This window comes from Coregonus clupeaformis, chromosome 29 (assembly GCF_020615455.1).
Source record: "Coregonus clupeaformis isolate EN_2021a chromosome 29, ASM2061545v1, whole genome shotgun sequence".
NCBI classification, from domain to species: domain Eukaryota; kingdom Metazoa; phylum Chordata; class Actinopteri; order Salmoniformes; family Salmonidae; genus Coregonus; species Coregonus clupeaformis.
The window spans coordinates 58,850,729-58,983,834 of NC_059220.1; the positions used below are offsets into that span (position 1 = coordinate 58,850,729).

General features: G+C 42.4%; 7 protein-coding genes and 2 long non-coding RNA genes across 20 annotated transcripts; 5 read left to right on the forward strand and 4 right to left on the reverse strand.

Moving 5' to 3' along the window:
* Positions 1 to 514: 514 nt before the first annotated feature.
* LOC121576731 (casein kinase II subunit alpha') lies at positions 515 to 19,234 on the reverse strand. Of its 2 annotated transcripts, XM_041890124.2 has the most exons (12): positions 18,252 to 19,234; positions 6,769 to 6,880; positions 6,399 to 6,500; positions 5,389 to 5,439; positions 5,030 to 5,089; positions 4,803 to 4,886; positions 4,283 to 4,393; positions 4,015 to 4,116; positions 3,627 to 3,727; positions 1,542 to 1,690; positions 1,347 to 1,429; positions 515 to 1,088 (listed from the first exon to the last, which is right to left on the reverse strand). In XM_041890124.2, the coding sequence occupies exons 1-11, from the start codon at positions 18,353 to 18,355 to the stop codon at positions 1,353 to 1,355; spliced, it is 1,053 nt and encodes a 350-aa protein (XP_041746058.1). In that variant the 5' UTR covers positions 18,356 to 19,234; the 3' UTR covers positions 515 to 1,088; positions 1,347 to 1,352. The 2 variants fall into 2 exon arrangements, with proteins under 2 accessions (XP_041746058.1, XP_041746059.1); XM_041890125.2 differs by lacking the exon at positions 5,389 to 5,439.
* A 6,264-nt stretch (positions 19,235 to 25,498) lies between these two features.
* On the forward strand, positions 25,499 to 28,310 carry ccdc113 (coiled-coil domain containing 113). The gene is made up of 8 exons (XM_041891057.1): positions 25,499 to 25,602; positions 25,728 to 25,866; positions 26,250 to 26,411; positions 26,597 to 26,752; positions 26,948 to 27,184; positions 27,451 to 27,558; positions 27,689 to 27,844; positions 28,119 to 28,310. Exons 1-8 carry the CDS (start codon positions 25,532 to 25,534, stop codon positions 28,194 to 28,196), a joined length of 1,107 nt encoding a protein of 368 aa, XP_041746991.1. The 5' UTR covers positions 25,499 to 25,531; the 3' UTR covers positions 28,197 to 28,310.
* Positions 28,311 to 35,071: 6,761 nt separating this feature from the next.
* On the reverse strand, positions 35,072 to 40,079 carry LOC121576732 (zinc finger protein 319). 2 transcript variants are annotated; one of them, XM_041890128.2, is made up of 2 exons: positions 39,780 to 40,079; positions 35,072 to 38,345 (listed from the first exon to the last, which is right to left on the reverse strand). In XM_041890128.2, exon 2 carries the CDS (start codon positions 38,044 to 38,046, stop codon positions 36,235 to 36,237), a length of 1,812 nt encoding a protein of 603 aa, XP_041746062.1. In that variant the 5' UTR covers positions 38,047 to 38,345; positions 39,780 to 40,079; the 3' UTR covers positions 35,072 to 36,234. The 2 variants fall into 2 exon arrangements, with proteins under 2 accessions (XP_041746062.1, XP_041746061.1); XM_041890127.2 differs by having other exon boundaries at positions 39,699 to 40,079.
* A 478-nt stretch (positions 40,080 to 40,557) lies between these two features.
* Positions 40,558 to 47,047, forward strand: LOC121577292. Its single transcript, XR_006002598.2, has 3 exons — positions 40,558 to 40,801; positions 46,412 to 46,516; positions 46,636 to 47,047. It is a non-coding gene; the product is annotated as an uncharacterized LOC121577292 (long non-coding RNA).
* A 7,691-nt stretch (positions 47,048 to 54,738) lies between these two features.
* Positions 54,739 to 61,986, reverse strand: LOC121576733 (phospholipase A2 group XV). The gene is made up of 6 exons (XM_041890129.2): positions 61,664 to 61,986; positions 60,317 to 60,473; positions 57,175 to 57,293; positions 56,959 to 57,057; positions 56,371 to 56,595; positions 54,739 to 56,217 (listed from the first exon to the last, which is right to left on the reverse strand). The coding sequence occupies exons 1-6, from the start codon at positions 61,812 to 61,814 to the stop codon at positions 55,706 to 55,708; spliced, it is 1,263 nt and encodes a 420-aa protein (XP_041746063.1). The 5' UTR covers positions 61,815 to 61,986; the 3' UTR covers positions 54,739 to 55,705.
* Positions 61,987 to 64,047: 2,061 nt separating this feature from the next.
* Positions 64,048 to 72,481, reverse strand: LOC121576734 (phosphatidylcholine-sterol acyltransferase-like). 4 transcript variants are annotated; one of them, XM_041890133.1, is made up of 7 exons: positions 71,887 to 72,311; positions 69,232 to 69,388; positions 68,858 to 68,973; positions 68,677 to 68,772; positions 68,296 to 68,520; positions 67,500 to 68,004; positions 64,048 to 64,226 (listed from the first exon to the last, which is right to left on the reverse strand). In XM_041890133.1, exons 1-7 carry the CDS (start codon positions 72,035 to 72,037, stop codon positions 64,124 to 64,126), a joined length of 1,353 nt encoding a protein of 450 aa, XP_041746067.1. In that variant the 5' UTR covers positions 72,038 to 72,311; the 3' UTR covers positions 64,048 to 64,123. The 4 variants fall into 4 exon arrangements, with proteins under 4 accessions (XP_041746067.1, XP_041746065.1, XP_041746066.1 ...); XM_041890131.1 differs by lacking the exon at positions 64,048 to 64,226 and adding an exon at positions 72,381 to 72,481 and having other exon boundaries at positions 67,202 to 68,004; positions 71,887 to 72,120; XM_041890132.2 differs by lacking the exon at positions 64,048 to 64,226 and adding an exon at positions 72,322 to 72,336 and having other exon boundaries at positions 67,202 to 68,004; positions 71,887 to 72,120.
* On the forward strand, positions 72,079 to 78,822 carry LOC121576735. Of its 4 annotated transcripts, none has more exons than XR_006002514.1 (5): positions 72,079 to 72,161; positions 76,647 to 76,767; positions 78,091 to 78,248; positions 78,435 to 78,545; positions 78,646 to 78,822. It is a non-coding gene; the product is annotated as an uncharacterized LOC121576735 (long non-coding RNA). The 4 variants fall into 4 exon arrangements; XR_006002513.1 differs by having other exon boundaries at positions 78,091 to 78,234; XR_006002512.1 differs by having other exon boundaries at positions 78,091 to 78,545.
* A 3,951-nt stretch (positions 78,823 to 82,773) lies between these two features.
* LOC121576736 (SUMO-activating enzyme subunit 2) lies at positions 82,774 to 108,680 on the forward strand. Its single transcript, XM_041890135.2, has 17 exons — positions 82,774 to 83,011; positions 83,599 to 83,682; positions 84,631 to 84,701; positions 84,788 to 84,852; positions 84,985 to 85,085; positions 85,199 to 85,320; positions 85,506 to 85,573; positions 85,965 to 86,086; positions 86,209 to 86,308; positions 87,621 to 87,769; positions 87,910 to 88,003; positions 88,615 to 88,727; positions 89,081 to 89,236; positions 89,522 to 89,618; positions 107,306 to 107,411; positions 107,520 to 107,662; positions 107,885 to 108,680. Exons 1-17 carry the CDS (start codon positions 82,871 to 82,873, stop codon positions 108,088 to 108,090), a joined length of 1,938 nt encoding a protein of 645 aa, XP_041746069.1. The 5' UTR covers positions 82,774 to 82,870; the 3' UTR covers positions 108,091 to 108,680.
* Positions 108,681 to 109,619: 939 nt separating this feature from the next.
* Positions 109,620 to 125,562, forward strand: LOC121576737 (carbonic anhydrase 5B, mitochondrial-like). Of its 4 annotated transcripts, none has more exons than XM_045209244.1 (7): positions 109,620 to 110,241; positions 116,198 to 116,395; positions 116,849 to 116,967; positions 117,992 to 118,087; positions 122,461 to 122,523; positions 124,375 to 124,533; positions 124,673 to 125,562. In XM_045209244.1, the coding sequence occupies exons 1-7, from the start codon at positions 110,100 to 110,102 to the stop codon at positions 124,841 to 124,843; spliced, it is 948 nt and encodes a 315-aa protein (XP_045065179.1). In that variant the 5' UTR covers positions 109,620 to 110,099; the 3' UTR covers positions 124,844 to 125,562. The 4 variants fall into 4 exon arrangements, with proteins under 4 accessions (XP_045065179.1, XP_045065180.1, XP_045065182.1 ...); XM_045209245.1 differs by lacking the exon at positions 109,620 to 110,241 and adding an exon at positions 110,262 to 110,565; XM_045209247.1 differs by lacking the exon at positions 109,620 to 110,241 and adding an exon at positions 112,852 to 112,886.
* Positions 125,563 to 133,106: the final 7,544 nt, after the last annotated feature.

The following is a 133,106-nucleotide window of genomic DNA, read 5'->3' on the forward strand; positions in this document are numbered from 1 at the left end:
AGTACTGTCGTGAGAGAGATGGCAAGGTGAGAACCAGCCACTCATTTGGCTGAGAAGTCTTCAGGTATCACGTTGCATAAATGCTGCACAACATCGCCGGGTATCATCTGATCTGGTTTCATGAGGGCAATCATTCAACAGATAATTGCAGAAAGCTGAACAGATTTCTCACTCAATGAATGAGCAATGATGGTTCACAGTGGATGGTCTGTCAAAACATTATCTCTGGATCTATGGTGAGTGTGTTTTGGAGCCAAGCCCATTAAGGGTTGTGCTGGAAACATGGTGTCAAGACAAGACTGTCACCTTCCTCAGCGATTAATGGCATTGATGACCCACTGTTCATTGACCACCAGATACTGGTGTTGTTTGTGGTTGTCTCTCTGATTAATTACTGTAAGACTGTCTGAACAACAAGTAAGATAAGAAATGTAAGACACCATAACAAACACCCAGCAGGTGATCTACTGCTCATGGCAAATACATTTGAAAAATGATCACACAAACACATCAATCTAAATAAAAATCATTTATTTTCATTAATATTATTATCATCATTCTACCTAGAGCAGAGAAAAGGTCCACCATGCCACTTCAGTACTACAGTGTGTGGAGGCTGAGCTCAGGTCTGCCTAGGGGCTGAATACTGAACACAGACAGACAGACAGACAGACAGACCGACAGACCGAGGGGGAGGGAGGGCAGGGGGCAGGCTCACGCTCCTTTTCATTCTCCATGCTTAGTTTAACGAGGGAGGGGGGCCAAAGGGGGGGATAATGACAGGAAAGGATCCTTTTTTTCTAGTCTTTGAAAATTTTCTGTTTACCTATTGATAAGAGGAAGGGAGGGCAGGGGCAGCAGTGAGACATCAGGCATCAAGCTCATTGGTCTGGCTGCTTCACTGGGCAAGCCAACCATACACTGACACAGAGGAGGGTGTGAGTATGTGTGTGTTCATGTATGTGTGTGCGCCCGAATGAACATCTTTGAGTGTGTTACTGGTCGGCGGTGCTTTGATCCATTGTCACTGTACACTTGAAGAGGTTTCTGCCACAAAGGGGTAAAAAGTTGAGGTAACAAATGTTCTTCTGAAAGACAAAAAGGGAACAGAAATGATACTGTTGATGCTTATTTATTTTAAGAATTATAAAAGTGATTTTATTGAAATTTTTTAAATAGCAGCGTTAACCCAGAGCAATAGAATAATTGAGAACAATGGAACAATTTAGAACAATGGAACAACTTCACTGAACCTGCTTGAACACCTGACACTGAGCTAAATTTTGCTCAGACCAAAAGAATGTCAATATTTACAATAGACCAGTGTTTGTGTTTCTCTCACTCACCTGCTTTCATCGAGCTGTAGTGGATCCACTGGACACCATATTGCCATCCGCATTTGAGAGAGACTGTTCCTTCAGCACAGGATCTGTGTAGAAGAGTCATCATGTTAAAGATCATATCCCCTTTCCTCAATGCCATAATAACTGGCACTCCACAACAGAGGTAGTCAGCAGGAGTGTTCATTTTGAGCTACTCACAGAAGTAGGGGTGCTCCATGGCCTCTGTGGCCGTCAGTCTCTGCTGGTGGTCGTAGCGCAGCAGCTTATCCAGCAGGTCCAGAGCCTCAGGGCTCACCAGGTGCTGGTTCTCTGTCTGGACAAACTGCTCCCAGCGTTTCCGTGTCTGCCTGAGGGGGGAGACAGAGAGCTAACTTACCCCAGGCTGTCACTTCAATACAACAGTATTATCACCTGGGAAAGAATGTTTCCTTTTCTGGATCCAGAGGGCCACTGTCTGACAGGTTTTAAATAAAGATGGTCTAAATCTATAGTGATTCATCTAGGGTAGTATTGGTACTTGTGTGGAACTGACCCATCTCTAACCTCTATAGTCTACACTCAGTTAAGGTAAATACAGTGCCTTCAGAAATTATTCACACAACTTGACTTTTTCTACATTTTGTTGTTAAATTAATGTTAAGACATTTTTACAAATTAATTAAAAATGAAAAGCTGAAATGTCTTGATTGAATAAGTATTCAACCCCTTTGTTATGGCAAGCCTAAATAAGTTCAGGAGTAAAAATGAGCTTAACAAGTCACATAAAAAGTTGCATGGACTCACTGTGTGCAATAATAGTGTTAAACATGATTTTTGAATGACTACCTCATCTCTGTACCCCACACATACAATTATCTGTAAGGTCCCTCAGTCAAGCAGTGAATTTCAAACACAGATTCAACCCCAAAGACCATGTAGGTTTTCCAATGCCTCGCAAAGAAGGGCATCTATTGGTAGATGGGTAAAAAAAATAAGCACACATTGAATATCCCTTTGAGCATGGTGAAGTTATTCATTACACTTTGGATGGTGTATCAATACACCCAGTCACTACAAAGATACAGGCGTCCTTCCTAACTCAGTTGCCAGAGAGGAAGGAAACCGCTCAGGGATTTCACCATGAGGCCAATGGTGACTTTAAAACAGTTACAGAGTTTAATGGCTGTGATAGGAGAAAACTGAGGATGGATCAACAACATTGTAGTTCCTCCACAATACTAACCTAAATGACAGAGTGAAAAGGAAACCTGTACATAATACAAATATTCCAAAACATGCATCCTGTTTGCAATAAGGCACTAAAGTAAACCTGCAAAAAATGTGGCAAAGAAATGAACTTTATGTTCTGAATATTACATTTACATTTACATTTTAGTCATTTAGCAGACGCTCTTATCCAGAGCGACTTACAGGAGCAATTAGGGTTAAGTGCCTTGCTCAAGGGCACATTTACGTCATTTAGCAGACGCACTTATCCAGAGCGACTCACCAATAGGTGCGTTCACCCTATAGCCAGTGGGATAACCACTTTACAATTTTGGGGGATTATGTTTGGGGCAAATCCAACACAACACATCACTGGGTACCACTCTTCATATTTTCAAGCATGGTGGTGGCTGCATCATGTTATGGGTATGCTTGTCATCGGCAAGGACTAGGCAGTAAAAAATAAAAAATAAAACAAATGGAATATAGCTAAGCACAGGCAAAGTCCTAGAGGAAAATCTGGTTCCGTCTGCTTTCCTGGGAGACAAATTAACCTTTCAACAGGACAATAACCTAAAACACAAGGCCAAATATACACTGGAGTTGCTTACCAAGACGACATTGAATGTTCCTGAGTGGCCTAGTTACAGTTCTGATCAAAAAAATTGGCTTGAAAATCTATGCAAGACTTGAAAATTATCAACAACCAACTTCACAGATCTTGAAGAATATATATATATTTTTTAAAGTGCAAATATTGTACAATAGGTGTGCAAAGCTTAGAGGCTTCCCCAGAAAGACTCACAGCTGTAATCGTAACATGAATGGAGTCAAAGGTGGGAACACTTATGTAAATTAAATATTTATGTATTTACATATACATTTCCTAACATTTCTAAAAACATGTTTTCACTTTGTCATTATGGGGTATTGTGTGTAGATGGGTGAGAAAAAAATAATATTTAGTCCATTTTGAATTCAGGCTGTAATACAACAAAATGTGGAATATGTCAAGGGGTATGAATACTTTCTGAAAGCACTGTAAATGTCTCAATGACACTCCCTGTTGGTACTCACTGGCCAAGAAGGTCCTTGAAGCGTGGGTCCAGTTCAATGTGGTATTTGCGCAGGTAACCAAAAAGCTCATCTGTCCCCAGGACTTTGGCAATTCGGACCAGCTGAAATCAGAACAGTGACAATTTCACATAAGTGTCTCTGTTTGTCTTAGGGAGTATTTGTTCATATACAAGCTCATTTGGTAAGTACCTGTTATCATCAGGTAGTGAATGTGTTATCTGCTCTAATAGATTGTAGCAGTCAGTGTTATCATACTATGAGACAGGTCTAGATTAGACAAGTTAGGAGTTATATTGGGTGGAATAAGATGGGTTGTAGTGAGACTAAAGGATGTTTGGTAGTGACAATAGAAAGGGAATGTCAGTTCAGTGGTAAATTAATTGGATACCTGATCATAATTATCCTGGCCATGGAAGAAGGGCTCTTTCTGGAAGATCATACTGGCCAGCATGCAGCCCAGACTCCACATGTCCAAACTATAGTCATACATCTGACAGGAAACCACAGAACGCTTCAGTTACGGTTATACATCCATATACAAACAGCTACCAATTACAATTAAATTGGAACACAATAACATCACTGGAGCACTTTTAATTTACAGGATGACCGTGTGTCGGTGTGTGTGTTTTTGCTTGCATGTGCTGGGGATTTACCTGGTAATCCACCAGTAACTCAGGTCCCTTAAAGTAGCGAGATGCTACTCTGACATTGTATTCCTGTGCAGGATGGTAGAATTCTGCAAGGCCCCAGTCTATCAGGCGTAGCTGCAACACAAAAACACAAACCACATAGTGTTAGAATAGAAACCACATAGAAAATGTGGCACACAAGGGAAATTGCTGCTGCTACTAAAAAATAATTCAGTATTGCAATCCTGTATGTGTCCTGATGCCATCTGGTGGCAATGAGAATCTTGTATTTGACAAAGACTAAAAGAGTTCAACTTCCATTCAATATTGGTGAAGAAATAATTGAAGTCACTTCAGACAAATCGGACAAATTTATGTAAGCTTTGTAGACTTTTCAAACAGCTTGAGCAGAGCCGAATAACTTTTGTACCAGACACATAACAACATCTGCTAACCACGTGTATGTGACCAATACATTTGGACTCCTAGATCTTACCAAGTTTCTACACAATTAAGGTTGAAAAAGGTTAAGAGCTCCCCCTACCTTCCTCATCTGGTGGTCAATCATCACATTGTGGGGCTTGACGTCACGGTGCATAATACCCATACTGTGGCAGTAGTCCAGAGCCTGAAAGCACAAAGACCCAAATCATGTCAGAGACAGCGAAATAATGACTAGACACCACAAACTAATCCCACAGTTAGGAAGGTAAAAAGGTAGGACTGGGAGTACATGTGAAAACACACAGGGGGTAAAACTGCAAGGCTCACCTTTAGTAGTTCATACATGTAAAAACGTATATCAAAATCTGTTAACTTCTGGTAGAGCTCCTGGGGAGAGAGGAAAAGTTTTAGATTTAATTTTCAGAAAGCAAGTATGTGATGCATGCATCCATGATGAAACACTGTTTAACAAAACACTTTCAACCAACCAACCAAACAGACAGTAACATACAGAAACACATTGGGTGCAAAATTCTCTGGACAATGCTATGCTAAGTCATGGCTACCAACATGGTATTTGAAACTAATAAGCTATATAAGCCTTATTGGGTAACATGACCAAGTTTCCCAGTCATTACACCATCCCAAACCAGTAAAACCCCATGCCTAGAGGGACATTAATCTACCTTAAAATCTGTGTTATTGATGCATTCAAAGACAAGAGCAGGCGTTCGGGACTGCAGAGAGATATGAGAGAGAGAGAGAGAGAGAGAGAGAGATATATATGAGAAAGAGAGAGAGAGAGAGAGAGAGAGAGAGAGAGAGAGAGAGAGAGAGAGATGAGAGAGAGATATGAGAGAGAGAGAGAGATATGAGAGAGAGAGAGAGAGAGAGAGAGAGAGAGAGAGAGAGAGAGAGAGAGAGAACAAATAGAGGGGGGGGGGGAAATCAGAAAAACTTGGAAATATTCCAATCTCATTGATAAATCAAACATTAAAAATGACATCAGTCAATGAGCCATATTTACTGGGAGGAAAAGGTAGAGCACACATCATTGTGCAGTGGCTTAACACCCATCACACACAGCAGAAGCACATCAACATGAAAGAATCACATCTCAATTTTGTTCCCGGCTGCTATTGCAATCATGTGTTTTGTAATTAAAGATAAAGCCATGTTAATATTAGCCTCATTAATTCCCATGATCATAATTCCCATTTATTTGATTGTAGGCAGCAGCATACATTTGATCATTTGATCAGGTAATTGTATCTGTTGGGTATCCATCTCCCTTGCATTCATAAAAAATATTCTCAAAATAACCCTGCCAAAATGTAAGAAAGACAGTCCTGTTTCACCTGCTTTTAGATCATTAGTCAGTTAATTTAGTTAGCCTACCACTTAATCTGTGAGTAAGATGACTATTTTGCAGAACTTTCAAACAGTCTAGTGAACCTCACTAAAATAATATCAAACACGTTCACAATCTGTAAAGGAAATTGTGCTGATATTATAAAGTGTAAGAATGTTAATTCAACAGCCATTATATCAACAGCCATTACATGTATAGGAACATTCACGAAATGGATTCACAATGTAAACAAATCTGATCTTTGAAGGGGTAAGGAAGTGGCCAGGTACTCAGGTGACTAAGAACTAGCCCATGGCTAGAAGAAAGCAGAGCTGTAAGACATACCACAGGGTCTTTCACTGTGTCCACCAATCGGATGATGTTGGTTCCCCCTCGCAGATTCTCCAGAATCTTGATTTCGCGCTTGATTTTCTTTTTCTTGACAGGCTAATCAGGGTCATAATAACAGAGACACCCAATCAGACCAGGATGTAGCCTAAACGTTTGACCATTCAGGATGTGACTTCATTTATAACAACGTATAGCCTAACTGTAATGGTGACAGCATCATCCAGGTGTCCACCTTACCTAGATACTTCTACTTATAGGTTTTCCTGGTTGATTCTTACTTAGACTATGTGTTTATAGAAAACAGACCACAAATCCACCTCTACTGGGCCATACAGACAAACAAAGCAGCCCTTGAACAACTTACCTTGAGGATCTTGACCACCACCTTCTCATTGTTGTTGATGTTGATGGCCTCAAAGACCTCACTGTACTTCCCCCTGCCGAGCTTCCGCACCAACTGGTAGTCTTCCTGGTTACTAGAGGAGAAATGGAGCATAGGGGAACAGATACAGTGCCTTCAGAAAGTATTCATACTCCTTGACTTATTCCACATTTTGTTGTGTTACAGCCTGAAATCAAAATGGATTAAATCGATGTTTTCCCCTCACCCATGTACACAACACCCCATAATGTCAAAGTGAAAACATGTTAAAATATTTTTTTGCAAAATGATTGAAAATGAAATACAGGTACAGTGCATTCGGAAAGTATTCAGACCCCTTGACTTTTTCCACATTTTGTTATGTTACAGCCTTATTATTGATTAAATAGTTTTTTTCCCTTCATCAATCTACACACAGTATCCCATAACGACAAAGAAAAAACAGGTTCTTAGAAATGTTTGCTAATTTATTAAAAATACAAAACTAATATAGCTCTAGAGCTCTGTCAGAGTGACCATCGGGTTCTTGGTCATTTCCGTAACCAAGGCCCTTCTCCCCCGATTGCTCAGTTTGGCCGGGTGGCCAGCTCTAGGAAGAGTCTTGGTGGTTCCAAACGTCTTTAATTTAAGAATGATGGAGGCCACTGTTCTTGGGGACCTTCAATGCTGCCTAATTTTTTTGGTACCCTTCCCCAGATCTGTGCCTCGACACAATCCTGTCTCAGAGCTCTACGGACAATTACTACGATCTCATGGCTTGGTTTTTGCTCTGACATGCACTGTCAACTGTGACGTTATATAGACAGGTGTGTGCCTTTCCAAATCATGTCCAATCAATTGAATTTACCAAAGGTGGACTCCAATCAAGTTATAGAAACATCTCAAGGATGATCAATGGAAACAGGATGCACCTGAGCTCAATTTCGAGTTTCATAGCAAAGGGTCTGAATACTTATGTAAATAAGGTATTTCTATTTTTTATTTTTTTATACATTTGCAAACATTTCAAAAAACCTGTTTTCACTTTGTCATTATGGGGTATTGTGTATAGATTGATGAGAAGAAAAAAAGATTTAATCAATTTTAGAATAAGGCTGTAACGTAACAAAATGTAGAAAAAGTCCAGGAGTCTGAATACTTTCCGAATGCACTGTACATAACATTTACATAAGTATTCACACCCCTGAGTGAATACTTTACAGAAGCGATTACAGCTCTGCGTCTTTTTGGGTAAGTCTCTAAGACCTTTCCACACCTGGATTGTGCAACATTTGCCCATTATTCTTTTAAACAATTATTCACGCTCTATCAAATTGGTTGTTGATCATTGCTAGACAACCATTTTCAGGTCTTGCCATAGATTTTCAAGTAGATTTAAGTCAAAACTGTAACTCGGCCACTCAGGAACAGTCACGGTATTCTTGGTAAGCAAATCCAGTGTAGATTTGGCCTTGTATTTTAGGTTATTGTCCTGCTAAAAGGTGAATTGATCTACATTTACAATTACATTTTAGTCATTTAGCAGATCTCCCAGTGTCTGGTGGAAAGCAGACTAAACCAGGTTTTCCTCTAGGATTTTGCCTGTGCTTAGCTCCATTCCATTTCCTTTTTATCCTGAAAATCTCCCGTCTTTAACGATTACTAGCATACCCATAACATGATGCAGCCACCACTATACTTGAAAATATGGAGAGTGGTACTCAGTAATGTGTTGTATTGGATTTTCCCCAAACATAACACTTTGTATTCAGGACAAAAAGTTGAATTTTTTGCCACATTTTTTGCAGTATTACTGCGGTTTCCTTCCTCTCCGGCAACCGAGTTAGGAAGGACGCCTGTATCATTGTAGTGACTGGGCGTATTGATACACTACCCAAGGTGTAATCAATAATTGTATGTACAGTGAGGGGAAAAAAGTATTTGATCCCCTGCTGATTTTGTACGTTTGCCCACTGACAAAGAAATTATCAGTCTATAATTTTAATGGTAGGTTTATTTGAACAAAAAAATCCAGAAAAACGCATGTCAAAAATGTTATAAATTGATTTGCATTTTAATGAGGGAAATAAGTATTTGACCCCTCTGCAAAACATGATTTAGTACTTGGTGGCAAAACCCTTGTTGGCAATCACAGAGGTCAGACGTTTTCTTGTAGTTGGCCACCAGGTTTGCACACATCTCAGGAGGGATTTTGTTCCACTCCTCTTTGCAGATCTTCTCCAAGTCATTAAGGTTTCGAGGCTGACGTTTGGCACCTCAAACCTTCAGCTCCCTCCACAGATTGTCTATGGGATTAAGGTCTGGAGACTGGCTAGGCCACTCCAGGACCTTAATGTGCTTCTTCTCGAGCCACTCCTTTGTTGCCTTGTCTGTGTGTTTTGGGTCATTGTTATGCTGGAATACCCATCCACAACCCATTTTCAATGCCCTGGCTGAGGGAAGGAGGTTCTCACCCAAGATTTGACGGTACATGGCCCCGTCCATCGTCCCTTTGATGCGGTGAAGTTGTCCTGTCCCCTTAGCAGAAAAACACCCCCAAAGCATAATGTTTCCACCTCCATGTTTGACGGTGGGGATGGTGTTCTTGGGGTCATAGGCAGCATTCTTCCTCCTCCAAACACGGCAAGTTGGGTTGATGCCAAAGAGCTCGATTTTGGTCTCATCTGACCACAACACTTTCACCCAGTTCTCCTCTGAATCATTCAGATGTTCATTGGCAAACTTCAGACGGCCCTGTATATGTGCTTTCTTGAGCAGGGGGACCTTGCGGGCGCTGCAGGATTTCAGTCCTTCACGGCGTAGTGTGTTACCAATTGTTTTCTTGGTGACTATGGTCCCAGCTGCCTTGAGATCATTGACAAGATCCTCCCGTGTAGGTCTGGGCTGATTCCTCACTGTTCTCATGATCATTGCAACTCCACGAGGTGAGATCTTGCATGGAGCCCCAGGCTGAGGGAGATTGACAGTTATTTTGTGTTTCTTCCATTTGCGAATTATCGCACCAACTGTTGTCACCTTCTCACCAAGCTGCTTGGCGATGGTCTTGTAGCCCATTCCAGCCTTGTGTAGGTCTACAATCTTGTCCCTGATATCCTTGGAGAGCACTTTGGTCTTGGCCATGGTGGAGAGTTTGGAATCTGATTGATTGATTGCTTCTGTGGACATGTGTGTTTTATACAGGTAACAAACTGAGATTAGGAGCACTCCCTTTAAGAGTGTGCTCCTAATCTCAGCTCGCTACCTGTATAAAAGAGCCAGAAATCCTTCTGATTGAGAGTGGGTCAAATACTTATTTCCCTCATTAAAATGCAAATCTATTTATAACATTTTTGACATGTGTTTTTCTGGATTTTGTTGTTATTTATGTCTCTCACTGTTCAAATAAACCTACCATTAAAATTATAGACTGATAATTTCTTTGTCAGTGGGCAAATGTACAAAATCAGCAGGGGATCAAATACTTTTTTCCCCCTCACTGTATGTGTGCAGTACAGAGATGGGGTAGTCATTCAAAAATATATATTTGTTTTTATTGTAAATCAGCTGCAAGTTATTTTAATTTTGGAAATCTGTTCCAAAGTATTCTCACGGTATTAGACAGGTCTAGAGAGTTTGTGTCAAGAACTGCAACACTGCTAGGTTTTTCACGTTCAAACGTTTCCTGTGTGTATCAGGAATGGTCCACCACCCAAAGGAAATCCAGCCAACTTGACACAGCCGTGGGAAGCATTGGAGTCAACATGGGCCAGTGGAATGCTTTCGACACCTTGTAGGGTCCATGCGCAACGAGTTAAGGCAAAAGGGGGGGTTGCAACTCAACATTAGGAAGGCTTTCCTAATGTTTTGTACACTCAGTGTATGTGATCCTACACAAATGCAAGCAAGGTTAGAAATTAGGTTTTAGTCAAATATTATTTCTGTTTGGACTTTTTATTGTTAGACATAAAAGACTGTAAAAACACCAGCAAATTAGCTCTACGTGATTTTCAATTTGGAAATCTGTTCCATAGAATTCCCACGCATAATAAAGAGATGTATGTTATTGTATACAAATTTAAGCAAGGTTTGAAAGTATTATGCTTTAGTCAAATATTATATATGTTTGGGCTTCTTGCGGTCAATTTGCAGTCTACAAATGATTTGTAATCATGTTTTGGCCCCCTGACCATCCGCTCAAGAAAGAAAATGGTCCCGCGGCTGAATCTAGTTGATGATCCCTGGCCCAAAGTCATTGCACACAGCACAGCCAAAAAGACAACATGAGGACAAACGGCATAAACGGTCATAAAAAAAAAAAATGACTAAAATAATAATAACGTTGATTCTTGCGATACAGGCATTTGAATTAATTTGATATATCGCCCAGCCCTAACTCAAAGATGTCTGCAGAAATAATGGGATGTCAGCCATTTTGGTTATTGAACTAGAACGGAATTACATCATGGGTCCATGATCTGTACTACACGGAAATGCATCATTATTTATATGAATGTCATTCTCCTCATGTTTCACTGTATTGTACTGTACCACTGTCCTGTATTGGACTGTAATCTACTGTGCTCTACTCACTGTACTGTGCTCTACTCACTCAGGCCCTCCTTCCAGCATTGGGGAACATCCCGCGCCCCTCCCCCCCCTGCACGCACACCACGTCTATTTCTATGGGCACAAGCACTGTTCACAACCCTCTTGTTGTTGCAGGTTTCAAGCTTATTTTCTGCAATTCTACACATTTTGTCATGTGGTGCAGAGAAAATGTTGCAGTTTTAAAGCCCAACAAAATCTATGGGCAAAAAAACCTAGCTAAAAACGTTAGCTGACATGGGCTAGTTGATCTGGACATTTCTGACAAGTTATAAATAGCTCTCCAAGGTATGAAATGACTGACATGACAAGAGGAAAACTGATGATGCACTACCCAATTTCGAACTTGCACCATGAGCATTCTACAATTACAACTTTCAAGAGTAAGTTGAACGCCGGACTGAGTTAGACAGGTCTAAAGAAGCATAATATGAAGAAACTGTAGTCTATTTCAGACGAACAGAATAGCATACTCTGAGTTGTCCTTATGTTAGGTCCTGATCTGGCTATGCCAAATGGCTGTGGCCTACACTAGTTCATTTAGCAGACAAGATTTGCTTAGAATTCCGTGGCATTATTTTATAGTATGAAGAATACAATTGAATAAGCTGAATAAAATAAAGGACATTTTCTCTAAACGATTTGAGGGAGTGCGCACATGCGGCAATTCTGTGTTGAGCGGTTAACAAATAAATAAGTATTCCTATATGCTTAATTTAGAGTTATTAATGTAACTTTAGTTGTTCTACAAACGCTGGCCTATCTGTTTTGATATTTAATACATTGTAAGGCTGCATGATGCAACTCTAATGATGATTTGAAAATAGTCGCTTGAAAGGCATGAGCTCTGCTTTGTTTTTTGTGCAGGCTGTACACACTACATCAGTCACTCATTCACAATTTGACAAGCACTTGATAATGCCTAGAATTTCCCGGCAGCATCCCCTTTGTGTGGCCGTAACACACCCTAAAAAAAAACATGCCGTTGTGCCCTTCTCCCAGAGTGCTGCGCGCTCCATCACGTGATCGGGTCTTTCTCACAGGCTACAAGTGAAGACAGACATCGGGGATGCAACTGCGCGTGTCCTTATCCAATTCCGAGGTGCATATTGAAGATATTGGAAGAACTATCCACATATACTTTTTGTCAGCCAACAAGATAAGTAGGCCTAATGAACAGCAAAAGCACTAGCCTATGAAAATCTACTATCCCCCATAGTACAAAGGTCGACCTATTCTATTCTGTGCGAGAAATAAATATTCCAAACATAGTCTGGGAAAGTTGTGGGATGCGATAGATCCCAAATTAATACAACCGCTAGCATAAAAAAAACATTTTTACACAATGTGGCTGATGCAACAGATCAGAATGTTTAGCTTAAAATGTTGATAAACTATTCAGCTATTTCTTCACATTATAAACGCAGCAACGCGTACATGGTAGTAGGCTTTAAACGCAAATGTTCCATTAACGGGAAAACACCATTATCAAAAGTGACCGCAAATGCAATTATGCATGTAATGCTTTTATTATAAAGGTGCATTTCTATGGTGAAAATGATCTTCCCCAAACTTGAAACTCGCGCGCTGCTTATGTATGCCAGTTAGGCTCTACACCCCTTGTAAAGCAGATCAATGTGCTTAATTTTAAGAAGTTATTTGGCCACTTTAGTTGTGATACAAACCTTATTAAAACATACAGGCCGATGGGCTAGGCTACATGAGGTGTGCGACTATGATTAGAAAAAGTCGCAAAAAAAAGGCTTTGTTTCTTATGCTGGGCATCATTCACAAGTGATAATATATCATTCACAAGTGATAGGCTAATATTGTCACCCATCAGACTATTCTTAATTTAATGTTGTCTTTACATATACTAAATAATATATGTGAAATTTGTTTTGATTTAGAATGGGCCATTATCATGCACCTGTATCGAAACAGGGCCAGCGGGAAAAATACATGTAATCTATGCATTTAAATAGCGAATGGAGGACGCTTTTCCCCATGGTATATTTTCATGCCGGCCAGGTAGGCTATACTCCTGTTGTAAATATAAGTAAAGTGCTTAATATTAGGAAAGTTGAGAAATAAATATAGTAGGCCTAGCCTATAGAAAGCTGATCCTCCTCTTTGTAGTAGAGGCCATCACTCTGTTTTCTCACGCAATTGCATAGCCAATTGAAATGTTGCGCAACATGAGCTCATGGGCTCTCATGAAGTGTTTGATTCGATTTTCGAAACATTTGCATTGATGTCAGAGTGATTAGAGGGACAATAGAGTGCCGAGTACCAGGCTGTTAGCAAGTTTGGTAGGCTACGAATGACCATCAGTAGCATCAGAGCTTGGAGAAGCCTAATTACCGTGATTAAACGGTCACGTGGAATTTGACTGCCTTCATGACTCGTGACCGCCAGTGTGGCGGTAATACGATCACTGCAACAGCCCTACTCATGGGTAGGTGTCAGTAAGAGCTGGGAGAAGTAACATTAACTGGAGAGTTAGAAAGAGAGAGAGAGAGAGAGGCAGAGGGAGAGGTTGTCCAGACTGTTTTAACACTCTTGGTTTGACCACCAGACAGAAAGACAAAGAAAACTGTTATGAGCTGAACATAACAATATGCCAGTGGAAGGGAGGCCAGTAGCAGGTGACCAAACGGTGGTTTGTGACTATTATGATTTCCCATTGTAGCCAATTCAGTTGCAGTAATTCTGTTACCAATTTGGTAACGGAATTACGAGTTTTAATCACTTAATAATTCATAAACAAAATGAATATCAGTAAATTCAATATAACTAATTGGTAGGTATACTATTACTTGTTACGGAATGGCGCCGGAGGGGATGGCTGCCATTTTACAGGCTCCTAACCAATTGTGCTATTTTGTGTGTTTTTTTTGCATTGTTTGTAACTTATTTTGTACATAATGTTGATGCTACCGTCTCTTATGACCGAAAAGAGCTTCTGGATATCAGAACAGCGATTACTCACCTTGAACTGGACAAAGATTTTTTATTTTATGAGTCGGACGTGAAGGATATAATTTTGCTCCCAGACAAGGCCCAAATCCCCGTCATTCTCATGAAGAAAATAAGGAAATACAGGAGGCAGAGATCAGGGTGCTGTGTGAGAATTTGTCAGGGAGTGGGTAACCCGCCTCTACCATCCATTCTATTATCCAATGTGCAATCACTGAAGAATAAACTGGATGAGCTCCATTCGAGACTATCCTATCAACGGGACATTAAAAACTGTAATATCTTATGTTTCACCGAGTCGTGGCTGAACGACGACACAGATAATATACAGTTGGCTGGGTTTTCCGTGCATCGGCAGGACAGAACACCTATGTCTGGTAAGACTAGGGGTGGGGGTGTGTGTCTATTCGTCAATAACAGATGGTGCGCGATGTCTAATATTAAGGTAGTCTCGAGGTATTGCTCACCTGAGGTAGAGTATCTCATGATAAGCTGTAGACCACACTATCTACCAAGAGAGTTTTCATCTATATTTCATAGCCGTCTATTTACCACCACAAACCGTCGCTGGCACTAAGACCACACTCAACGAGCTGTATAAGGCCATAAGCAAACAAGAAAATGCTCATCCAGAAGCGGCGCTCATAGTGGCCGGGACTTTAATGCAGGCAAACTTAAATCTGTTTTACCTCTTTTCTACCAGCATGTCACATGTGCAACCAGAGGGGAAAAAAACTCTAGACCACCTTAACTCCACACACAGAGATGCATACAAAAGGTCTCCCTTCATTTGGCAAATCTGACCATAATTCTATCCTCCTGATTCCTACAGGCTAAAACTAAAGCAGGAAGCACCAGTGACTCGCTCAATAAGTAAGTGGTCAGATGAGGCGGATGCTAAGCAACAGGACTGTTTTTCTAGCACAGACTGGAATATGTTCCAGAATTCATCCAATGGCATTGAGGAGTATACCACCTCAGTCACCGGCTTCATCAATAAGTGCATCGATGACGTCGTCCCCACAGTGACCGTACGTACATACCCCAACCAGAAGCCATGAATTACAGGCAACATCCGCGCCGAGCTAAAGGCTAGAGCTGCCGCTTTCAAGGAGCGGGACACTAATCCGGACGCTTATAAGACATCCCGCTATGCCCTGAGACGAATCATCAAACAGGCAAAGCGTCAATACAGGACTAAGATTGAATCCTACTACACCATCTCTGATGCTCGTCGGATGTGGCAGGGCTTGCAAACTATTATGGACTACAAAGGGAAACCCAGCCGCGAGCTGCCCAGTGACGTGAGCCTACCAGACGGGCTAAATACCTTTTATGCTAGCTTCGAGGCAAGCAACACTGAAACATGCATGAGAGCACCAGCTGTTCCGGATGACTGTGTGATCACGCTCTCCATAGCCGATGTGAGCAAGACCTTTAAACAGGTCAACATTCACAAGGCGGATTACCAGGACGTGTACTCAAAGCATGCGCGGACCAACTGGCAAGTGTCTTCACTGACATTTTCAAAATCTCCCTGACCGAGTCTATAATACCTACATGTTTCAAGTGCCCAAGAAAACGAAGGTAACCTGCCTAAATGACTACCGCCCCGTAGTACTCACGTTGGTAGCCATGAAGTGCTTTGAAAGGCTGGTCATGGCTCATATCAACACCATCATCCCGGAAACCCTAGACCCACTCCAATTCACATACCGCCCCAACAGATCCACAGACGACACAATCTCAATCGCACTCCACACTGCCCTTTCCCACCTGGACAAAAGGAACACCTATGTGAGAATGCTGTTCATTGACTACAGTTCAGCGTTCAACACCATAGTGCTCAAAAGCTCATCAATAAGCTAAGGACCCTGGGACTAAACACCTGCAACTGGATCCTGGACTTCCTGACAGGCCGCCCCAAGGTGGTAAGGGTAGGCAACAACACATCTGCCACGCTGATCCTCAACACGGGGGCCCCTCAGGGGTGCGTGCTTAGTCCCCACCTGTACTCCCTGTTCACCCACGACTGTGTGGCCAAGCACGACTCCAACACCATCATTAAGTTTGCTGATGACACAACGGTGGTTGGCCTGATCACCGACAACGATGAGACAGCCTATAGGGAGGAGGTCAGAGACCTGGCAGTGTGGTGCCAGGACAACAACCTCTCCCTCAACGTGAGCAAGACAATGGAGATGATCGTGGACTACAGGAAAAGGAGGACCGAACACGCCCCAATTCACATCGACGGGCTGTAATGGAGCGGGTCGAGAGTTTCAAGTTCCTTGGTGTCCAAATCACCAACAAACTATCATGGTCCAAACACACCAAGAAAGTTGTGAAGAGGGCCCCAGATCCTCAAAAGGTTATACAGCTGCACCATCGAGAGGATCCTGACCGGTTGCATCAGCACCTGGTATGGCAACTGCTCGGCATCCGACCGTAAGGCGCTACAGAGGGTAGTGAGTACAGCCCAGTACATCACTGGGGCCAAGCTTCCTGCCATCCAGGAGCTATATACTAGGCGGTGCCAGAGGAAGGCCACAAAAATGGTCAAAGACTCCAGTCACCCAAGTCATAGACTGTTCTCTCTGCTACCGCACGGCAAGCGGTACCAGAGTGCCAAGTCTAGGTCCAAAATTTTCCTTAACAGCTTCAACCCCCAAGTCATAAGACTGCTGAACAATTAATCTAATGGCCACCCGGACTATTTGCATTGAACCCCCCCCCTTTGTTTTTACACTGCTGTCACTCGCTGTTTATTATCTATGCATAGTCACTTTACTCCTACCTACATGTAGAAATTATCTCGACTAACCTGTACCCCTGCACATTGACTCGGTACCAGTACCCCCTGTATATAGCCTCATTATTGTTATTTTATTGCGTAACTTTTTTTAAACTTGAGTTTATTTAGTAAATATTTTCTTAACTGTATTTTCTTAAAACTACATTGTTGGTTAAGGGCTTGTAAGTAAGCATTTCACAGTAAGGTCTACAACTGTTGTATTCGGCGCATGTGACAAATACAATTTTATTTTACTTGAACTTTCATTATCCTCCCTCCTTATGAGGGAGAGAAATTAGAAAATATCTTAAAAGATATGAGTTTTTGGTAACGGAATTACAAGGCAATATTTCTTAAATATACAGAAGGTAAAACATTTCTCTAAAAATAAAGTGTTGATATTAGTTGGCAGGGGTCTTTATGTCAACATTGTGTTTTGATGCATTTCTGATACCTTTTAAGACTTTTTCTAGTAGATGTTTTCTAAGACCCCTTTTCCATCTGTTTATCCAGAAATCAAAGCCTTTACTTATGCCTAATTTTTAAGATTGAAAAATGTATCTATGCCTTCATTTCCCCAAAATATAGACTTAGCTTTCATTTGACAACCAATTTGATATGCTCCTATGAACTTCACATGTTGGTGCTTATGTGGAAATATCGAAAAGGAAAATATAGGAAAGTAGAAAATAAATAGGAAGTATGCTACAGTAGTAAAATTCACAAGCGTCATTCGGTGCTGCCCTGTCAGCGTCAACTGCCAGCTAGGGCTGCTCGATCTTGCAGATTGATGATTTTCCCATCCCAATCAAGAGTGCAGGACAATCTGAACATGCTACGCGCAGACTCACATAACCATGCACGTTCCCGACAAAACTTTAGGTCTCCAAAATACATAATATTCTCCAAATAAAGATTGAAATAGTTTTCAAAAGACGCCTTATTCATACTCCTTTATTATTATGATGATATCTAATATATCAATAGAATACACATTTATTGACATAAACAGTTTTATCATACGGTTGATAAAGCATTTGCCAATAAACTACTAAATAGTGCATTATGATGTTTAGAAATTCCAGACCAAGATATTAAAACATCTCACCTCCAACTAGGCACGTGGGCTTCATAGTCCCAATATTCCCTGCTCTTCAAAGTGTTGACATCGGCGTACACCCGAGATTTACTGCCGGCCGCCGGGCCGGGCATTGCGAGCACAGTCTGTGTGGAGGATTCGATTGCCACAGAGCTCTTCTGCTGGCAACACAGACCACCGTCTTCGTGTCGGAGCCGGGGTCTCGCGCTGTCCGAGTAGGGGGCGGGGGTTCCTATTATCTGATATCTTCCCCACGAAAGATGACCACGGTGTGCTGCGAACAGCTACCGCTGATTGTCAGAAGCAGCTAAAACGAATGGGGCTCCAAGGTTGATGATGGATAAGGGGAGGAGAGGGGCCGTCAGATATAGCCAGTGAACGCTAAAACGGCTGAGATGACAATTAAAATGAAGTGTTGAGGTAGAAACGTAAATTCACGAACGGATACTATTTACGTAAAATAAAAGGTTAATCATTGTATTAAAACTGACCGAGATGCCAGGCTTTGGGGGGTTTATGAATGAAAGTATTGCGGGTTAAACCCCCCACCCCCCTAGAGGGCCTTAAATCCCGAATCCGGAGCAGGGATCCTACCAGAATAGTCTTGCGATGGCCCTCCCAAGTCAACAATCTTCCAGCGGTGTGGTTTGAGGTGATGGGGAGGAATTGAATGGGAAAGTTGGGTTTTACAGCTCACCCCTAGCTACGGGGTATTGACTAGTAGCTACAGGCGGTTAGAGAGGGGGTGGAGTAGAAATCGATGTTGTTAGCTAGTATGCTAACGCAGAGAGAATTGCACCACCGTTGAGCGCCGGTGCAGTGCACCCTCGCCGGGGCGTGTAGCATATGAAAGTGGAGGGAAGACCACTTCAAAATCCCTTGAAAAGCCTGTTGGAGGTCAGGTTTTGAGGCTTTCTTTTAGAAACGCCCCGGCCCTTATTCCGAACCGCAGGGAACCGGATTGCGATATAAGGCGCACCCGGAAATGAATATAATCTAGATCAATTTGTTGAATGGCCATATCAAAGACAGTACAGTATGAAGATAGGCTAAAACTGCTTCTCCAATTAAATCCCCGATCACGTTTGTAGGCGACGTCATGACGAAGTTGGCTAGCAAAGCTCATGCGTAGAGACACGTCATTGGGTCTAATGGTCGTCTCGCCCCGAACTGCGCATGTGCAGGCAGTCATATCAAAGGCACTATTCGATGTAAATATGTTTTTGACAGAAATGTAAAAGTTTCAGTTTGTCACTTTCACGAGGTTGGAGTAATAACATGTTAATCTACTTAAGACATTGGCTCGAATCTAGGTTGTGCCTTTAGATTTCGAGAAAATTAACAACTAATAAATACATTTTCACTTCTCTCATTGACTTCTCAAACCCCAGACCCTGGCCAGGTCTGTTAGTTCTGTTCCGCAAGCGTTCCCAGAAGTTTTGTGATGTTGCGCCTCTGGGTTTAGAAACTCTGTGTCCATATGACTCCAGGTTCAGCCAAGGCTGCAGCGCCTTCTAGCGTGTAGGATATACACATGCATTGAAAACAATTGTTCCATCACTAACCACGTTTACATCCACAGTTTTTATGCGAGTAAAATCATACACTTTTTAAAAAATCACGACAGATGTGGTGGAAACAAGTAATTTCGGTACAATTTTATAAATGGCAACAGATAATTTGTTCGTTTGACATGGTGGGATCTTTTGTGTCGGTAAAATTAATTATGTGAGAAATGGTGGTGGAAACGCCTTTATGCGCAAATATTAATATAATAACCATCATATCAAAGTAAATTTGGAGTCACGCGATTATATGGTGTGTAGTCCTCCCACAATGACTAGGGGAAACCATGCAGGTTATTAGGCTACAGATTAAATAAATTATGATTAACTTCACGGGGTAGTGAAAGTGCACGGTTATCTTGATGCACATTTCCAATAAATATCGAGGGTCTTATTCTGGTGACATGATGATTGTTGCTTGACTGCCGTTTGACAAATACAAATATTATCGCTCTTATCAATAATAATCTTATCATGCAGACTAGCCTACCCGAACTGTATCTGCAAACTGTTGGCTATAGCCATCTGCCAAAACCAGAGTAGACAAATATGCTATTTAACGCAAGTTTTTGTGACAAAACTATCCGTAGAGTTGAAAATGTGATGGAAAGACATTTAACTTTTGATTTTATTCGGTACATTAAAACTTGAGCGAAAAACGTCATTTTGTGTGCACTACCTCATCATGTACTGACTTTTATCTGCAACAAGTCTGTTTGGTGGAAACGCACTATTTTCTTAATGCGGATTTTAGTATATTCACAGATTTGAGAATATTTGCATGAAAATCTGTCACTGATTGGATGGAAACCTAGCTACTAAACTCAGCAAAAAAAAGAAACGACCCTTTTTCAGGACCCTGTCTTTCAAAGATAATTCGTAAAAATCCAAATAACTTCACAGATCTTCATTGTAAAGGGTTTAAACACTGTTTCCCATGCTTGTTCAATGAACCATAAACAATTAATGAACATGCACCTGTGGAACAGTCGTTAAGACACTAACATCTTACAGACGGTAGGCAATTAAGGTCACAGTTATGAAAACTTAGGACACTAAAGAGGCCTTTCTACTGACTCTGAAAAACACCAAAAGAAAGATGCCCAGGGTCCCTACTCATCTGCGTGAACGTGCCTTAGGCATGCTGCAAGGAGGCATGAGGACTGCAGATGTGGACAGGGCAAAAAATTGCAATGTCCGTACTGTGAGATGCCTAAAACAGCACTACAGGGAGACAGGACGGACAGCTGATCGTCCTCGCAGTGGCACACCACGTGTAACAACACCTGCACAGGATCGGTACATCCTAACATCACACCTGCGGGACAGGTACAGGATGGCAACAACAACTGCCAGAGTTACACCAGGAACGCACAATCCCTCCATCAGTGCTCTGACTGTCCGCAATAGTCTGACAGAGGCTGGACTGAGGGCTTGTAGGCCTGTTGTAAGGCAGGTCCTCACCAGACATCACAGGCAACAACGTCGCCTATGGGCACAAACCCATCGTCGCTGGACCAGACAGGACTGGCAAAAAGTGCTCTTCACTGACGAGTCGCGGTTTTGTCTCACCAGGGGTGATGGTCGGATTCGTGTTTATCGTTGAAGGAATGAGCGTTACACCGAGGCCTGTACTCTGGAGCGGGATCGATTTGGAGGTGGATGGTCCGTCATCGTCTAGGGCGGTGTGTCACAGCATCATCGGACTGAGCTTGTTGTCATTGCAGGCAATCTCAACGCTGTGCGTTACAGGGAAGACATCCTCCTCCCTCATGTGGTACCCTTCCTGCAGGCTCATCCTGACATGACCCTCAAGCATGACAACGCCACCAGCCATACTGCTCGTTCTGTGCGTGATTTCCTGCAAGACAGGAATGTCAGTGTTCTGCCATGGCCAGCGAAGAGCGCGGATCTCAATCCCATTGAGCACGTCTGGGACCTGTTGGATCAGAGGGTGAGGGCTAGGGCCATTCCCCCCAGAAATGTCCGGGAACGTGCAGGTGCCTTGGTGGAGGAGTGGTTAACATCTCACAGCAAGAACTAGCAAATCTGGTGCAGTCCATGAGGAGATGCACTGCAGTACTTAATGCAGCTGGTGGCCACACCAGATACTGACTGTTACTTTTGATTTTAACCCCCCCTTTGTTCAGGGACACATTATTCAATTTCTGTTAGTCACATGTCTGTGGAACTTGTTCAGTTGATGTCTCAGTTGTTGAATCTTGTTATGTTCATACAAATATTTACACATGTTAAGTTTGCTGAAATTAAACGCAGTTGACAGTGAGGACGTTTCTTTTTTTGCTGAGTTTATGTACACTACCATTAAAAGGTTTGGACACACCTACTCATTCAAGGGTTTTTCTTTTTTTGTGTCTTTTTTTTCTTTGTAGAATAATAGTGTAGACACCAAAACGATGAAATAACACATATGGAATCATGTAGTAACCAAAAAAGTGTTAAACAAATCAAAATACAGTGAGGGAAAAAAGTATTTGATCCCCTGCTGATTTTGTACGTTTGCCCACTGACAAAGACATGATCAGTCTATAATTTTAATGGTAGGTTTAGTTGAACAGTGAGAGACAGAATAACAACAACAAAATCCAGAAAAACGCATGTAAAAAATGTTATAAATTGATTTGCATTTTAATGAGGGAAATAAGTATTTGACCCCTCTCAATCAGAAAGATTTCTGGCCCCAGGTGTCTTTTATACAGGTAACGAGCTGAGATTAGGAGCACACTCTTAAAGGGAGTGCTCCTAATCTCAGTTTGTTACCTGTATAAAAGACACCTGTCCACAGAAGCAATCAATCAATCAGATTCCAAACTCTCCACCATGGCCAAGACCAAAGAGCTCTCCAAGGATGTCAGGGACAAGATTGTAGACCTACACAAGGCTGGAATGGGCTACAAGACCATCGCCAAGCAGCTTGGTGAGAAGGTGACAACAGTTGGTGCGATTATTCGCAAATGGAAGAAACACAAAATAAGTGTCAATCTCCCTCGGCCTGGGGCTCCATGCAAGATCTCACCTCGTGGAGTTGCAATGATCATGAGAACGGTGAGGAATCAGCACAGAACTACACGGGAGGATCTTGTCAATGATCTCAAGGCAGCTGGGACCATAGTCACCAAGAAAACAATTGTTAACACACTACGCCGTGAAGGACTGAAATCCTGCAGCGCCCGCAAGGTCCCCCTGCTCAAGAAAGCACATATTCCAACCGCCATGTCTATGTGAGATGCGGTGTGGGTGAGTGGATGATCTCCGCATGTGTAGTTCCCACTGTAAAGCATGGAGGAGGAGGTGTGATGTATGCACTCCCTAACTGTAAGTCGCTCTGGATAAGAGCGTCTGCTAAATGACTAAAATGTAAAAATGTAATGGTGTGGGGGTGCTTTGCTGGTGACACTGTTTGTGATTTATTTATAATTCAAGGCACACTTAACCAACATGGCTACCACAGCATTCTGCAGCGATACGCCATCCCATCTGGTTTGGGCTTAGTGGGACTATCATTTGTTTTTCAACAGGACAATGACCTGGCCTCCACAATCCCCCAACCTCAACCCAATTGAGATGAGTCACACGGCAGAGTGAAGGAAAAGCAGCCAACAAGTGCTCAGCATATGTGGGAACTCCTTCAAGACTGTTGGAAAAGCATTCCAGGTGAAGCTGGTTGAGAGAATGCCAAGAGTGTGCAAAGCTGTCATCAAGGCAAAGGGTGGCTATTTGAAGAATCTCAAATATAAAATATATTTTGATTTGTTTAACACTTTTTGGGTTACTACATGATTCCATATGTGTCATTTCATAGTTTTGATGTCTTCACTAAAAAATTGTACAAATGAAGAAAAACCCCTAGAATGAGAAGGTGCGTCCAAACTTTTGACTGGTACTGTATCTATATACAGTGGGGGAAAAAAGTATTTAGTCAGCCACCAATTGTGCAAGTTCTCCCACTTAAAAAGATGAGAGAGGCCTGTAATTATCATCATAGGTACACGTCAACTATGACAGACAAATTGAGATTTTTTTCCCCAGAAAATCACATTGTAGGATTTTTAATGAATTTATTTGCAAATTATGGTGGAAAATAAGTATTTGGTCACCTACAAACAAGCAAGATTTCTGGCTCTCACAGACCTGTAACTTATTCTTTAAGAGGCTCCTCTGTCCTCCACTCGTTACCTGTATTAATGGCACCTGTTTGAACTTGTTATCAGTATAAAAGACACCTGTCCACAACCTCAAACAGTCACACTCCAAACTCCATTATGGCCAAGATCAAAGAGCTGTCAAAGGACACCAGAAACAAAATTGTAGACCTGCACCAGGCTGGGAAGACTGAATCTGCAATAGGTAAGCAGCTTGGTTTGAAGAAATCAACTGTGGGAGCAATTATTAGGAAATGGAAGACATACAAGACCACTGATAATCTCCCTCGATCTGGGGCTCCACGCAAGATCTCACCCTGTGGGGTCAAAATGATCACAAGAACGGTGAGCAAAAATCCCAGAACCATACGGGGGGACCTAGTGAATGACCTGCAGAGAGCTGGGACCAAAGTAACAAAGCCTACCATCAGTAACACACTACGCCGCCAGAGACTCAAATCCTGCAATGCCAGACGTGTCCCCCTGCTTAAGCCAGTACATGTCCAGGCCCGTCTGAAGTTTGCTAGAGTGCATTTGGATGATCCAGAAGAGGATTGGGAGAATGTCATATGATCAGATGAAACCAAAATAGAACTTTTTGGTAAAAACTCAACTTGTCGTGTTTGGAGGACAAAGAATGCTGAGTTGCATCGAAAGAACACCATACCTACTGTGAAGCATAGGGGTGGAAACATCATGCTTTGGGGCTGTTTTTCTGCAAAGGGACCAGGACGACTGATCCGTGTAAAGGAAAGAATGAATGGGGCCATGTATCGTGAGATTTTGAGTGAAAACCTCCTTCCATCAGCAAGGGCATTGAAGATGAAACGTGGCTGGGTCTTTCAGCATGACAATGATCCCAAACACACCGCCCGGGCAACGAAGGAGTGGCTTCGTAAGAAGCATTTCAAGGTCCTGGAGTGGCCTAGCCAGTCTCCAGATCTCAACCCCATAGAAAATCTTTGGAGGGAGTTGAAAGTCCGTGTTGCCCAGCGACAGCCCTAAAACATCACTGCTCTAGAGGAGATCTGCATGGAGGAATGGGCCAAAATACCAGCAACAGTGTGTGAAAACCTTGTGAAGACTTACAGAAAACGTTTGACCTGTGTCATTGCCAACAAAGGGTATATAACAAAGTATTGAGAAACTTTTGTTATTGACCAAATACTTATTTTCCACCATAATTTGCAAATAAATTCATTAAAAATCCTACAATGTGATTTTCTGGAGAAAAAAAATCTCATTTTGTCTGTCATAGTTGACGTGTACCTATGATGAAAATTACAGGCCTCTCTCATCTTTTTAAGTGGGAGAATTTGCACAATTGGTGGCTGACTAAATAATTGTTTCCCCCACTGTATATAATTGATTTCCATCCAATTGGCACAGATTTTCATGCGAATATTCTAAAATCCGCAACAATTAACTCTTATTTAGACCTATCAAATAAATTGTCTGATTTTACGTGTGCTAGTCCCATAATTTAGAATTATATCCGTCATGGTTGGTCTGCGCAGACGCAGCAACCGCCTCTCGCACCAATTTGTTTACCTTAGCAACCATGGCGGAGATGGTTCAAGATGTTTCTGAAGCGGATAAACGACATCTCGTTGAACTCGTCAAAGAACTCAGGTATAAAAAATATGTTTCAGTTTCAACACTTCTTAACTCACAGATTTGCTACTTAGAGTAGCAATTTGTGGGCGCAAAACCAAAAGGCCTAGCACAGCCTTGTCCCTCAATGCCTCTTTTTCCAGACGCTCCAATGCGGTGCTCCGGGCAGAAACGGATATGTATGAGCGGTATATTAGCCGCTTGGACCCCAGGGACTTGGTTCCTCAGCCTTTATCAGATTCCCTGGGAGCAGCTGCAGCATCACAGTTGGAGATCGGAGGGGTATGAGAAAGCATCTTGCACAACTTCCACCAACGTAATGTGTTGAATGAAATGTATTGCCCTGCCCTAAATGGTATTTGATCTCTTGTGATTGACTCATGCGCTATAGTCTCGTCGTCCACTATAACCTCATAGGTATAAGTCTTCTGTTCAAGTTTGACAACACATATCCTAGTCTTGGCCGGTTATTAGTTACAAATATGAGTCCTGTTAACTTTCTCCATTTCAGGATGCTGGGGCTGGGGATGAATAGCCCTAAGCCTACCGGTATTATTATATGGTTGGCTAAGGCTTGTGTGGGAAATACAAAGTGTGTGTATTATTACCATAGAAAAATAAGGGTTATTACTGCATGTTTGCATGCTTGTATTTCTATTGTTCAGGGCCGTGGGAGAAAGATTAAAACACGGACAATGGCTCTGGAGCAGTTGCAACGTCTGACATTGGAGCAAAAGTGTGACGTGGCACAGAGAGAGTTAGATGAAACCAGGGAGGACCTGGAGAAACTGAAGGAGAGCTCAGAGAGAGTGCTCCACAACTATAAGGTAAACACAACATACAAACAGAGAGAGAAAGACTATTCTGGATCTGTGTAACCTGCAGAGGAATCTGTGATTTGGTTTAGCTGTGGTCTATGTAGTTAAGATGCACTGAAACCCATTCAGATTTCTGGGATTATTATATCAAAAGCTTGATAACCAATCATTTCTGGGCCCCTTCCCCATATCAGGCAACTCTGGAGGAAGCAGATATTCGACTTGTGGAGGTCAAGAAAGCAAGTTATGAGTTTGACCGTGATGTCGCTAAGGTGTTGAGGGAGAAGAGAGGTGTCATGATGGGAGCAGAGAAGGTCATTCGTTATTTTGAGGACAGGATGAGAGCAAAGGTAAGCAAGCAGCATGTCATGCAGGGTGGTCAGGTCAGAGTTCTTAAATCACATTTGGTTCCTCACTTGAATTACAAATCTTGGAAGTAATGCAAGCTTCAATATCAGCATTCACTGTTACCGACTGCTGCCCTGTTTCTCTGACCTCATCATGTGTTCATCTCATCCTGCTGCTACCTTTACTTCATCATACAGGACACACTGGTTGAGAAGCTGCGGTTGAAGAATGCAGCTCTCCATGTGCAGAAGAGGAAGCTGCAGTTACAGCTACGACAGAAAGAGGAAATGGGTGAAGCCCTGCACGAGGTGGATTTCCAGCAGCTGAAGATCGAGAACAGCCAGTATCTCAAACGCATTGATGAAAGAAACCAGGACCTTCTGCGCCTAAAACTCCTGGCAGGAAACAACCTGCAGGTTCTCAACTCCTACAAGGTTTGATTCCTATTCAAACACTGTTGTATGTACATCTCATTTCTCTTTTCTTGTGCAGGGGTGTGATCAGGTTCAGGAGAGTGGAATTATATATTCCTGGTTGGGGAATCTGAACTTGAGTTTTATCAGTTTATCTCAAGGGATCTACCTCTCAAGGCTTAATTTCATCACCCAGGCCCAACTAAGGTACTTTACCTGTGTTGTGTTACTAGGTACGTGGGGGTTTGGGAGTTTGATAAGGAAATGTGTTGTTGTTCCCATTGCAGAAGAAGCTGCAGAGCATGACATGTGAGTCAAAGCTGCTTAGTAGTGACATCGCCTCCCGTAAGGAGATGCTGGTGAAGATCGAGGAGGAGACACTGCAGGCAGAAGAGGTCAATTTAACATTCACCTGTTTAGTTTTTAACCAATATCATACAAGTTTTGTAGCCAACTAGTCAGCCATGTTTGCAACACTGCTGGTGGGTAGGCTAATATCCCCCTCTCTGTGTCCTTCTTGGGCAGGAGCGAGCCAAGGCAGAGACTCTTAACAGAAAGCTGCGAGGCCAGCTGGCAGACTTCCGTGTTCCCCACGTGCTGCAATACATCACAGCTAAGGCCTCCCATAGCCAGCTCGAGCAGAGTGTCCGGGCCTGGGAACGAAAAGTCAAGATCTCTGAGGTGAGAGACAAGGTTGTAGGTTAGAGTTATAACTTTACTTATGAAGGGTACCTACAGAAGGTACGTACATACTTCATAACACATTCATAATAATATTTTCATTTTGTATTGCGGTTGGCTTCTGTTCTGCTTATGAATTTGTAAATTGTTATTAAGTCCTTACCTACGTAGGTACCCTTTTTAAGTAATGTTATCAAGTTGGGTAAGGAACATGCAGTTCTGAAATTATCATTATAGAACCAGAAAGTTCCTGATATCCATCCCATCCATACAGATGGCTCTGAAGACACACACCAAGACCTGGAACAAGCTGAAGAAAGCTGCAGGAGCGGGACCTGTCACAGCCCGGTGAACCCGCACATGCTTCCTAATAAATCTATTCTCTGCAAATATTCAATCATCCAAAACAGTCATAAATCCATCAGTCTCTTTTGTAAACTATCTGAGATATAAACCCCCCTTATAATGTACTCGTGTTTTAGCTGTTTTTAGATATGGCGCCACCGCAGATTTGGCCCTGGCAGCCATCTTACTAAATGGCCCCAGACTGTACCACTATTTTGTAAACCTTTAATCTACAAAACGTCATGGCCTATACTTATTGGACTTAAAAGTACTTAAAAGTAATGGCCTATACTTCTTGGCCTGGATCTCCTGAAAACCAAAAGGTTTAACAGTTACACACAGTATAATACAGGGATCAACTAGATTCAGCCGCGGACGATTGTTTCTTGAGTGGATCGTCAACTGGCTGGAACATAATTACAAATAATTTGTAGACTGCAAAGAAGCCCAAACAGATATAATATTTGACTAAAACATAATAATTTCAAACCTTGCTTACATTTGTATACAATCACATACATCTCTCTATTATGCGTGGGAATTCTATGGAACAAATTTCCAAATTGAAAATCACGTAGAGCTAATTTGCTGGTGTTTTTACAGTCTTTTATGTTCAACAATAAAAAAGACATTAATTTTTTTTGCTCAGAAAACATTGGGGGGGGCAAATTATATCATCCGCGGGCCGCCAGTTGGGGAACCCTGGTATAATACAATGAGTACAGAGGGAAATACAGCAGGCATGTAGCGGAGGTGAGTTAGAACGCTCTGTTAATGAGGTAGCCCTGCCTGCGACTTAAAACCAGCCTCAGCCCAGAATGGAATATTTTTTTGGTCTACTGATTAAGATGTTGGGTTCCCGGGCGTGTGACGGGTTCACATCCTACATGTATATTTAAACAAATGGCTACTAAAACTACTTTGCAATGCAAGGAGAAAATACTTTCTAACGACAGCTGTAACTGTCAAATATCCCAGCCATTAAGTTGGAATAGTTCACAATTGCTGTGGACAATTTCTCAAGCTGTGCTTCAGTCAGACAAGAGCTGTGGCTGGCACACATAATATTTTACTTTCAAACTCTGTTTCATTAACAAAAGTATGACACTATAGTTTTTCTACTTGCAGTTTAATATAATGTTCTTCTATTTCATCAAAGTAAAGGCTATGCCACAGTTTAGTATGCCATGGACTTTTGGTGGCGATTGTTGATCTGAGGGACCTCCAAAACCATCAATGTTATTATTAGATTGTAAAAAATTCCTTGACTTGGTCAAATAACTCAAGCATAGATTGGTAACTTTTTTCTAATTTGGCACACAGACACTAAAGGCCATGAGTAACTTTGTCAAAAGGAATGGCACCGATTGGCCTACATACAAAGTTTAGGCATCTTTCCTCATGCTGAACAAATTTGCCTCAAGAACCCATAAGGTCCATCAGGATAGATTTTCCTCCATCTTGGAAACCCTTTGAAAAAGTTATTCTCATGAACTATGTCCAAATAACACCAAATTCGTAGGCCCATGGTACATCTCTTAACTTAATTTGAGAAAAGCTAAGGGATTGGTTAATAAGAGATGGCTGAGTTATTGATAAATCCGGATATCAGATTCTACGTGTCCTTTTCAATCCTTTGTACATCCACTTCACAATGGCCTATTAACTTGAAACCTTTTAGGATCATCAAAGATATTACCATGATGAACCATGTTAAGTTTGGCATTGATATCTTAAAAAATAAGGAAACTATACTGAACAAAAATATAAAACGCAACATGTAACAATTAACGATTTTACTGAGTTACAGCTCATATAAGGAAATCAGTCAATTGAAATAAATTCATTAGGCCGTAATCTATGGATTTCACATGACTGGGCAGGGGCGCAGCCATGGGTGGGCCTTGGAGGGCATAGGCCCACCCACTGGGGAGACAGGCCCAGCCAATCAGAATGAGTTTTTCCCCACAAAAGGGCTTTATTACAGACAGAAATACTCCTCAGTTTCATCAGCTGTCCAGGTGGCTGGTGTCAGACAATCCCGCAGGTGAAGAAGCCGGATGTGGAGGTCCTTGGCTGGCGTGATTACACGTGGGCTGCGGTTGTGACGTACTGCCAAATTCTCTGAAACGATGTTGTTGGCTTATGGTAGAGAAATGAACATTAAATTCTCTGGCAACAGCTCTGGTGGACATTCCTGCAGTCAGCATGTTAATTGCACGCTCCCTCAAAACTTGAGACATCTGTGGCATTGTGTTGTGTGACAAAACTGCACATTTTATTGTGGCCTTTTATTGTCCCCAGCACAAGGTGCACCTAGGTAATGATCATGCTGTTTAATCAGCTTCTTGATATGCCACACCTGCCAGGTGGATGGATTATCTTGGCAAAGGAGAAATGCTCACCAACAGGGATGTAAACAAATGTATGAAAAAGAAAAGGAAAGCCCTGATGAAGACAGCTTGTCTGTCGAAACGTTGGTTATTAGGATATTAAATTATTGCATCTGAGCTCCTAGAGTGTGCGGCTTTCCTTTTCAAGTGTTTTACGTCGTCAGCCAGCACCTCGCCTAAATAGGTGTGCGTTTCTTTCGCCTTTATGTAAACAAAATTAGACAGAAATAAGCTATTTGTGCGTATGGAAAAATTCTGGGATCTTTTATTTCATCTCATGAAACATGGGACCAACACTTTACATGTTGCGTTTATATTTTTGTTCAGTATATTAACAATTCAGGTTTTTTTTACAATGTAACACTTTTGCTTAAAATAATCTGATTCTCTCCAAATTTGGTCTCATCACAATAGGCCCTGAAGAGTGAGAAAATAATGTTAATGCATTCAAAGATGGCCAAACTATACCAGTAGATGCATATTAGCACATTTTTTATTTAGACTCATGATTGCACATAAAGGAAGATAGTTCCTACATGATAGTGCTTGCTTTGTTATCCAACTGATCGAGTTCTATTTGTCATCCTGTGAACCCCATTCATTGCTGCTCACAGCTATATTAAGATAATTACAGTGCATTCAGAAAGTATTCAGACCCCTTGATTTTTTTAAACATTTTGTTACGTTACAGCCTTATTCTAAAATTGATTAAATTATTTTTCCCCATTTTAGAATAAGGCTGTAACGTAACAAAATGTGGAAAAAGTCAAGGGTTCTGAATACTTTCCGAATGCACTGTATTATTGAGTCAGTGGAGCAACAGACAGAATATCAAAAGAGATCAGCACAGCATCAAAAGCCCTGTAACTAAGCAGCTAACTTACTATTGGCTACTAAGCAATATCTCGTGGCTTTGGACCTGACCAGACACCTTGTATTCAATTGTATGCTGTACAATGTACATCAACCAATGCCATATATGAACCAATAGCAGGTATGTTACCAAAACATTGGGAGATGTACACAAGGATCTCGAAACTAACATATAGCCTAATTGGGGTCAAATGCATTTTGTAAGATTGCTGCCAGATCTTTTCAGAGTACATACATTTATCTCTGTCCTAAATTTGTTGTTTATCTAACAAAAAAGCCTTCAGAACTGCAACGTATTACCGACAGTGGCCATTTTGTAAGATGGCAGTCACAGCCCCCAGGGGCCAAATCTGTTGTGGCTCCACATCTAAATATTTTCAAGCTACGTAAATGTACTTCCGTGTCAAATGCATCTCTCAAAATAGTCCTTCTGAACTGTAAAATAGTGGTAGTCGGCAGCCATTTTGTGAGATGGCCGCCATGGCCCAAATCTGGGGTGGCTCCATATCTAAATCTTTTCAGGGTCCATAAATCTAGCTCTATGACTAATTTGGTGCCTTTACCACAAAGCAGTCCTCTATATTAAGTGTTACAGTCAGAGGCAATTTTGAAAAATGGCTGCCACGCCCCCTCAGGGGCCAAATCTGCAGTGGCTCCATATCTAAATCTTTTCAGGGTACATAAATCTACAGCTGTACCAAATCTTGTGCTTTTATCAAAGTGAACACTTGAGTAACATTTTGTAGTGTGACCAAATTATGCAAGATTTTAGTTCTGGGTTAACCAAGACTACAATTAACTAGAAAATGAGTGTTATATTTGTGTACTACATTATCAATGGTAAGTGCAGTGTCATTCTACTTGGTAGCATAAAGGACATGTTATTGTCTGTATTTAAGCAAGTGTTACACACCATATTACAAATGAGAAAATGTGACTTTAGTGAATGTACACATCTTGTCATATTGTTTAACTACCTAATCTACATAAAAAACCCTGAAAGAATACATCAGTCCCCTCTCCAATTAGACATGCATGACACCCCCCCTTTATAAATGAAAAAAGTTTATTTGTTAGTGCTGTGTGTATTGAATGCTACATACAGATATCTTAGCATGAATGTACACATACTGTACGTTGTCACGATTATTTTTTTACTACATCATTCACATACAACAATTTGAAAAAAGCTATGCGGAATAAGTGCCATCTGAAGCACTAATACCTGGGACAGATTACAGTTACTAACACAGCAGGCATGCACAGAACAGAGAAAGCAGGGTCAATAGGCAGGGGCTAACCGTTATGCACTACACCAGATCAAAAGTCATGTCAATCACAGTCCTAATGACCTTTCCATCAATCAAACATTTTCCCCATTACATCCTAAAAGGCCCTGTTAACTCCTTCCAAGAATATAGATATTCATATAGATTTTAAAATAATATTAATATAAAATGTAAACTAAACATATACAGTACTTTTCTTTTTAATTAAATTCACAACTGCTCTTTGATGTTGTCTTAATGCCAGATGAAAGACGAACACGACAGACAAATGACACCAACTGTTAGCCCACCTCAGATGATGATGATGATGATGGAGAAAACACACAGCACAGTACAAGAAACAGAGCAACAACATGGAGGCAGTCAGATGGAGTAGAATGGGTTTCTAAATAACCCTGACCCCAGTTTAACAGTCTACTGAAACTGAATATAAAAAGAACCTTCCTCAAAGTTAGCATTACTTTATCATAAAATTATTTTCCAATACTGCACTCAAACCACAAATCCACAACCAAATGGGACAAAACATGTCCCCTTGAAATACTTCCATAAAAATAAAAGACCCCCCCACACACAAAAACACAAGTTGAGTTCAATTTGAGCCACATTGAATTTGCCCTCAAAGTTCACACAGATTTTAACCTTATTAGTTGCCTTACCATTTAGACTACAAAGAGGTTCAATCCATTATTTTTGCAATCAAGCTTAAGCAGCCCATTTTGGTAAGGATGCTATAAAAAAAAGGCTATAAAAACCAGAAGTTAACATGATCTGCACAAATATACTGCAGATAAGTTTCTGACATAACTGGGGTTAACTAAAACTATACAGACCTACCAAAATTCTACACCAAATGTATGTTTTATACAATTCACTTCACAGCTAGGATTCCATTTTCACAGACATGACTCAACAATCATTCATCCGAATACACTCAAAGGAGCACCAGGGGTCAGAATCCTTTTAGGGCTTACAGACAGAATGTTCTCCTTGGAAACTTGCAACATACCACCACTATCATAACTATGACTTCAAAAGATGAAAAACATTTAAAGTCCCCATATGATAAAAAGTTAAAATACAAAACAGCCAATGCAGTTTTAGAGACAATTATGCAACTTCTGTAACCAAACTGGTAAACATACTCACATACATACTGTACTACATACACGCCGTAAGAGGAAGTTTGATCAGGTTTTAGACATTTTCAGCACAGATCTCTCACTGATCTCTGTAGGAATATGAACTGTATATTAGTGTGAAATATATATTTCTGTATAGCAGTGAGAAGTATTGATACTTCAGCTGGTTAATCTCCAGACCTTTGGGATCTGGTGCAGTACAATGGTGTTTTGGTACAAACTGTAGTTGCCACAATGATGGCCACATATACTTTCACATACACTCACAAACATTTGTAATATTTCACAATAGCACAATAAAAAAAATAAAAAAATAAAAAAAACACTTCTAGTTGGAGTTGATACGTGTACATAAAAAAGCGTAAAAATACCAAAGCAAAGAGTAGAGGTGTGATTTTATTGTATATACATCAGGGGTAGGAACCAAAATTATTTTCCAATTGTTTCGTTCTGAAGAACAGAACCATTCTTTTTTCCCGTTACGTTCCACCGTTACGTTCCACCCAAAAAAGTAATGGTTTATATCATTCCTTTTAAAATCTCTACATTTAGCTCGACATTAAATTACTTCACCAATCAGTGTGGATAGAACAGCTTGCTATGGCGCGGGCAAGCGATAGTTGTTTACACATGCAATAGACGTCAGACAAGTGTAGGGCGCGAGATGTGACTGAAATTTTGCAGGTGGGGAGAGCTCGAGAGAGGGTGGAGGAGGCGGCTTGAAGTGCTGGGCATCTTGTTATGACATGCATTATCTGAATTAGGCCCACACAATTATACCTACGGAGGAGCGGCTTCTAAGTAGGAACTTTGAATGTCCTTGAACTTGAGAAGAGTTGGCTTAAAGTTGGACGAGAGCTAGCTAACAAGCTTGTGTGTGCAGAGCGACACCAGAATTCAAATAAAAACACATCTTACCTTTTTGTAGTTAATAAATCCAATGTGAAACATGATAAGGATGCTATAGTTATCCAGCATTGAAAAAGTGAATACATTCTTCTCTAATAAAAAAAATCTCTAATTTCTGAATCACACTTGTAACGTCAGTAGGCTACAGTGCGTCGGAGGGGGAGGGACAGGTAACCTACACACACTCGCAAATATTTTCTGAGTGACAGAGTGAGGGCTTTGCATAAGCGCATTGTTGTGTTTGTGGGACTGGAGAAAAAAAATACCTGGAACGTAAAATAATGTTATTAACCGGTTCCCATGCTTTTAAAATAACGGTTCTGTTCCGGAAAAGTATAGATCACTTTCGTTCCTGGTTCTGATTCTGGTCCTCAATTTTTGTCTGTTCTGTTCCCTGTACCGGTTCCATTTCCTGATATGCATACACTGCTACTACAGTGATGAGGTTGTGGAAAAGTAACCAATACACAATAATCTTGACCCTCCACCCACCAAGCAAAACATTTTATAAATCAGAGTTGATACAGAGTAATTGATTCCAAAATAAAAATAAAAGCATGAGGCCATCAGTAGACTGTAGCAGCTGCTGAAACTTAGCAATCACATAAGTCTTGAGTATCCTGGGTAAGAGAATGTAACAATGCATGCAGGATCTCTGTAGATGGGTTCTAGAGTGACAACCACTGTTGACAAGAGAATAGTTCTGGGTCATGGTGCAACCCTTAACACCAGTCAAGCAGGTCATCACAAGGGGAACTGGTCCACATCCCCCTTTTCTTTTTCTGTATTTTATCTACAAGGTAATTTATGTACAAATGCAAAGCTTTTCATAGACAGAAATGTAGGCTAATGTGGTGATTTACATTTCTTATTTTTTTCCCCACTTGCAGGGAAGTTGATTCAAGAAGGTAAGGATAGATAGGGTAATTGACCTGGGCTAGAACATCCACCCTAGGGTTTGAAGTGAAAGACATATCCTTGTTGGCTTCTCCTCCTCTGTCTTTCAGATGGTAGCCCTAAAGCAGTGACTTCTATTTTCTTTTTTACAATTATAAATTGTATGGGTTTCTTAGGGTGTGGGGGGGAGTGGACTGGTATCAGTTTTCAGATGGGAGTGAGGGTATGGATTGTATATGCTGGGGGAAAATTAAGAGTAGGCAGGGACATTTGCTATGGACTGGAAAAGAAGGGAAGGGTATGTCTATATGCAAAGTGGCACAGCGTAACCTACCATCGGGTAACCCTTCCTTCAGATGTGTGCTGGACTGTGTGCTCCTGCAAGGCTCCCAGGTCTCCAAAGCATTTGAACTGGGCATCTCTGGAAAGCACCAGAGTGTGCACTCCAGAGATGCCCAGTTCAAGTGTGTTAAGCTGGGTGCTGCAAATTAATGGTAGACAGGGACGTTTGCTATGAACTTGTACAGAGCGGAGGGGTGTGACTATATGCAAGGTGGCACAGGGTAACCCCCTCCTTCAGCTGTGTGCTGGACTGTGTGCTCCTGCAAAGCTCCCAGGTCTCCAAAGCGCTCTCCACACCAAACACACTTGAACTGGGCATCTCTGGAATGCACACTCTGATGCTTGGCCAGGTGCTCCCGTTGCTTAAAGCCTTTATCACAGCTAGCACACTTGTAGGGCTTCTCCCCGGTGTGGACACGCTTGTGCCGATTCAGGTCAGACGAGTACTTGAAGCGCTTCTCGCATTCGGGACACTTGAGGGGCTTCTCTCGGGACGGGTCGCAGCGGTGCTGCACAAACTCTGAGGATGACAGGAAGCGGCGGTCACAAAGGGAGCACTTCAGGGGCTTCTCTTGACAGTGCGAGTTCTGATGTCGCTGCAGTGTTGAACTCTTCTTGTATCCCTTGCCGCACACGTCACATTTGTAAGGCTTGTCTGTCTCCCTAGATGAAGAGGACGACTCACCACATTTGTGGCGCAGCAGCTCTCCTGACTGACTGAATTCCTTCTGGCAGGACGCGCACTTGAACAGGTTCTCCATGCCGTGGACGTGCTGGTGGTACAGCAGATGGGATGGCTGCAAGAAGCCTTTGTCACAAAGGTTGCACTTGAAGGGGCGGTCAGATGGGTTTTTGTGTGTGCGCCTGTGTCGCACCAGGGCATACTGCTGTTTGAAACTCATCTGGCACTCCTCACAGTGGAAGGGACGCTCCTCAGAGTGAGTGCGCTCATGCTGCCGCAGGTCTGATGGACGCTTGAAGCCCTTTCCACAGGTTGCACAGCGGAAGGGGCGTGCCCCTTGTGGGTGGCATGGATGATGCAGCAGCTCAGAAGACTCCTTGAAGTGCAGTTCACACAGGTTGCACTTAAACAGGTGCTCTCCGGAATGGGCGTACATGTGGCGCACCAGGTGGGAGCGGTGCTTGAAGCTCTTGTCACACACAGCACATTTGTATGGACGCTCTGAGCTGTGGGTGCGCTGGTGATGGGCCAGGTGAGAGGACTGGCTGAAGCTCTTGTCACATGTGTCACACTTGAAGGGCTTCTCTCCGGTGTGCACACGCTCGTGGCGGGCCAGCTCTGACAGGTGCCTGAAACCCTTCTGACAGACGGAACACTTGTAGGGCCTGTCACGGGCCGATGGAAATGTAATTGAGGAAGAGGATCCCACTGTCGCACTCCCACTGGAGGAGGCTCCATCAGCAGATGGCTGCTGAGGGTTGGTGGCAGAGGAGGAGGGCGTGGTGTTCCCAGAGGAGCCCGGTCGGTAGGTCTTCTCACAGATGGAGCATTTCATGGGGTTGGTGCTGTTGTGCGAGGTGTGGTGCTGTGCCAGCGAGGTGAGCAGGGAGAAGCCCATCTTACACACACCACACACAAAGGGCTTCTGCTCCACCTGCACACACTGGTGCTCCAGCAGATCAGTGGCCTGGTGGAAGATCTTCATGCACTGGGTGCATTGGAAGGAGCGGTCCTGGCTCACCATACACTGGTGCTCATGTGGGTTGGCCAGGTGGGAGATGTCGTGGCCGCATGCTCCACACTTGTGACCGCCCTCGCCCCCTACCTGCAGAGAGGGCTGCTGTACCTGGGTAGGGTGCTGCTGCTGCCCATGCTGCTGGCTGTGCTGCTGGCCATGCTGGTGCTGCTGCTGCTGCGACTGCTGCAGAGTGGGGTCAGGCTGCAGGACGATACCATAGACGGCGCAGCCCAATGCGTTCTCCGCCCCCGGTGGTATGGTGTGCACCACCGGAGGGGGAGCAACAGCATGCTGCTGCCACGCCTCACTCATCCTGGCTCTCGTGTAGGGATTCAGTTTTGTATCGTAGTGGGGGCTTTTATGAAGAAAAATCTAAGGTACATTGATTGGTGGACGGGTCGGTAGTGTGGAAAGTCAGTAATTTAGTCTGCCATTTCAGTGGAGAACATCACTAAATAAAAATATATTTAAAAAAGGGCTTGTTTTTAGGATGCAATAGATTAGGTGTCTGAAAATTATATGCAGAGGAAGAACACCTGCTGCAAAGACATTTAAATTTAGAAAAAAATAAAACCCACTGTCTCCATGAGTCTTCAGTCCTCTTCTGATAACTGCAGAAAAAGGGAACAATTATTATTAAACTATTCACTAGTAATGTGTGCGGTATGGCATCCTAGAAGAAGTGCAAAATCTCAGTTTCACAGAGACTTCCCCTGAGACAACAGAATAATTATCAGAGCCCAAAAGGATAGACTTCAGCGGAAGCAGGTCAGAAAACAACACTGCTACTACTCTATCCATCCATCAGATTAAAAAGCAGCTGTAGAGGGCTACTTTATTCCAGCTTACTTGTCTAATGATCCATCACCACAAACACACAACAAAATAGCCATATCCAAGGGCATGCCCTTCTTTTCAACCTGGTCTCATAGACTAGACATAACATAGTAAATGTAAATACGGCACACTCAGATTACTAGGATATATTAAGTTTAGTATATTACATAAGAAGTAAGGTTACTTAAGGCAAAAGGAGGGTGGTTGGTCGGGGTGGACATATAAACGCAAACGTCTAGCAACCCAAAAGGTGGCATGTTCGAATCTCATCTTGGACAACTTTACATACTACTTTGTAGCTATTTTGCAACTACTTAGCATGTTGTTAACCCTTCACCTAACCTTAACCCTTTAACCTAACTCCTAGTCTTGCTAACGTTAACCACATAGCTAACATTAGCACAACAAATTGGAATACATAACATGTCATACCTATTTACAAATTCGTAACATATTGTACAAATTGCAATTCGTAACATATCATACATGATGGACATCCACAAATTAATACATACCATATGAAACGTAACATATCATACTAAATGGAGGGAAACACGTCTACCCCTGAGTCCAGGTTGTTCTTTTAGATGTATTTTAGGGAGGCAGACAATATTTAAACTGGTGCGTCCAAGTACACCAGGCTATTTTTCTAAACATTCTATCGGGTGAGCACTCATGCCTAGTAATGCCCTTAACGTTACTCCTTTCAGGATATGTAAATCATATTGTTTTGGGTTGATTTACGATCGGTGTTCCCCATGATTACAGTATTGGTTGCATGCATATTCAAATCATCCACTGCGTGCACAATCAATAAGAATCCATTTGGTCGGTGTTTGCGCACGAATGCAAACCGAAGAAAAACAACTCGATTTACCTAGCTAGTTACGCCATTGTATTTGCCACACGAGAGAGAAACGCATACGGCCCATCATTTGTTAACGGAGGCGGGCGGCAGTCGCTGTCTCATATAGCAGAAGCATAGCAGCAGATATCTGTATGGCTAGCTAGCTAGCATAGCTAACGTTGCGTTTGCTAGTAAAATATTCTGCTATTGTATTAAACTGATCTACAGGCGCAGTAAATAAATTAGTAACATTTTTGGGACAGTATTGCTGGTAACATACCTTTAACGTTTTGACGATAGTTTTTTTGTAGCGTCTGACGATTTTGACAGAAGAAAAAAAAAATCGTAGGCCCAACAATACCTCCTTTCATATCCGCACTCAGCCTCCGTCAGTCGAAGATTTGGCCGCTCTCTTGTTCAAGCGGGTTTGGCACTAGAGCCAAAGAATGCAGAGCTTTTGTGTCGTTCGAAATGACCCCACTAAATGTGTAATATTCTATTTTGCCCCGAGTGGTTAACTTCGTCAACGCCCTGTCAATATGTGATAGCTAGGCCACACTCCTCCCGCTCAAAAAGGCGATATATGTTTTAAATAAAACGCTAGCTAGCTAACTGACTAGCCTCAGAGATCCTGCCCATGCACGGGAACATGAATAATCCAAGGTTTAATTGGCACGCTCACAACACATACCCGGAACCTGCAAGGAATAACTTTTATCTTTCTTCAGTGATTCTCTATTTATAGCTATGCATTACAGTAATATAGTTGTGTATTTTCACAAATAATGTTATTGATTGTAAGTACGGGAAAGCTATATAAATGTGTGGCTGCTTTGCTATGTTTTGTAACCCATGAAGATGCTGATATATAGAGGTTGTTTCAAATAATCACTTCTGTTCTGACATGATAATCACATATACATTTAAATACACCACATAATTAGCTAGTTAAATTATACCACCATTATGTAAATGATGATTAAATATAGGCTACTGTGAACATTTATTCAGAACGTCACTGAAGATGGAACCTATTTGAACGGTACTTTGTTTCAGGGGGACATAAATTACCACAACAACGGTTTGTTTTTATCGGAAGTATATTGCATGCCTGCGCAAGCCATTCATTGGTCAACGCTTCTGTAACGTCACTGTGCCCATTTCTTATTTTTCTTTTTATGACAGAAATCAAGAAAATGTATATATGAATTTGTAATTGAAAGCTTTACATATTGGAATGTTAGTCAGTAACAGTAGCAGCTCTGAAGAGGAAACAGAACATTTACTATTAGAGGATGTAACAAAAAGGCTGCGATGTTGGCACAAAGATGACAACTCATTAAGGAAGAAGCACAAATCAGAGGAACACACCACCAAAGCAAGGTAGCTTCCTTTCCCGAACATTGTTTGAACTATTCTTTGTTATTAATTAGATATACTAGTATGAGAGATTTCATAGTAGGCTGTCTCATTGATTTAACTTGCATTTAACCTAAATGTTTTCCTGCATGGATATCTGTAATCACAATCAAATGAAATCAATTTGTATTTGCCACATGCGCCGAATACAACAGGTGTAGACATTACAGTGAAATGCTTACTTGCAAGCCCATAACCAACAATGCAGTTTAAGATTTTTAAAAAAGCAAATAATTAAAGACCAGCAGTAAAATAAAATAACAGTAGGGGGTACCGGTACAGAGTCAATGTGTGGGGGCACCAGTTAGTCGAGGTAATTGATGTAATATGTACATGTGGGTAGAGTTAAAGTGACTATACATAAATAATAAACAGAGTAGCAGCAGCGTAAAAGGGGGTGGGGGGGCAATGCAAATAGTCCGGGTAACCATGATTAGCTGTTCAGGAGTCTTATGGCTTGGGGGTGTAAGCTGTTACGAAGCCTTTTGGACCTAGACTTGGCGCTCCGGTACCGCTTGCTGTGCGGTAGCAGAGAGAACAGTCTATGACTAGAGTTCCTGGAGTCTTTGATAATTTTGAGGGCCTTCCTCTGACACCGCCTGGTATAGAGGTCCTGGATGGCAGGAAGCTTGGCCCCAGTGATGTACTGGGCCATTCGCACTACCCTCTGTAGTGCCTTGCGGTCGGAGGCCGAGCAGTTGCCATACCAGGCGGTACCAGGCGGTGATGCAACCAGTCAGGATGCTCTCGATAGTGCAGCTGTATAACTTTTTGAGGATCTGAGGACCCATGCCAAATCTTTTCAGTCTCCTGAGGAGAATAGGCTTTGTCGTGCCCTCTTCATGACTGTCTTGGTGTGTTTGGACCATCTCAGCAACTGTCTCTGTGCACAGGGAGGAAGATGACTCTAAGTCCAGACTGCCTCTTCCTGGCAGTGTGCTGGATATTGTTATGTATGGTACGACGTGCTGTACGTCGTACTGTACGTTGTTATGGTTTACGACAGTGTGCTGCGTTACGGATGAATGGGTTGTCAGAATGCGTGGCACATGTCATTAAACGACAGAGTGATGTTCAATGTGAAACTGTGCAGATGTCCGTTCTTTTACAACTAGGCTAGATATAACATTGGCGACGAAGATGGCTGAATTCAGTTTACCACCGCCAGCACCATTCCTCGCCGTGCCTGGCGAACCTCCAGTCCCGTGGAATAACTGGCTTGATAGTTTTAACACTTATTTAGAAGCTATGGACTTTTCTACAATCTCCGACAAGCGGAGGACAGCACTGCTCCGTCACTGCCTTGGTACAGAGGGACAGAGGATTTTCAGAGCGCTTGGATCGGCTCCTACATTCACTGCTGCAGTCAGCCTCTTACGGAACCACTTCGCCGGGAAAGAGCGAGTGCTCCTCCGACGCTACCGGCTACGGAAGAGACACCAACGGCCGGGTGAGTCCATTCAAAGCTACGTGGCTAATCTGAGGGATTTGGCTAGCTCTTGTAACTACGGGACACTTCAGGACGAGATCATCAGGGATCAGTTGATAGAGGGGACGTTATGTGAAAAGACAAGGGAGAAACTGCTTTTGGAATCGGATAATTTACAACTAGATGGAGCTATTAAAATAGCACTCCAGGTTGAAGCGGCGTTGGAATGCTCTTCTATGCTAACAGACAGCTCTGCAGCATACACTCGGCCCCCAGCCATTCTCACACAGCAGCTTCAGCCCGAGCAGGCGCACTACAACGATCACGCCGCTGCGCACGCCCTCCCGCGTCGATAGCTGCATGGACACAGACACCGACATGCCCGTGCAGCAGGCACACAGACAAACAAACAGAACTAGCTGTGGCAACTGTGGGGCTAGCTCTCACAATTCAAGGGCTTCAAACTGCCCAGCCCGTGGGAAAATATGCAAGAACTGTTCAAAATACAATCACTTTGCGAAAGTGTGTCGTTCTGCCCCTGCTACTAGCTCCACCCAGAACAGGCCCTTCGTTTCATCTCACTCTCAACATGAACACACGGAAATCCGAACCGTCTCCACCAACCATGTGTCATTCAGGACATGCACTGTGCAGCTGGGTGAGGTGGGTTTGCCTTTGCTGCTGGATACTGGCGCTGCGGTGTCGTTGCTCAACCTTGCCACTTACTACAAGTTTTTCAGTCACCTACCACTCCAACAGCCCTCCACTGCCCTGTGTGGGTACGGTAGATCTAAGATAGACATTGTAGGCACCCTCCAGGTCCCAGTACACTACGGCACCAAACATCTGCCATCATTCACATTTCATGTTGCAAAGCGGGGTGCCAACCTCCTGGGCCTCGACCTCTTCACAGGCTTGGGATTCACACTGAGAGATGACAGTGGGTCAGCTATCTACCAGGTTACCTGCACATGGCAACAGAACTGGCCGACTCTGTTTGATGGACTGGGCTGCCTCACAGCCTTTACTCACAGGCCCCTAGTGAATCCGGAAGTGACCCCAGTCATGCAGCCCCTGCGGCGCATTCCCTTTGCACTGCGTGATGATGTCACAAAAGATCTCCAGTCACAGTTGGATGCAGGCATCATTGAGCCAGTCAACGCTGCCCCTGGATTTCAAACTTGGTCATTGCAACCAAAAAGTCCGGTGGAATCCGGACCTGTGTGGATCTCCGTGCTGTGAACAAGGCCGTTGTCCCGGATAAGTACCCCTTGCCTACAGCTGAGGAGCTGACCGCACAATTCCATGGCTCCACGATCTTCACGAAGCTTGACCTTCGTCAGGGTTATCTTCAGGTACCCCTCCATGCAGCTAGCAGAGACCTCACGGCCTTTGTCACACACGCTGGCGTGTTCAGATATACACGCATGCCTTTTGGACTTAGCTCCGCCCCCAGCTGCTTCCAGAAGGTGATGAGCACCATCCTCGCTGGAATACCTGGGGTGGCGGTCTATCTGGATGACATCGTGGTCCACGGCCCTGACCTCCACATCCATGATTATCGACTCCACAGAGTATTCAGTGCTCTACTGCGGAACAACCTGACCCTGAACGGTGGAAAGTGCACCTTTGCAGCTCCAGCCGTCGAGTTTGTGGGCTTCCGCCTGTCGGCCAAAGGCATTGCCCCACTCATGTCGAACATTGAAGCCGTCCACCGGATCCCGGAACCGACCTCAGCCTCTCAGGTGGCCTCATTCTTGGGCATGACAGCTTACTACCTCCGGTTTCTGCCCCACTACTCTCAGACCACAGCGCCCCCTTCGCCAGCTCCTCAAGAAGGATGAGCCATGGGCCTGGACGGCAGCCTGCTCAGACGCGGTCCGCTCACTGAAGAGCCAGCTCACCACAGCCCCAGTCTTGGCTCACTTTGACCCCGTCTGCCACACCATTGTCACATGTGACGCCTCAGCTGGAGCACTAGGAGCTGTCCTCTCACAGCTGCAGAATGGCATTGAGAGGCCCGTCGCCTTCGCCTCAAGGGGCCCTGAGCCCCACAGAACAACGGTACTCTGTGGGCGAACGAGAAGCACTGGCCTGTGTCTGGGCGTGCGAAAGGTGGCACCTCTACCTATATGGCCGTCTGTTCACACTCCGAACCGACCACCAGTCCCTCACAACGCTACTGTCAGCATCAGGAACTGGCCACAAGCCACTTCGGCTGCACAGATGGGCCGACCGCCTCAGACAGTATGACTATCAGCTGAAGTTCACTCCGGGGAGGGATAACGTGGTGGCAGACCTCCTCTCACGCTCCTTTGACGCTCCTACTCCAACCGTCTTGCCAGACGACAACGAAACAGAGCTTGTACAAATGCTCTACGCTCCTCTTCAGTCAGTCGTCTCACTGGAGGAGCTGAAGCAAGCATCGGAACAGGATCCCACACTGTCTACCCTGCGCACCTACATACGCACTAAATGGCCAGCACATGTGCCGGAAGAGCTGGCGACTTTCGCCAGAGTGAAGCACGAACTTTCTTGCTGGGAAGAAGTCTGTGTCTCTCGAGGGTTTTGCACTGTGGTCCCGAGTGGCCTGCGTGCGCGTGTTCTATCCATGGCGCACGAGGGTCACTTGGGCATAGTCAAGGTCAAACAGCGATGTCGAGACCTTGTGTGGTGGCCAGGCATCGACCACGACATTGAAGCCCTGGTCAGGGATTGTGCTGCATGCCTCCTCAGTGGGAAAACAGGACAGTCCGCCCCACCCCCCCTGCAGCCTCTCGCATGGCCGTCCCACCCCTGGGAGCACATCCAACTGGACATCTGTGGCGAGATCCATGGACACGCAGTCCCTCACCATCAGCGCTTCCTGGTGGTGGTGTATGACCTCCACTCTAAGTGGCCAGAAGTGGTTCCTGTCGGAACTGTCACAGCACAGGCCATCGTGGACATCCTAGACAGCCTGTTCACAAGGTGGGGCCTACCCCTCACCCTTACCACGGACAATGGGCCCCAGCTAACCTCTGCCGAGTTCTCCTCATATCTCAGCAACAAGGGAATCAAACACATCCGCACGGCCTACTACAACCCACAAGCTAACGGAGGGGTGGAACGCTTCAACCAAACGCTGAAGAACGGCATCAGAGCGCACCTGGTCCAGGGGTGCACGTTCCAAACTGCTTTGAATCAAACGCTAATGCACTACAGAGCAAGCAAACACACAACAACACAGGTCTCCCCGGCATCCCTCATGCTAGGTCGTGAGATGGAACTGCCACTGGACAGACTCAGAACACAGAGAGTAGCAGAACCGGCGACTAGGCGCACCCAAGAACAGCAGGCAGTGACCAGGCACCAAAGAGCAATGAAACAGCGTTTTGACAAGGCACACAGGGTGAAGAAGTCGATCATTCAAGTGTCAGACTGGGTCCGAGCCCGACGGCCTCAGCGGTGCAACAAAATGGCCTCATTCTGGTCGGACCCCTTGCAGGTCAGTCGACAACTGGGGCCCGCCACATTCATGATGAGCAATGGATCACGCTGGCACGCCAGCCGCCTCAGAAAAGTCCCTGCCCCTCAAGGAACACGAAGGCACACAAAACAGACATGCAGGCCAGAGACGCCACCGGATGGACCTCCTCCACCACTACCACCTGAGCCCCAGCCTCTGTGGGTTCCCCAAGGGCCAGAGCCACAAGCGGTGACGGTGGAAGAAAGGCCTATGCGGGCACGAACTCGCCCCTGCTTATCTGGGGGACTACTTAACCTCTTTTCATTCTTAGGCTCCGTTAGGTGTCTTAGTCAATCTCCAGGTTAACGGACTGAACTGGCTAGTTTGGAGAGTCCATCCGTTTAAGGGTTAATGTTTATTTCTTACAGGTATCACTCTAGGTTCTTGCCCTATGGACATTTTATATATGGTACCAGTCCCTGGTTTTGGAAAGGGGGGGGAAATGTTATGTATGGTACGACGTGCTGTACGTCGTACTGTACGTTGTTATGGTTTACGACAGTGTGCTGCGTTACGGATGAATGGGTTGTCAGAATGCGTGGCACATGTCATTAAACGACAGAGTGATGTTCAATGTGAAACTGTGCAGATGTCCGTTCTTTTACAACTAGGCTAGATATAACAGATATGTTTACAGAGGAAGATGAGGACCCACAGACTGAGGACAGCATGCAACATGGTGGACTGATTCAATCCTTCAAACACGAGAGGAGAAACTGGGCCACTTACGTGTACTTTCCATGTAAATGCCTTATCTTCAGAGCTACATTCACTCACATCACATGCACAATGTTTTTGTCTTGAAGAGTTGTTTGCTCTCGGTCTTAACATCCCACTACTTCTTCTTATTTCCCTCCTTAGACATCCCAGTGGAAGGGTTCTTGGAGCTGCTTGATGAGATGACTAAAGTAGCAGCATCCCATGGCATCTCCCTCACTCATACAGACGAGTTTCACATCAGTCTATCACAGGACAAAGTGCACAGAAATGATTAATAGTGTTCTAGCAACATACATTCTGAAAAGGTTGGTTGCAGATGTGGGGGACCAGCATTTCAGCCTCCTCCTCGATGAGTCCACGGATGTAAGTGTTTCTAAGTACCTGGGGGTTGTGATAAGGTACTTTAGTGACACCAAGCAGACAATTGTATCAACATTTCTGGGGCTTGTTGAGTTTGAGGGAGGAGATGCCAAATCTATAGCCTGTGCTGTTCTGGCTTTCCTCGAGAAGTGTTGTCTTAAAAAAGAGAAACTCCTGGGGATATGGACTGACAATGCCTCTTATGACGGGGATTAACAATGGGGTCCATAAAGTGCTGAAGGAGGAGTATGGCCTCAAAGATCTGGTTCTTATTCGCTGTGTGTGCCACTCTCTGCAGCTTGCTGTAAGTCATGCTTCCAATGACACCATCCCCCATAGTGTGGAGTACTTGGTACGAGAGACTTATAACTGGTTTTCAGTGTCTCCAAAGCGCAGGGAGGCCTACAAGGCCATATATGAGACCATCAACTGTTGGGAGAAACCTTTACAGATAACCAAGGTGTGTGCCAAACGTTGGCTCTCCATTGAACCTGCGGTTTCACTCATTTTGGACTAGTGGGAGGAGCTTAGGCTGCATTTCACAGTCACCAAGTCCAGTGAACACTGCTACATGGCTGAGGTTTTATACTCCATGTACAGCGATCCTCAAAACATGTTGTATCAGACTTTTTTGAAGTCAGTGCAGGGTGAGGTACAGTTGGCCATCAAGGCTTTTGAGGGAGAGCAAGTAGATCCTCTTAAGCTACTTGATAGCTTGGTTAGCCTGATCAAGTCTGTGAGCAGCAGGGTGCTGAATTCACTGGCAAATGTTGATGTACTGAAAGGGCCAATAGATGGATACATCAGTCCCAAACCGTACCTTGGTTACCTTTTTGAGTCAAAGGCAGCTGAGCTCCACCTTGCGCTTGAGGATGAAAACAATGTCCGAAAGCGGTGTGTAGCCTTCACCATCTCCTTCACTAATGAGTTGAGGGTGAGACTGCCGGACAACATCGAAGCATTGCAGTACATGTCAGTTTTCAATGTGGAGAAAACTCTAAAGCACAATAAGAGCCCTGGAGAAATAGAAAAAATTGCCAAGCTCCTTGGCTACTCCCCTGCAGAGATAGACAAGATTGTCCAGCAATGGCGTGCCATCCATCTTAGTAAATGGAATGAGACAAAAAACACTGGGCTTCTGGAGTGAGATTTGGAAGTTCAGGGATGCAGCTGATATCAACCCGTTTCAAGAACTTGCCATGGCTGCTGTGTCTGTGTTGTCCTTGCCACACTCGAATGCTGAAGTCGAGAGAGTATTCAGCCAGATGAGTGTGGTAAAAAGCAAACTTAGAAATCGGATGTCCTTGCAGACCCTTAACTCCATCCTGTACATTCGATATGGACTGAAGCTGTCTGGTGAGGCTTGCTATGAGCACCAGCTGCCTGATAATGTTTTGCAGCTTTTTGGCACATTAGCTGCTTACTCATTTTAAGTCAGCTCCCTCAGTTGCTGAACCTGCCATAGAGGGCCTTGACCAAAATGACGACGACCCACTCTTTCTGTGAGCCAGCACAGCCTGTGTGTGTGTGTGGAGGGGTGTCTGAAAAAAATAAATATTAACCTGAATTAGGGCCAGACTAGTTACCATAATTTTCTCACATTGCCATTGACAGTTTTTTCTATTGTCTCTTTTTGGTCCATTTAGATTGTATACAATTTTTTTTTTTATGTTATAGTAAAACATTAACATTTTAAACCGTGACTTGTTGTAGGCTCCTAAGTGGACCATATGGTTAAAAACCAAACCAAACTTAAGAAAACTAAAATAAAAAAAATAAAAAGTAACTCCGCCAGAGTGTCTCTTTTGGGTCACTTTTGCCGGTCCCAAGCCCGGATAAAGGAGAAGGGTTGGAATTTGTGACATAAAAACAACAAGAATCGACAGAAGAAAGTTCATTTGTAGTTCTAAATATATTTAGGGTGTTTTTTACTCACTTTTTGTCTCTCCCACAACGTTATTCCTCTCCTACAGCGTCCATCACAATTACATGCACATGGCCAATTATGCAAATTAGGCGATGACGTCATGTAGCGACTTTTAGGACAGCAAATAGTTGGCAGCACTGCAGTTGGCAACACTGGGAGCATGTTTCAGACGCTAGTAGCACTGTTTAGCAGTGTTGCAAGGTATACTGTACATTTTTGATTCTAGAACATGAAAAACGTTTCGGGACTAGAATTTGTGTTACTTTCGGTACTTCTGTCAAATGTGTCTCACGGATCAAGTCTGTCCATCAGCGCAGCCGATGTCCCCCACGGAGCGCACCGTGCCTGCTCCACATACTCATTGCTAGCCTGCACTGGGAGTCTGGGATAGATCATGTTTATCTCCCCACTCATGCTGCACAGAAGTTAAATCAAATCAAATCAAATTTTATTTGCCACATGCGCCGAATACAACAGGTGTAGAAATTACAGTGAAATGCTTAATTACAAGCCCTTAACCAACAATGCATTTTTTAAAGATTTTATTTTTTTAAGTGTTAAGTAAAAAAATAAAATAAAAAATAACTAAAGAGCAGCAGTAAAATAAAATAACAGTAGGGAGGCTATATACAGGGTGGTACCGGTGCAGAGTCAATGTGAGGGGGCACCGGCTAGTCGAGGTAATTGAGGTAATATGTACATGTGGGTAGAGTTAAAGTGACTATGCATAAATAAACAGAGTAGCTGCAGCGTAAAAGAGGGGGTGGGGGTGGGGGGGCAGTGCAAATAGTCTGGGTAGCAATGATTAGCTGTTCAGGAGTCTTATGACTTGGGGGTAGAAGCTGTTGAGAAGCCTTTTGGACCTGGACTTGGCGTTCCGGTACCGCTTGCTGTGCGGTAGCAGAGAGAACAGTCTATGACTAGGGTGGCTGGAGTCTTTGACAATTTTGAGGGCCTTCCTCTGACACCGCCTGGTATAGAGGTCCTGGATGGCAGGAAGCTTGGCCCCAGTGATGTACCCTCTGTAGTGCCTTGCAGTCGGAGGCCGAGCAGTTGCCATACCAGGCGGTGATGCAACCAGTCAGGATGCTCTCGATGGTGCAGCTGTAGAACATTTGGAGGATCTGAGGACCCATGCCAAATATTTTCAGTCTCCTGAGGGGGAATAGGCTTTGTCGTGCCCTCTTCACGACTGTCTTGGTGTGTTTGGACCATGATAGTTCGTTGGTGATGTGGACACCAAGGAACTTGAAGCTAACACACTTGAATAATGCGACACGGAATGTAGAAATGTTGAAACTGTTAATTACTGTTCGCAAAACAATGTCCATACAGGCTACAATACATTTACAATGCAATAAGATACCGGTAGCTTCCAGAGGTGTAGGCTAACTTTACTTGCTAGTTTACAGCTGAAACTAATATCAATTCACAACCCAAGTACTTTGTTTGTGATGCAAAATATCCTAATTTCAAAGCTGGTTGCCACCAAAAACGGTATTCATTCACTTAATCGGTCTCTCCTCAGCCAAAGTTTATATTACCTCAGCAAACTGAGGGCTCTTATCCAGAGCGACTTACAGTTAGTGAGTGAATACATTTTCTTTTCTTTTTTCTCACCATTGTAAAAGCTATAGAAATGCATTTATTCATGTATACATTCGTTTCTATCACGTTTATTATATTACAGACACCTTAACGCATACTTTTAAATTATATTATGGGAACTATACAAATAAAAACAATTTTCCTTAAAGTATAATTTTTTTAATTACTAATGTTACTGTCCCCACTAAAACAACAAAATACTTAAATACATGTAATTTTGTCCTTGAAACATTTAATTGAAATACTGTAGAATGCCATTCATTCCTATGGAGGACTGCTCCTACTGGGGAGTGCCAATATGGCCGACCGGTGGCTTCGAAGCCTCTCTGGCCAATACATAGTAGCGTTAGTGATCCAGGGTTTATATACATCATTGGCTCCAACATGCCGCGCCCCTCTGTGAATGACGTCATTACTGGTTAAAGCAACAGCCGCACTTTAATAAAATAAGCAACTTCTATGCAAATGTTATTGATCAGTACAATAAAATAAGTGCCACATGGAAGGGAAACAGATTGTTTGTAATCTGTAGCCCAATGAAATGAGCCAAAACAAGCTCAATAACTCAATGCATGCACACACTCATTTACATTTTAGTAATTTAGCAGACGCTCTTATCCAGAGCGACTTACAGGAGCAATTAGGGTTAAGTGCCTTGCTCAAGGGCACATCGACAGATTTTTCACCTAGTCGGCCCGGGGATTAGAACCAGCGACCTTTCGGTTACTGGCACAATGCTCTTAACCACTAAGCTACCTGCCACTCCTATTGAATATGCATTCACTTGTACTATGAATAGGCCTAGGGTACATCTTGATTTACCCAGTTTATCAATAGAGATTTACCATTCAAATAAATTATTACCATTATGTTGGTAGATTGTATAATTGGTTCATTCATTTATACATGGCTGTCTCAGAAAAATTCTAACGTAAAACATTTCAAATGTAATGATATTGAAATCAAAAGATGCCCAATGATTGAACAGAGCATTAGCTGAGTTTATTTGTCTGGATCAAATGTCATTCTGTGACTTTGGCTAATATGCCTTTGTTTTTTGCTGTGGTATCGTTGGTATTGAGTATTGTGATGGTATTGAGTATCGTGATATTAAACCTGGTATCGGTATCGAAGTAAAAATTCTGGCATCGTGACAGCACTACTGTTTAGCAAAGAATGGATAATAAACAGTTTACACTATTGTATGAGATGAAGAGTGAACACTGAACTTAAACTTTTCTTCTAGAATCCTTCCTTCCATGTAAGTCTGGCCTGGTGTGTTGGTGACTGCACGGAACACATTCGCAAAGAGTGTCTGCAGGAGTTGCAGGTACAGTGGGGAAAAAAAGTATTTAGTCAGCCACCAAGAGAGAGAGGCCTGTAATTTTCATCATAGGTACACGTCAACTATGACAGACAAAATGAGAATTTTTTTTCCAGAAAATCACATTGGAGGATTTTTTTATGATTTTATTTGCAAATTATGGTGGAAAATAAGTATTTGGTCAATAACAAAAGTTTCTCAATACTTTGTTATATACCCTTTGTTGGCAATGACACAGGTCAAACGTTTTCTGTAAGTCTTCACAAGGTTTTCACACACTGTTGCTGGTATTTTGGCCCATTCCTCCATGCAGATCTCCTCTAGAGCAGTGATGTTTTGGGGCTCTCGCTGGGCAACACGGACTTTCAACTCCCTCCACAGATTTTCTATGGGGTTGAGATCTGGAGACTGGCTAGGCCACTCCAGGACCTTGAAATGCTTCTTACGAAGCCACTCCTTCGTTGCCCGGGCGGTGTGTTTGGGATCATTGTCATGCTGAAAGACCCAGCCACGTTTCATCTTCAATGCCCTTGCTGATGGAAGGAGGTTTTCACTCAAAATCTCACGATACATGGCCCCTTTCATTATTTCCTTTACACGGATCAGTCATCCTGGTCCCTTTGCAGAAAAACAGCCCCAAAGCATGATGTTTCCACCCTCATGCTTCACAGTAGGTAGGGTGTTCTTTGGATGCAACTCAGCATTCTTTGTCCTCCAAACATGACGAGTTGAGTTTTTACCAAAAAGTTATATTTTGGTTTCATCTGACCATATGACATTCTCCCAATCCTCTTCTGGATCATCCAAATGCACTCTAGCAAACTTCAGACGGGCCTGGACATGTACTGGCTTAAGCAGGGGGACACGTCTGGCACTGCAGGATTTGAGTCCCTGGCGGCGTAGTGTGTTACTGATGGTAGGCTTTGTTACTTTGGTCCCAGCTCTCTGCAGGTCATTCACTAGGTCCCCCCGTGTGGTTCTGGGATTTTTTGTGGTTCTGTGATCATTTTGACCCCACGGGGTGAGATCTTGCGTGGAGCCCCAGATCGAGGGAGATTATCAGTGGTCTTGTATGTCTTCCATTTCCTAATAATTGCTCCCACAGTTGATTTCTTCAAACCAAGCTGCTTACCTATTGCAGATTCAGTCTTCCCAGCCTGGTGCAGGTCTACAATTTTGTTTCTGGTGTCCTTTGACAGCTCTTTGGTCTTGGCCATAGTGGAGTTTGGAGGGTGACTGTTTGAGGTTGTGGACAGGTGTCTTTTATACTGATAACAAGTTCAAACAGGTGCCATTAATACAGGTAACGAGTGGAGGACAGAGGAGCCTCTTAAAGAAGAAGTTACAGGTCTGTGAGAGCCAGAAATCTTGCTTGTTTGTAGGTGACCAAATGCTTATTTTCCACCATAATTTGCAAATAAATTCATTAAAAATCCTACAATGTGATTTTCTGGGAAAAAAAATCTCAATTTGTCTGTCATAGTTGACGTGTAGCTATGATGAAAATTACAGGCCTCTCTCATCTTTATAAGTGGGAGAACTTGCACAATTGGTGGCTGACTACATACTTTTTTCCCCCACTGTATCTATATTTTTGTAAAAGAAGTGAGTTGCCAAATGTTTTCAGTTCCCCCTCAGGAGACTGAAAACATTTGGCATGGGTCCTCAGATCCTCAAAAAGTTCTACAGCTGCACCGTCGAGAGCATCCTGACTGGTTGCGTCACCGCCTGGTATGGCAACTGTTCGGCCTCCGACCGCAAGGCACTACAGAGGGTAGTGCGTACGGCCCAGTACATCACTGGGGCCAAGCTTCCTGCCATCCAGGACCTCTATACCAGGCGGTGTCAGAGGAAGGCCCTCAAAATTGTCAAAGACTCCAGCCACCCTAGTCATAGACTGTTCTCTCTGCTACCGCACGGCAAGCAGTACCAGAGCGCCAAGTCTAGGTCAAAAAGGCTTCTCAACAGCTTCTACCCCCAAGCCATAAGACTCCTGAACAGCTAATCATGGCTACCCGGACAATTTGCTGCTGCTCTTTAGTTATTTGCTTTTATTATTTTTGCTTAACACGTTTTTTTATTTGTTTTACTTTGCATTGTTGGTTAAGGGCTTATAAGTAAGCATTTCACTGTAATGTCTACACCTGTTGTATTCGGCGCATGTGGCAAATAAGATGTGATTTGATTTGAGTTGTAACTCCTGAAGTCAAACAACTTCCTTAAAAGATGGCAACATCTTCATGCGTGAGGTTTGTTTTGATAAAACATTTATTTATGTATGCAACAGAGGCGGCTAGTGGGAGGAGCTATAGGAGGCCAGGCTCATTTTAATGGCTGGAATAGAATAAATGAAACGGTATTAAACATATGGAAACCACATAATGTATGTTCCATTTATTCCATTCCAGCCATTACAATGAGCTGTCCTTTGATAGCTCCTCCCACCAGCCACCTCTGGTATGCAAGCATTGCTCCTACAGGTACTGTATGACACAAGACATCACTGACCCTAGACCTGAGAAGAGTATTTCAAATTATCTTCAATCATTATTGACCAAGTTAAAAGCAACTTGACCTAGTATGAAATGGTAGTTATCAACTAAAGTTTTAATCTGTTTGATCTTTACAGGCCTAAATGCGTGACTTGTGAACTAGAAGGATATAATTAATTAATGAACCTTTTTGATTAGAGGATAGAATAATCCTGAACTAACACTCCAGACGATAGTACCCAATGACTTATGGCGCAATCAATCAAGGTGGCTTTCTGATGAAGAGTTCAGAAACCCTGATTAAGTGTTGCAGGTTCATATGGTAGATCCTGTTTGATCCGTAAAAGTACTGAAGTAGATGTGTTAAGACGTCTGAGGGGAAGAGGTAGTCTCTTTCGCCAGACAATGGGTGTGCTGCACACACGCTCCACAGCGGCTGTGAGAAGAGACTATGGAAGAGGAACCTATGATGAGGCTGATGAAACAGTTCCAATTTTCACTCCTTCTTTAAACAGCTCACACAGAAGGCCGGCTTAATGCAATGTTCAACATTTTACTTAATCGTCACTGGGTAGCACACAAACAGATCATGATAGTTCCAGCAATAACATATTGGTCAAGCACAACCATAGAGCAATGGCACAGTTACAATCAAGCTGATTGGACAGCGTCTCCCTGTGCTGTCCCAGTAAACAATCTAGCCTCGACAAAAGGCCCTGGATATATGCATTAATCACAGCTCAATACTGGACACACTGCTACTTCTGAGGATCACATATTAAACAGTTACATTCTAAATCAAACCATGTTAAGAGAATGTTAAGCAATGCAAAAGTTAAGAATAGCAGACATGTTTCAGGAACAGAATTACAGGCGTAAACATGTGATTTGTTTTCTTATGTTATACATACAGAATATGTACCGGTATACTATACATACGGTGACCTAGAGAACAAAACAAAATGTAACACGCTTTGTGACAGCAGAAAAAGTCTGAATAAAAAATACTTCTAGGCTACTTCCGATGTGTATACTAAAGTTATCATTATTTCTCTGGTGTTCACTTGGCTAATGTGTACAGTAAAATCACTGACGTTCATGGTACAAATATTCCTGGCTTATTGTAGCTATGCCTCTAATGGTTTAAATACATAACTTTAAATATGATATGGTAAAATCTGTATATAAAATCACAACGCGTTTTGGTTCAGCACATCAGGAAACAATCTGGTAATCTCTGAGTTAAGTGGATTGGAAAAGATCTTAGAAAACAGAATATCATTACAGATAAGATCAATTAACCACCAAATTTGGATAGACATTAAGGGGAAAAAACATCAGTCGTCTGCTGAGGGGATAATTTGTAATAAAATCAGAAATAGGGTAAAACATTTCCTCATCAGGCTCTGAGATCATAATCTGTCCACAAGCCTATCGGTCATCTCTTTGTACTATCACAGTTTGTGACTGTCTCTTAAGATAAGATCTAGTTGCGGTCGCTCAGGGGCCAAAAAGGACGGTCTTGATGTAGGCGACCGTGGTAAAGTTGAGCAACATGGCCACATGCTCATTCCCCTCCAGCTCAAGCATATGGACAGGCTGATTCTGGTGGCCTATCCAACGCTTGCACTGGGTGGCACTCAGCAGGTTGACCGTCCCATCCCCATCTCCAAGAATCAGGGTGGGGTCTGTTTCAGGAAAGTTGGTGTAGATGAAACCCTCCGCTGTAGGCACTCCACTGCCGTACAGACAATGTATGGCCACCCCGGGGGGCTCCAGTGCACTGACCAGTGGCGCAGTGTCTTGACGCATCTCCCAGCCATCTTCGAAGTCAATATCCTTGAAGAAGCGCTGGTAGTCCTTCACGGTATAGTTGGTGGTGGGTGTTTTGATCAGGATCTGGTCAGCGGGCCAGGAATGTGCGTATGGGAACAGCCATATAGTTGAGACTGCAGAGCGCTGCTGTGAGCGGATTTTTAGTGAACTGATGACTGGAATACGGTTATTATCACCTGCAAGGAAAGACACAATATAAACCAATGCAATAGTTAATATAAAGTACATGGTTGCTAGACATTATGATTGGTATGCAGCCCACAGCAGCTCCACTATTGTGTCTCTGACTCCTATGTAATTCATGCCAAAAGGCATACTCAGACTCTTACCAGAAGCCACAACTCTCATGGTTTTGGCCACTCCAGCCCAAGGAGCACCCAGGGACACAAAGGCCTTGATGTAGAAATCCTTCCAGGCCTGGGGCTGATGGTTCAGGAAATACAAGGTGTACATGTTCCCCATGCTGTGGGCAATCAGGACAACCGGACCCCCAGCCTTCTCTGCCATCTCTTCAATCATCTGTTGCAGACTCAAGAAGTAGGCCTTGTTCTCATCTGTCAATCATATAAAAGCAAGGGGGAAAACATGCATGAGGCTGGTCATTCTAAACTACTGCGATTCCTATAACAATATTTTAAAGCAAATATTTAATACATCTAAAAAGGTCTAAATTGACATTCTGTTTCTCTATTAAAATGTTGATTATAATTCCAATGACTAGATACAAAGTAATACATCTTAAACATAAACTACATAAACTACCCGACAACACTATAAAGGTTGGTGGCAATAACACATAGCTAGCTCCAAACACAAGGACATGCAATTCATCCAAAGATCTGTTGCCAACAAGCTCGGTTCATCAGACTGCAATTGTAACAGAATGAAATGGACTGTAAGGGGTGTAGGCTACTTACTTGGAGCCTTACGCCAGTCATACGGAGCCCCTCGAACATCGTCATCTCTTGTATATCCCCATTCCACCAGCGCCTGCACTATGGTGAAGAAATACATACCTGCAAAACAAACAATAGTAGCTTAGTCAAACCCACACACAAGCAAAGCGAGATACTCCCACTATTAGAGAGACCGTTGAATAGCTACTTTAGGCACGCTACTATGGGCCCACTCACCAACACTGCGCTTGCTGGGGTCAAGGTATTCCAGAGGGAAGGTCTGTCCAAAGCCAGGCACCCTAACATCTACCCCCGGAGGAGCTTCTGTCTGCCTTGTTGTGCGGTTGTAAATCAGTCTAATACACAGACAGATGGACAGACAGATGCCAGAATATTAGAAAAGTTAATTACAATGACATTACAGTATATATATTAAGTATTATGAAGATGACATGGGATAGAACTGGAAACTTTCCCTTCCCTTAATTCATGAGTTGTTCCTGAAATAAAGCCACAGCACACTGACATGTTGTAGTTATTTTGGTTAGAGACCCAACTGGAAACACCTGTTAGAATTAATTTCAGTATCGAGGGCTGCACCTGCGGGTCCCGACAGAGATCATTGCGGTGCAGTCAGCATTTTTCATGCTGTGGTTGGGAGCAGGCGGTCAGACAGAACTTTGGAATTAAAATACTTTTGTTGTCCCACAGATTACTTGAAAACGGACGTCTCTGCTTTGTATGCGTTAGCCACTCTCAGAATTCACAAGTTAAGTAGCCTACCTCTCCTCTACTAGTTGGGCGTGCGAGATCAAGTGCACCTAGTATACAGTGCCTTCGGAAAGTATTCAGATCCCTTGACTTTTTCCACATTTTGTTACGTTATGGCTTTTTTCTAAAATGGATCAAAAAATTAAAAAATTAAGCCATCTAATACCCCATAATGACAAAGCGAAAACAGGTTTTTAGATATTTTTGCAAATTTATAAGAAAAGAAAAAAAAAACGTATTTACATAAGTATTCCTTTGCTATGAGACTCAAAATTGAGCTCAGGTGCATCCTGTTTCCATTGATCATCCTTGATGTTTCTACAACTTGATTGGAGTCCACCTCTGGTAAATTCAATTGATTGGACATTATATAGACAGGTGTGTGCCTTTCCAAATCAAGGTCCCACAGTTGACAGTGCATGTCAGAGCAAAAACCAAGCCATGAGGTTTAAGGAATTGTCCATAGAGCTCCGAGACAGGATTGTGTCAAGGCACAGATCTGGGGAAGGGTACCAAAAATGTTCTGCAGCATTGAAGGTCCCAAAGAACACTGTGGCCTCCATCATTCTTAAATGGAAGAAGGTTGGAACCACCAAGACTCTTCCTAGAGCTGGCCGTCCGGCCAAACAGCAATCGGGGGAGAAGGGCCAGGGAGGTGACCAAGAACCCGATGGTCACTCTAACAGAGCTCTAGAGTTCCTCTGTGGAGATGGGAGAACCTTCCAGAAGGACAACCATCTCTGCAGCACTCGACCAATCAGGCCTTTATGGTAGAGTGGCCAGACGGAAGCCACTCCTCAGTAAAAGGCACGTGACAGCCCACTTGGCGTTTGCCAAAAGGCACCTAAAGGACTCTCAGACCATGAGAAACAAGATTCTCTGGTCTGATGAAACCAAGATTGAACTCTTTGTCTTGAATACTAAGTGTCACGTCTGGAGGAAACCTGGCACCATCCCTACGGTGAAGCATGGTGGTGGCAGCATCATGCTGTGGGGATGTTTTTCAGAGGCAGGGACTAGGAGACTAGTCAGGATCGAGGCAAAGATGAACGGAGCAAAGTACAGAGAGATCCTTGATGAAAACCTGCTCCAGAGCGCTCAGGACCTCAGACTGGGGTGAAGGTTCACCTTCCAACAGGACAACGACCCTAAGCACACAGCCAAGACAATGCAGGAGTGGCTTCGGGACAAGTCTCTGAATGTCCTTGAGTGGCCCAGCCAGAGACCTGATCAAACATCTCTGGAGAGACCTGAAAATAGCTGTACAGCAACCCTCCCCATCCAACCTGACAGAGCTTGAGAGGATCTGCAGAGAGGAATGAGAGAAACTCCCCAAATACAAGCTTGTAGCATCATACCCAAGAAGACTTGAGGCTGTATTTGCTGCCAAAGGTGCTTCAATAAAGTACTGAGTAAAGGGTCTGAATACTTATGTAAATGTTATATTTCCATTTCTAAAATTTCTAAAAACCTGTTTTTGCTTTGTTATTATGGAGTATTGTGTGTAGATTGAGGGGGAAAAAACAATTTAATCCCGTTTTGAATAAGATTAATGTAACAAAATGTGGAAAAAGTCACCGTATGTGTGGTCTCAATGACAGAGTAGGTTTCCTACGCATGGTATAGAATCACGTGGCAGTTATCTTTCCAAATAAGTTAAATATGATTAGACTATAGTTTACTACAGTGTCTGTAAATAAATCTTGGTAATGGAAAGAAGGAGGGTGCTCAACCAAAGTGAGTCGAGATGAAATCCAAAAATGTGATCATCATTGAAAAGGAAAAGGCACAACGCATGCATAGGCTACCATGGTGAACGAGCATTGCGCCTTGTCATTTTCAATAAATATTGAATACCTAGTTATTTTTTTCACTGCCTTCAAATCGTCCTCCTTAACAACCTGGTCTCAGAGCACTTTGTTTTATTCTGTATGTAAATCCGTACACTCCATTTAGTATGATATGTTACGTTTCGTATGGTATGTATTAATTTGTGTATGTCCATCAACCATTTCGTATGAAATGTTACGAATTTGCAAAACATAAAATGTTTCGAATTTGCTAAGGTTTAAGTTTAGGAGTTAGGTTAAAGGGTTAAGGTCAGAGTTAGGGGAAGGGGAAGGGTTAGCTAAAAGGGTTAAGGTTAGGGGAAGGGTTAGCTAACATGCTAAGTAGTTGTAAAGTAGCTAAAAAGTTGTAAGTAGTTAAAGTTTCTAATTAGCTCAAATGTTAAAGTTGTCCTTGAGATTTGAACTCGCAAATGTTTTGCCAACTGGTTGTACACTATGGCTTCACTATTAAATAAACTATAAGCTCTGAGAGACAGACTAATTGTTGAAAACATATTGATTACAAAGAAGGGGATTCAAAGGTCAGTTTGTACAATGGTCAGAAGATAACCTATTCAACCTTAAAAAAAAAACAGAATTATCGCTCATGCCTACTCAGCCAGCTGCTTAGTAGTATTAAACTAGTATTATTTTATTATTAATATCAAGTTGCCAGTAGTAGAGATGCTATCAGTAGCTTTCTACCGAGCTCATATTAATCAAATACTCCCAATCCCCAATCATCCGCTTTTCCACCTCACATAGCACTAAGTGCTAACCTTATGTTGTCGATCCAGCAGTCGATGGCCACCGGCACCAGCAGTTCCAGGTTGAGCCATAATGTGAAATAGACATCAGTCTTCTTGTAGCAGATGTAGTGAACCACGCTGGGCTTGTCCAGCTTGGCCTCCAACTGGTTCCCTAGGTCTCCAGGAACTGTGGGACAATACAATATGATGATGATGATGATGAGGATGGCCAATCAAAGACTGACAAAAGGCAGAACACTATCAATTTAGAGTGTGATACAGGTGATGAGTTATTAACATTTATTAATACACTGGATAACTCCTCAGCCCTCCTCTCTAAACCCTATTTCTGGAACTATATGAGACAAAACTCATGTTTGTGGGGTCTTTTAGAATGGAGAGATTAGTGTTTACTCTGGCCAGATTTAGATTTCAACATGTGAGGCTGTGACTACATACAACGTTTAATGACCCTGAGTCAACCACAAGTTAAAAGCCGTAACCAGAAAGGAAACCTTGGGGCAAACTTCACTGACTGCTATCACTGCCATGAATGGAGACATGCTAGGGTTGTAACTCGCCAAACAGAAGATAAGGCAGTGAGATACCCTTTGTTGAAACACAGAACAGACTACTCATTTCTAGGCTTGCAATATATGTATTTTTATCCTCAAATGTATTATGAAGCTGTGGAAGTAATTAAAAGGTGATATAAGACAGAAAACAGCATTAGGCCTATTACAATTTGGTTAAATAGTAACAGTAGATAGATACATTGTAGCGCGTGGGAAACATGTTGGCAAACAAAGTGTCTGGGTCACATTTTGTTCCTTCCATTTGCCAGTCATATGACCAACTCGAGCCTAGCCTGCCTGAATCATTCTACTCATGAGTAAACAATCGGAGACCTAGCTGCATTGTAAAGTTGGAGTAAGAAATGTAATGTGCACAAGGATAGATTATTGACCAACAAAAGTTATAACGACGGTATTTTATATTAGCTAGTTTTTACCCCATCTCTAATTAAGGAAATAAACAATGCCTTGTTGTTCATCGAGAGACATCTCAAATCAAATCTGATTCTGAGTAACAGGTCAAGCTTCAGTTTCTGCTAACTAGCCTACCTGTCTGATGACGTTTGCCTCGCCAGCTTCTTGGCTATCTCTGTTACACAGTTTAACTTTTAGATGTGTGTGTATTGTTGTGAATTGTTAGATACTATTGCACTGTTGGAGCTAGGAACACAAGCATTTCGCTACAACCGCAATAACATCTGCTAAATATGTGTATGTGACCAATAAAATGTGATTTGATTTGAATAAATAAAAATAGAAGAGCTAACGTTAGATACAACCAAGATAAACAAGTGTCACTTACTTAGGACTACGGGAGGTCTTTCTAATCGACATGACTTGCCCGTGAGACATTTATCCAATGTTCTGCAGTTGATGTATGGTGCCAAAAACAACAACAAACACAGTTGAACGAGCGCTGGGATAGTCAACCCACAGGATACCATTTCTCCCATTCATAACGCTGTTTCCCCTGATGAGGAAATGTGGGTGTTTATCTACACGAATAAATCCCTTTGCTAACACACGTTTCACAACATGACAACAAAACTGCGCAGATGTTGAAGGCAGGGGTGCAACAGATAATTTATCAACCTATCGACCATCTTCTTCTTGTTCTTATTCTATGGTATTATGGCGGTCCGCAAACAACGTTAAAGGTGCATGCCGCCACCTATTGGATGGGGTGAAAACGGTTAAACTTGAACGCAAAATAATAGGGAGAAGGGAAAGGTGAAAAAAATATACAGTTCTTATAATATTCAAAAGTAAACAAAAACTATAGTCCTTCAGTCAGATTCAAATATATTTTCAGATCCCTACACAGGCTCAGGAACCTGGGAGGGGGGAACCTCTTCATTCAGTATTCCCTGTAACATTTGGGCTGTAAAGTCCTGGAGACCCGATAAATATTTTTGCCACCTTCACAATGATGTCTAGCTTCTTTGATTTTGTGTTAGTTTGACTAGCGCAATTTTTCACTTGCGCTATAAACACAACAAAGTCCACCTTCTTCACTGTTAGTGTGTTGGGATCCTTCTCCTGAACGACATACACTGCAGGCTGTGGGACATCCCTATTGACCATCAGACAGCTAAAACCTTATTATAAACTGGGTAGTTTGGCTCCTGGATGCTGATTGGCTGAAAGCCATGGTATATCAGACAATATACCACAGGTATGACGCAAAATTACTTGTTTACTGTTCTAATTATGTTGGTAACCAGTTTACAATAGCAATAAGGCACGGTGGAGGTTTGTACTATATGGCCAATATACCACAGCTAAGGGCTGTATCCAGGCACTCCACGTTGGGTCGTGCTTTAGAACAGCCATTAGCTGTGGTATACTGGCCATATACCACACCCCCTCAGGCCTTATTGCTTAATTATACCTCAGTGATTAAAACCCCCACTAATCAAGGGCAATGTGAACTTACCTAATACAGGACGTTTTTCTGATTTAAAATCACAAACATTATACATTTATTGAAAATAACTAACAATATATTATTGAAATCTATTAACAAAGAGCGATGTACTTTTTTTTACTATAATGATACAACAATAGTATTAATGGTTTTAAACTACTGTCAACTCTTTTGAAGATAACATTTTCACATTGACCTGTCCATTTTTTACAGGGCCACAGTGTCCCCCGACCCCCACTGTCTCAGTCCCCAGTATCTATGCTGCAATAGCCTACATGTCTAGGCTGTTCTGGGGGCAAAATGGGGTGCAACTCAATATTAGGAAGGTGTTCTTAAGGAAAGTGCTCCTAATGTGCATATTGTTATTAGTTAAAGAACTAGCTGGTGTTCTAGCTGTTCCTGTTACTTTTGTTAGTCAGGAATTGAACAGTATATATTGTAGAAATTTAGAGTGCTTCCCAAAAGAAATAGAAATTGGTGGCAATACTCCATAATTGTTGTTCCACTTAATATTTATTCAAGCCATTGGGCAATGATCATTCTAAATTTGAAGAACACTCAAAAAAGTTATCATGTTATTGTGCAAGCAATCCTTATGGATCCATTGGCAACATATGAGAGACATCTTGAACACATTTTAACAATACTATGCATTCAAAGGAGTTGTTAGTACATTTTCATTTGCAGTCAATGCGACAAGCTGTGGCCTTTATGTATGTATTTTCTCCCAAAAAAAGTTGTATGGGATAAACCAATTGTGTCTTACTCCCACAGAAATGAGAAACCTATTGGCAACTGAATTAAACACTGGGGCAATTCAGTTGTAAATGTTTCATCAGAATTGATTTGGCATCAATAGATGGCACCTTAGTACAATAAGGATTTGATTCTTGAATTTTATATGCAATGTATACAACAGTATTTACCATTTACTGAGACGTGTTTGGTTTATGCATCTTCTGAAAATTACATCATTTACCAGGCTGAAAGGCAGATGTGCATCATACAGCATTGACACCTGCCGGGCCATAGACCTAACTTGCATTTGCGTTAACTATTTCACAAATATCTTAACAAATGTATCATCATTAAAAAAATCCTTATCACATACAGTCAAAAAAAAACTGGCACAACAATCTACATATATAGAATTTACAAATGCATTGTTCTCAATGACAAAGTCATATAATAATATAATATAATATGCCATTTAGCAGACGCTTTTATCCAAAGTGACTTACAGTCATGCGTGCATACATTTTTGTGTATGGGTGGTCCCGGGGATCAAACCCACTACCCTGGCGTTACAAGCGCCGTGCTCTACCAGCTGAGCTGCTATGGTGATACCAATGCATTATTGGCCACAGAATGTAACTGTGACTGCTGTGCTAACCAAACTGTATTCACTCTCTCCCTATCTTTCTCTATCTTCCCCTCTCTATATCTCTCTTCCCCCACTCTCCCCACCTCTCAGCAAGTTAATAAGTTGTTTCTGGGGGAGTGTCCGTACAGGAAGCAGCGCTGTCTCTCTCCCTGAGCTTCTCTGTTCATCTGGGATGTGCTGCAGAACCACAGCGAGATATATACATTACCAGTCAAAAGTTTGGACACACCTACTCATTCAAGGGTTTTTCTTTATTTTTACTATTTTCTACATTGTAGAATAATAGTGAAGACATCAAAACTATGAAATAACACATATGAAATCATGTAGTAACCAAAAAAGTGTTAAACAAATCAAAATATATTTTATATTTGTGATTCTTTAAAGTAGCCACCCTTTGCCTTGATGACAGCTTTCCACACTCTTGGCATTCTCTCAACCAGCTTCATGAGGAATGCTTTTCCAACAGTCTTGAAGGAGTTCCCACATATGCTGAGAACTTGTTGGCTGCTTTCCCTTCACTCTGCGGTCCAACTCATCCCAAACCATCTCAATTGGGTTGAGGTCGGGTGATTGTGGAGGCCAGGTCATCTGATGCAGCACTCCATCACTCTCCTTCTTGGTCAAATAGCCCTTACACAGCCTGGAGGTGTGTTTTGGGTTATTGTCCTGTTGTAAAAATAAGTCCCACTAAGTGCAAACCAGATGGGATGGCGTATCGCTGCAGAATGCTGTGGTAGCCATGCTGGTTAAGTGTGCCTTGAATTCGAAATAAATCGCAATTTCTCTCTCTCTAACTCTTCCCCTCCCCCATCGAGTCTGTCCTCAGTGCTCTGGCAGGATGTAAAATGCTGAGGGAGCTGTCGAAGATGTAGAGTGAGACAGAGACCAAGTTTTCAATGAAGGAGTTAGCTCAGAAGTTTGACAACCTGGCCAAAGGTAGGTTAGCTTTTTTCTTTGCTAAAGAAAAGTTACAGGGTAATGCAGACTACTGATATGTGCTGCAGCGTTTTTGACTAACAAGTGTTGAGTGTTAACCCCTTCCTCTCTCTCTCTCTCTAGAAGTGTTCAGTGACTGCTACCAGAGCAGTGAGAGCCACTTCTTCACCCTCCTTTTAAGGAAGTCTCCCATGTGGGGCGGAGCTACCTGTCTGCAGATGGCCACCGCTGCCGACACCCGCCTCTTATTCAGCCACCACTAGTGGTGTAAAGTACTTAAGTAAAAATACTTCAAAGTACTACTTAAGTAGTTTTTTGGGGTATCTGTACTTTACCATTTCTATTTTTGACAACTTTTACTTCGCTACATTCCTAATAAAAATAATATACTTTTTACTCCATAAATTTTCCCTGACATCCAAAAGTACTCGTTACATTTTGAATGCTTAGCAGGACAGGAAAATGGTCCGATTTATGCACTTATCAAGAGAACATACCTGGTCATCCCTACTGCCTCTGATCTGGCAGACTCACTAAATGCTTTGTTTGTAAATTATGTCTGAGTGTTGGAGTGTGTCCCTGGCTATCCATAAATAAACACGAAAATTGTTCCGTCTGGTTTGCTTAATATAATATAAGGAATTTGAAATTATTTATACTTTGACTTTGACACTTAAGTATATTTTAGCAATTACATTTACTTTTGATACTGAAGTATATTTAAAACCAAATACTTTTAGACTTTTACTGTGTCACTTTCACTTGAGTCATTTTCTATTAAAGTATCTTTACTTTTACTCAACTTTGACAATAAGGTACTTTTTCCACCATGGCAAGCAGGTCAGAACTAAACACATGGGTCAGAGGTCAGGGTGTGTGTGTGTGTGCATGCGTGCGGGTGTGTGTCTGTCTGTGTGTGTGTGTGTGCGTGCGTGTGTATGTCTGTGCGTGTGTGTGTGTATGTGTGTGGTTTGTCATTCCTCTTTATAAAACTAACCAGACCCTTAGATGTCCATAGTTTGTGTGATGGAACATGGAGGGTGGTTAATTGAAGTTTCTCAGGATTAACTCTCCTACATTTCTCTTGAAATGTTTGTAGAACAATACAGTGCCATCAGAAAGTATTAATACCCCTTGATTTATTCCACATTTTGTTGTCTTACAGCCTGAATTCAAAATGAATTCAAAAATAATAATTCTCACCCATCACTACACACATTACCCCATAATGACAATGTTGTTGAGCCATCCTCAGTTTTCTCCTATCACAGCCATTAAACTCTGTAACTGTTTTAAAGTCACCATTGGCCTCATGGTGAAATAGGTGTCTTTTTTTGCGAGGCATTGGAAAACCTCCCTGGCCTTTGTGGTTGAATCTGTGTTTGAAATTCACTGCTCGACTGAGGGACATTACAGCTAATTGTATGTGTGGTGTACAGAGATGAGGTAGTCATTCAAAAATCATGTTAAACACTATTATTGCACACAGAGTGAGTCCATGCAACTTATTATGTGAGTTGTTAAGCACATTTTTACTCATGAACTTATTTTAGGATTTCCATAACAAAGGGGTTGAATACTTATTGACTCAAGACATTTCAGCTTTTCATTTTTATTTTTAATGAAAAACATAATTCCACTTTCACATTATGGGGTATTGTGTGCCAGTGACAAAAAAATCTCAATTTTATCATTTTTAAATTCAGGCTGTAATACAACAAAATATGGAAAAAGTAAAGGGGTGTGAAAACGTTCTGAAGGCACTGTAAATATTAAATGGGAAGTGTTTTGTGTTGTACTGTTCAACCAAAAATTATTTCCTAATGGATACAATAAAGTCAATATCAAGCATTGTAATCAGTGCATTATGTCACCCTCAGGATTGAGAAGCTTATCTACATCCCACACCCAGAGGAGCCTTTAGGTCCCAGATGTTCCGGTTGCACCTGGGCAACACGCCCCACAACCTGAGTTACGGTGACCTGCGTAAGCTCGACAAGAAGAAAGAAGGCTAATCTGGGGCTGACATCAGCATCATTGTACGAGATGCCCTCATGCAGCCTGTCAGGAATGTGCAGTCAGCCACACACTTAAAAAAGGTAATTTATATACACATGATATAGGAACTCTATTGCAGTCGACTCTAGTACACCACACTAAAGGTGTATGTCTTTCTCTACTATTAAGGAGATTTAAGATAGTTTGTTGTTTGTAATGGTACTGTACAGTGTAGGTGGGAGGGCCATCCCGTGCACCATCTCCCCAACATTTTACAGTGTAGATTTGGGAGGCTGATCCGGCAGGGGCTGGTCTTGCATGACAGGGGGGTCAGCAGGAAGTACATCAGTCTCATGGAATTCATAATCCTCTTCCTCATATCTTCCTTCCAGGATACTCTGGACCACGTTGAGCACCTTGCTATTGAATACTATTTCCAAGTGGGGCATGGCCCTGAACTCCTTGACATGGACAGGTTGTGCTTGCTTCCCTATCCAGCGCTTACATAGACCCATGCTAAGACTGTCCACTGTATCATCCCCATCTGCATACACATAGTCTATAGGGTCTACATTTGGGAACTGGTCATCATAAATATAGGTAACTGGTGTAGGCAGCCCCACACCATAGAAGCAGTATATCTCAACATCAGGAGGGGGCAGACCTGCGGTCAGGTTTCTGGTGTCTTCCCACATGAACCAGCCATCCTCAAAATCAATATCTTTGAAGAAGCGCTGGTAGTCCTGGTGGGTATAGTTGAATGAGGGTGTGGAGATGAAGGCGTGGTCTGCAGGCCATGCCTCTTCAAATGGAAGCATCCAGGGGTTTGTGGTGGTCATCCGTTGCTCCTCCCGGATCTTGATGTTAGACACCATTGGGATGCCATCATTTTCACCTGCAGAGACAAATTATATGAAAACCTTTTTTCATTTTGCAATCTCCAGCCAATGTGTGACTCACCAAAGCAATCCAGACAAACCAGTCCTACCATCCTTTCAAGAAAATTAAGATGTGGGCATCATCTCAAGTAAAACGACTTTGCAATATGTAGTGATAACTGTCAATGTGATCTATGGGATAATAAGTTGTACTTCAGCAAGGTTTATCAGATTGTTTTAGGTTAAGTTATGTTTCTACTATGGGTGAGGTTGTTTCAATCTATCCACAGGATTGTGACATACAGTACCTGACGCTAGCACTCGAAGGGGCTTGACTGCTCCACCCCAGGGTGCACCGAGTGAAATGAAGCCTTTGATGTACTGGTCTTTCCAAGCCTGGGTCTGCTGATATAAGAAATAGAGGACATAATTGCTTCCCATGCTGTGTCCCAGGAGGTAAATTGGTTGTTGATACTCCTCATACATATCCTCAACCAGCTTCTTCAGTCGTGCAAAGTATTCATCTTGCTCATCTGATTAGTAGAGACAAATAGACACAGTCACATGATGTGTAAGCATGTTTGCACAAACAATTAATGCGTTGTACTTGTAATTTTGCTGACAGGAAATTGATTGTCAGTTGGATGGTTTGTGTGTTTATGTGTGTTTATGTCCATGATGTCACTTACTTGGAGCTATCCTCCAGTCGTATGGTGCTGCTCGGATGGTCTCATTGCGGACATATCCCATGTTGACCAAATGCGTAACCATAGTATGAAAATAACCTGGAAAAAGACAGATTTAATTTAATGTTATAATTAAAAATAAAACATTTACAGGAAAAGATGGCCTCATTATGGTTGTTCTCACCTGCCAGCTTGTTGGTGTCCAAGAACTCAACACTATATGTCTGTCCAAAACCAGGCACTCTCACTGTCACTCCTGCAGAATTCGAGGTCTTGCCAGTTGTCCTATTGTATACAATTCTGTAGCAGGAAATATGCAGTATGTACAGAATATTATTGCATAAAGAAATGATCCCAACCACTAAAATGGCCAACACTCAAAATCAAACTTGTGAAAATAGAGTTGTGGTTATATGCTGCTCTCTTACAGTGCATTTTTATTGATACAACAGTGAACAATTAGCAAATGCTTCATACGTGTATTAAGTTTAAATTAATGAATTAATGATCATATCTAAACAGAATTATGACATAGATTATATTCATTCTCCCCCTCACCTTATATTATCAATCCAACAGTCAATCCCAATTGGCATGAACATATTTAGGTCAATCCAGAGTGTGAAAAAGTCATCAGTCTTTTTGTAGCACATCCAATGCACAAGGCATGGCTTGTCAATCTTGGCCTCAAGTTGGTTTCCTAGGTTCCCTGGCACTGGTCAAAAGTGATAAATGTAGAACTTCTTGAACAAGTTAGATACAATCAGAACAGCTTGAATTCAAGTATTTGAAAAAGAGCATACAACAATGGTAGATGAGAAAGAAGAGGATAACAGGATTGTGTGATTTGTCCCATCAAACAGACACAAGACATTGACCAATCAAATAAATATATACAGTGCCTTGCAAAAGTATTCGTCCCCCTTGGCATTTTTCCTATTTTGTTGCATTACAACTGTAATTTAAAGGGATTTTTATTTGGATTTCAAAATAGTCCAAATTGGTGAAGTGAAATGAAAAAAAATAACTTGTTTCAAAAAATTCAAAATAAATAAATAACGGAAAAGTGGTGCGTGCATATGTATTCACCCCCTTTGCTATGAAGCCCCTAAATAAGATCTGGTGCAACCAATTACCTTCAGAAGTCACATAATTAGTTAAATAAAGTCCACCTGTGTGCAATCTATGTGTCACATAATCTGTCACATGATCTCAGTATATATACACCTGTTCTGAAAGGCCCCAGAGTCTGCAACACCACTAAGCAAGGGGCACCACCAAGCAAGCGGCACCATGAAGACCAAGGAGCTCTCCAAACAGGTCAGGGACAAAGTTGTGGAGAAGTACAGATCAGGGTTGGGTTATAAAAAAATATCCAAAACTTTTAACATCCCACGGAGCACCATTAAATCCATTATTAAAAAATGGAAAGAATACGGCACCACAACAAACCTGCCAAGAGAGGGCCGCCCACCAAAACTCACGGACCAGGCAAGGAGGGCATTAATCAGAGAGGCAACAAAGAGACCAAAGATAACCTTGAAGGAGCTGCAAAGCTCCACAGCGGAGATTGGAGTATCTGTCCATAGGACCACTTTAAGCCGTACACTCCACAGAGCTGGGCTTTACGGAAGAGTGGCCAGAAAAAAGCCATTGCTTAAAGAAAAAAATAAGCAAACACGTTTGGTGTTCGCCAAAAGGCATGTGGGAGACTCCCCAAACATATGGAAGAAGGTACTCTGGTCAGATGAGACTAATATTGAGCTTTTTGGCCATCAAGGAAAACGCTATGTCTGGCGCAAACCCAACACTTCTCATCACCCCGAGAACACCAACCCCACAGTGAAGCATGGTGGTGTCAGCATCATGCTGTGGGGATGTTTTTCATCGGCAGGGTCTGGGAAACTGGTCAGAATTGAAGGAATGATGGATGGCGCTAAATACAGGGAAATCCTTGAGGGAAACCTGTTTCAGTCTTCCAGAGATTTGAGACTGGGACGGAGGTTCACCTTCCAGCAGGACAATGACCCTAAGCATACTGCTAAAGCAACACTCGAGTGGTTTAAGGGGAAACATTTTAATGTCTTGGAATGGCCTAGTCAAAGCCCAGACCTCAATCCAATTAAGAATATGTGGTATGACTTAAAGATTGCTGTACACCAGCGGAACCCATCCAACTTGAAGGAGCTGGAGCAGTTTTGCCTTGAAGAATGGGCAAAAATCCAATGGCTAGATTTGCCAAGCTTATAGAGACATACCCCAAGAGACTTGCAGCTGTAATTGCTGCAAAAGGTGGCTCTACAAAGTATTGATTTTGGGGGGGATGAATAGTTATGCACGCTCAAGTTTTCTGTTTTTTTTGTCTTATTTCTTGTTTGTTTCACAATACAAAATATTTTGCATCTTCAAAGTGGTAGGCATGTTGTGTAAATCAAATGATACAAACCCCCCCAAATCAATTTTAATTCCAGGGTGAAAGGCAACAAAATAGGAAAAATGCCAAGGTGGGTGAATACTTTCGCAAGCCACTGTATATATCTATATATCTGAGCCCCAACCCTTATCCAAGCTCTACCAGTTCCCCAACACAGCACCTCCTAGGACATCATGTATGGCATTCCTGCCCCCATAAAACATTTATTAACCCAACACTCTCCTCTCCAGGCAGATATGCTAGTTGTCCCCGCAAATGCTGAATTAGAATACCAGTATGCTCTTCACCCCAGTCCAGCCCTCAGCCATTGGCATTAGGAATCCTGTGTGGCTCAGTTGGTAGAACATGGCGCTTGCAAAGCCAGGGTTGTGGGTTTAATTCCCACAGGGGACTAGTATAAATGTAAATTGCTCTGGATAAGAGCGTCTACTAAATGATGTAAATATATATATCCCAGGACCATGCATTCACACCTGCTACTGAGTTAAAAAGCTAAATCATTGTAGATACCATAGATAACTGGCTTCCAGGCAGAACATCGACCTATCTTAACTACATTTTTGTCTTTCAGTATATAAGAAAGCCAACAATATTACAATCATATAAAACATTAACATAATCCAATGGCACAGTGTAATAGGCCTTTCACCTGCCAGGTCGCAGTTGTAAATTAGAACTCGTTCTCAACTGGCTTCCCTGGTTAAATAAAGGTTAAATAAAATAAAAAATAAATAAAATGTAACGTCACAGCAAACTAATCAAGAAATAGAAACGCTCACCTATAAGAACCGGCGGAGTGCTATTGTTTGCCACTTTGTTTTGAAGTTTGGCACTTGGTGGGAAGACCACATCGAAGAGCCAAAATCCAGTAGATTGCTGTAGCGCAAGGAATACTATAACGAGCACGGTACAGCAGTGTGCGTAGCCCATTCTGTCCAAATCTTGACCAAATATTTCTTAAAGCTCAGAGTGTTGTCTCTCACTGGGTCAGGAGGATAACTGGCCTATTAATGCTGTGTGGGAGAGAGATGGGACGCGAAATCCGAGAGAAAAGGTGAGGTCAGTTATTCATCGTTGGAACGCACTTTCAAAGCGCTCCTCACAGCAGGAATAAAGGAGAAAACATAAACATGATACAGATCCGCATCTGTCCTACTGTAAGAGCAGCGGTGAGCTTCTACCGTGTATAAGTAATAAGTGTTACAGTAGTTTACCTGAATTTATATGAAAATGTATATACAGAAGGAGGACAAACACGACGTGTACAACCTACCCATTGACCTATTGATTGTTGTTTAAGTTCCATTCCGTCCACGCTGTTTGCACAATGGTACCAAGGTAAATTATTAACACTCCGGCATTCAACGAAAAATCTAGGAGAAAAATACATCTAGTTTGTTGAATATCACCAGCATTGTGATTATCTTGCAATACATGTTTTTGCGTATGTTATATAAAATATATTGACAGTCAGAGGAGCCAAATGCAGAGGCCAGTTACTTTACAATTAGCCTTTATAATAACCTAATAGTATTAATGTGTTGTGAAATTCATTCCCGTGTGATGTAAAAATGTTATAGCTTCTGGAAAATGCAGCTACGCTGTCATTTTTCGTGGAGACGAAAACTGCTTTGGTTACTTTGTTGCTTTATACGCTAGTGGCTGTAATATTCGTGTTGTGGAGAAAATTACCAGGTAGGAGACGGGAGTACAGTTTAGTAAGAACATCACGTGCCCTACAGCTCCCGGCCGAATAGTGCGCATGTGCACTTCCTAATAGGTGTCATAACATAACACTGCCGTAATACATTACTGCTTAGTAACAGCATAGTAACTAACAGAGGTGTGGACTCGAGTCATGTGACTTGGACTCGAGTCAGACTCGAGTCATGAATTTGATGACTTCAGACTCGACTCGACAAAATGTACAAAGACTTGCAACTCGACTTGGACTTTAACATCAATGACTCGTGACTTGACTTGGACTTGCGCCTTATGACTCGAGAAGACTTGCTACGAGGACTTGTAATGACTTGCAAAGGCTTGCTAAGAGGACTTGAAATGACTCGAAACTAAAATGTAGGACTTTGGACTCGACTTGAGACTTGATGGCTTTGACTTTTGACTCGACTTGGGACTTGCCTCATCTTTGACTCGACTTGACTCGGGACTCGAGGGCAAAGACTTGAGACTTACTTGTGACTTGCATAACAATGACTTTGTCCCACCTCTGGTAACTAATATGGTTAAATGTATAGATATTGTGACACCCTAAACAAAAAATTGCAGTATAATGCCTGGCTGGAGGGGGGATGGGTCACATAAGCTCATGTAACCAAATATTGCAAGTTCTGATATTGCTAAATATCATGTACTGTATGTTGGGAATCCTATATCCCCACCATAATTACACTCAAACACCTTTGCCTGTATATATAAAAAGCAGCAGACTGCTTGGCATGGCAACACCAAGTATTTCAAGTCACAAGCCTCTTTGAGGATCAATGAGGCAACTATGAGGCTCTAATGAAAGGAAAGAGAATACAACCCTGGACTCGGTCACCCGCTCCCTTGCTTTACAACTTGCCACACTGTCGTATAACTTGAGCCTACAGAATTGGGCTATAAAGTCACCTCCTTATCATTTAGAAGTGAGTTTTATTGGACATATTATAGTCCAATATGGCTACCTGAATCCAAGATGACCTTCCACTGGCTCACTGAATTCGTGATGTACATTGACATGTTCTGGTGTCCTCTTATGCTGTTCGGGTTGAGCTGGCACATTGCTTCTCCAGAAAGTCTGCCCTGGAGTTGCTGTATATGTTGACTTGGTGACATCATGGTGTATGGGGAGGATGCAACCACACACATGACAAGTGCATAAGGCAGGTGTTCACCACAATGAACCAACACAACCATACACTCATTGACAAGAAATGCCATCAACTTAGGGGGCCTTCACATGTCATAGGAATTGCACCTCTCCAATGTCATCCTGAATCTCTCAGAACTCAAATCCGCCATCAGTCCTCCCCTCTGTTAGTTACTACAGACAGAGACACCATGGAACTGAACTGCCACATGTCAGGAGGCCACTCTGCAGCCAGAATGCCATCTGGAAAGTGCTGGTGTGCATTGCCCTCATATGTACCTAATTTGCTACCACCCATGGCTGACCAGCCCATGTGACACCTGAATTGGACTGTCATATGAAGAACGAGCTCTCATGCTGGGGTTACTCATGCATTGGTCTGGGAAACTGCGTCGTAATCCCAACATCCCTATAAGGACATGCCATATATGGCAAACAAGAGGCACTTTAGGATGGTCAAACTTAAACAAAGATGAGCGTGATTGTGTATGGTGGCTGGGACTTGACTGTGAGATAGTGGCCTTTGTGCACCATGCTTGATCAACTCCATTGATGAAATGATTTTGGGTCAGACTAATCTTTTGCGCTGGTGCAAAAAAATTGTAGTCAACTGAATGCGCCGCTTAGTTCATAGCCGTGGTTACGTGAAACTCCCAAAGTAATCCAACCGTTCTAATAAATGTAAAGTAATCGCCGTTTGTGGTCAACTATAATTTCAGCACCGTTTTGATTGGCACAGCGCCATTGCCCTGCTTTGAGAAAAGCATGGGAACTCGTCTTGACCAATCAATCAATGTCAGATTTTTGTTTTCACTGACTCTCCCTTTGGATATTTGGTTACAATTAGGCTGGGAAATGTTAGCTAAGTGGAGGTGAGTGCTCATAATCATTAGTCTAGCAATTTAAAGCAATGCAGATCTTCTCCACACACACATTAGGCCTATAGCCTACCTGATGAGCTTCCCTGATGTTTTCCTGAACTTTCCAATCATTTTCTGATGCATTTCAGTCACAACGTACTGATGCGATTACACATTTGTACACTTTTCCCATAGGCTATTCAAGTCATTTGACATTTTCTTATTGGCCTTATGAACATAGAAACTGTGCTACAATGGTTAAAAAGGTAATAAGGCCTACATCGTTTCTATAACAATTTAGCTAAACCACTATTGGCTAAACAGGAGAAAATAAGTGATTAGATATGTTGTTGTTGTTGTTTTTTTTTTTGGGGGGTTTATATATATGTTTTTTAGTGGATAGATCAGCTTATTCATTGACTTACTCAGATTATTCTTGGTAACACTTATTTTGACAGTCCATCTGTAGATGCTCTACAGTCTAACCTTAACCGTAGCTCTAACCCTAACCTTAACCCTTATCCCAACCCTAAACTTAACCCTAACCCTTACCTTAACCCTCATTTTAAATCTAACCCTAACCGTAAGAAGTGTCTACAGTATTTGTCAAAATGTAACTTGTCTATAGTGTAATATACTTTTGTTGTGTCTCTCTGGTTTTTCTTATTGACTTTTTCTTGGTCGTTTGTTATTTGTGATATTTGTACATTGTTCTGTACAATGTTTGTGTGATGCAATAAAAAAAAGTGGATTATGGAAATAAATTGCATTGAAAATAAAACAATAAATCGTCAACACAAACAGTCCACTACTATAATAACTATACAGTGCCTTCCTCTCCAGCAACTGAGTTAGGATGGACGCTTATATCTTCGTAGTGACTGGGTGTATTGATACACCATCCAAAGTGTAATGAATAACTTCACCATGCTCAAAGGGATATTCAATGTCTGTTTTATTAATTTTTTTTGCGAGGCATTGGAAAATGTCCCTGGTCTTTGTGGTTGAAGCTGTGTTTGAAATTCACTGCTCGACTGAGGGACCTTACAGACAATTGTGTGGGGTACAGAGATGAGGTAGTCATTCAAAAATCATGTTAAACACTATTATTGGACACAGAGTGAGTCCATGCAACTTATTGTTTGACTTGTTAAGAAAATCTTTACTCCTGAACTTATTTAGGCTTGCCATAACAAAGGGGTTGAATACTTATTTACTCAAGACATTTCAGCTTTTCATTTTTTATTAATTTGTAAAACTGTCCCAAAACAATATTCCTAATATTGAGTTGCACCCCCCCTTTTGCCCTCAGAACAGACTCAATTAGTCGGGGCATGGACTCTACAAGGTGTCGAAAGTGTTCCATAGGGATGCTGGCCCATTTTGACTCCAATGCTTCCCACAGTTGTGTCAAGTTGGCTGGATGTCCTTTGGGTGGTGGACCATTCTTGATACACACGGGAAACTATTGAGCGTGAAAAACCCAGCACTGTTGCGGTTCTTGACACAAACCAGTGTGCCTGGCACCTACTACCATACCCCATTCAAAGGCACTTAAATATTTTGTCTTGCCCATTCACCCCCTGAATGGCACATATACACAATCCATGTCTCAATTTTCTCAAGTGGAATTGAAGTGGATTTAACAAGTGACATCAAGAAGGGATCATAGCTTTCACCTGGATTCACATGGTCAGTCTATGTCATGAAAATAACAGGTGTTCTTAATGTTTTGTACACTCAGTGTATATGAGACAATTTGAATGTTAGTTATTGATATGTCTGAATAAATTGCTTTTTCTAGATGGAGGTCTTGCCTGAAGTGGAGACTGACAAAGATGTTGCCATTGATGAAGCTGAAGAGGATGGACCGGATGAGTGCAATGAAGAGGACCCTCTGCAATAACCTTGACAATGTGTTCCCTGTGAGGTTACTAGAGGGCATTCACTTTTGTTACACTTTTGGTCATGGTTAAGTAGGGCAGGTGGATATTGCTTCATATAGCTTTCTATAAATAATCATATTTTCACATTACATTTTAGTCATTAAGCAGACGCTTTGGAGCGACTTACAGTGCATTTATCTTAAGATAGCTAGGGGAGACAACCACATATCACATTCATAGTAAGTACATTTTTCTCAATAAAGAATTTATCAGCAAAGTCAGTGCTAGCAGGAAAATACAAATGCAATGTTGTTGTTGTTTTGTTTTTTTTTGGGGGGGGGGGATAACACTGAGATATCTTATTTAATACTCTTTGAAGAGCTAGGGTTTCAGACATTTTCGGAATAATAAACATACAGGATGTTTACGTACAATGTAATGATTACCTACACAATGCTCCGATCATTGCCTGATCCCTCCTGACGACCCAGATAGAATCATGTGATCCTTCCTTAACCCATAGGAAGTCCCACCCAGTTTACTACATTAAAGTCATGGAAGCCCTCAATGGCACTGTCCATGCTAAAACTGCCTTTTGGCCACTAGAGGCCTCTATCCATCTCTTTGGCTTAGCTCATTGACTTCCACTGAATCAGAAATAAAATGAGAGAGTGGCATGTCTCTATGTTGAAGCAAATAAAGAGGGGTTCGTGCAGATGTAGGAATGCCCACATGTAGGAACGGCCCAAATTGCGGGCTGCAATTGCACCCTTCTCTACACAGTTGCAGTGGCAAATAGCCTTGAGGTTAGAGCGTTGGTCCAGTTAACAGAAAGTGGGTGGTTTGAGTTCTGGTGCCGACAAGTAAAAAAATGTGTCCTTGAGCAATGCACTTAATCCCAGTTGCTCTAGAGATGCAGTTAATAATGGCTGTGATCCCACTATCTGTTGGGATATAATATAACTAAATCTCTTTTGAATTTTTGTGTACAATAAGACATTATCAATCAATATTTACTCTATAAACTATTTGTATTTCACCATTTGATTCTATTTGATTTAGTATACCAAAGCATTCTTTTTATATTTTGATGCTGATTTTTACATGCACTGAAACACCAAAAAGTGTTTTCATAACACGCTCTTAAAAACACTAACATTCAGATTGAAGAACCTCTTTGGGTGTTTCAGAGTACTTCTATTCTGTTTTTAAAACACTTTCTGTGTGTCATAACACTTACATTGAGGGTTTCATTCAAACACCCTCTAAACACCAGATCTCAGCTTAGATCTACTACTTTTGATGGTTTCACTACACAATCATAGAGTTTTGAGTCTTTCTATTTTTACGGTGTATGAGCAGAAGGTGGTGGAGCGGTTCAATCGAGACGGGTCCAAGACAGCTGGGGAGGATGTAGCAGAATGGATCTTCCTAGTGTCTGATGACAGGATCCAAGTGACATACCACCCGGGAGGATGACTATGGTGTTTGTCCAATGGTCTTTATGTATGTGCTTTCAGGTAGATCCATTTGAGAGGCCCAGTAAGAATATCTTTCTGTATGAAATGCTAGTCCATATGATGGAGGAGGAGAATGTGGCACAGTCAATGAGTCTGAGAAAGAGGAGTGTTGTGTATGTACTTTGGCATGAATTAATGTGTTCAAATTAGAGAAATAACAAAGTAATAAACAGTATTTTTGCTCAGGTGAGGGCAATACTGGGTGTGAGAGAACAAGAAGAGGGCAGTACTGAGCTTCACATCTCCATCTACAACACAGTGAGGAATGAGAGAGCATGCTGTCACTGAGAGGCACTAGTAAGAATTACAATCACTCTCTCATCACAGAAGGCTGACTGACCCTCAGTGCCTCCTTCTTACCCTACAGTATTTCCCCTGTACCTCATGTCATGTCCAGTAGAGGATGGCCAAAGAGGAGCATCTTCGACAGGAGGTGAAGAAGCTGGACGTCTTAGCACCGTTTCTGGCCCAGCTGGGTGACCCAGAGAACCTGACCAGACCGGCTGCTATACAGCTGACATGAAGAAGCAGCTCGTCGATAAAGCCAACCTCATACAGGCTAGTTTTGAGAGGGTACTTCAAAACATAGGATAATAGGATAAATATAGGGTAAAATCTAAAGAACTAAAGGGTTCTTTACAGACAATAACTATCATAAAAATGGGTGGTTGACAAAAACAAACAAAGATGTAGTATTACTTAAGTTCATACAGTGGGTATAGAAAGTCACCACCCCCTTTCAAAACGTTCACCTTTTGTTGCCTTACAGCCTGAAATGAAAACACATAAAATCAGACTTTTATCCGGCTTTATTTACACACAGTAACCCACAATATCCAAGTGAAAAAAATAATCTAATAAACTCTGAAAATGAATTACAATTAAAACAGTAAAATACCCTATTTGGAAAAGTGAACACCCCCTTGAGTTAATATTTGGTGGAACCACCTTTTGCTTGAATTACAGCCATGAGTCTCTTTGAATACGTCACTACTAACTTTGCACACCTAGACTGTGGATTATTTGCCCATTGTTCCTTGCAGAATTGTTCAAGCTCAGTCAAATTGCATGGTGACCGCTCATGGAATGCACTCAAGTCATTCCACAGATTCGATGGATTTAGGTTGAGGCTCTGACAAGGCCACTCAAGGACATTCACCTTCTTGTCCTTCAGCCACTGTACGGTTGCTTTGGCGGTGTGCTTTGGGTCATTGTCATGTTGAAACGTGAACCATCTTCCCATTTTCAACTTCCTGGCAGAGGGCTGCAGGTTCTCCTCAAGAATCGGTGGTATTTTGCACTGTCCATTTTCCCTTCTATCCTGACAAGTGCTCCAGCCCCTGTTGAAGCCATTGGCTTCTTGGTAGCCTCTCTGATCATTCTCCTCCTTGCCCGGTCATCGAGTTTGGAGGGACGGCCTGATTTATGCAGTGTCTGGGTGGTGCCTTCCACTTCTTAATAATGGTCTCAACTGTGCTCCGAGGGATAGACAAAGCCTTTGAAATATTTTCATATCCATCCCGACTTGTGCCTTTCCACAACTTTATCTCGTAGATCTTTTGAAAGTACCGTTCTGCCCATAGTGGATTATTTGCTTTGAATTGCACTACTAAGCAGTGGAGTCCTCTATGAACAACTGCTTTTATTCTGAACTAATCAAAGTCACTACAATTGATCACAGATGGAAGCCAATTAGCTTGATTTTTTATCTGGAAGGTGGTTGGTTATACCTCAATTGCAATTCTAAGGGGGGGGTTCACTTATCCAAAGAGGGTATTTTACAGTTTTAATTTATTTTTATTTTTTAATTCACTTGGATATTGTGGGTTACTATGTGTAAATAAAGTAATAAAGTCTGATTATATGTGTTTTCATTTCAGGCTGTCAGGCAACAAAAGGTGAACATTTTGAAAGGGGGTGGTGACTTTCTATACCCACTGTACATTTGTAAAAGATGGTTTTAGTTGTCTGTATTTTTCTAATGTTGGTCTGTAATGCTGTTATAAAGTATAATGTAATACATACTGTATCTGTAGGAGACCCAGGAGCTTCAGCAGAAACAGCAGTGGTACCAGAAAAAACAGCTCACTATGACCAAGGAGGATGAAGATGAATACCTTGCCTACTGCTCTGATGCCATGTTCAGGATCCATATTCAGGATCCATATTCTCAAACTGTGTTTGAGCAAGTTAAGCACTGAAAAGCCTTAATTTATGGTAGATAATAATTTCACATGAAATCAAATACAATTGTATTTATCACATGCTTTGTATACAACATGTGTAGACTAACAGTGAAATGCTTACTTACGAGTAAAAGAAAAAGTAAAAGAAAAATAACTAGAAATAGTGACGCGAGGAATAAATACACAGTGATTAATAAAAAAAATATATATAATGGCTATATACAGCTCCTGGGTCCCCTGTAGCTCAGTTGGTAGAGCATGGCGCTTGCAACGCCAGGGTTGTGGGTTTGTTTCCCATGGGGGGCCAGTATGAAAATGTATGCACTCACTAACTGTAAGTCGCTCTGGATAAGAGCGTCTGCTAAATGACTAAAATGTAAATATATACAGGGAGTACTAGTACCAAGTCAATGTGCAGGGGTAAGAGGTAATTGAGGTAGCTATGTACAGTGCCTTCAGAAAGTATTCGTAGCCCTTGACTTATTCCACATGTTGTTGTGTTACAGCTTGAATTCAAAATGGATTAAATAAATAAAAATTATTATCAATCTACTACACACAATACCCCATAATGACAAGGTGAAAACATGTTTTTATAAATGGAGTGAGAGTGCAGTGTAGATTTGGCCTTGTGTTTTAGGTTATTGTCCTGCTGAAAGGTGAATTCATCTCCCAGTGTCTGGTGGAAAGCAGACTGAACCAGGTTTTTCTCTAGGATTTTGCCTGTGCTTAGCTCCCTTTTGTTTCTTTTTTATCCTGAAAAACTCCCCAGTTCTTAACAATTACAAGCATACCCATAACATGATGAAGCCAGCACTATGCTTGAAAATATGGAGAGTGTTACTCAGTAATGTGTTTTTTTCTGGATTTGCCCCAAACATAAGAGTTTGTATTCAGGACAAAAAGTTAATTGCTTAGCATTTTTTTTTTGCAGTATTACTTTAGTGTCTTGTTGCAAACAGAATGCATGTTTTGGAATATTTGTATTCTGTACAGGCTTCCCTCTTTTCACTCTGTCAATTAGGTTAGTATTGTTGAGCAACTACAATGTTGTTGATCCATCCTCAGTTTTCTCTTTTCACAGCCATTAAACTCTGTAACTGTTTTAAAGTCATCATTGACCTCATGGTGAAATCCCTGAGCGGTTTACTTCCTCTCCATCAACTGAGTTATCTTTGTAGTGACTGGATGTATTGATACACCATCCAAAGTGTAATTAATAACTTCACCATGCTCAAAGGGATATTGAATATCTGCTTTTTATTTTTTTTACACATCTACCAATAGGTGCCCTTCTTTGAGAGGCATTGGAAAACCTTGTGGTTGAATCAGTGTTTGAAATTCACTGCTTGACTGAGGGACCTTACAGATAATTGTATATGTGGGGTACAGAGATGAGGTAGTCATTCAAAAATCATGTTGAACACTATTATTGCACACAGTGTCCATGCAACTTATTATGTGACTTGTTAAGCACATTTTTACTCCTGAACTTATTTAGGCTTGCCATAGCAATGGGGTTGAATACTTACTGACTCAAGCCATTTCAGCTTTTCATTTTTTATTAATTTGTAAAACTGTCCCAAAAAATATTCCACTTTCACATGATGGGGTATTGTGTGTAGGCCAGTGACACAAAATCTCAATTTAATCCATTTTAAATTCAGGCTGTAACACAACAAAATGTGGAAAAAGTCAAGTGGTGTGAATACTTTCTGAAGGCACTGTACATATAGGTATGGATAAAGTGACTAGGCAACAGGATAGATAATAGACAGTAGCAGCAGGGTATGTGGTGAGTGTGAAAATATGTGTGTGTATGTGTGTGTTATGTGTGTGTGGGTATATGTAGTGTGTGTGTATGTGTGTTGGGGTGTCATTGTAAGTATGTGTGAGTGTGTGGGTAGAGTCTAGTGGGTGTGCATAATCAGCAAGAGACATAGTGCAAAAGTGGACTTCTATATATGTTCACCACCACTCAAAGCAATAAACTAGTTTTATGTCAGTGATACTCTGGCTCTCAATCATTTTCATCATGACTACTCGTTTTAGTTTGCCTGGATGTTTGTGTTAATCTGAATGGAATTAATTTGCCACTGCTCTATCTTGAACTAGCTATATAATCAAACCTGGTATCCAACAATATCTTCCCACCCACATAGTGAGAAAGGCAGCAACAAAGCCTATTTTGGTCATGGTTTTGGTGTGCGGTTGTGCACTGGACGGTCAGAGAAGGAAACTCAACGAACTCAACTCAAAAGCCTAAACCTCGCCTCTCCAGCAGGCGGCACTACGGGCATAATGTTGGATCAGTCTTTGTGTGCTTTTGTCGAAGCGCCCCCTTATCGGAGTGAGGAGGTGGTGCCTGCTGCTAGCTAGCCACATAGCTCCTTTCCCTTCTGGTCTTCTGCAGTTTCTGTCTTTTGCTGATCAACAATGGTACAACTAGTGGGGTCACTCCGAAAAGAGCTCGCTGACTCCTTATCCGCTTGCCGGGTGCTGGTGGTCGGAGCTGGAGGAATTGGTTGCGAGCTCTTGAAAAATCTTGTACTCACCGGCTTCAAAAATATAGAAGTGGTAAGTCGTGCAGGGGGCGGACATTTGTTGGGTCTTTGTGCCGTTACAGGCTGATGTGTGAAGGGCCTAGCGTGCTAGCATAGAATGTAGCTAGCATGCTAGCTAGTCTGAAAATAATAGTGTATATATTGGAAAATGTTCACATGGACCTGGCTATATGTAAGTGGTGGAGTTAGCAATGTAGCTATATAGCTAGCTAGCTAAATGCATTATAATAAAAACACAACATTTAGGTCACTTCGTCCATAATTTCAATTGCGCGCCATGTTGTTCTGACTTCTTTGTGGTCGGCTAACATTAGCTAGACAATGCTAAGCAGTCCATAGCGGTATGCTTGAAGGCTAGTTAGTTAGCTGCTAGCAATGCTGATTTGTGATAAGCAATGTAAACTACATGCAGCTAGCTAGATATCTAATATAACGTACGGTAGGTAGGTAGCTAACTAGCTAACAGTATACACTTGTCTTTGTAGCAAAGTCTTTCATACAACGTTCACACTTTTAGTGAACCTGTCCTGATCTTATAAATAGCATTTTTTGTATCAGTAATAGTGTTTTGTTAACTTCGATTTGCTTTGTCTCTTATAGATTGATCTGGACACTATTGATGTGAGCAACCTGAACAGACAGTTCCTGTTCCAGAAGAAACATGTGGGGAAGTCCAAGGCGCAGGCAGGGGACAGATGCTTTGTTGTTCTTTCACAAACATGAGATCACTTGGTCCTTGCATTCTAACATACACTGAGCTTACAAAACATTAGGAACACCTTCCTACATTTTACATTTTAGTCATTTAGCAGACGCTCTTATCCAGAGCGACTTATAGTTAGTGAATACATATTTTTTTATACTGGCCCCCCGTGGGAATCGAACCCACAACCCTGGCGTTGCAAACGCCATGCTCTATCAACTGAGCTACATCCCTGCCGGCCATTCCCTCCCCTACCCTGGACGACGCTGGGCCAATTGTGTGCCGCCCATGAGTCTCCCGGTCGTGGCCGGCTGCGACAGAGCCTGGATTCGAACCAGGATCTCTAGTGGCACAGTTAGCACTGCGCCACTCAGGAGTACACTAATATTGAGTTGCACACCCTTTTTCCCAGAGAACAGCCTCAATTCGTCAGGGCATAGACTCTGCGAGGTGTCGAAAGCGTTCCACAGGGATGCAGGCCCTTGTTGACTCCAATGCTTCCCACAGTTGTCAAGTTGGCTGGATGTCCTTTGGGTTGTGGACCATTCTTGATACACACGGGAAACTGTTGAGCGTGAAAAACCCAGAAGCGTTGCAGTTCTTGACACTCAAACCGGTGCACCTACAACCATACCCAGTTCAAAGGCACTTAAATATTTTGTCTTGCCCATTCACTCTCTGAATGGCACACATAAACAATTCATGTCTCAAGACTTACAAATCCTTCAGTCACCTGTCTCCTCCTCTTCATCTACACTGAATGAAGTGGATTTAACAAGTTACATCAATAAGGGATCATAGCTTTCACCTGGATTCACCTGGTCAGTCTATGTAATGGAAAGAGCAGGTGTTCTTAATGTTTGTACACTCAGTGTATGCTGTATACAATCTAAATACTATTTGTGAATTTACGGCTGGCTGTCTTGCAGGTGGCCAAAGAGAGTGTGCTGCAATTCTGTCCCACTGCCAACATTACAGCCTACCATGACAGCATCATGAAGTAAGTCAACTAGTGTTGTGAGTTGCCGGTGTGAGAACTTAATGTCCTTGATCCTGTTTAATGTTTGGTTTGTTTGTGCATCACAGCCCAGATTACAATGTGGAATTCTTCAGGAACTTCATGCTTGTCATGAATGCTTTGGACAATCGAGGTATAGTGATATCTACTTCCCTCTAATTACACCCTATTTCCCGACCCCTAGTCTGTCCGTACAGTACGTTTGGTATCTTTCCCCCGTTATGGTCCTGGTCTTACCGCCAGCTGAATCTTTTCTTCCTTGCAGCGGCTCGTAACCATGTGAACAGGATGTGTCTTGCAGCTGACATTCCCCTTATTGAGAGTGGCACAGCTGGCTACCTTGGGCAGGTGACTGTTATTAAGAAGGTAAGACATGGATGAAAATAACCTGTGGATGGCGATTAGATGCATGGTCATGTTCAGCGCAAATAAAATACAGTGAATAATAACCTCCCTCTCCTTGCTTTCCCACACTATAGGGTCTTACTGAGTGCTATGAGTGCCAGCCCAAACCCACACAGAAAACCTTCCCTGGTTGTACCATTCGCAACACCCCCTCTGAGCCTATACACTGTATTGTGTGGGCCAAGTACCTCTTCAAGTAAGTCTTGTTAAAGTGCTTTTATGTATCTCACTAGTTGTAAACCAATGTGGAATAGGTCATGATTATTATCTTCATCCTTAGGTGAATGGTGGTATTGCTTGCAGAGATATGTTATATTGCTGGGAGGTTGAGATTAAGCCCATGATAATGACAATCCAGTTTTATTTTCATCTCCACCTCAGCCAGCTCTTTGGAGAGGAGGATGCAGATCAGGAGGTGTCCCCTGACACAGCTGACCCAGAGCTTTCATGTGAGTAAATACAATTTTATTTGCCGAATACAACCGGTATAGACCTTACCGTGAAATGCTTAGTTACAAGCCCTTAACCTACAATGCAGTTCAAGAAATAGAGTTAAGAAAATATTTACTAAATAACCAAAGTTAAAATAAAAAATAAAATAACAACAACGAGGCTATATACAGGGGGTACTGGTACCGAGTCAATGTGCGGGGTACAGGTTAGTCGAGTAGGTAGGGGTAAAGTGGCTATGCATAGAGTAGAGCGCAACACTTGAGAATTCTATAACTGCCACCTCCCTGCCCTCCATGGACCAGAGGAGTGAGATGCACTGTGTCGTATGCAGTAAAAGGCTGCTGTGTACGCTGGGTTTCATTGAGGTCTCTTGTCTCCTATTCTCAGGGAACCCTGCAGACACTGAAGCCCGAGCCACAGCATCTGATCAGGATGGAGACATCAAGCGGGTGTCAACCAAGGACTGGGCACGATCCACAGGCTACGACGCAGTCAAACTCTTCAACAAGGTAGGCTTTAGTGTGAACAAGCATTTACTAAAGGACTGCTTAAGTGAAAGTGTCTTGTTGTCAACAAGCTTATTAGCCCCTCGACTTTGGCTAATAGCCTTTTTATTTGTGTGGTCCTCCAGCTTTTCAAAGATGACATCCAGTACCTCCTGACCATGGACAAGCTGTGGAAGAAGAGGAAAGCGCCACTGCCTCTGGATTGGCTTGAGATTCAGAAACTTGGTAAGATATTAGCATCTTACACTGAACAAAAATATAAATGCAACATGTAATATGTTGGTCCCATGTTTCATGAGCAGAAATAAAATATTAAAAAAGCTTTTTCCTCTCAAATTTTGTGCACACTTATTTTTTTTTTTACATCCCTGTTAGTGAGAATTTCTCCTTTGCCAAGATAATCCAACCACCTGACAGGTGTGGCATATCAAGAAGCTGATTAAACAGCATGATCATTATACAGGTGCACCTTGTGCTGGGGACAATAAAAGACCACTCTAAAATGTGCAGTTTTGTCACACAACACAATGCCACAGATGTCTCAAGTTTTGAGGGAGCGTGCAATTGGCATGCTGACTGCAGGAATGTCCACCAGCTCTGTTGCCAGATATTTGGATGTTAATTTCTCTACCATAAGCCGCCTCCAATATCGTTTTAGAGAATTTGGCAGTACGTCCAACCGGCCTCACAACTGCAGACCACGTGTATGGCATCGTGTGGGATAGCGATTTGCTGATGTCAAGAGTGCTCCATGGTGGGGTTATGGTATGGGCAGGCATAAGCTACGGACAACAAACACAATTGCATTTTATCAATGGCAATTTGAATGCACAGAGAAATCGTGACAAGATCCTGAGGCCCATTGTCGTGCCATTCCTCCGCCGCCGCCATGTTTCAGCATTATAATGCACTTCCCATGTCGAAAATATATGTACACAATTCCTGGAAGCTGAAAATGTCCAAGGTCTTCGATGGCCTGCATACTCACCAGACATGTCACCCATTGAGCATGTTTGGGATGCTCTGGATCGACGTATACGACAGCGTTTTTCCAGTTCCCGCCAATATCCAGCAACTTCGCACAACCATTGAAGAGGAGTGGGACAACATTCCACAGGCCACAATCATCAGCCTGATCAACTCTTTGCGAAGGAGATGTTGCGCTGTATGAGGCAAATGGTGGTCACACCAGATACTGACTGGATTTCTGATCCATGCCATTTATAAAAATTAATAAAAAATAAAGGTATCTGTGACTGACAAATGCATATCTGTATCCCCAGTCATGTGAAATCCATAGATTAGGGCCTAATTTATTTATTTCAATTGACTGATTTCCTTATATGAACTGTAACTCAGGAAAGTCTTTGAAATTGTTGCATGTTGCGTTTATATTTTTGTTCAGTATATATTATATTGCTCCAAGCTGCTGGAGAGTGCAGTGGACCAATTTGAATTTGAAGATTTTTGTTGTAGTAGCTTTGAGGTTTAGGTTTGTGATTGTCTCTCTCTCTCTCCCTCTCTGGTTGTGCGATAGCGTGTCCCCAGGAGGTGACTGGGACAGGACTGAAGGACCAGCAGGTGTTGGGTGTGGCAGGCTACTCCCAGCTCTTCTCCCGCAGCGTGGAAACCCTGCGCTCCATGCTGGCTGACAAAGGGGATGGAGCAGAACTTGTGTGGGACAAGGTGAGGACCTAAGGATGGGACATAGCAGAATCAACACTACCCCACTGGAACAAAATATATTGGCGTAGATAGAAAATAGACCTGGGAAGATTATGCTCTTTTGGCATTGCATTTGAGTAACATTTTCCTCCTGTTGCTAGGATGACCCTCCAGCGATGGACTTTGTGACAGCAGCCGCCAACTTGCGCATGCATATCTTCAGCATGAACATGAAGAGCCGTTTTGACATCAAGTGTGGGTATTTTGGGTGAAAGATGTCGAGCTGTTGTCAAGTTATCTTATTGTGACAATTTATTATTGATACAGATTCATACAAGTGATTTTACTTTCTTGCTTTAAAGTTCTAATGCAGCTGTTTTTATCTCAATATCAAATCATTTCTGGGTAACGATTAAGTACCTTACTGTGATTGTTTTCAATTAAAATAGTCAAAAATAAACAAAAATAGCTTCTTAGAAATAGCCATTTCTCAAGCAAGAATATGGCTAGGACTGTCTGGAAGTGGTCTGAGTGGGCAGGGGGAAACTGAAAACGATATGTTATTGGCAGAGAGGTTTGGAACTCTTTGTTATTGGTCTGTTAACTAATTTACCACCAGATGATGTCACAAGGCAGGCCAAAACTCCATTCCTCCAAAACAGGCTGAAATTTTAGGCAGTCTTTTCAAACAGCAATTACACTAAAAGGCTGTTATCATTTTCACAATTTCACAGTATTCCAACCGCATATTGTGGAAATATATGTAAAACACAGGAAAATCACGTTTTTGACTGCACTGGGCATTTAAATGTTTCTACATCTGTTACCTGTTAAGGTTTTTTGATGTTGTAAATTGTTCCTTGCAGCCATGGCAGGGAACATCATCCCAGCGATCGCCACAACCAATGCAGTCATTGCTGGCCTCATTGTGCTGGAGGCTCTGAAGATCCTGTCTGGAGATGTGGAGCAGTGTCGCACGGTGAGACATCAGGAGTGATCCCTTCTACTCTTAGAGGGTGGTACTCTAACTTTGATAATCTGCCCCTAGCCTGCACACTGGGGGAAGCTTTTTGACAGTATGAATGGGGTACTATTTTCAAAATGCAGCATATCACTTACTTGGCCCAGCATTTTATTGATTTTTTTTTTTTTGTGGGGGGGCAGCAGTTATGTTGTAGCTCCCATACCTGGGGTTCTTTTCATTTTGTATCATTCACTGTAATTGTTGCCATGATGGTTGTAAATAAGTTAATAGCAGATTATGGGTGTTTGGTGTATGCCTACTGTGCTCTGAAACATTTTCCAATGTTCCTTCCTGTATGGTCTTCCTAGATCTTCCTGAACAAGCAGCCTAACCCCAGGAAAAAGCTGCTGGTTCCATGTGCTTTGGACCCACCCAGTGCCAACTGTTATGTGTGTGCCAGCAAGCCAGAGGTTACAGTCAAACTGAATGTGCACAAAACTCTTGTGCTGGCCCTTCAAGACAAGGTAATGCATGCCTCTCTGCCTCCTGTATGCGTGTGATCATGCTTACAATCAGACTGATAAAGACGGACACAAACACAGACTGATAGACATGGTTGGCCAGTGATGAATACATTTTTGACCAGGGAGGCAGAGAAAAAGCCAGATGGATATTGACTGCTTAGAGAGTTGCATATTGATCTATACAACACCAATCTGGTTTGTAGTTTTTGTTGCAACCACCACAACACAGTGAAAAGTGATCAGCATATCCATGTGTTCAGCTAAAGATTCTTGTTTCTTTGTTAGATATTAAAGGAGACGTTTGGGATGGTGGCGCCAGATGTGCAGATCGAGGATGGGAAAGGGACAATCCTCATCTCTTCTGAGGAGGGGGAAACTGAAGGTATGAGACAATCACAGAATAATATCAGACTGTTCCCAAGGAGACCAGTAGAGGATGCCAACCTGTTCCCATGGTGACTGCAGGCCTTGACATTAACGTTTTTAGCCACTTCGGACAAGTAGGACATTTTGCTTTTCTCAAATCACTTGTCTAAAAATGGTCTGTAACACAATGTTTGCATCATTTTATGATGCAAGGGACCACTTTACAAATAATGCATTCATATCTTTTTTTTTACCATCGAGAATCAGACAAAAAGGTAGGCTAGCTACTACACTCTGCCTATTGGCTTCTTGCATATTCAAGCCTACACTGTGCCTCTTTCAGGCTCTCCTGAAAGATGGTTGGCCACCCTTGGTAGCCTATAAAATATTGCAACATTCCAAGTACAACCAAATACTTTTTTGGTTTATAAAATAATTCCCTCCAGGGCTCGAAATTAAGGGCGTCCCATTGTCCCTGGGACGATAAACAATATGTCTACGGTTCAAAATACAACCACTGCACATATACACTACCAGTCAAAAGTTTGGACACTCATTCAAGGGTTTTTCTTTATTTTTACAATTTTTTTTTACATTGTAGAATAATAGTGAAGACATCAAAACTATGAAATAACACATGGAATCATGTAGTAATCAAAAAAGTGTTAAACAAATCAAAATATATTTTATATATGAAATTCTTCAAAAAGCCACCCTTTGCCTTGATGACAGCTTTGCACACTCTTGGCATTCTCTCAGCCAGCTTCACCTGGAATGCTTTTCCAACAGTCTTGAAGGAGTTCGCACATGCTGAGCACTTGTTGGCTGCTTTTCCTTCACTCTGCGGTCTGACTCATCCCAAACCATCTCAATTGGGTTGAGGTCGGGGGATTGTGGAGGCCAGGTCATCTGATGCAGCACTCCATCACTCTCCTTCTTGGTAAAATAGCCCTTACACAGCCTGGAGGTGTGTTGGGTCATTGTCCTGTTGAAAAACAAATTATGGCGTATCGCTGTAGAATGCTGTGGTAGCCATGCTGGTTAAGTGTGCAGCAAAGCACCCCCACACCATAACACCTCCTCCTCCATGCTTTACGGTGGGAAATACACATGCGGAGATCATCCGTTCACCCACACCGCATCTCACAAGACACGACGGTTGGAACCAAAAATCTCCAATTTGGAACCAAAAATCTCCAATTTGGACAAATTTCCACCGGTCTGATGTCCATTGCTCGTGTTTCTTGGCCCAAGCAGGTCTCTTCTTCTTATTGGTGTCCATGTAAAAAAACACACACAAAAAAAAATGTATGCACGCATGACTGTAAGTCGCTTTGGATAAAAGTGTCTGCTAAATGGCATATTATATTTATATTATAAAAAATGTAAATGTCTTTAGTAGCGGTTTCTTTGCAGCAATTCGACCATGAAGGCCATATTCACACAGTCCCCTCTGAACGGTTGATGTTGAGATGTGTCTGTTACTTGAACTCTGTGAAGCATTTATTTGGGCTGCATTTTCTGAGGCTGGTTACTCTAATGAACTTATCCTCTGCAGCAGAGGTAACTCTGGGTCTTCCTTTCCTGTGGCGGTCCTCATGAGAGCCAGTTTCATCATAGTGCTTGATGGTTTTTGTGACTGTACTTGAAGAAACTTTAAAAGTTCTTAATCTTCTACATTGACTGACCTTTATGTCTTAAAGTAATGGACTGTCGTTTCTCTTTGCTTATTTGAGCTGTTCTTGCCATAATATGGACTTTTACCAAATAGGGCCATCTTCTGTATGCCACCCCTACCATGTCACAACACAACTGATTGGCTCAAACGCATTAAGAAGGAAATAAATTCTACAAATTAACTTTTAAGAAGGCACAACTGTTAATTGAAATGCATTCCAGGTGACTACCTCATGAAGCCGGTTGAGAGAATGCCAAGAGTGTGCAAAGCTGTCATCAAGGCAAAGGGTGGCTATTTGAAGAATCTGAAATATAAAATATATTTTGATTTGTTTAACACTTTTTTTTGGTTACTACATGATTCCATATGTGTTCATTCATAGTTTATGTCTTCACTATTATTCTACAATGTAGAAAATAGTAAAAAATAAAGAAAAACCCTGGAATGAGTATGTGTCCAAACTTTTGACTGGTACTGTATAAATATTTATGAAGCAATGACGTTGGTGGAACAGATCAGACTGTTTAGCTTAAAATGTTGATAAAGTTTTATTTCTTCATATTATAAGCTCAACAATGCGCACGTGGCTGTAGGCTACGCACAAATGTTCCAAAATGCAATTAGCGGGAAAATACTGTTCTCAAAAGCGCACTGCCATGTGACGGAGATTAAAATATCTGTTAGAAATTAAGAGGTGATATTTAAAGATGCATCAACTAGCTCGGGTTACTTAAATGACTAGGATAATGCCATTGGCTGCTGGACAATATAAGTATGTTGATTTGAAAACCAATAGAACATGAGAAAAATGCTGGTTTCAATGGCATGTGTTTTATTAAATAATTCTCTTAACATTTCTATGGTCGTATTTTGGCTTTTAAAAAACCAAATAAGACATGCTTCATAAAATTACATAAAACATCTAGGTTTTAAACAATTACGTTTATGGTTAAATAGTTTCAAAATGCTGACCGCCTCCACTCAGAATCAAGGTTGGTGATGTGTGGTGCGCAACAGGCACTGTCCTTCACTCTGGCAATGTTCCCTTGAATTATTTTAATCACTGAGCGCATTTACTGTGAACACTGAGGCTGTACCCACTTTAAGTTAGTTTTAACAGTGGTCAAGTAGGCTACTGTAGCTATTTGATCATAATGTAGGCCTAACAGAGTAGCGTACCATCAAAAACAATGGAGAAAATGCATCCAATAACGTTTTAACATGGAAATAGCTGTTCTATCGTTCAGCCTTCAGTAACAGCAAATGTGTGGTGTTCAATGTAGGCCTACATTCCATGAGACTTTTGAAAAAAACATGCAGAGCTTAACATTAACCTGTTTATCCACGTCCTTCAGACAAGGTTACTGAAAATGTTGTTTAATGCAAGAAACCACTTTACAATATAAAATGCATCATTATCTCCATACCATTTATTACAGAGAATCAGCCACATTATTCTGCCTATTGGCTACTTAGCTTATTCAAGCCAGTCTCAAAATATAACGTTGCGCCTTTAAGACAAAAAAAGCTCTTTACCTGACTGACTTTTTTCAAAGATGTCTAGAAATGCACACGTTTTGTGCTCTTGTAGGAAGCAATAACTCTCCCATTGCTGACTACAAATGATCTATAACTGGGCTAATAACTCACTAACTAGCAAAGGATATGAACAAATGTGCACACGTCCCTACATGTAGCTCTCGCTTTGATCTCAAAACAAGCGCGTCTACTCTCGACTGCTGATGCTGCAAAAACAGTCCAGTTCAAAGTGAATGGCACAGATCCATATATGGCAATGGTCTATTTGCATTTATACAACAGGTGGGTCTAATCCTGAATGCTGATTGGTTAAAACCGCATTCCAGCCGGTGTCTATTCCACAAGTTACCACCGGCTAAATATATGATGTTAAAATGCCTATTTACTCTGTTCCATCTGACAGGCACTTTATAAACTTGATCTCCACTATAAAAAGCATCTAGACATTATCTCACATTTCTTTTAGACTAACATTTAGTTTTCAACAGCGGAGATGTGTACAAACCTTGCTGTCTGTCTCTCTGACATTTGCACATTGTTTCAACATTGACATTTGATCTCCAGCTGTCCCATAGTAATGAATATGTCGGGAGTCAGGATGAGACAGACAGGCAGACAGCGTTTCTCAGCCAGTCGGAATCATGAATCAGCTGGCATCATTTTTATGGATATATACAAAGAAATGTCAATTGAAAAAAGGTAAAACGAAACAAAGTGCAGCTAGTTTGCTGTCTTTACAGCTTCAGTTTGAAGTGATTGTGTTAGCTGTGTTGTTGGCTAGCTCCTCTGAACAACAGTGTCCTGACAGGTGAGCACATTTTCTATGCCAGGCACAATCTTGCCTCATTAGCTCATTGTTATGGATGTATCCAAATAAATGTCATTAGAAAACAGCTTAAACAAATGCAAATGCGGCTAATTTGCTGTAATTCTGGCTGCACTTTTGGACATGACTGTAAGTTAGCCTTATTTGGCTAGCTAGCAAGCAAGGGATAAGAACGTTGCCAGCCAGTATGGCAATGGAACATTTAGAAAGAACGACTGGGTCGTGTCCATAGATACCGAGCCGACTAGGTGAAAAATCTGTCTGTGTCCTTAAGCAAGGCACTTAACCCTAATTGCTCCTGTAAGTCGCTCTGGATAAGAGCGTCTGCTAAATGACTAAAATGTAAATGTAATACAGAACAAAAAGACTGAACGACTGGATCGCGTCTCTGGCAACCGAACTGATAGAACGAACAACCAGCCGGCTTGGGTAGCAACCCTAGATTTGTGTCGGGACTATATCTTGTGGAAGGATGAAATAGTATGGATAAATCAAAATAACATTTTTTAATGAAAATATGGCAATCATTATTTGAATATGTTTGTAACCCGTTGTATAAAAGTGATGATGCCCTCGAAGCCGGTGTTTGGAGGATATATTGGCACGGTTTGCCAATATATCCTCCAATCACCGGCTTCTCTGGCATTATCACTTAAATAGGCCTACTACAGCTCTGATTGGTTATGACGCACCGGTCTGTGTAGAGTGCTGCCTGAGTCATGTCTGTCAATGCAATAGACTCCTACTCAGATGCATTCTGCCTACAACAAAATCTCTTATATAGTTAGTTTTGCATACTAAGTCTTGCATAGTTCATTTTGTTTCGGTATGTTGCATTGAAAGTGGCTATTGAGTTGATTCGATCACAATTCCCACAGTAAAGGGAAACATTGATAGTGGTAACTAACGGGGAAAACTCTGGAAAGTTGAGTGAAGTTCAATCTCGTGCTTCTCTGTGCGCGCTGATATTTCTTCTGAATGGCAGTCCCGGGGGAGCACACATGCTCTCCAGTCTTGTGATCATTTGATCTGAACGAACCGTGCCTCAAGTATTTTGACAGAATCAAGCCTTAATACATTAATTATCCTTCATTATATTTGTCTAACATGACTGCTGTTTAGCCTATATGTTATTAAAAGTCTAAAAGTTTGGCAACATTTTCTGGCGACTCATGTCAGCATCAGTTTGGACATAAAATGAGGCTGTAGCCAATATGCATATCACCTACACTTTTACATGTAGACTTTTTTATTTATGTAAATGAAAAATAGATTAGAATATTATTCCAATATTGGCCCCTTATCCAATTCTGATCGGAGTAATTGTTTGATATTGTGATTTGTGTGCTTGTAAAATATATATATATATTTTTACTTGTCAACTGAAATCTGTTCTTGTCAGACTTTTTTTTATTTTATAATTTTTTTACTTGTTCTGGACAAAAAGACAAGCGTTAATGTCAAGCCATGGACTGTATATTGTACTAGGGTTGGACAATGTCAACCTTTGTCCTATCGTGATTATGTACTCGTAAAACATTGTGATAATGGCAGAAAATAGCGCCAACATACAGCCGGGAAAAACTATTGGATATAAGAGTGGCGGTAACTCACCAGCACTACGACCAGGAATACGACTTTCCCGAAGTGGATCCTTTGTTTGTTTGCACCCCCCAGGGCAATTTAACTGATAACAGATTCTAGTCCGACATAGGAGGCGTGCACACCACCCACCGCTTCCGAGTATATTACTCGCTAATGTTCAGTCTCTGGATAATAAAGTTGACGAGCTCAGGGCGAGGGTTTCTTTCCAGAGAGACATCAGGGATTGTAACATACTCTGTTACACGGAAACATGGCTCTCTCGGGATATACTATCCGAGTTGATCCAGCCAGTTGGGTTCTCAGTTCATCACGCAGACAGGAAAGAACTTCACTGGACTTTATGCAAACTGGAAACCACATATCTTGAAGCTGCATTTATTGTAGCTGGAGATTTTAAAAAAGCAAATTTGAGGAAAAGGTTGCCGAAGTTCTATCAACACCGACTCTAGTACTCGCGCTGCTAAAACACTCGACCACTGAACACTCAACCTCCTTTGGGCAAATCTGACATTTTGCTCCTCCCTTCCTATAGGCAGAAACTCAAACAGGAAGTACCTGTGCTAAGGACTATTCAACGCTGGTCTGACCAATCGGAATCCACGTTTCAAGATTGTTTTGATCACGCGGACTGGGATATGTTCCAGGTAGCTTCAGAGAATAATATCAACGTATATACTGATACTGATCAGGAAGTGTATAGGAGATGTTGTACCCACTGTGACTATTAAAACCTACCCTAACCAGAAACCGTGGATATATGGCAGCGTTCGTGCAAAACTGAAAGTGCGAACCAACGCATTTAACCATGGCAAGGTGACTGGGAATATGGAAGAATACAAACAGTGTAGTTATTCCCTCTGCAAGGCAATCAAACAGGCAAAACGTCAGTATAGGGACAAAGTGGAGTCGCAATTCAACGGCTCAGACACGAGACGTATGTGGCAGGGTCGGTCTGTGTTCTTATCCGCTCTAGCCACCTGAGGGTCTTTGCTACCCCCGGAACATAGGACTCATCAGCAGACAGGACATTTTTACGCCGGTACTAGTGGTGTTCCCGTCTTGGCTGTGGTCTTTTGTCGGTCCACAGCGGGTCCTACCCATGCCGTTTACCCATGCTTCGTTGGTCTGTTTCGCTTGCTGGCCCTCTAATTGCACGTTAGATGGCCCTCCGACCTGCGCCCATTTCCTAGGGTGATATGTATTCCCTTTCTTGTATTGGCTCTACTATTCGCTTTTTTCACTCATTCTGGGCTAGATCAGTCCCGCTTCGCACCCCAGCCCGACCGACCCAGCCCTTAGAGCCAATTCTTATCCCGAAGTTACGGATCTGACTTCCCTTACCTACATTTTTCTAACATGCCAGAGGCTGTTCACCTTGGAGACCAGCTGCGGATATGGGTATGGCCCATCACTTTTATACAACGGGTTACAAACATATTCAAATAATGATTGCCATATTTTCATTAAAAAATGTTATTTTGATTTATCCATACTATTTCATCCTTCCACAAGATATAGTCCCGACACAAATCTAGGGTTGCTACCCAAGCCGGATATGGGTATGGCCCGGATTTTCAAGGGCCAGCGAGGGCTCACCGGAACCGCAACGCTTTCCAGGGCTTGGGCCCCTCTCTCGGGGCGAACCCATTCCAGGGTGCCCTGCCCTTCACAAAGAAAAGAGAACTCTCCCCGGGGCTCCCGCCAGCTTCTCCGGGATCAGTTGCGTTACCTGACTGGACGCCTCGCGGCGCCCGTCTCCGCCACTCCGGATTCGGGAATCTGAACCCGACTCCCTTCCGAACGGCGTTCGCCCATCTCTTCAACTGCTGTTCACATGGAACACTTCTCCACTTCGGCCTTCAAAGTTCTCGTTTGAATATTTGCTACTACATCACGGACTACAAAAGGAAAACACCGACGTCTTGCTTCCGGACAAGCTAAACACCTTTGCCCGCCTTGAGGATAATACAGTGCCACCGACGCGGCCAGCTACCAAGGACTGTGGGCTCTCCTTGCCGATGTGAGCGTGTTAACCCTCGCAGGGCTGCCGGCCCAGATGGCATCCCTAGCCGCGTCCTCAGAGCATGCGCAGACCAGCTGGCTGGTGTGTTTACGGACATATTCAATCTATCCCAGTCTGCTGTCCCCACATGCTTCAAGATGGCCACCATTGTCCCTGTACCCAAGAAAGCAAAGGTAACTGAACTAAATGACTATCGCCCCGTAGCACTCACTTCTGTCATCATGAAGTGCTTTGAGAGACTAGTCAAGGATCATATCACCTCTACCTTACCTGCCAACCTAGACCCACTTCAATTTGCTTACCGCCCCAATAGATTCACAGACGATGCTATCGCCATCACACTGCACACTGCCCTATCCCATCTGGACACGAGGAATACCTATGTAAGAATGCTGTTCATTGACTATAGCTCAGCATTCAACACCATAATACCCTCCAAGCTCATCACTAAACTCGAAGCCCTGGGTCTGAACCCCGCCCTGTGCAACTGGGTCCTGGACTTCCTGACGGGCCGCCCCCAGGTGGTGAAGGTAGGAAACAACACCTCCACGTCACTGATCCTCAACACTGGGCCCCACAAGGGTGCGTGCTCTGCCCCCTCCTGTACTCCCTGTTCACCCATGACTGCGTGACCAAGCACACCTCCAACTCAATCATCAAGTTTGCAGATGACAACAGTAGTAGGCTTGATTACCAACAATGACGAGACAGCCTACAGGGAGGAGGTGAGGGCTCGGAGTGTGGTGCCAGGAAAATAACCTCTCACTCAACGTCAACAAGACAAAGGAGATGATCGTGGACTTCAGGAAACAGCAGAGGGAACACCCCCCTATCCACATCGACGGGACTGCAGTGGAGAGGGTGGAAAGCTTAAAGTTCCTCGGCGTACACATCACTGACAAACTAAAATGGTCTACCCACACAGACAGTGTGGTGAAGAACGCGCAACAGCGCCTCTTCAACCTCAGGAGGCTGAAGAAATTTGTCTTGGCACCTGAAACCCTCAAACTTTTACAGATGCACAATTGAGAGCATCCTGTCGGGCTGTATCACCGCCTGGTACGGCAACTGCACCGTCCGCAACCGCAGGGCTCTCCAGAGGGTGATGCGGTCTGCCCGAAAGAATCACCGGGGGCAACCTACCAGCCCTACAGGACACCTACAGCACCCGATGTCACAGGAAGGCCAAAAGGATCAAGGACAACAACCACCCGAGCCACTGCCTGTTCACCCCGCTATCATCCAGAAGGCGAGGTCAGTACAGGTGCATCAAAACTGGGACCGAGAGACTGAAAAACAGCTTCTATCTCAAGGCCATCGACTGTTAAATAGCCTTCACTAGCACATTAGAGGCTGCTGCCTATATACATAGATTAGAAATCACTGGCCACTTTAATAAATGGAACACTAGTCACTTTAATAATGTTTACATATCTTGCATAACTCACCTCATGTATATACTGTATTCTATCATTGCTCATCCATATACAGTTAAGTCGGAAGTTTACATACACTTAGGTTGGAGTCATTAAAACTCGTTTTTCAACCACTCCACAAATTTCTTGTTAACAAACTATAGTTTTGGCAAGTCGGTTAGGACATCTACTTTGTGCATGACGCAAGTAATTTTTCCAACAATTGTTTACAGACAGATTATTTCACTTATAATTCACTGTATCACAATTCCAGTGGGTCAGACGTTTACATGCACTAAGTTGACGGTGCCTTAAACAGCTTGGAAAATTATAGAAAATGATGTCATGACTTTAGAAGCTTCTGATAAGCTAATTGGAGGTGTACCTGTGGATGTATTTCAAGGCCTACCTTCAAACTCAGTGCCTCTTTGCTTGACATCATGGGAAAATCAAAAGAAATCAGCCAAGACCTCAGAAAAAAAATGCCATCCTTAGGAGCAATTTCCAAACGCCTGAAGGTACCACGTTCGTCTGTACAAACAATAGTACGCAGGTATAAACACCATGGGACCACGCAGCCGTCATACCGCTCAGGAAGGTTGCTCAGCCATGGAAACCCATTTCATGAAGCTCCCGACGAACAGTTCTTGTGCTGACGTTGCTTCCAGAGGCAGTTTGGAACTTGGTAGTGAGTGTTGCAACCGAGGACAGACGATTTTTACGTGCCTCAGCACTTGGCTGTCCCGTTCTGTGAGCTTGTGTGGCCTACCACTTCGCTGCTGAGCCGTTGTTGCTCCTAGAGGTTTCCACTTCACAATAACAGCACTTACAGTTGACCGGGGCAGCTCTAGCAGGGCAGAAATTTGACTAACTGACTTGTTGGAAAAGTGACATTGTATGATGGTGCCACGTTGAATGTCACTGAGCTCTTCAGTAAGGCCATTCTACTGCCAATGTTTTAGTCTATGGAGATTGCATGGCTGTGTGCTCGATTTTATAAACCTGTCGGCAACGGGTGTGGCTGAAATAGCCGAATCCACTCATTTGAAAGGGTGTCCACATACTTTTGTGTATTTCTTCACAATGCTCTCTGCAGTGACCTGGGAATGGTATTTAGGAGAAAAACAACTATTCAGACTATAGATGAAAAACTAAGCCTGCGTCTGTCTGAAATAGCTTTTTTTGCTGTGTTGAAGACCTTAGGGGTACATTTGTCCACTATTCTTTTCCCATGTCCTCCTCTTCTGAGGAACACGGCAGGAAATTGTGAGTGGGGAAATATTTGTCCCTCTGAGCTCCAGACAAAATTACATTCCTTGCAGGGCACATCCCTGCAAAGCCCTCAAGGTGGGGCTTGTTTCATCTTATTTTCTTAACCCTTCCTGTGCATTAACCCATATGGGGTAGTGTGGTGAGGGACAGAGATAGGGACCAGAAGCCAGCCATTGCTGCAGGAAAACCCTAGGCCTTACTGTAGAAACATTATGTGGGTATTATGAATTGCACTAATAACTGTTATTGTGTTCAAGTCGGTCTGTCTATTTTGCTATTGCACATTGAAGAGTGCAAGATGAGAACAAAACATGCCTGTAAAATAGGGACCTTGTAGCAGTCGTAAGGGCAAGGATTCGGCAGAAGGCAGCCAGGTAGAGTTGCAAATAGGCCTATGTGAACGTGTTGATTTTATTTACACAGCGCTGGTGAGTTTCCAAGAATGTGGATATACAGTTGAAGTCGGAAGTATACATACACTTAGGTTGGAGTCATTAAAACTTGTTTTTCAACCACTCCACACATTTCTTGTTAACAAACTATAGTTTTGGCAAGTCGGTTAGGACATCTACTTTGTGCATGACACAAGTCATTTTTCCAACAATTGTTTACAGACAGATTATTTCACTTATAATTCACTTTATCACAATTCCAGTGGGTCAGAAGTTTACATACACTAAGGTGACTGTGCCTTTAAACACCTTGGAAAAATCCAGAAAATGATGTCATGGCTTTAGAAGCTTCTGATAGGCTAATTGGCATCATTTGAGTCAATTGGAAGTGTACCTGTGGATGTATTTCAAGGCCTACCTTCAAACTCAGTGCCTCTTTGCTTGACATCATGGGAAAATCCAAAGAAATCAGCCAAGACCTCAGACAAAAAATTGTAGACCTCTACACGCAAGTATAAACACCATGGGACTACGCAGCCGTCATACCACTCAGGAAGGAGACGTGTTCTGTCTCCTAGAGATGAACATACTTTGGTGTGAAAAAGTGCAAATGAATCCCAGAACAACAGCAAAGGACCTTGTGAAGATGCTGGAGGAAACAGGTACAAAAGTATCTATATCCACAGTAAAACGAGTCCTATATCGACATAACCTGAAAGGCTGCTCAGCAAGGAAGAAGCCACTGCTCCAAAACCGCCATAAAAAAGCCAGACTACGGTTTGCAACTGCACATGGGGACAAATATTGTACTTTTTGGAGAAATCTCCTCTGGTCTGATGAAACAAAAATAGAACTGTTTGCCCATAATGACCATCGTTATGTTTGGAGGAAAAAAGGGGTAGCTTGCAAGCCAAAGAACACCATCCCAACCGTTAAGCACTGGGGTGGCAGCATCATGCTGTGGGGGTGCTTTGAGGGACTGGTGCACTTCACAAAATAGATGTCATCATGAGGAAGGAAAATTATGTGGATATATTGAAGCAACATCTCAAGACATCAGTCAGGAAGTTAAAGCTTGGTCGCAAATGGGTCTTCCAAATGGACGATGACCCCAAGCATACTAACAAAGTTGTGCCAAAATGGCTTAAGTACAACAAAGTCAAGGTATTGGAGTGGCCATCACAAAGCCCTGACCTCAGTCCTATAGAAAATTTGTGGGCAGAACAGAAAAAGCGTGTGCGAGCAAGGAGGCCTACAAACCTGACTCAGTTACACCAGCTATATAAATCATGGGCTGGATAGAAGCAAAGTCTACCGTCTTCAGAACTGGATAATAATTGCTTTATTTGTCTCATCCTCCTCTCTAAATGTGCCGTGATCGGGAGTCCTATAGGGTGGCGCACAATTGGCCCAGGGTTGTCTGGGTTAGGGGAGGCAGGGGTAGGCCGTCATTGTAAATAAGAATTTGTTCTTAACTGACTTGCCTAGTTAAATAAAGGTTAAATAAATAAACATATTGTTTGTTCAATCTCTCAAATCTGTGGTTGAGAATAGCCTATGTCTAGGTCTATAGACTCCGATTTCATTCTCGTTGTTTTTGAAAGCGGCGACGTTAGGACAACACCTTAGGTTATTATAATATTTTGGAAATAGGCTACTGTTCATAATTTTAACTTGTCTTAAAGCTTCTTTAATAGGTCTAGTAGGAATATAGGTTATTGGCCATTTGGTTTTCAGACTCGCATGGAGGAATTTTCTGGCTCTGCGCGTATCATTTATTTTATAATAAGCTTAAACTTGATTAAACTTATCATTAGATTTTTCTATAGGCTATTGATGTTGTTAGTTCTCTCATTTTATTTGTCCCCTGGCTACCCTACGTTTTTAGGCTGTTCAAAATACTTTTTGTGATGGAACTCCGCTAGATTCATTCATTGTTTGATCGGGAGAACGCCATGCATGCATAAAACGATGAAAGCGTAGCCTAGCCCAAAGTCATATTCATAGCCTATCGAATGGAGCGAGAAGGGAATATAGCCTGAAAAATATTTAAACGGCTAGCCACAAGATAGTTAAGGACTGTCCGTTATATACAGTGCCTTCAGAAAGTATTCATACTCCTTGACTTATTCCTCATTTTGTTGTTACAGCATGAATTCAAAATTGATTAAATATTTTTTTCTTTCTCACCCATCTACACACAATACCCCATAATGACAAAGTGAAAATATGTTTTTAGAAATGTCTGCACATTTATTGAAAATGAAATACAGAAATCTAATTTACGTAGGTATTCACACCCCTTTGCTATAACACGCCAAATTGAGGTCAAGGGCATCCAATTTCCTTTGATCATCCTTGAGATGCCACTACAGCTTAATTGGAGTCCACCTGTGGCCAATTCAATTGCTTGGACATGATTTAGAAAGAAACACACCTGTCTATATAAGGTCACACAGTTTGACAGTGCATGTCAGCGCAGAAACTATACCATGAAGTCTAAGGAACTGTCTGTAGATCTCTGAGATAGAATTATGATGGGGCATATCTGGGGAAGGGTATGAAACTATTTCTAGTGTTGAAAGTTTCCAAGAACAGTGGCCGTCCAACCAAACTGAGCAACCGGGCATGAAGGACTTTGGTCAGGGAGGTGACCAAGAACCCAATGACTACTGACAGAACTACAGAGTTCATTGGCTGAGATGGGAGAACATGCCACAACATTTTAGAGAAATAAGCTTTTTGTGCGTATGTAACATTTCTGGGATCTTTTATTTTAGCTCATGAAATATGGGGCCAACACTTACATGTTGTGTTTTATATTTTTGTTCAGTATATTTGGCCTGAATGCAAAGCCCCGTCTGGGGAGAACCAGCCACAGCTCATCACCCGTCGAACATCATCCCTACTGTGAAGCATGGTGGTTGCAGCATCATGCTATGGGGATGCTTTTCAGCGGTAGGGACTGTGAGACTGGTAAGGATAGAGGGAACAATGAATGGAGCTAAATACAGGCAAATCCTTGATGAGAACCTGCTTCAGAGTGCAAACAACCTTTGACTGGGGCGAAGATTTACGTTCCAACAGGACAAAGACCCCAAGCATAAGCATACAGCCAAAGCAACGCTGAATGGCTTCAGAACAAGAATGTGAAAGTCCTTGAGTGGCCCAGCCAAAACCCAGACTTGAATCCCATTGAAAATCTGTGGAAAGACATGAAGAATGCTGTTCACCAGAAGAATGGGAGAAAATCCCCAAATCCAGATGTGCATAGCTGATACAGACCAAGATGACTCAAAGCTGTAATCACCGCCAAAGGTGCTTCTACAAAGTATTGACTCAGGGGTGTGAATACTTATGTAAATGAGATTTCTGTATTTCATTTTCAATACATTTGCATACATTTCTAAAAACCTGTTTTCACTTTGTCATTATGGGGTATTATGTGTAGATGGTGATGGGGAAAAAATCAATTTAATCCATTTTGAATTTGGGCTGTAACACAACAAAATGTGGAATAAGTCAAGCGGTATGAATACTTTCTAAAGGCACTGTGTACAGTGGGGGGGAAAAAGTATTTAGTCAGCCACCAATTGTGCAAGTTCTCCCACTTAAAAAGATGAGAGAGGCCTGTAATTTTCATCATAGGTACACGTCAACTATGACAGACAAAATGAGAGAAAAAAATCCAGAAAATCACATTGTAGGATTTTTAATTATTTAATTTGCAAATTATGGTGGAAAATAAGTTTTTGGTCAATAACAAAAGTTACTCAATACTTTATATACCCTTTGTTGGCAATGACACAGGTCAAACGTTTTCTGTAAGTCTTCACAAGGTTTTCACACACTGTTGCTGGTATTTTGGCCCATTCCTCCATGCAGATCTCCTCTAGAGCAGTGATGTTTTGGGGCTGTCGCTGGGCAACACGGACTTTCAACTCCCTCCAAAGATTTTCTAAATATTTTGACTGTTTGCAGTCCACATTGTTCTAATATTTTTTATATTTATTATGACAACTTTGCCAGAGCATTCTGGAAGACACCGATTTCAACTCCCTCTCCAACTAAACCTGCATGTCGCCTACAACCATTAGAGTGATGGAAAGTTTCTCCCAAATCCACTGACTGTGTTATGGGTCATACAGTACTCTGCTTGCGTAGTGGGTCAGACTGACTCAGACAGACAGGATTGACCGGTTTTAAAATACAAACACACAGTGAGATTCTGAGGGGAATTGCCTTTCTGACAAAAGCTTTGTTGCAGGTAATACACACACTCTCTCTCGCTCTTTTAATTATGTTGTCATGGTAACATGTCTGAATTTAAGTTCCACTCCTTGGCTGGGAGTCTTTTTTTACTTCTAACTGACAACGATCTTTAAAATGTCATCACCTCCGCACTGATTACTTTGGCTTAAATAGTTCAGTGTGTTGTACACCAGTGGAGGCTGGTGGGTGGAGCTATAGGAAGATGGACACATTGTAACGGCTGGAATGGAATAAAGGGAAAGGACTCAAACATGTGGTTTCCATATGTTTGATGTGTTTGATACCGTTCCATTAATTCCAGTCCAACCATTACAATGAGCCCGTCCTCCTATAGCTCCACCCACCAGCCTCCACCACACTCATAAGAAACACAACGTAAACACTATAAAAGATACGTGATACAACGGAAACACCATACAGAAGATACAATGTCAATCCTATGGGCCCTGGTCAAAAGTATTACATTATATAAGGAATATGGTGCCATTTGGCTCCTCCTCCATCAGATCAGACCTATGACATGAAAGCATTGATCGTTCCAAATTGATGTTTTAATAGACTGTTATGATAACAAATATCTGTTATATACAGTGGGGGAAAAAAGTATTTAGTCAGCCACCAATTGTGCAAGTTCTCCCACTTAAAAAGATGAGAGAGGCCTGTAATTTTCATCATAGGTACACGTCAACTATGACAGACAATGAGAAAGAAAATCCAGAAAATCACATTGTAGGATTTTTAATGAATTTATTTGCAAATTATGGTGGAAAATAAGTATTTGGTCAATAACAAAAGTTTCTCAATACTTTGTTATATACCCTTTGTTGGCAATGACACAGGTCAAACGTTTTCTGTAAGTCTTCACAAGGTTTTCACACACTGTTGCTGCTATTTTGGCCCATTCCTCCATGCAGATCTCCTCTAGAGCAGTGATGTTTTGGGGCTGTCGCTGGGCAACATGGACTTTCAACTCCCTCCAAAGATTTTCTATGGGGTTGAGATCTGGAGACTGGCTAGGCCACTCCAGGACCTTGAAATGCTTCTTACGAAGCCACTCCTTCGTTGCCCGGGCGGTGTGGTTGGGATCTTTGTCATGCTGAAAGACCCAGCCACGTTTCATCTTCAATGCCCTTGCTGATGGAAGGAGGTTTTCACTCAAAATCTCACGATACATGGCCCCATTCATTCTTTCCTTTACACGGATCAGTCGTCCTGGTCCCTTTGCAGAAAAACAGCCCCAAAGCATGATGTTTCCACCCCCATGCTTCACAGTAGGTATGGTGTTCTTTGGATGCAACTCAGCATTCTTTGTCCTCCAAACACGACGAGTTGAGTTTTTACCAAAAAGTTCTATTTTGGTTTCATCTGACCATATGACATTCTCCCAATCCTCTTCTGGATCATCCAAATGCACTCTAGCAAACTTCAGACGGGCCTGGACATATAATAATATAATAATATGCCATTTAGCAGACGCTTTTATCCAAAGCGACTTGTACTGGTTTAAGCAGGGGGACACGTCTGGCACTGCAGGATTTGAGTCCCTGGCGGCGTAGTGTGTTACTGATGGTAGGCTTTGTTACTTTGGTCCCAGCTCTCTGCAGGTCATTCACTAGGTCCCCCCGTGTGGTTCTGGGATTTTTTTTGACCCCACGGGGTGAGATCTTGCGTGGAGCCCCAGATCGAGGGAGATTATCAGTGGTCTTGTATGTCTTCCATTTCCTAATAATTGCTCCCACAGTTGATTTCTTCAAACCAAGCTGCTTACCTATTGCAGATTCAGTCTTCCCAGCCTGGTGCAGGTCTACAATTTTGTTTCTGGTGTCCTTTGACAGCTCTTTGGTCTTGGCCATAGTGGAGTTTGGAGTGTGACTGTTTGAGGTTGTGGACAGGTGTCTTTTATACTGATAACAAGTTCAAACAGGTGCCATTAATACAGGTAACGAGTGGAGGAATCTTGCTTGTTTGTAGGTGACCAAATACTTATTTTCCACCATAATTTGCAAATAAATTCATTAAAAAATCCTACAATGTGATTTTCTGGATTTTTTTTCTCAATTTGTCTGTCATAGTTGACGTGTACCTATGATGAAAATTACAGGCCTCTCTCATCTTTTTAAGTGGGAGAACTTGCACAATTGGTGGCTGACTAAATAAATTTTTTCCCCACTGTATATATGTTTTTTAATGGTTTAGGCTATAAGGCCCATGCATCCGAGAGAGAGGGAGGGAGAGATTAACAATGTTTTCTGACTGGCCATTTTGCGCTGCTTTGGTGTACTTCTCTGCTCTGTTCAGCCTACATTCCTCTCTTGCATTCTGTATATAACACATTTATTGAAATAGGCCAGCCTTTTATTAAAGTTCCTGGAGAGCTACTGTCCTGTAGGTTTTCGCTCCAACCCCAGTTGTAACTAACCTGGTTCAGGTTATCAACCAGCTAATTATTAGGGTTAGAATAAAATCCTACAGGACAGTAACTCTCCAGAAACAGGGTTGGAGAGCCCTGGGCAAAACCATCGTCTGTCACATCACAATGTCGTCACCATCGGCAATGGCTGTCGATCATTGTTGATAGACGATACTATCGTAATATCGCTCAACCCTGTATTGTACTCAATGGTATACTCGCTTATCATCAGTATACATATTTCTTATCATGCACCATTCTCTTCTTATAGCAAACAACAGCAAGTTCCTGTCTGACTTTGGGATACGAAATGGTAGCCGTCTGCAAGTGGATGACTTTCTGCAGGATTACACACTCCTGGTTAACGTGATTCACTGGTAAGAGGATATGTATTTATCCGTGTGCTGTATAGGCCTTTGCATTTGCATGACTAATGCAAATTTGTTTCCCTAATGTAAATGTATTTCTGTGCTTGTCTGGAAAAGTGAGGACTTAGAGAAGGATGTGGAGTTTGAGGTGGTGGGTGACGCCCCTGACAAAGCCCCAACCCCACCCAGCACACAAGAAGAGGACAAGAATGTTGCCAATGGCAACAAAGACTCTGCAGAACCATCCACCTCTTCCAAAGGTGAGCAAAACCGACATTGACTACAGAGATGGACTATTTTAGACTACATCTAATAATTCAAATCCTGGTCATAAATCACCTGTCCTGTCCTTAAACCATTTTGTTTATAGTACTGAGAATCATGTGTAGCCATGTTTATTTTGTTGCTGAATGTAAACTCTAAAAGGGTAAATGTCAATCGTCTCTCGTCTGACTTTCTCTTGCTTTCCTTTCTCCTCTTAGCCCCTGCTGAGCAGGATGATGTTCTGATAGTTGATTCGGACGAGGAGGAGCCGTCCTCCAGCACTATGGATGTCAGCATGGAGTCAGGAGGCCACAAGAGGAAGCTCCATGATGCTGAGACAGGCGAGGCTTCAGCCAAGCGCCAACGCCTGGATCAGCCTTCGGCCGGCGAGGAAGACGATGATGACATCATTGCACTAGACTAGTATGTCTCTCCTGACCCCTCCCCTCTTCGGAAGGATGAAACTCTGTGTTTATGTTTTCATACGCTGTTCCTCTTACCAAACGTGTAAATATAAATGTACAAAAACTGTTGTGTGCCAGTTTTTTTTATTTCGGTCAACAGTGTACTGTTTCCAGTGGGAAGTTTAATAAGATTTGATCACAGATGGATAAGATGCTTTAGATTTTTGTATTTTTTATAATGTATTTGTCTCATGTCACAAGTCAGGGTGTGGTTTTTAGGGAGACTGAAAGAAACACATTTAATATCAAATGTTTTTTCAGCGTATTTCATCCAGATCATTGCAAAGTAAACTTTAAAAAAAAAAGTTTTTATCAAACCCAATCATTTCTTTGGGTCTAACATTGACAGGATTTTCTTTGTAATTGTTGACCATTGACCACTTGCAGCGTGAGTTGCTTTGTCACAGCTGGTTAAAAAAGAAATTGTATTGGAGTTTGTTACTTTATTTATACATTCATGTGGTTTATATTTTGAGCCATCATATCCAGTCCTCAACCTCCCTTTGGACCAAATAGATAACGACACAATAAACGCTTACAGATCTAATGACCCCAAACTTGTTTTCTTAAGCTTTAGCAAACACAGTTTTACTGGTATACAGTATCTGTTTGGAACATCAGTACTTTGGCTTGTTTTTACTGGACACCAAGTTTCAATTTGCTAATTTATTTGGGGTGCTTTTTTTTTGGGGGGGTAAGAACTGTGAAGCCCTTTCATTGCTTGGTTTTGGTTTGACAGTAAGTCATGTTTTGTTTTTGCCACAGTTGTCTTCTAAAGGGTTCAGACTGAGAAAAGGCCTCATTATTACAATTTAGGGGAATGGAAATGTGGACACTACTTTTACAGCCATGTTTGCCGAAACAGCAAATGAGTTTCATAACGTCCTTTTAACCTTGAATGTCCTGGGACTCAAGGAAAACAATCTTTTTTTCAGAGCAAATATTTTGTAACTGAAGGTGTGCATGTCTGTTTAGGGATTAAAGTCCAAACGAGTCATCTCAGCCCTGTCAGTGACGAAAAGCCATAACATAAGCAAGTTTACAATAAACATGACATTCCTAAGGAGCTTTAGCTGAACATATTCTCAGTCCAGTACTAGTATAACATTTGCAAGACCATGTTATTCAAACTAACCTCATCCAATAATTTACATTAAATCAGAATAGAACACTTGGGCTGTTTGTAAAGATGCATTTGTGTTCAATCACAATTGGAAACGACATGGTCAATGAGTGAGTTTTTGTTATAGATAAAGCACTGCACATTTTACCATGTGCGGCATCATGTATTGTAGATCATGAGGCTCAGATTAATTGTGCTGCTATTATGACATATGACAAGAACCACACAGACATTTCAACAACAACAAAAGGTTAAGCATAAAGTACACAAAATATCTAAGTCAAGGTTTCTGTTAAATCGGGTCTAGATCTCGCGCATGTGGATTGCAACGCCTCTCAGATGATTAAGCTGATTGGTCGACAGCCTTACGCGAGCTCAACTCGGCGATCTCTTCCTATTGTAACCACATTATTGCTTCGTAAACACTTTACAATCTTTCACGTTCATTGATGCCGCGCGTGCTATAGCAGTAGGTAACAAATATAAATGGGCGGGGGGTTAAAGTAAGCACTTATCAACAGGACTAGTGAAAACTTTTGGAATTTATTGTCAGTTCGTGAATGTTTTAATCGTGTGAAAGCCTGTCTATTTTCCCGACCAATCAAGCGATATCGTGGAGAGAGCCAGCCGGCAGCCATCCAACTGTCACGGAAGTGTGGAAGAAGAGGGATCCTAAAGCAACTCCCGTTTAGTTATTTTCTTATTGAAAACATATGAAACCGAACGACTCGGGAGACAGGAGCAGGTTTAATTGATATGACGTTTTGCCTTACCTGAAAGGATAACACATAACAGCTAACTTTGACTCTCGCAGCCTTCGAGTAGCGTATTCGAAGAACCGTGGTCATGGTGGCTCTCTCATCGATTGTAACGCCACTTGCCCGGCATCTGCAAAGACATATCATCAAGCAAACTAAAGGTCAACGGTTGATACCCGTGAGAAGATGCAACCTCACTGCATGTTCAAGCAAATATGTGCTTTCAGCATGTAAGTGTCTAAACTTTAAAAGTACGGTAGCTTGCATCATATTACAGTTGAATTATCATATTAGTTACAGTTGAATTAGCTAGCTGTTCATTTCATAAGACTAGAACAGTACCATTATTGGTCAGTCCAGTTGTCAGCTGAGCTGACACGTTCTACACGAGAAATAAGACTGTTTCATTCTCTCAAGCAGCAGTAACATAAATGGCTACGTTAAATTTTCATCGACATCCACTATGGCTACATTGCTAAAGGGATAATGGCGTGGTATCATCGCAATGCGTGCACAAAGAATACATGGAAACCAAGGACTGGACTTTTGCATGAGTGAGTCGGCGTTACATTTTCAGGGTGAATAATAATAATAATAATATGCCATTTAGCAGACGCTTTTATCCAAAGCGACTTACAGTCATGCGTGCATACATTTTTTGTTGTTGTGTATGAATGAGTTCATTCTAAGCTTCCGGCCGGGTACTGGTTTTGATTGTACCAATGGTGTGTACATCCACATGTCAATATGATCGTAACTATGATCACAATTTTGATATGTTCGTTTATCATTTATTTTTTATTTTTTACTTGGCCTATTTTACACTGCATGTTTGGTGGTTTGTTTATGGTCTGTCGTTGCGCAACACATTCATAAGGCCTGACCTTTCTCTCCAGAACCCAAGGCATTAACAAGGCATTCTGCATTATCCCAAGGGTTCTCAGCTATAAGCACTGCTTACCGGTGGGAATATGTGAACTAAAATCCCAGCGCTCTGTTTTAATGTTTCGAACCGTGAATCATCCCTTGCGATACGTTTTTTGAAACATAGTTAATTTATTTCATACTGTATAAGCGAGAAATAATATAAAAATAATAATTTCACATACTGTAACAGATTTGCACAGATCCATATGGCTATCTGTGCATCCAGCCGACGAACTACACGTCCTCCCCAGTTATGCTTAGCACAGGTGGTCGCCTCTGTCTTCCCTAAACAAGGACTGTAACAAAGGTGTTCGATGGGATTGAGGTCAGGGTTCTGTGCAGGCCAGTCAAGTTCTTCCACACCTATCTCGACAAACCATTTCTGTATGGACCTCACTTTGTGCACGGTGGCATTGTCATGCTGAAACAGGAAAAGCCCTTCCCCAAACTGTTGCCACAAAGTTGGAAGCACAGAATCGTCTACATTGTCATTGTATGCTGTAGCGTTAAGATTTCCCTTCACTGGAACTAAGGGGCCTAGCCCGAACCATGAAAAACAGCCCCAGACCATTATTCCTCCTCACCAAACTTTACAGTTGGCACTATGTATTGGGGCAGGTAGGGTTCTCCTGGCATTCCCAAACCCAGATTTGTCCGTCGGACTGCCAGATTCATCACTCCAGAGAACGCGTTTCCACTGCTCCAGAGTCCAATGGCCAAGCTTTACACCACTCCAGCCAACGCTTGGCATTGCACATGGTGATCTTATGCTTGTGTGCGGCTGCTCAGCCATGGAAACCCATTTCATGAAGCTCCCCTGACGAACAGTTCTTGTGCTGACGTTGTTTCCAGATGCAGTTTGGTACTCGGTAGTGAGTGTTGCAACTGAGGACAGACGATATTTACGCACTATGCGTTTCAGCACTCAGTTGTCCTGTTCTGTGAGCTTGTGTGGCCTACCACTTCACGACTGAGCCGTTGTTGCTCCTAGACGTTTCCTCTTCACAATAACAGCACTTACAGTTGACCGGGGCAGCTCTAGCAGGGCATAAATTATACATCTGTCAGCAACGGGTGTGGCTGAAATAGCCAAATCCACTCATTTGAAGGGGTGTCCACATACATTTGGCCATGTAGTGTACCTTCATGAATAGCTAGCAGATTGTAACGAGCTAATGTGATGATCCATTAGTCGTTACAGGATAGGTACTGTTTGGCGTAGCACAGAGAATTTGACCAACCTTAACTTGCCGATACTATCTTCGTCCTCGATTCGGCCAAACGTATCTTCTAATATGTCTGTGTTCAGATGCAGGTGGTTTGTTTGAATTTAGAAAATGCTAGTAAGAATAGGACAGTAGCAAAATGGATAATTGAAAATAAATTTTCCAAAGGACCTTTGTACAGATAGAGGCTAAGCATTCACAGTCCCATTGACAGATCTGATTGAAGTGGTGCCGGAGAAGATGGCTGCAGTTTTACAGCCCTCTAACCAATTGTACTATTATGTGTGTTTTTTCGCGTTATTTGTAATTTATTCTGTACCTAATGTTTTTGCCACCGTCTCTTATGACCAAAAAGAGCTTCTGGATATCAGGACAGCAATTACTCACCTCGTATTGGACAAATATTTTTTCTTCGTCCAACAGACACAGACACCCGACAAGGCCCAAATCCCCGTCATTCGCAGGAGAAAGAGACAGAGATATCGTGGACGTAGGTCGGGGTGCCTTGTAAGGATCTGACGGCGAACGAGTAAACTGCCTCTTCCATCAATCCTATTAGCCAATGTTCAATCATTTGAGAACAAATTGGACGACCTAAGATTATGGTTATCCTACCAACTGTAATATCTTATGTTTCACCGAGTCGTGGCAGAACGACGACATGGACAACATACAGCTGACGGGATATACGCTACATCGGCAGGATAGAACGGCTGACTCCGGTAAGACAAGGGGTGGCGGTCTGTGTTTATTTTTAAACAGCAGCTGGTGCACAAAATCTAATACTAAGGAAGTCTCAAGGTTTTGCTCGCCAGAGGTAGAGTATCTCATGATAAGCTGTAGACCACACTATTTACCAAGAGACTTTTCATCTATATTTTTCGTAGCTGTTTATTTACCACCACAAACCGATGCTGGCATTAAGATTGCACTCAATGAGCTTTATAAGGCCATAAGCAAACAGGAAAACGCTCATCTAGAGGCAGCGCTCCTAGTGGCCGGGGACTTTAATGCAGGGAAACTTAAATCCATTCTACCTAATTTCTACCAGCATGTTAAATGTGCAACCAGAGGAAAAAAAACTCTAGACCACCTTTACTCCACACACAGAGACGCATACAAAGCTCTTCCTCGCCCTCCATTTGGCAAATCTGACCATAACTATATCCTCCTGATTCCTGCTTATAAGCAAAAACTAAAGCAGGAAGCATCAGTGACTCGGTTAATAAAAAAAGTGGTCAGATGACGCAGATGCTAAGCTATAGGACTGTTTTGCTAGCACAGACTGGAATATGTTCCGGGATTCTTCAGATAGCATTGAGGAGTACACCACATCAGTCACTGGCTTCATCAACAAGTGCGTCGATGACGTCGTCCCCACAGTGACTGTATGTACATACCCCAACCAGAAGCCATGAATTACAGGCAACATCCGCATTGAGCTAAAGGGTAGAGCTGCCGCTTTGCCCTCCGACGAACCATCAAAGAGTCAATACCGGACTAAGATTGAATTGTACTACACCGGCTCTGACACTCGTCGGATGTGGCAGGGCTTGAAAACTATTAGACTACAAAAGGAAGCACAGCCGCGAGCTGCCCAGTGACACAAGCCTACCAGACGAGCTAAATCACTTCTATGCTCGCTTCGAGGCAAGCAACACTGAAGCATGCACGAGAGCACCAGCTGTTCCGGATGACAATGTGATCACGCTCTCCGTAGCCGATGTGAGTAAGACTTTTAAGCAGATCAACATTCACAAGGCCGCAGGGCCAGACGGATTACCAGGACGTGTACTCCGAGCATGTGCTGACCAACTGGCAAGTGTCTTCACTGACATTTTCAACATGTCCCTGACTGAGTCTGTAATACCAACATGTTTCAAGCAGACCACCATAGTCCCTGTGCCCAAGGACACTAAGATAACCTGCCTAAATGACTACCGACCTGTAGCACTCACATCTGTAGCCATGAAGTGCTTTGAAAGGCTGGTCATGGCTCACATCAACACCATTATCCCAGAAACCCTAGACCCACTCCAATTTGCATACTGCCCCAACAGATCCACAGATGATGCAATCTCTATTGCACTCAACACTGCCCTTTCCCACCTGGACAAGAGGAACACCTACGTGAGAATGCTGTTCATTGACTACAGCTCAGCGTTCAACACCATAGTGCCCTCAAAGCTCATCACTAAGCTAAGGATCCTGGGACTAAACACCTCCCTCTGCAACTGGGTCCTGGACTTCCTGAAGGGCCGCCCCCAGGTGGTAAGGGTAGGTAACAACACATCTGCCATGCTGATCCTCAACACGGGGGCCCCTCAGGGGTGCGTGCTCAGTCCCCTCCTGTATTCCCTGTTCAGCCATGACTGCATGGCCAGGCACGACTCAAACACCATCATTAAGTTTGCTGACGACACAACAGTGGTAGGCCTGATCACCGACAACAATGAGACAGCCTATAGGGAGGAGGTTCGAGACCTGGCCAAGTGGTGCCAGGATAACAACCTCTCCCTCAACGTGATCAAGACAAAGGAGATGATTGTGGACTACAGGAAAAAAAAAAGAGGACTGAGCACGCCCCCATTCTCATCGACAGGGCTGTAGTGGAACAGGTTGAGAGCTTCAAGTTCCTTGGTGTCCACATCACCAACAAACTATCATTGTCCAAACACACCAAGACAGTTGTGAAGAGGGCACGACAAAGCCTATTCCCCCTCAGGAGACTGAAAAGATTTGGCATGGGTCCTCAGATCCTCAAAAAACAGCTGCACCATCGAGAGCATCCTGACTGGTTGCATCACCGCCTGGTATGGCAACTGCTCGGCCTACGACCGCAAGGCACTACAGAGGGTAGTGCGTACGGCCCAGTACATCACTGGGGCCAAGCTTCCTGCAATCCAGGACCTCTATACCAGGCGGTGTCAGAGGAAGGCCCTCAAAATTGTCAAAGACTCCAGCCACCCTAGTCATAGACTGTTCTCTCTGCTACTGCATGGCAAGCGGTACCGGAGCGCCAAGTCTAGGTCCAAAAGGCTTCTCAACAGCTTCAACCCCCAAGCCATAAGACTCCTGAACAGCTAATCATTGCTACTTGGACTATTTGCACTGCCCCCCACCCCCACTCCCCTCTTTTACGCTGCTGCTACTCTGTCTATTATTTATGCATAGTCACTTTATGCATAGCCACTTTAACTTACCTCAATTACCTCGACTAGCCGGTGCCCCCGCACATTGACTCTGCACCGGTACCACCCTGTATATAGCCTCCCTACTGTTATTTTATTTTACTGCTGCTCTGTAGTTATTTAATTTTTTTACTTAACACTTAAAAAAAAAAAAACTTTAAAAAATGCATTGTTGGTTAAGGGCTTGTAAGTAAGCATTTCACTGTAATGTCTACACCTGTTGTATTCGGCGCATGTGGCAAATACAATTTGATTTGTCAGTGACTGATGTAAATTGCATCGTAGGCAGTTATTGTTTTGCAGCCCAATGGCAAAACGAGGAAGTCGTAGTAGATTCCTTGAAATGCCAGAAGCTGCATATCTAAAATGTTCCATTCAGAGCTGAACTAGTGTCTCCCTTTCCTGCTGTGGAGTAGACCTGGTGGGCTGCCAATACATTCCGCGAGTCAGTTTCTGTAGCCTACCCACATTTTACTTATTCTGTAATTTCCTTTGAATAGGAGTAAGAGAAGGAAGTGTCTCTTTTTCCTCCTCCTGCTTTGCTCATTTCTTTAAACGGAATCTACGGAGGAGGTTTAGACTACTGGCCTCACTCTAACTTTTCAGAATTGCTTGTCTACTTTGAGACATTTTATCTTATTTTATTTGGGAATTTGACTATTATAGCTGATTAATAATGCTGGAAGCTGGAGAGTACACTATGAAAAGTAAGTGTCAGCATTTGTTTTAGTAGGCTAAGCAATAGGACCTAATGTGATTTACTGAAGACAAGCTTTGTCGTTTTAAATTTTACTGTCAGACAAGATTTAAATCCCCTCTCCTCTCTCATGCTTTGACTCCAGTGCATCCGATGTGGCAGGGACCACTCGTTGCTCCTGGGGGAAACAGACAATCTCCTATCGATATTCGGGTGCGAAAGAGCGTCTTTGATCCGCATCTCAAGCCGCTGACCCCGGATTACGACCCCAGGACTTGTTCACAGATATGGAACAACGGGTACTCATTCCTGGTTGAGTACGATGACACCACCGACAAATCGAGTAAGCACTTTCAGTTCTGCCACGTGACCTCCTGATTGAAACCCGCAATGCCTGCCACGTGGAATGTGACTTTGATTTACATTTTTAAGTATTCCTGCCCTAGGCTTATTTCTCAACATCATGGTCTTGAAACTTGTTTAAACATAGTCTAATTACTCTAAATTTCAAACAATTATTATTTCAGAAATGAATATTTTGTTAACCGCTAAACTTTACATAAATATTTTAATGCCAAGAATACAGTAGGCTAGTTATTCTGTAATTTAATTCTTAGTTCTGCTTTTTAATGTGTGTTTGTGTGAGAAGAGGATACTTGTTATGTTTTAACAACTATGTTTATAACTCCCCACTCAGCTGTTGTGTGTATTAGTTACTGTTTCTTCTCATTATTGCATGTGTCGCAATCACAACATTGATGAGTGGTCGATTTCTTCTTGTCTATCCCCCTCTCAGCACTTAAAGGGGGTCCTCTGGAGGATAACTTTCGGCTGTGTCAGTTCCACTTCCATTGGGGGGAGAGCAACGCATGGGGCTCTGAGCACACAGTGGACCGCCGCCTCTTCCCTGCTGAGGTAGCTACCGCACATCCTCTTCCTTAACAGAGTGTCTGTATTTAAATGTTACGTTTGTTGAATGCCTCTAGCTATGATACAGTAAGAACTTCCTGACATGTCAAGTCTAATAGAGCCATAGTCCTCAGGAGACTGTGGCATGGAACGGTAGGTAGTAGGTTAGTCATCAAGTCAATGCTGATGTCCTAGCCAATCCATAATGACATTGGCATGCAATTTCCGTGACAGAGGGGGATTGTGCTGTTGGATAGCTCTACATATAGAAGCAGAATGCTCTGTGTGAAATGCATTCTGTTCTATCCTTAAGGCCCACCTTTGATGTGTGATCTATTTTCATATTGTTCCACTCACCTAAAGCATACTTATGCAATAGAGGGAGTACTACTGTATGTCTGGGGGAGGGTGCCATGCCAAGCTGGCATTAGTGGCTGTGAGAATCTGACCATGTCAGGGTTCTCAACACTCCCCAGGTGCAGTGTGTGTAGAGCGGCTCAAGTTACGATTACAACACACAACTCACTCTGTGTGCCTAATCGGAGCACACCACAGTCTGGGTAACAGAGGTAATGGATCCTCCTCAGTTTACTTATTGGGTTGTACTGCGCTTTGGGTAGGGTTGGGCCATCGTGTGAATATGGGTAGGGTTGGTCCATCGTGTGAATATGGGTAGGGTTGGCCATTGTTGGAACCTCAAATGGAGTAAAACAGAGAGCAGCTGCATGTGACCTCAGGGTCAGACAATGCTCAGTTTGGTTTAATAGATAAACCGTCTGTTCAGGATGGAGAATCTGGGGATTTTGGGGTGGATTTTCACATTCAGAATCAGATTTTTTTAGAGTTTTGATTATTGATTGTTCTACCACAGAGTTTTGACCGTTGTTTATCTTGAGAATGATATTAAAGATGATTGATATTAATAATTATCCAGCAGCAAATATAATCTGTGACACATTGCAATTGAATTCTCTGGGTGTGTGGATAAATACGTTCTAATTAACGTATTTGTCGCCTTTTCTGTTAATAGCTCCACATGGTGCACTGGAACTCTGATAAGTATAGCCGGTTTGAGGAGGCGGTGATGGAGGAGAATGGACTGGCTGTTATTGGGGTCTTCCTCAAGGTAACTTATTGCTCCTTGTTAACATAGCGATGCATCCCTACCACATGCAACCCACCACCATCAAATTGTATTTGTCACATGCACCGAATACAACAGGTGTAGACCTTAGCGTGAAATGCTTACTTACAAGCCCTAAACCAACAATGCAGTTCAAGAAATAGAGTTAAGAAAATATTTACTAAATAAAGGTTAAAAAAATAAAAATCTAAAGTAACACAAGAAAATTACATAACAATAATGAGGCTATATACAGGGGGTACCAGTACCGAGTCAATGTACAGGTTAGTTGAGGTAATTTGTTAAGTGACTATGCATAGATAATAAACAGCGAGTAGCTAAATGGCATATTATATTTTATTATTATTATTATTATTATTATTATTATTATATTATATAGCAGCAGTGTAAAAACAACGGGGTGGGGGGTGTCAATGTAAATAGTCTGGGTGGCCATTTGATTAATTGTTCAGCAGTCTTATGGCTTGGGGGTAGAAGCTGTTAAGGTGCCTTTTGGTCCTAGACTTGGCGCTCCGGTACCGCTTGCCGTGAAGTAGCAGAGAGAACAGTCTATGACTTGGGTGATTGGAGTCTTTGACCATTTTTTGGGCCTTCCTCTGACAACGCCAAGTATATACAGTTGAAGTCGGAAGTTTACATACACCTTAGCCAAATACATTTAAACTCAGTTTTTCACAATTCCTGACATTTAATCCTAGTAAAAATTCCCTGTCTTAGGTCAGTTAGGATCACCACTTTTATTTTAAGAATGTGAAATGTCAGAATAATAGTAGAGAGAATGATTTATTTCAGCTTGTATTTCTTTCATCACATTCCCAGAGGGTCAGACGTTTACATACACTCAATTAGTATTTGGTAGCATTGCCTTTAAATTGTTTAACTTTGGTCAAACGTTTCGGGTAGCCTTCCACAAGCTTCCCACAATAAGTTGGGTGAACTTTGGCCATTCCTCCTGACAGAGCTGGTGTAACTGAGTCAGGTTTATAGGCCTCCTTGCTCGCACACGCTTTTTCAATTCTGCCCACACATTTTCTATAGGATTGAGGTCAGGGCTTTGTGATGGCCACTCCAATACCTTGACTTTGTTGTCTTTAAGCCATTTTGCCACAACTTTGGAAGTAGGCTTGGGGTCATTGTCCATTTGGAAGACCCATTTGCGACAAAGCTTTAACTTCCTGACTGATGTCTTGAGATGTTGCTTCAATAAATCCACATAATTTTCCTTCCTCATGATGCCATCTATTTTGTGAAGTGCACCAGTCCCTCCTGCAGCAAAGCACCCCCACAGCATGATGCTGCCACCCTAGTGCTTAACGGTTGGGATGGTGTTCTTTGGCTTGCAAGCTACCCCTTTTTCTTCCAAACATAACAATGGTCATTATGGGCAAACAGTTCTATTTTTGTTTCATCAGACCAGAGGACATTTCTTTGTCCCCATGTGCAGTTCCAAACCATAGTCTGGCTTTTTTATGGCGGTTTTGGAGCAGTGGATTCTTCCTTGCTGAGCGGCCTTTCAGGTTATATCAATATAGGACTCGTTTTACTGTGGATATAAATACTTTTGTACCTGTTTCTCCAGCATCTTCACAAGGTCCTTTGCTGTTGTTCTGGGTTTGATTTGCACTTTTCGCACCAAAGTACGTTAATCTCTAGGAGACAGAACGCGTCTACTTCCTGAGCGGTATGATGGCTGCGTGGTCCCATGGTGTTTATACTTGCGTACTATTGTTTGTACAGATGAACGTGGTACCTTCAGGCGTTTGGAAATTGATCCCAAGGATAAAACAGACTTGTGAAGGTCTACAATTCTTTTTCTGAGGTCTTGGCTGATTTCTTTTGATTTTCCCATGATGTCAAGCAAAGAGGCACTGAGTTTGAAGGTAGGCCTTGAAATACATCCACAGGTACACTTCCAATTGACTCAAATGATGTCAATTAGCCTATTTTTTCTGGAATTTTCCAAAGCTGTTTAAAGGCACAGTCAACTTAGTGTATGTAAACTTCTGACCCACTGGAATTGTGATACAGTGAAATAATCTGTCTGTAAACAATTGTTGGAAAAATTACTTGTGTCATGCACGAAGTAGATGTCCTAACCGACTTGCCAAAACTATAGTTTGTTAACAAGAAATGTGTGGAGTGGTTGAAAAACAAGTTTTAATGACTCCAACCTAAGTGTATGTAAACTTTCGACTTCAACTGTAGGTCCTGGATGTCAGGAAGCTTGGCCGCAGTGATGTACTGAGTCGTACGCACTACCCTCTGTAGCGCCTTACGGTCAGATACCGAGCAGTTGCCATACCAGGCGGTGATGCAACCGGTCAGGATGCTCTCGATGGTGCAGCTGTATAACCTTTTGAGGATCTGGGGACCCATGCCAAATCTTTTCAGTCTGCTGAGGGGGAAAAGGTGTTGTCGTGCCCTCTTCACAACTGTCTTGGTGTGTTTGGACCATGATAGTTCGTTGATGATGTGGACCCCAAGGAACTTGAAACTCTCGACCCGCTCCACTTCAGCCCTGTCAATGTTAATGGGGGCCTGTTCGGCCCTCCTTTTCCTATAGTCTACGATCAGCTCCTTTGTCTTGCTCACATTGAGGGAGAGGTTGTTGTCTTGGCACCACACTGCCAGGTCTTTGACCTCCTCCCTATAGGCTGTCTCATCGTTGTCGGTGATCAGGCCTATCACTGTTGTGTTGTCAGCAAACTTAATGATGGTGTTGGAGTCGTGCTTGGCCACACATTTGTGGGTGAACGGGGAATACAGGAGGGGACTAAGCACGCACCCCCGAGGGGCCCCAGTGTTGAGGATCAGCGTAGCAGATGTGTTGTTGCCTACCCTTACCACCTCGGGGCGGCCTGTCAGGAAGTCCAGGATCCAGTTGCAGAGGCAGGTGTTTAGTCCCAGGGTCCTTAGCTTAGTGATGAGCTTTGTGGGCACTATGGTGTTGACTGCTGAGCTGTAGTCAATTAACAGTATTCTCACATAGGTGTTCCTTTTGTCCAGGTGGGAAAGGTCAGTGTGGAGTGCGATTGAGATTGCATCATCTGTGGATCTGTTGGGGCAGTATGTGATTTGAAGTGGGTCAAGGGTTTATGGCATGATGGTGTTGATGTGAGCCATGACCAGCCTTTCAAAGCACTTCATGGCTATTGACGTGAGTGCTACGGGGCGGTAATCATTTAGGCAGGTTACCTTCGCTTTCTTGGGCACAGGGACTATGGTGGTCTGTTTGAAACATGTAGGTATTACAGACTCGGTCAGGGAGAGGTTGAACATTTCAGAGAAGACACTTGCCAGTTGGTCTGCGCATGCTTTGAGTACATGTCCTGGTAATCCGGCTGGCCCCGCGGCTTTGTGTAGCATCCGTGTCATCTGACCACTTCCGTATTGAGCGAGTAACTGGTACTTCCTGCTTTAGTTTTTGATTGTAAGCAGGAATCAGGAGGATAGAATGATGGTCAGATTTGCCAAATGGAGGACGAGGGAGAGCTTTGTAAGCGTCTGTGTGTGGAGTAAAGGTGGTCTAGAGTTTATTTCCCCTCTGGTTGCACATGTAACATGCTGGTAGAAATGAGGTAAAACTGATTTAAATTTGCCTGCATTAAAGTCCCCGGCCACTAGGAGCGCCGCTTCTGGATGAGCATTTTCTTGTTTCCTTCTTGGCCTTAGACAGCTCGTTGAGTGCGGTTTTAGTGCCAGCATCGGTTTGTGGCGGTAAATAGACGGCTACGAATAATATAGATGAGAACTCTCTTGGTAGATAGTGTGGTCTACAGCTTATCATGAGGTATTCTACCTCAGGCGAGCAATACCTTGAGACTTCTTTAATATTAGACATTGCACCAGCAGTTACTGACAAATAGACCCCCCTCGTCTTACCAGACGTAGCTGCTCTGTCCTGCCGATGCATGGAGAAGCCAGCCAGTTCTATATTATCCGTGTCGTCATTCAGCCACATCTCGGTGAAACAGAAGATATTACAGTTTTTAATGTCCCGTTGGTAGGATAGTCTTAATCGTAGATCGTCCAGTTTGTTTTCCAATGATTGCACGTTGGCCAATAATACGGAGGGTAGTTGTGGTTTACCTACTCGTCGACTAATTCTTACAAGGCACCCCGCCCTCCTCCCCCTTTTCCTCCGTCTTTTCTTCACGCGGATGACTGGGATTTGGGCCTTGTCTCAACAAAGTAGTATATCCTTTGCGTCGGACTCATATACACACTTGACCATATACACACCATTTCAAGATTTACTGACATTGAAATGTAAACACCACATGCAGTGAATGTAAACACACGGCACATGCCTGACAGAAGGACTCAGTGCTCAGACAGATTATTTTCCTCCTCAGATAGGGAAGAGACACGAGGGACTGCAGAAACTAGTGGATGTCCTACCTGCTGTCAGACACAAGGTGAGTTCAATGATTTACCACTTAAACCATGCAGGTGAGCTTGTTACCAAAGTTTCAGAGAGAACATTTCAACCAGGTGTTATATGTCGCTGAGTTTCTGAGAAGGCCGCCCAAAGCTTAAGAACATATGGTCAATGTGCTGTACGACTCAGTTAGGTGTTCTAGACAAGCCTCTCTCCGGTGGAGCCCACATGACATTTATATGTCAATTGGAGTGCGAATTACACCATGACATTCGGGAGTGTCTATCAAATTTATCGGCCTAATAATAAAGACGTAATTTAAACGGTAAAAAATTATTACCTTTTAATGTGGCATGAACACAACCAGTCATATTTTCATCTGATTGCTAAACAAATCACCTCAAAAAGTAGGCATGTTCGTCCACTCCATTTGATGACTGTAAATAGATCTGTTACAAAACACCAAGAAGTGTGTCTAATGACATTCAGGGATTTGCCATTGATTAGGCTTACATTAATTGATGCGTCTTGCTGACAAATTGACCTTTTTTGTAGCCTGAAAAGTCGGGACACCTGAAATGGGGCTGAAACTGTCCCGGGAAAAAGGGGATGGTCACCCTAACACACATGGTCAATTTACTAGACTAGGCTACAATGTGTATTAGCATGCATTTCAAATAGGCCAGTGATGTAGTGTTTAAAAAAAAATGTTGGGTAAACTCTGATTGCCGGTCGTGATGAAAAAGTAACGCTCCCTATGCTTTGAGTGCATAAAAAAAAAAGTGGGTAAACAACAACGTTTACCCTCCACTAGGCCTACACACTGCCGGTAGCCTACCTTCTCAGCTGAGGCAATTTTAAACACATGAACACACGCAGAATAGGTAGCCTACATTCAATATAATAAATGAGTTGAATCAAAACATGTTTTGCATGCTAGTTCATGAATTGTCCTTAATGCTTGAAGTCTTCACAGATCATGTGACATAAAACACTACATTTCTTTCCTTATGTTAATTACATTTATGACAGTGTTATTTGTCATTTATGAAGTATTTAACAATTGAATTAGAATATTGAACTTAAACTCTGTACAAATCATGGATCTTGGGGATCTCGGAAAATCCACTGCAAGTGTAACTATGCCTACGTAACATTTCATTATGTTTCGCCGTGAAAACAGTTCTCATGGGCACACAAATCCAAAATTATATAGGCCTATGCCATTGCAAAATCTAATGCTTCTAACCGAAATAGTCAACTACTGTCATTAAGCTATACTTGTTGGATGCACATTGGTGTCTAGCTGTAGGCTAGTTGTCTAGTGATATTGTTGACCATCAGGTTATCCAGTAAAGAAAACGAATATTGATAGAAAATAATTAAGCTAAATAAATGGTCTACTACTTCTGGCCACGGATGGCACATAGAACACCAGTACCGCGCACACCTAAGAGCAATGAGCGCTTTAAACAGCTGACTGACAAAAGCAAACAATGATAAATCAACAGATAAATCTAATGCATTGGATAACGGCTATTTTTATCAAGGACTCATGGTGAAAATGCTTAAAGGAGCTCGGCTGAAGCCGAAATTCAGCACTAGCCCCCACCCCCCAAAGTTTGACTGAGTGTTGTAGGCTGGAACACCCTTTGTTACATCGCACAGAATTATTACTGCAAAGGAACTTTCCTGAAATACTGTATGATCAGAGATGGGGAGACTGTCAACTTTAACTGCCCTCTAGTGGCCATGAGTCAAATTACATGCCACTACTATCAGGAAGGTTGTGGATGGGAAATGCCAATAATAATAATAATAATAAATAACTTGTGACATGGTTGGTAGCACCATGTAACCCTTTCCTCTTCCCCTTCTTGCTCCTTAGGACAGTGTTGTTGAGTTCACTAGGTTTGACCCAGCCTGCCTACTGCCCAGTAACATTGATGATTACTGGACGTATGCAGGGTCACTGACCACGCCTCCTCTGACCGAAGCAGTGACCTGGATTATCATGAAGCAGCACATCGAAGTCAGCCATGACCAGGTTAGTGTGTGTGTGAAAGCATGTGCGTGGTGAAAAGGGAAGGAATGTTAGAACTACTCGTGGACTAAACCTTAGTGTTTTCACTCGGTAGTTCCATGTCTGCATAACACATTCTCTCCCTGTCCTGTCCCTTCCTCAGCTGGCTGTGTTTCGGAGTCTTCTCTTCACCTCAGCAGAGGAGGAGGTGCAGAAGAGCATGGTCAACAACTTCCGTGTGCAGCAGTCGCTGCAGGGCCGCACTGTGCGTTCCTCGTTTACTCCCTTCCTGAAGGAGGAGCAACATGCAAAGGGTCCACACACAGGCCACTGACCTTTACACACAGACTCACTCGGACCCTTCAAACCAAAATAATGCAATACCCTGGGAAGCACATTTTGGGGCTAACAAAGTCTTACGTTTGACTCTACAGAAGTCATACTGCTGGCATCTTCTTTCGAAACGCTTATGCATTCAGAAAGCACTCTGATTTCACTTAGGTGCCAGGGATTTTATAATTCCAATGTCACCATCTAAAAGCTTTTTTGTTGACCATCCTTGGTACTAGACATCGGTCTCACTGCCTGCTGTCCTGTCAATAAGTGAAAGGCATCATCAACACATGGCAGGTATATTGGTATAGTCTATGCTAACAGATTTTTGAATCCCCGGGTCTCTTAGGTGAATCAGTAATTCTTTTTAAGTTAATGCTCTGAATGTTTTTAAGTTGTAAACCTTTTTTATTCAGTCCTTATTAACAGTCACACTTGAAATGCTTCCAGAAATCAATGAGGGATGCTGCTGAAATACAGGTAACTGTCAAAATAATGGAAACATCAATTGTCTCAATAGGGCGTTGGGCCACCACGAGCCAGAACAGCTTCAATGCACATGTGTCTGAAAGTCTTGGAGGGATGCGACACCATTCTTCTATGAGAAATTCCATCATTTTCCAACACTTTCGGGCTCCACTCCAGGATCTCCCATAAGTGTTTAATTTGGTTGAGATCTGGATACTGAGATGGCCATGGCGTATGGCTTACATAGTTTTCATGCTCATCAAACCATTCAGTGACCACTCGTGCCCTGTGGATGGGAGCATTGTCATCCTATGGGGGTGTAGCCAAAATAATGATCTGCCCAGCATTTTTATACATGACCCTAAGCATGATGGGATGTTAACTACTTAATTAACTCAGGAAGTGCACCTGTGTGGAAGCATCTGCTTTCAATATACTTTGTTTCCCTCATTTACTCAGTGTTTCCATTATTTTGGCAGTTACCTGTACTTTTATACTATCACCGCTTTTATACTATCACCGCTGATAATCACCCTCTTGTGGATGAGCAGTATTCTTGCAGTAATTGTTCTCCTTCCTTGACAAAGTATTTGAGGTGAAGGGGCACCATATATGAATGTGGGATTTAGTTTGAAGGTTTAAGCTCTGAACTTGTTTACTGCACACAGCCAAAGAGATTTTGTTCATTGTATTTGGGCCTAGCTAAGGCTCCAAACTGCACAAATGAGTGTTGCTCATTGCTTTGAAAGATGTTTTTAGATGATGGGCATTTGTGATGGATTTTATTACATAGTCTATTGAGTGGACTAGAATGTACATCTCACTATCTGTAACTTAGAGGTAAAATTCATAAGGCCTTATAAGCACAGGGAAACCAAGGCATTTGTTACAACTAATATCGATAACTATTCTGTTGATTTCTATAGCGAACTTCATGTATTTTAGCATGGGTGTCTAAATTTATTTGCTCTTGTGATCAAATGTTTCTGTTCTACTAAACAGGAATCTACCATAGTGCCTTCTAGGTTATGCATCATACTGACACATGGCGGTCACCTCTGTTTTCATAGATCAATAGCTCACTGCAGTGTGTCTGTTCTGTTTGGGCCTGCTGGTCTAACGCATATTGTTAATATTCTGCTCCTACCAGGCTTTTAACAGGCAGTCGGTCGATTGTGAGTTTGCCAGATTCTGGTTCAGGCGCTGGGAGAGTTAAGAGAGGGTATCACATCATACATCATTAACCTGTTATTCATCTTGTTGGTTCTGTATTTATTTATTAGTGGAGGTTGGTGGGTTTTTACTTGCCTTTTTAGAAGCACTAGCAGCACACCAACAGGAATAATTCTCCTTCTGATATTTGTATGTCATTTCTTGAGACTGTGAAGCTTTTTCAGTACTCTGCAAACTAATTTTTGTGTATATATATAATTTGAAATTTCAAAGTTCCCTGCGGAACTGGACAGGGATTACAGTGGGACCAACTATCTTTAAAACATACCTACATTTTAATGTTATGCTTTAATAGCATTCCAAAAGGTTAACTGTAATATAAGCACTGCTATTCCCTATGTTGACACGAAACCATGATACGTGATATAGCAATTTCTATAGCAATTGTAATACCTTGCTGCCTATTTTCCATTAGCCTACTTCTAGTTGCAGTTTTCTGGGTGTGCCTTGCAGTGCTTCACTATTTTCATCAAAGGAAGGGAGGGATTGGAAAAAGAGGGGGGGTCTTATGTCTGTGCAGTGTTCAGAGAAAGTGAAGGAAGCGCTTATTTGAAGTAGGTGCTAAAAGGATTGGAGGCAAAAGGGATTGATTGGTTTGTTCTATAAACAGGAAATGAAAAGGGAGAGCAGACATCGAGGGAACATTGGTATTGTTTGTTCTATAAAGCATTAAGTGAGTGGACGGTTGTCTTTGTGATCATTCAATAACAATGTTCCTATATAAACTGTCTCTTATGAGGCCTCTCCCTTGAAAGAGCCACCTGGCCCTATCCCCACTAGGTCAATTGCAGAGAAGTAGCTTGACACTAACCTGTTTTGAAAACTGTAAAGCACTGTCCAAACACTGAGGAACCGTAAGACTCTAGCCCGCTATACCCAACTGACACTTTTGCCTGTTTCACTGTGTTCCCTATTAAATTAAAGGTGACACTTTGTTACACCAGGGGTTAGGGGAACAATGTTGGGGCACAGGGAGGATTTGAACACAGTTATGAAATGGTTACACATTTCATGTGGGCATTTGTATGGGTGCTGTTATGTTTGTGGGTAGGATAGAGATGATATTTTCTGTAACTGGTACGGGACTTATTTTCAGCTTCCATTTGTTTTGTTATGTTCTGCCTTTTTTAATCTTTGAAATGGTACTCTCCAGTGGGAGGTTTCCATTCATTTAACCGTATACAGTTGTCAAGTTGGCTGGATGTCCTTTGGGTGGAGGACCATTCTTGATACACAAGGGAAACTGTTGAGTGTGAAAAACCCAGCAGCATTGCAGTTCTTGACGTAAACCAGTGCGCCTTGCAGCTACTACCATACCCTGTTCAAAGATACTTCAATATTTTGTCTTGCCCATTCACCCTCTGAATGGCACACACACAATCCATGTCTCAATTATCTCAAGCATTAAAAATCCTTCTTTAACTTGTCTCCTCCCTTTCATCTACACTGATTTGAAGTGGATTTAACAGGTGACATCAATAAGGGATCCTAGCATTCAACTGGTCAGCCTGTCATGGAAAGAGCATGTGTTAATGTTTTGTACACTCAGTGTACATGTTTTACATAAATACGACTTGCAGTACTTCCCCTTTCTTAGTTTGTTACTTAGGAGGTGTTTTCCTGAGGCTAGAAGAGTGTTACGTGTGTTGTGCTGTAGTACATATTGTATTTGTTTGATCATTGAGCGTCCACATTCCTGCCCCATGGGCCTTGAGGAGCTGCGGTTCAAGGGATAAGTTGGGGCCCCTCTTCCAACAGGCCTGTTGTTGCACCAGGTGCCTGATTGGCCCAGTCCAGCTGTGCAACCAGGAAGAGGTGCTACTATCATGACCCACTGGCCTAAAACACCAAGGGATAGACCTTACATCCACTGCTGACAGGAAATGTTCATATAGAAGATTTTAAAGCCTATATTAAAGATGAATATAATAAAGAAATGCCTGTTTTAATTATTTGTGCAGGCGGTATAAAAAAAATGGAATGGGGTGCTCATCTGGGCAAAGTCTTGTAGTTAAAAAAGTAAGGGTGATGGCATCGCCCATATAGTCTTTTATGGGACAAGCCATCACCTTTTACTTTTTGGGACGATGCCTTTGATTTGATTTTGTGAGCCCATGTGGTTATGTTATAGGATAGTCATATTGGGGCGTGTTGAAAATGTGGCTCTCTAATGATAACAGCCTCCAATAGGGTGGGAAAAGGAGGGAGGGTACAATAGTCAATATTGTGGAAAGATGGTTTGCCTGTGGAACAAGATGCTTGTCTTTAGTTGTTATTCAGCATTGGGATTGGCATCCAGGGCAGTAGTAGGCACTTAAGTAGTAGAATATGCAGAAGTTACAGGACTTGTACCTATGAAGCACTTCCGTACACTTTTTAAATAATCCAAACACTCTGAATTACATTAAGGTCCCTCTTCACCGTCATGCACCTATTTTAATGCTCCGCTGCAATTTCAAGCCAGAACGCACTACACATGAACTAAGATGAGGGTCTGCAACAGAAACAAGGTCACAAAGCTCTGGGTTCTTAGAAAGGTTTGTCCCCAATAATTGTGCTGCGCTCCATTGTTCCCTATCAGACAGGAGCCTAGGCCCAGACATGCAATAAGGACCTGGACCAGGGCTGATAACGCCACAGAAGGGCTAGACGGCACCTTTGAAGTCACAACAGAGAATGGGGTCAGGGTGTGGATGTTTATAAATGTTAGGAAACCTGGTTTGAGTTTTGTCTCCACTTGATTCAAACAGACCCCTATTCGTGTTTATTATGGTTGGCCACGGGGGATATAAAAGTGGGATGAGATGTCTCCCAAAAGGCTGCATGGGTTCCCATTATTGTGTGGGAGAGTTTGAGAAGCTGCTCTTTGAACTGTGTAAAAACAAATGGCGAAGTTAAACGAACAGTGAATATTTCTGTGACCACATGGCTATCATTCAGAGTATGGGAATAAACGTAATGTCCGTCTGGGGTGAAGAGTGTGGTCCTCAAGCTTGTGCTGACCTCTTTCCACTGACCTTAAGTTACGAGATGAATGGCAGTTAGAAGATGAAAGAATAGGTCTAATTAAAGATCATTTCTTCTTCTCTTGGTTTTGTTCTTTGTTTTAAGAGGATATTTTTAGAACAAAAGATGAGCCACCAGTCTCCCAACGCCCACAAACTAGGACTGTAAACAGGAACTTGCAGCTTCAGGACATTCTCAGAACTCCCATCCAGCTGCTCTTTCTCCCCCTCAACTCAAAAGTTTTTTGTTTGGTTTATCAGATATTTCAATCTGTTTCTCATAAATAGGGTTTGAGAACTAGAAGTCCACTACAGCTTTAACTGTAATTGGCTCCTTGAAACATGAAAGGAGGATAGTCCAGGCTCTTTGTTATGCGAATGGTTGGCAGTAGATTGGGCACTCCTTATGCCAGTATGTTTTGTTCACAGGATCTTCAGATATTGTTTTGAACTGAAGAAAATAACTTGTGTTCATTGTTTTCAGTCAATCAGAAAATGCAATGTCATAAATGTCTTTATTGATCTCAGTCCAAATCACATCACACAGAGACCATGGGAATTGGGACTTCCATTCTCTTGAATTTTCAACAGACTTTTTTAAGATGCAGTGAATGTTAGGCTACTTCTAAGTAACTTTCTCATCTCGGACAATGTGAGCCTACATCACAGAGCTTGTATAACATTAATTTAGTTGTGTCACTGTATTCACTTATATCCTCATTGTTTTAAGGATTGCTGTTCATGGGACTCCTTATCCTAATAGCCACACTATGTACAAACATATGTTCCATGCAATCTCTGCAACAGCCTCAGATCCTCCCTGTGCCCCCGCTGACAGGCCCTCTATGGACTCCATTCAGAGGATGGTTGATTGTTTTCTCTTCCTTATGTAGACCAGCCCTGTATTAGAGGTCAGTCCCACCCTTAGATCACCTGCCGAGAGAGAAAGCAGAACCTCAACAGCTGGAGGCAGCAGTACCTTCATCACTCTGTGTCAATGATGATCACCACTTCACCTTGCCATGATGCACACAAACTCCCCAACCACCATCTTGCTTAGTCCTCTGATACCTGGGTTAACGAATGATGAGTCCCACAAACCAGTGATTCAGCTGAGTATATCAGTAGGTATTAAAAAAACTGGGCATCATGAGAGGGAAGAGGACAAAAAGAGAAGTGGCCAATAAATGAGGGGAAATAACTCTTCCCACGTGCATTTACATTTGTGTTCTTGTGACTGACTAAACTCAAAGAAGGGTGTGGAATGTCATATTGTGCAATATGAGATCGTGGCAGTGGAGGCTCCTCAGAGGAGGACGGAGAGGATCATCCTCAGTGAATTTCATAAAAATAGTGCAACATTTAAAAAGTTATCCTTTTTAGATAAAACTATACTAAATATATTCACATCACCAATAATTGATTAAAACACTTTTGCAATGAAGGTCTGCAGTAGCCTCAATAGCACTCTGTAGTGTAGCGCCATGGTGTAGCTGGAGGACAGTTAGTTTTCGTCCTCTGGGTACATTGACTTCAATACAGAACCTAGGAGGCTCGTGATTCTCACCTCCTTCCATAGACTTACACAGTAATTATGACAACTTCTGGAGAATGTACTCCAACCTATCAGAGCTCTTGCAGCATGAACTGACATGTCCACCCAATCAAAGGATCAGAGATTGAATCTAGTACTGAAAACATAAGCTACAGCTAGCTAGCACTGCAGTGCATAACATTTGGTGAGTAGTTGACTCAAAGAGAGAGAAATACAATAGTTGGAACAGTTTTGAACAAATTCATTTCTTAAAAAATTAAGGAGAAGCTAGAGAGAGCTATATTTCATAGTCTTTTTTTTCACTTTCACTTACTTAGCTAGTGAATGCAGCTAGCTAGTTTAGCCTACTCAAACACCCAGCTCAAACAGAGAGGGATGCTATGTTAGCTAGCTATCCAACATGGGAACTCTTCCAAGTCAAGGTAAGCTTTTTGTTTTATTAATGTATTGCCACCGGGGCCCGCCGGTGTAACTGCTAAACTGCTTGCTGACTGTACACTGTACTGCGTGATTGTAGAGGGTTTACTAATGGGTTAGTTCTAGTAGCTATGTTGACTATGACATTAGCTAATATGGTGACAACGATGTAGGCTGTGTGTAGTGGTTAGCGGTTATGATATGAAGGTTTGGCTTGGAAAGTTTTTTTTTAGCCCGGTCACAGACAGCAAATGTGTTGTGCACTGAAGTCCACAAGCAAAGGGAAAAGGTGAGAGGAGGAGAGCATGTAGATGCGAGAAGGAATTATACAACAATCAAAGGGATCATGCTATTTATATGTGGCTGCTATGAAAGTGAACTGTGTTTGCGTGTGATCAGGGGTGTATTTATTCCGCCGATTCTGTTGAAAAACGTTTCTTAAACAGAAGCAAACAAAACAAAGATAAACATATCTGAATTTGTCCAATAGAAACTCACGTTTGCAACTGATGGAATGATGATTACACCCTAGATCAGCTACAGTGGGGAAAAAAAGTATTTAGTCAGCCACCAATTGTGCAAGTTCTCCCACTTAAAAAGATGAGAGAGGCCTGTAATTTTCATCATAGGTACACGTCAACTATGACAGACAAAATTAGAAAAAAAAATCCAGAAAATCACATTGTAGGATTTTTAATGAATTTATTTGCAAATGATGGTGGAAAATAAGTATTTGGTCACCTACAAACAAGCAAGATTTCTGGCTCTTACAGACCTGTAACTTCTTCTTTAAGAGGCTCCTCTGTCCTAAACTCGTTACCTGTATTAATGACACCTGTTTGAACTTGTTATCAGTATAAAAGACACCAGTCCACAACCTCAAACAGTCACACTCCAAACTCCACTATGGCCAAGACCAAAGAGCTGTCAAAGGACACCAGAAACAAAATTGTAGACCTGCACCAGGCTGGGAAGACTGAATCTGCAATAGGTAAGCAGCTTGGTTTGAAGAAATCAACTGTGGGAGCAATTATTAGGAAATGGAAGACATACAAGACCACTGATAATCTCCCTCGATCTGGGGCTCCACGCAAGATCTCACCCCGTGGGGTCAAAATGATCACAAGAACGGTGAGCAAAAATCCCAGAACCACACGGGGGGACCTAGTGAATGACCTGCAGAGAGCTGGGACCAAAGTAACAAAGCCTACCATCAGTAACACACTACGCCGCCAGGCCTCAAATCCTGCAGTGCCAGACGTGTCCCCCTGCTTAAGCCAGTACATGTCCAGGCCTGTCTGAAGTTTGCTAGAGTGCATTTGGATGATCCAGAAGAGGATTGCGAGAATGTCATATGGTCAGATGAAACCAAAATATTACTTTTTGGTAAAAACTCAACTCGTCGTGTTTAAAGGACAAAGAATGGTGAGTTGCATCCAAAGAACACCATACCTACTGTGAAGCATGGGGGTGGAAACATCATGCTTTGGGGCTGTTTTTCTGCAAAGGGACCAGGACGACTGATCCGTGTAAAGGAAAGAATGAATGGGGCCATTGTATCGTGAGATTTTGAGTGAATACCTCCT

Excerpts from the sequence above, each read along its gene's own strand:
- LOC121576731 (XM_041890124.2), bottom strand. The coding sequence starts at position 18,355 with ATGCCCGGCCCGGCGGCCGGCAGTAAATCTCGGGTGTACGCCGATGTC. Across the intron at positions 6,501-6,768 it reads TGGTGGTCAAGATCCTCAAG|CCTGTCAAGAAAAAGAAAAT; the intron begins GTAAGTTGTTCA and ends GACCCTGATTAG. Across the intron at positions 3,728-4,014 it reads GCCAGGATAATTATGATCAG|CTGGTCCGAATTGCCAAAGT; the intron begins GTATCCAATTAA and ends TTCTGATTTCAG.
- ccdc113 (XM_041891057.1), top strand. The coding sequence starts at position 25,532 with ATGGCGGAGATGGTTCAAGATGTTTCTGAAGCGGATAAACGACATCTC. Across the intron at positions 25,603-25,727 it reads GAACTCGTCAAAGAACTCAG|ACGCTCCAATGCGGTGCTCC; the intron begins GTATAAAAAATA and ends CTCTTTTTCCAG. Across the intron at positions 27,185-27,450 it reads AGGTTCTCAACTCCTACAAG|AAGAAGCTGCAGAGCATGAC; the intron begins GTTTGATTCCTA and ends TTCCCATTGCAG.
- LOC121576732 (XM_041890128.2), bottom strand. The coding sequence starts at position 38,046 with ATGAGTGAGGCGTGGCAGCAGCATGCTGTTGCTCCCCCTCCGGTGGTG.
- LOC121576733 (XM_041890129.2), bottom strand. The coding sequence starts at position 61,814 with ATGGGAGAAATGGTATCCTGTGGGTTGACTATCCCAGCGCTCGTTCAA. Across the intron at positions 60,474-61,663 it reads AAGACCTCCCGTAGTCCTAA|TTCCTGGAGACCTAGGGAAC; the intron begins GTAAGTGACACT and ends ATTGTCCCACAG. Across the intron at positions 56,596-56,958 it reads TGACTGGCGTAAGGCTCCAA|ATGAGAACAAGGCCTACTTC; the intron begins GTAAGTAGCCTA and ends TATGATTGACAG.
- LOC121576734 (XM_041890131.1), bottom strand. The coding sequence starts at position 72,037 with ATGGGCTACGCACACTGCTGTACCGTGCTCGTTATAGTATTCCTTGCG. Across the intron at positions 68,974-69,231 it reads TGTTGGATTGATAATATAAG|AATTGTATACAATAGGACAA; the intron begins GTGAGGGGGAGA and ends TTCCTGCTACAG. Across the intron at positions 68,773-68,857 it reads GGACACCAACAAGCTGGCAG|GTTATTTTCATACTATGGTT; the intron begins GTGAGAACAACC and ends GTCTTTTTCCAG.
- LOC121576736 (XM_041890135.2), top strand. The coding sequence starts at position 82,871 with ATGGTACAACTAGTGGGGTCACTCCGAAAAGAGCTCGCTGACTCCTTA. Across the intron at positions 84,853-84,984 it reads GAATGCTTTGGACAATCGAG|CGGCTCGTAACCATGTGAAC; the intron begins GTATAGTGATAT and ends TCTTCCTTGCAG. Across the intron at positions 107,412-107,519 it reads CTGGTTAACGTGATTCACTG|TGAGGACTTAGAGAAGGATG; the intron begins GTAAGAGGATAT and ends TGTCTGGAAAAG.
- LOC121576737 (XM_045209244.1), top strand. The coding sequence starts at position 110,100 with ATGGTGGCTCTCTCATCGATTGTAACGCCACTTGCCCGGCATCTGCAA. Across the intron at positions 110,242-116,197 it reads CAAATATGTGCTTTCAGCAT|TGCATCCGATGTGGCAGGGA; the intron begins GTAAGTGTCTAA and ends CTTTGACTCCAG. Across the intron at positions 118,088-122,460 it reads TTATTGGGGTCTTCCTCAAG|ATAGGGAAGAGACACGAGGG; the intron begins GTAACTTATTGC and ends TTTCCTCCTCAG.